Source organism: Nuphar pumila, chromosome 11 (assembly GCF_984573655.1).
Source record: "Nuphar pumila chromosome 11, dmNupPumi1.hap1.1, whole genome shotgun sequence".
Classification (NCBI taxonomy): Eukaryota; Viridiplantae; Streptophyta; class Magnoliopsida; order Nymphaeales; family Nymphaeaceae; genus Nuphar; species Nuphar pumila.
In genome coordinates, this window is record NC_143259.1 from 8,518,667 (window position 1) to 8,654,849 (window position 136,183).

At 37.3% G+C, this 136,183-nt stretch overlaps 6 protein-coding genes across 7 annotated transcripts in view; 3 read left to right on the forward strand and 3 right to left on the reverse strand.

Moving 5' to 3' along the window:
- Positions 1–6,939: 6,939 nt before the first annotated feature.
- LOC149821848 (uncharacterized) lies at positions 6,940–7,503 on the forward strand. Its single transcript, XM_089980182.1, has one exon. The coding sequence runs from the start codon at positions 6,940–6,942 to the stop codon at positions 7,501–7,503; it is 564 nt and encodes a 187-aa protein (XP_089836308.1).
- A 44,661-nt stretch (positions 7,504–52,164) lies between these two features.
- Positions 52,165–70,786, forward strand: LOC149821849 (putative voltage-gated potassium channel subunit beta). 2 transcript variants are annotated; one of them, XM_089980656.1, is made up of 5 exons: positions 52,165–52,265; positions 52,369–52,986; positions 56,905–57,048; positions 69,963–70,127; positions 70,319–70,786. In XM_089980656.1, the coding sequence occupies exons 2-5, from the start codon at positions 52,423–52,425 to the stop codon at positions 70,430–70,432; spliced, it is 987 nt and encodes a 328-aa protein (XP_089836782.1). In that variant the 5' UTR covers positions 52,165–52,265; positions 52,369–52,422; the 3' UTR covers positions 70,433–70,786. The 2 variants fall into 2 exon arrangements, with proteins under 2 accessions (XP_089836782.1, XP_089836781.1); XM_089980655.1 differs by having other exon boundaries at positions 52,242–52,986.
- Positions 70,787–74,360: 3,574 nt separating this feature from the next.
- Positions 74,361–78,076, reverse strand: LOC149821850 (auxin-responsive protein IAA12-like). The gene is made up of 5 exons (XM_089980657.1): positions 77,652–78,076; positions 75,645–75,952; positions 75,041–75,182; positions 74,845–74,906; positions 74,361–74,668 (listed from the first exon to the last, which is right to left on the reverse strand). The coding sequence occupies exons 1-5, from the start codon at positions 78,074–78,076 to the stop codon at positions 74,580–74,582; spliced, it is 1,026 nt and encodes a 341-aa protein (XP_089836783.1). The 3' UTR covers positions 74,361–74,579.
- A 23,823-nt stretch (positions 78,077–101,899) lies between these two features.
- Positions 101,900–108,160, reverse strand: LOC149821851 (3-ketoacyl-CoA thiolase 2, peroxisomal-like). The gene is made up of 14 exons (XM_089980658.1): positions 107,976–108,160; positions 105,854–105,930; positions 105,634–105,718; positions 105,371–105,497; positions 105,195–105,293; positions 105,052–105,119; positions 104,789–104,896; positions 104,617–104,694; positions 104,390–104,522; positions 104,188–104,284; positions 103,560–103,683; positions 103,377–103,485; positions 102,258–102,341; positions 101,900–102,168 (listed from the first exon to the last, which is right to left on the reverse strand). Exons 1-14 carry the CDS (start codon positions 108,057–108,059, stop codon positions 102,059–102,061), a joined length of 1,383 nt encoding a protein of 460 aa, XP_089836784.1. The 5' UTR covers positions 108,060–108,160; the 3' UTR covers positions 101,900–102,058.
- An 18,419-nt stretch (positions 108,161–126,579) lies between these two features.
- On the reverse strand, positions 126,580–131,021 carry LOC149821852 (cytochrome oxidase complex assembly protein). Its single transcript, XM_089980666.1, has 4 exons — positions 130,922–131,021; positions 129,944–130,087; positions 127,861–128,048; positions 126,580–127,067 (listed from the first exon to the last, which is right to left on the reverse strand). Exons 1-4 carry the CDS (start codon positions 131,008–131,010, stop codon positions 126,880–126,882), a joined length of 609 nt encoding a protein of 202 aa, XP_089836792.1. The 5' UTR covers positions 131,011–131,021; the 3' UTR covers positions 126,580–126,879.
- Positions 131,022–134,408: 3,387 nt separating this feature from the next.
- The window catches only part of LOC149821853 (guanine nucleotide-binding protein-like NSN1), a 9,678-nt gene continuing 7,903 nt past the window's right edge, over positions 134,409–136,183 (forward strand). Inside the window, exons 1-3 of the mRNA XM_089980661.1 lie at positions 134,409–134,478; positions 135,547–135,591; positions 135,694–135,938. Of these exons, the coding sequence (XP_089836787.1) occupies positions 135,573–135,591; positions 135,694–135,938 (264 nt within the window). The 5' untranslated portion in view covers positions 134,409–134,478; positions 135,547–135,572. The remainder of the gene's footprint in view (positions 134,479–135,546; positions 135,592–135,693; positions 135,939–136,183) is intronic.

The window sequence follows — 136,183 nt, forward strand, 5'->3', positions numbered from 1 at the left end:
GGGGTCCTTCTAACCCCAGCTTGCCTTTAAAAAAAAATAAAAAATAAGGCTGGAAAACAAACTGAACCGGGAGGAGGGGGTTGGTTGGTTGGTTGTATGTTCGGTTTGTATAGCTGACAAAAATATCTAGTTAGAAGGACCAATTCAAAACGATTCAGAAAGGACCAATTCAAGGTCGACTCAATTCCATTTTTTAATATTTAAAAAGGGTTAAAAAATATATTTTTAGCATCTTTTATTTTTTTAATGACACGTCACCTGGTGAAGAAAAAGGGCCGATTCACATGCGATGCGATTCGATTCGATTCAGGGATTTCTCTGAGAAACCGATTCACCTACTGAACCAATTTTAACAACATTGGCTCGGGGGCGAGCCGGCTCCAGATTGGTGTGTTTAGACATGAGCTTGAGCTTGAGCTCGAGCTCGAACACCTTTCGGTAGTGAGCGAGCCAAGGCCAAACACTGTGTGTTGGGTTCGTTGACCAGCCATGGTCAAGCCCTTAGGGTAGAGAACACATACTCTAGGAAGATCTCACAGGCAGCTAGCAAGTATGCAAAGCGGTTTGCCATATTCAGGTGGATTTGGGAAACAAGGGAATCGTTTAGGACAGTGAGCCCCTAGGATGGCTCCAAGGCATTTACATAGGATCATCTCTCCTTTTGTTGAAATGGCTGTCAGTTCAGGTTTATTCCGTAGAATGATTGCATCATTGCTTTGAGGGTAGGTTCTGCATATTCCAGTCTTCCTACTCCTGTGTCCTTTCTTTCTATAAGAAGACAAAGAGCAACCCCAAGAAAACTCCATCAGCTACAGTGGGTCATTTTATTTTTTTGTGTGTCAGAGGGTTGTATGCCAATAGACATGTTGGTGAACTGGTCAATATCCAAGGCAACTATCAACGCCAGTTACAAAATTAACAACATAAAAGAAAAAACAGAGAAAAGGGGACAGCCAATGTAAATCTGGAGTGTGAACGATGAGAAAGGAATATTGATTATTAACTCAGATTCTATACTTTCATAAAAAACAATGGAGTTGATGTAAGGGTAATGTTTGCTACCTTGCTTGGTTGGTAAGGAACCATTGGTAAAAAATCTGTATTAATTTTTTTAATGAATTTTGGTTCAATTTTCACACCTGACCCTCCAGATGTGATTATACGTTTGATTTAGTAGAAATCATTTTTGGAATCATAATTTTTGAATGCATAAATTTTTGGGGGTTGAAAAATCAATGGCCTACAATTAATGTACTGAAATTTCAACCTTCAAATATGTATTTTTAGTTTTTCACATGGAAGAAAAATGATACAAGGGTCAATATTCCCACTATTTTGGCAATGTTGAACACATCGAAAAGTCAGATTTGGTCAAGACAACCTCTCCCTATGAGTTTCAGCTACCAGGAAAATTCTTTCCTGTTGATATATCTGTAAAGTTGATCCACACAACGTGTGTATATATATATATATATATATATATATATATATATATATATATATATATATAGAGAGAGAGAGAGAGAGAGAGAGAGAGAGAGAGAGAGAGAGAGAGAGAGAGAGAGAGAGATTAGTAGTTGCGAAATCTATAGGTACTAAATTCATGGTCAAACGCCCACTGACTGTACATCACGGACGTTGATGGATGGCCAGCGCAAAACAAAACAAAAAATTGTGTTTTTGACAAGTTTTTCTGCCAAAGAGGCATTAGCGACGACAAAATTTTTGCACTCTGGTTGAAAAAATGAGCATTAGGAGTGATAATTTTGTCGCCTCTAAAGTTCCTTCAGCGAAAAAACTCATCATTTTGACGCTATTTTGTTTTTGCACGTGACCATCCATCAACGCACACGATGAACGGCCAGCGCGATTCACCCCCGATTTAGTTCCTAAGCATTTCACAGCTACCAATATATATTGTTTAGTACATGGAGAAACCACATTTGACATCAGTGATCAAGCAGGCTGGTCTTAACCTGTCATACCTATGATTATTGTGCTATAAGCATAAAACTCAATATATATCCAAACCTCGATCCCAAGAGGGTCTCCTGCTTAGCCTTGCAAAGGTGGTTGCCTATATTGCCTATACGAGGATTCGAACTTGAGGTAGGGGAAGACCTCTCTATCCGCGATCCTAAGACCATACCTCTTGGGGTCATCTATGTCCCATGTTGCCAAAAGTATTAATTATAAGCAGATAATAAACCTCTTATTTTCATAGACAACTTTTTACTTTAATGTGAATATGACTCATCTTTCCTCTTTCAACCATGCTATGTGTTCTTGCTCATAGAAAAATAGAATTATGTCTTTCATCTTCCAAAAAGAAGCTGTTCACATCCATTAGTGTACTTTGGGCACCTTTCAAGTAACTCTAAACAAATAACCTACGTTGTCCTGCTTCTTTTTCTTAATTGAGTTTGCTTTCCAACTTGACTCCACATTGAGAATAAAGTGTGATAGTTAGGCTATATTTTGGCTTTAGAGATGATCCCTCATTGATGCAAATAATTAAGCCCACAATGTCTTCCCCACTTTTGTATTGGCTCATGAGGTTGAAAGTCTCATTATTATAGCCAAAATTGCACTCTTTCACTCTTTTGAGTCATTGCAGGAGAACAGTTTGAATTCATAACTCACCTGGCCAGTAGTTTCATCAAGCTTTAGTGTTTTAAAATTTCCTTCCTTTTTTTTTTCTTCCTGAAACCAAAAGGAATGTCTTTGTCACCTTTTTGGATGGTGGGATTCTTCATCCCTACACCTAGCTAGAGAATACTTTAAATACTTCCCACTTGATGCAGCAATTCCATTACTCAAAACAATTTCTTTGTCTCAACCAGGTTCTCATACAGCCAAACAGTGCTTCATAATCCACAGGTTGTTGGGTTTTAAATATTTATCAATATTTGTAAATAATTTAATATAAAAAAAAAGTTTGTAAATGATTTGGTTTCAGGGGACTGGATTTGGAAAACCCTAAATACCCCAAATCTAGGATTCGGGAGCCTTGAGATTTGTATTTGGCAGCTGGCTGGAGTTAGCATTTCCTCGCCAACTACCAGCTCCTAACAGCCAATGTGAATTAAAAGGGAGTTGAGAAGGTAGATGACAAGGGTGGTCTGACATTGGGGTTGGATGTATGTTTTACTGAATCCAACCTAACCAGATATCATCTATTCGGATACAGAGACAGATTCAAATTTGGATGGAAAAAGACAACCAAATCTGACTTTTTACATGTAATTGGATTCGAATATCCATAAGATTCTGTAATAAGATCTCAAAATGAATCAGAATCGATTTGGCTTACCATATCTGACTAATTGGAGTGGATGTCGGATACCATCTGATCCATGGACATCCCTGGAGTTGTCATCTGCAACCAATAGAGGTTGCAGCTGGATTTGAGAGGTAGGAGGGATTTGAGGCTACAAAATCCCTTCCCATCTCTTGGGATTTCGTATCCAAGCTCCCAAACGGCGGTGGGTGTTGGAGAATCCGTGAATCCTTGCACCACCCACCCACTACGGGCTCCCAAACAGAGACAAACTTGATGGAATTCCTCTTTTCTTTTCTTTTTTGTAATTACATATAGGCGTGTAACTTTTGAAAAAATATGTTGAAAGCCTACTTATTAATTTTTTTTAATAGGCCCTTTGAGTTTTCGACAAATTACTCAAATGACCAACTATATCACTTTATTTGCTAAAATTACTCGTTTGGCCTTAACTGTGTGACAATCACACCAAATGACACTCAGTCATTTATAGAAAATAAATGATTAAAGTGTCATTTTAGAGAATTCATGTCAACTAAAAAAATAAAATCCAATCATTCAAAGATAAAGAAATAGCTAAAGTGCCACTTTACAGAGTGAACAAAGTGAAGTGATAGAAAAATTAACTTAAGGCAGTTATATGAGCAATTTCATAAAAAGATGGGCATCTATATGAAAAGTCTTACACGGTAGGTGGTTAAACATAATTTTATCATAAGTTATGCATTTATACAATAAATTCCCCTTTTTTTTTTTTACTCTTGTTTTCTTTCAAGCCAATGCCAAGCCCCGCTGCACAAATGCAATGTGCTGCTGTACCTGATCACCATCCATTTGCTGTGGGGCTCACTCAGACATATGCTGTATCACAGAAGATGGAGGGTGATCAGGTGCAGTGGCACATGGCGTTTGTGCAATGTCATTGCACCTGATCCTGCCTCAATGCAGATAGCTGTGACTCGGAGCTTGTGATCATGCACTAGCGAACGTAAAGGCTAAACCCTAAGTTAAAAAGGTGTTGATTGCATCAGATGATCAGGTTGCTCACGTGAGTTGGATGAGACCACCATCATCACAACCGTCCAACTGGCAGAACAATCATCCAGATTTGTGGTGGGACCCATGCTTTCATGTGACATGTTCCACAGGATAGTGTTCAAAACAGACCATGCAGCCTCGAGATTGGTCGATAGCACATCATACGTACCGTGCTCACGGACTCACACATACATTCAAGTACCTATTCTTTTTTCAAGTACACTCAATTGTTTGTACCTTCGATTCTTTTTCTTCCTGTCATTGGGCATGAGGAATGAGTTACATAACAAGAAAGACATTGATCTATCTTAGGGAAAACTTAAAAATCTTGGTTGAATTTGTATCTGAATTTCTAATGAGACAACAATGACTTTTGATTATCTAAGCTACCCTTGATGCTTCCCTTAGGAGATAGACAAATGGACAATTTGTCCTCTTAAGGGTCTCTAATGAAATCCAAATGGCTTTGTTCCACATTTAGGAAAAAAGCCATGGTTAATGTGGATGCTCATATTTTAGCCCTACTTGTTTTTTTTGGTTATCCATTCCTCCCTCCTTCTATATATAGCTTTCAGTTAAACCTGTACATGACATGTTCAGTACCAACTTTACAACAGTACCTTGTGCTTTTTAGGGCTTTGAGCTACATGACATATTGTTAAGTGAAAAGAGATAGCTAAGAAAAACACATGCATGCTATAGCAATTTTGCTACTTTTCTACCATGCCAAAGAGAACCTATATACATCATATTCTCAGTTTTCCACACACACCCCAACACAAGAGAGAGGGAGAGAGAGAGAGAGCACATGGGTACTTTTGCCAAATGATGGAAATTATTTCCTAACAAAGAAAATATTGACTGCCCCATGCTGCCGTTCAATGGCTTATTGTATTATTATCGACGTATTATTAGTGTCTTAGAAGTCAAAGGTCCACTCAGATAAAACCCAAACATAACAAGTGTCTTCTGCCCAAAGGTTGTTTTGAACTCGTGGGAAGAGGTGTTCAAGCTTTGCTCTAGGGCTTAGGGTTATTTTTCTTCGGCTTAGGGTTTTGACTGATTTTTTTTTTCTTAGAATTTTTGTGTTAGTAATTTCGAGAAAAATGTACCGTTTTTCTTTATACAAGGATGGAATTGAGGGGGACTTGAGGGGCCAATATACTTCTAGGGTTTAGGACCTTATTCTTTTCTTGGGAAGCTAATAACAAATTCTTTCTTTGCGGCAAAAGAATTATTAAATTAACTCTTTTCAATAAATTTCCTTTCAAGCAGAACTGAGCATGATTTGAAGCTATCTGCATTTTTAAAGAAATTTAGGTTAGCCTGTGACCGTATGTGGTACTTCCAGTTGTGTCTTTCCTTTTAGGTCAAGCTTTTAGGGTTTCTTACAAGTTCCATACAGTGAGTAAAATCGAGCAGATAGGATCAAATTCCAGACAATGGATTGGATGTGTATCAAATGCATGTGACCAGAGCCTTACAAACCAAATATAGTTTTTATGCTTAACCAACTCAGCTTTACTCTATACACCCATAAAGGTGTGTGAGCTGGGTTTGGACCAAATATCAAACCTAATACTGACCATTAAAGGTATCCAGTGTAAAGCAAGAAAAGAACCTAGTTCGGGATATCTTTCAGGTTTTTGAGTTTTCCCAAATGTGGGGCTTGGCTTAATTAGTGCTTGGTAGGGTGGCAGAGTGCATGGATGGGATGAGGGCCAAACATGGCAGGGGAGCCCCATAACTCAAGGCTGCATGCATGGGCGTGCAGGGTCCCCAAAGTGGTCATCGGGTAACGCTGAATCATGTTTCCTTTGTTCACCAAAGTCCAGATATTAAGAGAAACTGTTGGAAACGCCTGCCAATTTACAAGAGTGCCCTATGAAACCGATGTGTGTCAGGCCCAAAACCCCAGCACGAGTCTCAAGTCTTAACTCTCTCTCCAATCACGCCCTACCATATTTCCCAAACCTTTATTATTTCCTTGCATGCAAAGCTTTAAATTCTCTGCTCTTTTTAGAGATCACAAAAAATAAGGAGGAAAGATCCCACTATCCTTCTTTATCTCTTTCTTTATTAATACTGCAAGATATGCTTCAAAGCCATCCCATCTCTTGCATGACATCTGTTTGAAAATCGAAAATAAAAGGTCCTCAAACTCGAAACACCACCTTTATCTTTTCTTCTTTCTAGTTTTTGTGTGCCCTCTTCCACATCCTGCTCCTCTGTGCAAAAACCCTGCTAAATCCAGAAAGATTTTGTCTTTTTTCCAACTAGTTCAAAGATTACACATAGTACCCCACCACTCTTTTCACACTATTTCTTTCTCCTGTATATATAAATAGAGGTAGGCCTTCCTCTCCCTGCTTTACAAAGACCAAAAGAAAAAGAAAGAAAAGAACAACGAAAGGTTTGTTTTTTGCCCATCACCATCCAAGTTCCTCACTTTCTACAGTCCAAGAAAGCAAAACCAAGATGGTTATTTGATTCCTTCCATTGTATTTTAATCCATTTTTCCAGTTTAGATTTTTTTTCTTAGCCCCCCTAGGAAAACTTGTTTAGAGTCCTGACCAACACCCCAACCCCAGTACCCTACATTTTTTTTACTAACTCGAAGCATGGCAGATGAGGAAAAGGGTGGTGCAACCAATGAAGTTGCTGATGGTTCAAGTGGAGAAAAAAGGTTCTTTCCTTGCCTTTTCTGTTCTAAGAAGTTTGTGAGTTCTCAAGCTTTGGGTGGTCATCAGAATGCACACAAGAAGGAGAGATCAGCAGCAAGAAAGGCACAGAGGGCAGTTGATTACAGGTTTTCAGGGTTATCCTCACCACCTGTTATTTTTGCTCCAAACCTTGGTGTCTTGAACCCTTCTTTCTACATAAATGCCCATTCTGGAAATCATGGTATCCCTCCAAGTGGGCAATTTGCTTCTCAATTGTCTGATAGGTTTGGATCCAGTGGAGCCCCTAGGTTTGACAACCCTTACAGGGGGCCACCCTGTTTTGGGGATGATGATGCAAGTTTCTTGAATTGGCAGAGGAGTCACAAGGACAGGGTGGTGAACAATGGGGAGCTTTCAACAGAGGGGCCCTCACGGAAGATGACCCAATTTCTGGGTATTGATGATGAGGCCTCTGGTTCTTCTGGCAGCGACCAAAAGCTTGACTTGTCCTTGCATTTGTAGAGGTTGAAGCTGCATCAACAAGTATAGAGAGACATGGGTAGATCACAATTTCATTGTTGCAGGAAGTCCTGTATGTGTCCTTTTCTTCTTTATCTTTTGTTGGGACGACCATTTTGATGTTGGGTATGTGCATGTGTAATAACATAGGCTTCTAAATTTCTTCATGGCACTCTGTGTATGAAGACATGCTTTTTCAGTATAGTAATTTTCCTTTTCACTCCTTGTCTTTTTTTCTTTCTGATCCTCTCCATGGTTGAAGCTTAAAAGTATGAATGTTTTTTTTTCTCTTTCCCTTCTTCTGATAATCTTTTATTTACTGAATCCAATTCCATACATTGGCTACATATTCCATCTTTATATATTAGATTATTTCAACAGATTGGATTTTTATTCTAATTAAATCCCAAATGCACTTCTCTTATCTCTGCTATATTGAGATCAAATATTTAAGAGGAAAAAAATATCATAAAGGAAAGTCATTAGACTTGCTGGGAAAAGGACTGTTCAAAATGTTTCCTTTTTGTTCTTTAAGAGATTTTTCATATTTTTCATCAGTTTCACCATTTTTTACATGTTCCAAGGTCACCATGATGGCTCCATCTTTTCTTCATCGATTTTTGGTTATTAAAGGCGAAAAAATTTAACCTGCAAGCTTGGAAAGAATTAAGCCCATCTTTAGAAATTATGGTCTTTAATGACAAAAATAGGACTTGTACCTCTGAGCACGAAATAGTAAAGGCTCCTTGTGACTTCCTTTTCCGTCTTTTCTAGAGGTTTACACCTTCAATTCATGACAAGTTTATCAGGATACATCAAATCCTCGACAGAATAGTCGCCGGGTTTACTTTTTTGTGTCCTGTGTTTGGCTCTATATATATACAGGTTGAGCTGGTGGGACACAGAAAGAAGGTTAAAGTACCTAAATCTACATAGTGCTTCTTTTGTTATTTGAGGTAAAAGTGTGGGAAAACCAACGGTTGGATTAGAAGCAATCTTGCTGCTTCGCTATGACCGTGGTATGAGTTCACAAGAGTTGATTAATTATGCATACCACCGTGGGGTCGCCAGCGTGGCCAGAGGGTGCTGAGTTGAAGGCACTGAATCAAACCACACTGGCACATGGGTGTGTCCGTAGCTTTCAGAGGTGGGCCACGTAAGGCACGGTGGTCGTGGGGCCCCACCCGGGGTTTCCTCCCTTCGGCGAGTATATGGCTTTCAAAACATAGCCAAAAACTCTTTTCAGGATATTCACTGCAAAAGAAAATCTCATGATAATTTGAAAATTTTTCCTCTAGAAAATATCAGAAAATCTCATTTCAATTGAAATAAAAATAAATAAAATAATGAGCAGGTAAAATTTAAGGCTGAGATAAAGTAAAAACTATAAAAAATCACAATGATATCATGATATGCAGTAAATGTGCGATTTTGAAATTCCATCAATACTATCTTCATTTTCCTGTAAATTTTCATATGTCGGTGGTATTTGTGACGCTTGTTAAAAACAGGACTAGATTAATATGTTGTATAAGAAATCTATCTAGGTGGTGAAGATCTTTTGATCCTTGCTTCTTATTATCTTAAGAATACAATTGGCAACACAATATAAATCTTCTGCAAGCCAAGCATGAGATGAATTCTCCAAAGAGAAACTCAAGGGCAGGCTAAACTAGGGTTAAGCAAGTGAGACAGTCGATTGGCACAAGCATCAACTTTCCCAAGTATTAACTTATCCAACTTATCCCTGTAACAGCTTTGACCCACTTATCTTGGCAACCTAGATGCATGAGCCACGAGTCTTGGTCCGTATATACTTGATTTTACTTAGATCAATTATATAAAGTTCTGGGTCCATTTTGAACCCATAGTTTTTTGTTCCAAAGAGTTTAATTTATTCAATTCATACACAAATTGCTTCATCTTTTTGGGCCCATTTTGAACCCATAGTTTTGGCTTCTAATCAGACTATTGTTTTCTGTCAGATAAATGACAATGGATGTGTTGATTGTGGTTTTCAGTTGTGCACAAGACCAGCTGGAGGATTTTTAGCACTATGAACCAAACTAAAGAAATATAACCATTAAAAATAGCAAGAATCCAAAATTGTGTTACTTCAATTCTTATCTCTAAAGATAGGGTGTGGACCATAGTACCATTCCCAAGTGATTATTTAGCCGAGAAACAAGCTAAAAAAAGAAGTCTTTATGTTTGGTTTGCAAGTTTGTCAAGTATTTCAAGCAACAAACAATATAAGATGCTTTTTAGCATAAGAATGAAGTATATCTCTATATTGTTAGATGACATCGGAAACCTGTCAAAGTTTTCCAAGTGGTCAATGGGACCAGCAAAAAAAACTATTGGGCAATGTTCAGATGTGTAAATGACAAAAAAACAATTAACTATGAAGATAATCAATGACAACAGTTCACCTAAAAAAGATGGATACATAAATGTGTTATTTGAAATTCTTTTCCTTTCCTCCAAAAAAAAGTGTTATCATTAAGAAACATTATGAAATGAATTGGCAAAACACTTTATGCAAGCCATGCAAATTTTAAGAACAAAATAGAAACCGCTACGGACTCCTGAGGAATAGGTAGTGACTTCCCATTTAAGAAGCTGTTCATTTATCGTATGCAATTAAACAGAAAGCTTCATGAAAAACAGATAAGATCCCATTGATGGTATGTGCCAAAAAAATTAAGTGGATACGCAGAAAACTGACGATTAATAAGGTGCGTAATCTTGATCAACTGCTAAAACAAAATCAAGATTTCTTATTTTTCATTTGCTACTGCTTCTCAATGAATCTATAAACTGTTTCTTAGTCTTTACTTTATTAGTCTTTATTAGTCTTTATTCCTTTTTGAATGACAACTCAATTTAATTCATTGGATGCACCGAGTCTCAAAAACGTAACGCATTTGATTGCTTCACCTATTCTATCGAAGTTGGACATCGTCTCAAATCTGTTCAACTCCTACTAAAGTTTTCTTGACAAACTGATGTCATCTAAAATGCTCCTTAATTGGCCTAAAATCAACTAGAGAGAGAGAGAGAGAGAGAGAGAGAGAGAGAGAGAGAAGCATAAAAATAGGGCAATAGGCACCAACAAATTTTGGTAAACGTAAGGGAAAAGGCACACCAATGGTCATATTATTGGGTTGAATGATGTCTCTTTTGTGGGGCACTCTTTGGGAGTTCAATGAAGGTTATCTATTCATTATGACGTGGGGATTCCAAAATGGTATTTCATGAAACGCATTTTTCCTTATTAATGAGGCAAGGTGCTCAAGCAATCTTGCAGACATGCATGCCTGTTATGGGCTTGCATGGCACTCTTTTGGGGTTCTAATCTGTCCTTTTCTTCTATTTTGGAAAGTGGTGATCCACCCCCATTGGTGGTTCCATTGTTATCACCATCCTTTCAGCTTTCAAAGAAAGCAATGTGTGTGACTGTTCCAGTTTTCATAAGCCTGACTTGGGCTCATGTTTGGAGGCCCGTTACCAAGTCCAAATCTTATTGGCTTTCCTATTCCTTACTGCATATAATTCTACACCAAAATCGTTTAATCAAGTCTGGATATGTCTTTATCTGGATATCTTGATGTTGTTACTGAATTAAGGTTTGAATACCCACTACCAGATTTGGCTGCCTAATCCTTAATGAACCACCGAATCCAAATAAGCGGATATGGATTGATCAGTATCCATCCCTTATATTTGATATTGATACATCTTTTTCGAATTGCCCTTGAAATCTGATCAAGTTCATGAACTTCTTCACTTTCTTATCAAGTGATATATTGGAGTTCATGACTGGTGATAAAGTTGCATGAGTTTAATTATGAACTTGGAGACGTTTAATGCGATGCAATAAACTTGATCAATTAGTACGAATTAATTATGGATTACTGAAGTTTTTAGTTAGCCTTAGAATCGGTATGACTCGAGCACCGTTGATACCTTCATGCAACATGTACATTCTTCTCCAACTCGAAGATCTTGAACTACATGTGGAGGTACAATACCATAAAATCCAAAACTTGCCGTTCAGTTCAATATATATATGCAAAAATAATTAAAAGTTATCTAAAAAAAACAGCGTTAATGGTATTCTAAGGCTTAAGGTGGCCAACAAAAAATAAGTAGATCAAATCCCTTGTTCAAATAACACCTTAAAAACTTCCTATAACCGTTTGTTGTGATTCACAAGGGATTGTTATAATCGATCCTCATGCTTCAAGCTATCATAAGAGTAAGCATAGCCAATATCAGGTTGTTGCCTGCTACTTTGTTTGATACGACTTTTAATAAGATTTTTTTTCGATAGGATGCACACTACTTTGTTGGGTGCCAAAAAAACACCAATAATAGTTTTAACATATTGTATTTGTGTCTTCTCTAACCGGCAGTTGGGGGGTTAGCACTTCCTGTTCAACTTCAAACCTGAGGGGGGTGGGGGGCTAAGATTATAAGCTAATGCGCATTGGCCAATCCAGACATGAATTGGCTCCAAGCTGATACAGTTTCTTGCACGAGAGAGAGAGAGAGAGAGAGAGAGAGAGAGAGAGAGAGAGAGAGAGAGAGAGAGAGAGAGAGAGCAACCTCTATTTAATTACTCAAGAACAAATAAGTGCATAAAGAATCCATGAAGAATATGACAAGAGGGATGGAGCTAATAGTTCTAAAATAACTAAGTTTTTCTTTTTTTTTTGGACAAGCACCAACAAGCACCAAGACTGAAGTTGGGGCCACCATCCATAGGTTAGTGGTGGACCCTCCAGCTTCCCACTCCAATGTCCACTATCTATTTTTCACAATTGATAAGAGAGGTGGGATGTCGGAGCACGTTGAGTTTGGCATCATAGAGCTTTAAGTGAACAAGAAAAGCTAAAAGAGAAACAATAGAATAAGTTTCCACGAGTACATTGAGTGCACTAATGCAAATAAACAAATTAAGTGAAGTTTGCAAAGATGGTGTAATGGAGCTACTAAGCTGATATAAGGAAACAGCATTCCTTACTCAACTAGTGTCTCCAAAGCGGGTTATTGGCAGATGATGGCAGTGATATGGCTAATCTAATTACATTCTACAAAAATGTACATGGAAACATGTATGATCTTGCTCAAAATAGTATCACACACAAACTTTTCATATAATTTACTAAGCCTACAAATAATGTATAATATTCTTGATCTCAACAATAGCTAAAAAGCCTATTTGGGACAAAGCAATGTATCCTTAGATTAGGGAAAATTGGTCTTTCAAAGTTAAGCCTATTCTAGTTTGATTTTTAAAACATTATAGTGGTCGTGTGCCTATGCAATTTTAAATTTTGTTCCCCTAGACCAGTTTTTTTTTTAGAAAAATTCCCATGTCAAAGATGTTTAATGCTGGTTCACCTAAAATATTCAATAAATTAATTAGTTAAATGCACATGCTAGAAAATTGTACGGAAGGGGAGATGAGAGGGAAAGAAAAGAAAGTTTTTTATTTGTAGACCTAACCCTACCTAGCTTGGCAGTCTATGCTATGCATAACATAAAGATCAGTGTTTATGTCGGATGATTAGAGTAGGCCATGTTGTTTAGAGGAATAAAAAAGAAGAAAAAATAGTTAGACCATATAAGGGTAACTATGTATTGTTCTTGTATCCTGGTCATCAGACAAAGCACCCTCAAATTATGAAAGCGAAAGGCATTGAATATCAAAAATGGCAGTTTCAAGGTCTTTAGAGTTATCTAATTAGGACTAGACAAATGCTAATGCTTCAACACCAGTTCATGAACAATGGGAACTAGCTACTACATGTTCTCCTTAGTCAGGTAGGCATTATGTTTGTTTACTTGGCCAAAGCAACACTGTAGGTCATTATTTTATATTTGGATAATTTATTAATGCCTCATAAGAAATAGGTTGTAACTCACTAAGCCAATGTTTGACACCAGTACTGCCAACAATGCCATATATTATTATGGGAAAGGTAGATTGTTTTATATCATAATGCCTCTCATGAATGAAGAAATCCTTCACTTTCCACTTTTTAGGAGCACACTACCAATTTTTATTTTATAATGTAGATCTAGATTTAACAATAAGTTTTTAATAAACATGGTTAATAAAAAAATTTACTTCTCTTAACATGTAACAATGTGATATCAACTAAGATCCGATGTTTGAACCTCTAAGCAGCAGATCATATGGGCCCTCTTGGTTTATTATCTCACTCTATGAGTAACAAAATTTTATGCATTTTTTGGGGGATAGTTTTACTATCTAGAAGTCCGAATGTTGAGATGAGCTGGAAAACTGATTTAATTAGTTCGATTCTCTATTGCATTTCTCATGCAAACCCAAAGTTCATTCGTCAAGGGCCTCGATGCATCTTAAGTTTATTATTATTATTATTATTATTATTATTATTATTATTATTATTATTGTATCCACATTATACTAGAATTCCTTGGATAGGGTTACAAGATTAGCCTCCACAATGGTCTCCTAATATTGATGTTAAGGAAGTTAGGATACAGTTTACACTTGTATTTCTATTATATTTATCATGTGCAATCGTTACCGAGTTGGGTCAACGAGTCTTACGAAAGTATATGTTTCATTGTTTTCGAAAGGAGCTTGTGGGAAGAAAGAGGTTCCAAACTTGATTGTAGTTATTGTTTGTTCTTTGGTATCTAATCAAAATCTTTCACTTGTAACTTTTCTGTCAATCAAACCTAGTTGATATGATATACATAGATTTCTATTTTCAATCAATCAATGAACTAATTAATTTCTAGTGCCCCTAGAACATCATTTTCGAACCCGAGTGGGCCAATGGTTCTTTTCTCGATCTGACTTTTGCTTGTGTTAAAGGTTGCTTAGATTTGGGTGCCACAACCTTTTGCTTTGCAGGTTTGCTCATTGCTGCCTTCACTGTATTGGTGGCGCAACTAATGGTCATTCCACTCGTGTCATGGGGTTAGGTTAATGGCTCATAGCCCAAAGCAGGCACGATATTTAAGGTTTCAGCTTTAGAACTTGGAGAGTGCAAATCCATGGAATAATTTTTAGTATGTATCATGTCTCCTCCATCATTTTAAGTGGATGTTTTCTGGATATTGTAATATTTTTTGACCCCCCTCCCCCCCCCCCCCTAGGACTAGGAGGGAGGTATAGTCTAGATAGGCACGTCCTAGTGTCTTGAAAAGATGAGGTGATAATTCCAATTCAGCAATTTTATTAGGGACCTGCTAACTGTGTTGTATAGAGGGAAGATCAGCTGCAATGTGATTGCATATTCTAGCTGTGCTGCTGCACTTTATCACCTTCCATCTGCTGTAGCAGAAACATGGAGGGTCATCAGGTGCAGCAGTCAGCTAAAAGTGTGCAATCACATTGCATGCCTGATTCTCCTTCGTCTCCCACAAGGGTTCCGATAATCAGATAGGGGTGAATCGTGAAGGTCCTCGAGCTGAACACGAGTTTCAAACTCATGTGGGCACATCTTTTGCAGCGAGGATGAAGATGGATGTACTTCCTAATGGCAAGGGAGACCTAAGGTTTTTACATCAATAAAGTAGCATCAGTCATGAGATGCATTGGGGAAGAAAAAAACGAGTAATTAATGTCACAAATATCAGTCTTGGGATTTTATTGGTGATGGAAAGTCCTGCCATAATTAAATTAAAAATATGCTTTTTGAAAAAATTTGAAAAATAATAGCATATAAATCTTAAAAAGATAAGAAAACATGCAACAATATAAAGAAGTATTATAACATGCACGAGAACCAAAAGAAAAAGGCGTTAATATCTTAAGAATATCATGATAAATCGTTACATTATGAAAATATTGTGTAATGATATCATGATAAATCGTTGTATTTGGGAAATATCGTGTTCATTTGGACCGCATCAGCTTTTTTCTTTTTTATACGGAGAAACCACCTTCAGGATCAGAGACCTAGCAGCCTAAAACTCCTTGAGCTTACACCTTGCCCCCATGGAGCTTAGGTTTGCCCAAGGAGTGATGCCCATGGTATTTGAACCTAGACCACTTGCCTAGCAGCCTAGGTCTGCATTGCTGATATTTGTGACTATCATTTTAAGAACCCACAGGCTTGACCCGCGGCTAGAAAAAAAATTAGTTCCACACTTATTTGACACTGACTGCTATCGAGCTCCATACATTCATTTTCCTTATATCTTATAAACTGTTTGAGGGAATATTGAAAAAGTAAAGATAACAAAATGCAAATTTTGAATCAGAAGAAGGATTGCATTTCTCAAAAACTATCAAGAAAACGTTGTGGTAACTTCAATATGTTTCTGTTTTGGAGTTTTTTTTTTCAGTTTATTGTGATACTTTTTCAGTTTTATAGTTTTAAAAAAATATGGCTTTGAAAATGTGAGAAATTCAAAATATCAGCAACTTTGCCTCTATGGTAAGAATGCATGTGAAAGTTTCGGTTAGTTCCCTCTAGTGTTTGGGTGCACCCACTTATCCACTTATCCAGATAAGCTGGGAAATCACTTTATCATCTATAATAGAAGATCTCACTTTGTCCCGTTCATCTGGATAAGTGGTTGCATCCGAAGGCCGTCTAATTGTATTGCTTTGCACAATTTAGATTTGGTACATGTAAATGGTACACCATATATATATATATATATATATATATATATATATATATATATATATATATATATATATATATATATATATATATATATATATATATATATATATATATATATAGGTATAGTCTCTCTCTCTCTCTCTCAGATGAGAAAGGCGCCACAAATCTAAGATACTAAGCTCTTGTTGAAAAGGGTCACTAGTCTTTCCACCCCTCCCCTAGATTTCAGAAAGTTGGAATAAAAATTGTCGTAGTATGAATCGTTGAATTTTTTCCTTTTTTTCTTTTCAGCTTTAAGTGGGTGTATACAATAATATTTTGTGATTAATAGCACTTTGTAATTTAGCACTTTTCTTAAAGCTTTTACTAGCAGCTCAAAGGCTCAAAGAAAAGAAACTCTAGTGATCACTAGAGTTTCTTTTTCTGTTTTTTGAAAGAAACATCACTAGAGTTTCTGCACCATATTAAGAATGCTGATATTTTATTCTTTAATTGTTATGCTGTTCATATCTGTAAAGGATACAGATCAGCATTCCCAGGTCCAGATCGAAACTGTGATCCAAGGAAAGAAAGATAGCAAGGCTGGCATCTCAACATCACATAATTATAGAGGTTTCAAAGATAAGGAATATGTATCTGATGAGGATATTGGTGATCCTCATGTCAAAAAAAAAAAACGAAGATAAGTATATTGGTGATCCTAATGTGATTGGGAAAGATCCTAATGAAACTGTAAATCCTAAATATGAGGAGAGGGCTAAGGAAAGTGAGAGCAGGAGAGAATCATATGATCCTATCCTGTATACAAACTATAAGACATCTAAAGTAACGTCCTCTGGTTAAGGTAATAGAGGAGAGAAACTTCCATGGTCGTGGATGTAGGTTCCTATAGGAATGAACCATGTTATATCTTGTGTGGGTTTTGTGTTTGATCTTGTGTGAGAGTTTAAACTTTAAGTTTGTATCAGTATCAGAGCATTATTGATCTAGCGATCATGGACAAGCAACCTGGAATATCTTCTCCAAATAACAATATGGCGATGAATACTTTAACATCAGGTTTGAGTTTAATTTACCATATGCTCCATGTTTTTCCTGCATTGACAAATTTACAGTATTTCCTCTTCACAAAGCTATCATCTGATAATTTCTTGCTTTAGAAATCTCAATTTACCCCTTTGCTCAAAAGCTATGAGTTGATGGATCAAACCTATGCCCACCTAAATTTATTTATGCTGAACCAGGTAAACCAGATAAACTTAACCCTACCTATATGCAGTGGAATAGGCAAGCCCGGTTGTTCCTAAGCTGGATATTGTCCTCTTCATCAGACACGATACATAGTGTAGGTCTTTTACATCTCATGAAGTTTGGGTTGCCTTGAGAAAAATGTATGCTGCTCACTCTCGTTCAAGACTGCAACAACTAAAATCTCAATTGATAAACTTAGAAGGGAGCAATTCTATATTGATTTACTTCCATAAAGCCAAATCTGTCGCTCATTAATTAATTGGCGCTAGCCTCAAAATCAATTTCAGATGATGATTTAATATTGAATATTATTTTTGGTCTTCCTATTGCTGATTATGGGGCCCTTATAATCTCCTTGAATTCTCGTGATAAGCTGATCACCCTTGATGATCTTTTTCATCTTCTCCTTGTTCATGAGGCCCAACTTAGTGAAGTTTATGATAGTGAAAGCTTAAGTCCAGCTGATAAAAGAAATCAGATTTTTTCTGGAGGTCGCAGTAATCAATATTGATAAAATAGATCGAGTGGTTATGGTGGTAATGGCCAGTTCATGCGTAGTTATGGTTCCGTTCAAAGTTCAGGGCAGTCGTTCAACAATCAAGATAATTTTGGTTCTATGAGAGTGTGTCAAGCATGTGGTAAGAGTGGACATAGTGCTCCTCAACGTAGATCCGTGTGTCAAACTTGAGGAAAGAGTGGGCATGGAGCTCTTCAGTGCAAACTTTACAAATTCCAAAAGGATGGGTTAGCAACGACTGCTGAAGCATATCATGTTTCTCCCATGAAATATGAACAAGGTTGGTATCCTGACTCGGGTGCTACACAACACATAACTTCGGACCTCAGCAACTTATCCTTGCATTCTGACTGTGGAGGTGGTGTTCAAGTTAAGGTTGGAAATGGAACAAGTTTAAAAGTTTTTCATGTTGGTAAATCGTTATTTTTTCTTACCCTACTTATAAGTCTAAGTTTCTCATGAGTGAGATTCTTCATGTTCCTAAAACTAAGAGAAACCTATTGTCTATGCGTCAGTTTACTAAAAATATTAATCTATTTTTTGAGTTTCACCCATGGATCACAAGATGGGGAAAGTTATGTTGCAAGGCACAAGGGACTCTTATACCAGCTGTCAGTCGATAAAGAAGAAGGCAACAAAGCTGTATTGATGATAGGAGAACGTTGATGGATCAATGGCACTGGAGGTTGGGCCATCCAGCCATGAAGTTAGTTTTTGGTGTTTTAAGTAAGTTTGGACTTCTGTATTATAATAAGCTTGAACATAGAATATGTGAGGCATGTCAGCAAGGCAAGAGTCATACCTTGCCATTCGATTCATCCCTACATAAAGTTTCTGAACCATTAGATATGATATTTTAGATGTGTGGGGACAAGCCCCCATTTTAGCTACGGAAGGATATCGGTACTATGTTCAGTTCATGGATGTTTTTTTCAAGTTTACCTGGATGAATATTATCTCTCAAAAATAAGAATTTTTACTTATTTTTCAAAAATATAAGCTTTTTGTGAAAAATCAAAGCTTTTCAAGGTGATTGGGGAGGAGAGTACAAATTTTTATAGACTTTTCTAAAAGAAAATGGTATAGATCACATGACATCATGCCTACACACCCTCAAGTGGAATTGATTTGGAGAACAGAAACACCCTCGCATTGTTGAGACATGTCTTACTGTTATGGCTCATGTAAGAGTTCTAGAAAAAATATCGGGATTTTGCTTTTGTTGTTGCGGTATATTTGGTAAATAGACTACCTTCAGTCATTACCAACAAAAGGTCACCATTCCATATTTTATTTAAATCGACACTTGATTACAAATTTTTAGAAGTTTTTGGTTGTTCATGTTATGCTTGTTTGCGACCTTACAATCACCATTAATTGGAGTTTCATAGCTCAAATAAGATTTTTTTGGGGTTATAGAAAAAAACAAGGGATATTTGTGTTTAAATCTCAAGACCAAAAAAATCATTACTTAGTGCAATGTGGTATTTGATGAAAGTGGATTTCCATTCAGAATGATGGCTAAATGCGCTCCGTCACCTTCAGGCTCTAATCATGTTTTACCCCAAACATCATTAACCCTCTAAAACTGAACCTCTGCCTCGAGCGAGTCCTAATGACTCATCTACCAGTCCTATTCCCTTCTCTATCCTTGAGCCTAATGGTAGGTCATTAGGGATGTAAATGGTTTGGGTCTGGGTTGGATCTAGGTACTACCAAGTCTAACTTAATTGGTTTTGGCCTAATTGGATTTGAATTCATATTTGGATTCGGATGGAAATGTTAGTCACACTTATCTTGTCTAATTAGTGAGGATTTTGTAATCCAGTATTTATACTTAATTGGGTTATGTTTTTAGTCGGGTTTGGGTTTGAATGCAAAACTTAATACCAAACCCGATTTTGATTATTAATCGGATCCAGATTTGGCTATCAAATCTGCTTAATGGACTTGGATTCAGGTCAAGTATCGGGTTGCACCGTTCACATCCCTATGGATCATCCCATGAGTTCTCTTTCTCTTTTCTCCCTATTGTGTCTTTGGACCAACCTAATGTCGTGTCTTCTGTTCAGCTTGTTTTTTGCCCTTCAGTCCAACCTAATGCTTTGTTAAATACTCACACTATGGTAACCCCCTCCCAAGATGGAACCAGAGGACCCAAGGTATTCCTAGGTAGTCATTATCCATTACTTGTTGCTCTTCTCACTAAACTTGCCAGAGATCGATATCGAATCCAATTCTTTCCAACATGCCCAAAAGAATCCTTTTTAGCACTAAGCCATGGGTCTTGAGTTTTAGAACTTACTTCAAAATGATACTTGATTAGATTGGGTGATATATCAAATCACTTTAAGAAAGTGATTTGATATCTTCACCATCCATTGCTTCATCCCACAAGGACCTCATGATCCTTGTGTACATTGTAGACGGTGAGGACCCCAAATCACTTTTCTAAAAGTGATTTGGCAGATCACTTGATCTGTTCTCCCCTAGTTTCTCTGTTCTTAATAAAACATTATTGGATGCAAGTGAATTTTCAAAGTCAAGCATCGTGCTTAAGAGTCTTGAGAGATATAAGGCATGCTTGATTCTTCAAGGATTTAGTCAGGAAGAGGGGGTTGATTACTTTGAGACTTTAAGACTTTTAGCCTTATGGTGAGACATGTCACTATTAATACACTTATTACTCTTGCTACCAATCATGGATGGAAAATCCGTCAACTTGATGTGTGCAATGTATTTTTACATGGCTTCCTTTCATAAGATGTTGTTATGAGTCAACCACCAAGGTTTGTTGATTCTCGAGATCCAAATCGCATTTGTAAGTTGCATAAGACTCTCTACAGACTTAAACACATGGTACCAACGTTCGAGTTTCTTTCTTCTCAAGCTTGGGTTTGTGAGTTTTTGTATAGATACATCTTTATTCATCCATCACTCACGTGGTTTGGTTACCTATATTACAATCTTTGTGGATGATATCATGGTTATGAAAATTTTGGTTATGTTCAAAGATTGATTCAAATCCTACATAGGGAGTTTGCACTAAAAGATCTTGGGCCAATACATTATTTTCTTATCATTGAGGTAGTTCCTACTTCATCTGGACTAGTGTTATCCCAACAAAAATATATTGAGGACTTGTTACATAAAATGGGTATGGATGGAGTTAAGCCTACCACTATGTCTCTTTCCAATTCTTTCACATTATTCTTGAATGATGGTGATCCATTGCCTAATCCAACACCATACATGCACGTAGTTGGGGCTCTTCAGTATCTCACATTGACTCGTTCAGACTTGGTCTGCCTAGTTAATAAGGTTTGCCAATTTATGCATCAACATTCTACAACTCATTGGAGTGTTGTTAAGAGGATCTTACGGTATTTAAAGGGTACGATTTCACATGGGCTTCATTTCTCCAAAACACTTAATATGAATATTTTTACCTACTCTTGTGCTTATTGGGCTGGTTGTGTTGATTGTCATAAATATATGAGTGATTTTGATATATTCTTGGGTCCAAATCTCATTTCTTGGTCTAATAGAAAAAAACCCACTGTATCTGAATCTAGTACTAAAACAAAGCATTGGGCCTTAGCCAACACAGTTATAGAAGTTCCATTGAAAGTTGTGTTATGGGGTAGGAGAAAAGAAAACAAATAATTGCATTAGATATGTTCTTTGGATCACATATTCACTTAAGGAGCTTTAGATATCTATGTCTTGCCCACCAATCCCTTTGTGTGGCAACATTGATGTTGCTTATATGTTTGTTAATCTTGTTTTTCATAAGCAAGCATATTGAAATTGACTTTCATTTTATTTGTGATCATGTTTCTGAAATATCATTATTGGTCAAATATATTTAACCCATGATTAGTAGCCAACATCATGACTAAAGCTCTTGGGTATGTTAGATTTCTTATATCACAAAGCAAGCTCGCCATTCTTCCTAGAATATTGAGCTTGAGGGAGGATGTAAAGGATATAGATCAACATATTTAGGTTCAGATCCAAAGTGTGATCTAAGGAAAGAAAGATAGCATGGATGGCATCTCATTTTGAATTCTTGCTAGATTTTAATTTGAATAGTCATCATTTTTAAATTCCTATATAACCGTAACCAATTTTTGGGTACAAAATTTTTTTAAGGAGGGTAGAATGTAAAACCCATAAAATTTTGAAAATATTATAAGAAATAAAGATGAATTTTATCTGAAATAATGGCTTGAATTTAGTTTATATTTAATTTTAATTAATGTTAAATTATTGTTTGGATTTTAGTTGTAATTTAATTTAGTTTATTGCTTCATTTTAAGTTGAATTTTAATTTGAGTTTAATTTAAAGTGGATTTATATAGTTATAATTCTAATACTTGGGTCTAATAAATGGATCTTGGACTTTCTAACAAATTGATCTCGAATAATCTAATAAATGAATCTTAGATATTCTAATAAATAAACCTTAATTTGAATTTGGATTTAAATTGGTATATTGGACCCATAGGGTGGGACACCCAGATCAATGTCATTATTGTTTTGGCAAAAATTTTGGTTGATCGGTGGCTCACCAATTAAATCAGAGTTGACCTTGATGTTCCTCATACCAAGGGCATCAAAATCCACTATCTCCATGTCCTAACTGGCTGTAATTTTAGTGTTCTATCGTTAGCCGAAGTTCATACCTAATTGCAAGATGAAAATCAATATTTTTTTGCATGAACTATTTTTCTTAGTCGATCTGTGTATGTATGATTAAATCAAAGACCACCATGATGATTTACATCATGAGGGCTATCGAATCGACTATTTAAACACCAAATTTGATTGAGTTTTTACCTCTATAAGCCTCATATAATAATAGAGTTGTCATAGAGGTAGGAGTCTCTATAGGAAAGAGACTCTAGAAAATCTGTAAAATGAGAGGCAGAGACCCCTCACTTAATTTTGATCCTCCCTCACTCTTCCCTCTTCTGCCTCAAACCCTAGATTCAGACCTCTATTAGAGCTTGAAGGTGGGGTTGTACATCCATTGGTGGTGAAGCTACACACTAACATCCAACCATTTTTTGAAGATTTTTCTATCCTAGATGATTTTTTAGGTAGGTGCATATCGATCTTGTGTGTATATACCACCAAGAATGAATATGCATGCTAGAATAAAATTTTAGACAAGTATTTGATGTGATATCAGCCTTAGCTTTGAGCTTGAACTAATATCCGATGGTTTTGAAGGTCTATGAGTTTTTGAATAGATTTTTGTCAAAAATGATTTCTAGTAAATACATAAATCTTGTTGGTTGCTTAACAAGAATCATGTTCAATATTTTAAATCCACGATGAATATGTATTTAGCATGATCAACCCGTATAAATGTAAAACCCATAATTTTTTTATATTCTACAATAAATGATAGTGAATTTAAGGCTAAAATATTATTTGAGATTAAGATGAGAATTGATTTATAATTTGAACATTTATTAGGATTCGGAATAAATTTTCAAAGGAGAATTTATTCTGAATCAAAGTTTCGATTTTGAATCGAATTTGAAATTGAATTTAATAAATATGTCTTGAATATTATGATTAGATTTGATTCAAATTCGAATATAAATTAAGACCTAAATGAATGTTAATTCAAATTTGAAATATACAATAATTTATATTTTTATGAAAATAGAATTTATAATTTTAAAAGGAATCTAAAAGTAATACCTACAATTTTTCTCATGATGTTTTTAATGAATAAAATAATATTGATGATGGATTTTAAAACACCCCTACATGCTCAAGGGTCTCATCGATCCTATTGAATTCCATTTATTCAAAAACTATTTCTGAAGAATACCAATTAGCCTTAAACAGAATATATAAAATAATTAATTTAAATGCATGAAAGTTTGAATTTCAATAAATAAAATTTCATTTATATTTAAGCCTAATTCAAATTTCATTTAGATTCATTTCATTAATTTCATATTTTAATTGAATTTGAATTTAGGATGAATTAATTTGGAATTTATTTAATGGAATGGAATTTGTAAATAAATTAAATTTCATAATCTTGTAGGAGTCCATAGGTGGGTTGTCTCATCCTATATATGTGGCACTCCATTTTAAAGTTTAAAAATAAAATAAAAAAAAACTCAAAAGAATCAAGTTTTAAATTCAAACTTACCTAAATTCAAGACAAGTTTTGAAAAGACAAAACTTGTCTTATTTCAAGGCTTGGCTCCCTATGAGAAGGGCATCCCCTCCTAGAGGATTCTAGGAGAAGGGATAGCTGGACAAAAAGCATGAAAAAGAAAAAATAAGAAAAAATGAAAGAAAGAAAGAAAAAAAATGAATAGTCAAACTCGCTTGCCAAGCAAGCAAGTTTGAAAAACAATTTTGGAAAGGGAGCCAACTTCATGGGGGTTGACCAGCCCATGTTTATAGTTATACATATACTACCTATTAAGTATATTATATCATATATAGGGTATATTCTAAGTTAGCTAAATTAATGGAAAAAAAAAGGAAATAAGAAATGGAAAGTAGAGAGGGATGGAATTTAGAAACTAGCCTTAGATTAAGATCAACGATTGAGATTAACTCAGACCTTAACTTTCCCTAAAATCCTATAAATACATAGGAGGGGATGACGCAACCCCCCCCCCCCCCCCCCCCGCCCATTTGCTCACTTTAAATTTCTCCCCTTTTTCTCCTTGTTTTTCCTTTCTCTCTTATATTTTTCTCTTCTTCCCCTCTTCTTTCATATGTATGCTCCCCCTTGGACCAACAAGGAGTATACTTACCTACATGTGAGGAGCGGGAGGAGATCATGGTATGATCGTTGCACGTGTTGGATGGTCAATTCGTGATAGAAATCCGATTTTACGTGCGTAGGAGCTAATTTTGCCAAAAAAGGTAGGGGTCTTATGCTCTACATGTAGATCGAAATTCGTAGGCACAAATTCTTTTAAATTTTTGTATGGACATACCCTAAACTATGCCTCCCACACGTGGGTTTGGCTTAAGGTTGTCAAAATATAAAGAAAAAAAGGGGGTTTTAAAAGAAAACCCCTCTAAAAATCATTTTTCCTAAAAATCGGTTTCTCAAAAATAAAATCCATAAATTTTGGAAATTTTAATTGTTATTTAATTATTTTATTTCAAATTGTAACAAAAAATAGTAGATTAGGTTCACATGAATGTACTATATAAATTTGGTTGATTTTCGTTATGTCTTTCATGTAAAAATGCATATTCTATGTTATTGGTTTTCACTGAAATAAATTATATAATTTTTAGAAAAAACCATGTTATATTTAATTGTTTTATAAAAAATTAAGTTAGAAATTATAGTGATTGTGCATGTGAATACTCTGTAATTGTATCATGTTTTTTATTTATTTATTTTTTATGAAAAATTATGTGTTTTAGATTCTTTGTTGTAAATTTACTGAAACTATTTCTAAGAAAATAAACGGATGTAAAGACAAGTCTCTTTTCTGGCCCCAACGGCTGTAAAAACAAGATTTATCCATTGTAGATTAGTCTAAGGTAGTGTAGTTAGGTTTTTATAATTTTTTTTATTGAGTTCATGTAAGAAAATTCAGAAATATGAATTCGGATGGTCTGTTTTAGCCCTACCCGAATGTATACTCGTTAATACATATTTTTGACCTGACACCCGACCGGTAAATTGCTTTTATCTTCTTGATCTAGAAGAGTTTTAATGAGAGATTTGTTAAGTTGAAAAGCTAAAAAAAATTCTCAACTACTGTAAAATTTTGAGCTTTGTTCATGGACTGAGCACTGTTATATGACAGTTAGAATAGAAAAGTATAGTTCTGCACCAAAACGTTCATAACTCTCTCATACGGATAATTTTTTATAAACGATTTATGGCATCAAAAAGCTAACAAAATTTTTTACAAACTATAAAAAATCGGCTTTGACTATTGATTGAAAATTTTTTTGTAGCTTCTGTAGCAGTCAAATAGAGTTGAGTTTTCGCAAGTTTGGAACTGGTTTAAGAATCGACCCCTGAATACTTGTGTAAATTATGTGTTGATATGCATGCTTTTATGAATGAATGTCAAACTGCATAGGCATTGTTAAAATAAATTTTTTTGTAAAGAATAATATACCCATTCATGGAGTTTGAAAAGAATGCTATGTGAATGAATGTGTTTGCTTATATGGCCTTGCACTACTTAAGGGACCAAGGTGTCTGTATTGTGAATTAATAGCATATTTAAATATTGTTTAAGTTGCATTCTCCCTTATGTGACTGCCATGATAATCAATGTTGATAATAATGATGATGTGAATGTAATGGATGCATGAAATGCTTAAGAATTTCATCATGTTATTTATACATATATGCATATGATTGACAAGAATGAAGCATGAGCATGAGTTCGAATGTAAGGTTTTAAATATGCATCCATTGGTCTTGCAGTGGTTCAATCTTTTTTTATGGATTCATATACGGTGTTATATATAAGACATTTTACTTAAATAAGTGAAACATGTAACACTAAAGCAAGGGCTTGCAAGGAGAGAGCAAGTTGTACTTACGACTTTGTGGAAATAAGTTTTGAGCACGAAAGGTTGCTCTTCTCCAACCACAAAGATAGGAAAAAACCCCTGCATGAGACTGTAATGTAGAAAAAAAACTCATGAGTGAAAGTCCAATGCATAAGGATGATAGTTTTGGGAGCTTCTCTCGCTTTTGTCATCTCTCACCTGATACTAGTGAAAGGTATCTGACCAGGCCAAAGCCATCAATGTATGAAAACACCATCTGCACCACAGCCCTGATATAGGTATAAGCATGTGTTTGTATCCACATGCTAAAAAGAGAAACCTAAATGAATGTGCATTTGATAGGCATGGCATGCATCATCTAAGAAAAAAAAGTTAATTAAAGATAAGAATTAGCTCATATATAAGATCGACTTCTGCAATGGTAAGTACATATATTTTTAATTGTTCATGCATTTTTTACTATTTAAGTCTGAATGAATGATTGATTGGAGTTAGTTTCACAAATGTATGCTTACATGAGATATTAAGAATGCATCTTAAATTTAGTGGTATTCACTTTTGTTAAATGAATAAAAATTTGTAGCAATTCTTGCTTACTAGTTCCAATTTATGTGTTTTGTGTAGTTCTACCCTACTTAGACAATTTTTGTCTAAACCTATAAATTTTAATATTTTCAGGAAGTAAGTGAGCTCATAAGTGATGGCGGGAGGTTGCGACAGAGACCGAGTCATGCTTTTCTCAATCTTCGATTATTTTTTATTGAGAGCAATTTTAGTTGCTCAAAGACTCTGATAATTTAATTTATTGAATTGATATTTATATTTAATTTAGACATGTATGAACTTTTAATTAAATTTAGGAATGTTTGATTTCTAATTTAAATGTTTGTATGGTTATGAATGTAAACGAGAAGTAATGCACCAAGTTTTTGTCTTGTTTAATTTTTTTGTTGTAATTTTATAAAAGTATTTTAAAAGCATTTCAAAAAAAATCCATGGTTTTCTGAATACAAAATTTTGGGTGTTATAATAAACCCTGCTGAAATTGATATTTAACATGTTTAATTAAAATAAAATCCTAAATAGTAAAAATTGATTTTAAGGATTCGAGGTTTCTTTTTGGAAAATCAGTTGTTAGAAGTTTATACTGTTATATTTTGTATGTGAATCATATACAATATGATCTAAATATTTTTGTGATTAGATATGTGATTTTCATTCATGATTGAATTTAATATCATATATAAATTCATGTAGGTCATACCGATTAGGGTTTATTGAAACTTTTTTTGAGAAACATGATTTTATTTATGGTTTGTATTAGATTAATTTATGATTGACATGTTTTTATTCATTTTTATGTTGAATCTGATATACATGTGCATGATTGATATGTTATTCATAAATTAATTTTAATTTTTTGGTACGTGTTTTGGTGTACGTATGCTTGCTTTAGAGAAAATGACCTTGTGTGATTTGGGACTTATTTGCATGCATTGAATTATGTATATATAACATGTATTGATTATGTTTTTGTATCTAAACTTATGTTGATTAAGTTATGTTGAATCAATCATGTAAAATCATATTTATGTTGATTGTTTTATGAAAAAACAAGAATTACATATGTTATTTGTGTGAAAAGCATGTTGTTTTGTTTTCATGGACCGAAATACTTTTCAAAAACTTTATTGTACGCCCAAACAATGAAGTTAAAAATTCTCAAATTTTAGAGAGACGTTTCAGACGCATCAAGAAAGTCCCAAAAGAAAAATTGGCTTTGTTTGATGTTTGGATTGGAAAATACGACCTTTGAAAGTTGGAACAATTTTTTTGTCCTGACATAAATTCTATGTACGACTGCATAGTCTTATGAATTTTATTTTTCCTAATATGCTTTATGGATATGGCTAAAAAATTTATGTGTTAGACTACATATTGAAGAACTTTTAATAAAAAATTAATAAATAGATTCACTGAAAAATGATTCTAAAACTTGAAAATTTTTGAAACATTGTCTTCTAAGAACCTAAATAGGCTACGGTCCATGAATTTTAATTCATAGCTGAGATGGAGTTTGGACCTAATGTCTATAGACGATTTTGCCAAACATACTCATATATCTATAATACATTTTATAATATTTTTATTCTTCTATAAATTTTTTGTTTGATAGTTCTTTGAAGGGACTGAATTAAATAGGTCTATTCAATAAACAAAACACTAGTTTTGGTAAATTATTTATTTCTCACTTATCTAGACTCCAATTGAGGCAAGATTTGTAATTATAATTAGCTAACACATATATGCATCTAATATAAAAATTTAAAATTTTTACTCATTGTAGTTTGGTCGTGACAGAATTTATATTGATTGATAAAAATTTGTGCCTACAGTTTCGAGTTGAAACTCTTATGATTTTTGTGTCCTGGTTCCGAAATTGAACCAGTTAAATATGTTTTGGTTGTAGAACTGAACCAGTTGGACACACTATTTGTTAGAGACCAGTGTGTATTTTCAACGATAGTTATGATATGCTATGTGATGATCATGCATACTTTTATGTTATGATGATTAGCATGTGTATGATATGCATATGATGTGTTATAGTGTTATGACATGCAGCATGTATATATATGGTGTATATAGGGTTGTATATGCATATAGTATTGTGATATATAACATATGGTCATGTCACAATTATGATATAATTCTTGCATATGATGCGATGATATGATTATGCATAAATAACAATAAAGTATGTCATGTGTATTTATGTATATAATTGTAAAAAAATAAGGTGTATGCACATGTGACTTATAAGTTGTATATTGATCATTGGTTCGGAAAGAGAAACCAAGGACATATTGAATGAGGTGAATTAAGGGCTCAGACTACAAATTTGTCGTAGGTGGTATGCTCATGTTTCTGCAAAGTCATAGGATCGATCATGTTTATGTTAAGCCTTTGAGTGTTTTCTCTCAGTTATGATTTGCCTCCCTTTGAATAGATGATTTTAGTTAGTTATTCAGGTTATTAAAATAAAGATCATAATAAACAACTGAGTGGTCTCAATTGAATTGATGAAGTGAGCTTGCGAGTACCCGTAGGGTCTAAGCAAGATAAATAATAAAATAGTTGAATAGGTTTACTTTACGATTGTGTAGTTACATTTATAATTATATTTGTGTTGTGAGCATGCTTTTGATGATGTTGATATTCAATTATGACATATTTTGATATCATGCTTCTTGAACTTAACTGTTGTAGTTATTCAGTTGAATACATAATTATTGTTAAATGGCATAGTTTATGATTATTGATTTCATGTACGTGTATGCTTAGTATTGTGTATGCATGAATTGTTGTTGTGTTTCTTACTGAAACTCGTTGTAGTCTGACTCTTATATTTTATAACATACATATATAGAATAATTGAGCTGGAGCAATTGCGGGATATTATAGTGTTACCATGAGAACTAATTATTAATCCTTGGAACACTTTTGATAGAATACTGGCTTATTTTATTTAATTTAGACTTCTAGACAACATATTTATGAAATAAATGATTTAGAATTATTCATGGTTTGGTAGAGATGTTTTTACATACCTGTAACACATTCAAAATGTTTAACCGAATTCAAAATAATATTTTCATTGTAGTTTCAAATTTATTTAATAAAGAGCTTTATCAATTAAACATAATTTCTCAAATTCGGTTCTAAAAAGCTATTAAATGTTGGTGTTTGCATAAAATGACTCTTTAGAGCTTAATTCGGTTAAGGCAATGTTATAGATGAGACATCATATTTAATTGAATTGAAAAAAAAAATCTATGTATCTTCAAGTTAAAATTTTGATGCATTATAATATGTATTTGATAAGGATATTGGTGATCCTAATGTAACTAAGAAAGATCCTAATGGAATTGTAAATCCTAAATCTAAAAAAAATACTATGAAAAGTGAGAGCCGCAGATAATCATATGATCCTATCATGTATACAAACTATAAAACATTTGAAGTAACCTCCTTTGGTTATGGTTGATAGAGGAGAAAAACTTCTTTGGTTGTCGATGTTGGTTTCTATAGGAATTAAACCACATTATATTTTGTGTGAGTTTTGTGTTTGATCTTAAATGAGAGTTTAAACTTTAAGTATATCATTGATCAATTTTTCTTTCTTTAATTTTTTAAGGGTATCATTGATCATTCTTGTTTTATTGTTCTCCCTCGTCTATTTTTTGGTCTTGCATAAAGTTTCAAAATTTGTCATCTATTTTAATTGGATAATTGTTTGAACAGGCCCTCTACCGGTAGAGTTGGTGACTAGGTGACATCTTGTTTTGAAGAAAGTGTCAATAATGCTATTCAAGATACCAACAAGGGATACATTTTTCTGGTAGGAGTAGCTAGTGCACGTCCCCTTGTGTTGGGATGTTGCAAGTTTGAATCCCAATGATATTGCCTATAAAAGAATTGTTATTCAAGAATCTTAGTTATGTAGGTAGTGCTTTTCATCTTTAAAGGAGAAAACGAAACAAAAAAGTGAGTGGTATATTGATGACAAAACCATTACCAAGAATCGGACCACTAAATGGACCTGCCCCCGAGTGAGGCAAACCCTGGTGGGGCCCATGACTACCCTGCCTCAAATCATTTCAAGAAATGTTCGTTACTCCTAGTGGTCCAAAAAGCTAGCCTTGTCTGCATGTCAAACTAGGGCTATCAATTGGTCAACCCATCCCATTAGAGTTCACCTAAGTTCGCCCAAATAACAACCAATCATACTCAAGTACTCGACCTGCCTTATGTTGGGTCAAGAAAATGAACCCCAAACCCAACCCATATAACTTAATAGTAATGATATGGTGCTCCTCGAGTACCTACTCTTTATTATCACACTATAAGAAATCTATGGATTATCCGTCGTTGAACAGTTTAGCGATGGATAACTTTCATCATAATTTCCTAGTCGCTAATTAGCGATGGAACATATTTGTCGCTACTTCCGTCGCTAAATTGTGATGGATTAGCGAATGCCATTATCCGTCGTGAGGCCGTCGCTAATCCGTAGAGATTTAGTTTTGTGACAGATATATATCCGTCGATAATTATGTCGCTATTATAGCGACAGATTTACGACGGATTATAATCCATCACAAAACACTGACCGATTCAGTTTTGTGATGGATAAATATCTGTCTCTAATCCGTCACTAAATTAGAGGTCGATACAAATTAGTGACGGATATTATCCGTCGCTAATCCATTGCAAAAATAAAAAAAAAATATTTGAAATATAAATATCGAGAAAATTTTCTCGTTATACAATTTATATATCTTGTGTATAAAAAATAAAGTACACATAAAAAATACATATACAAAGCAGGTGAAACAAATTTAACATAAGTTACAATGAGAAAAAATTTATCAATCCACTATAATCCTTGCCAAGTTCTAATTATTTAAAAGTAAACATATACAAAGAGTTTCGTTTGAAACAATAAGAAGGTGCAACAAATTCAACACATGAATCTAATCATCGTCAAGATTCAGAGTATCATTCTCTTCATTGTCTCAATATGCCCCTTCATCCATGCCTTCATCAGCTCCTCTATGTTGATTATCTCCAGCATCCTATAAGAGAATCGAAAGGTTAGTGTTGATAAACAAAATATAATGAAATAAATTATATGCAATGCACCTAATCTAAGGCAATCAAAATAACCTGGATGAATGACACATAGACTAGCAATAAAGTGAAGGACATTAACGAAATTCAGATATGTGTTCTAAGGCTGACAAATTTTTTTTATAGTGATTCAATCATGCAAATATGTGTTCTAAGGTTGTCAAAAAATGTCATAGTGATTCAAACATGCATATATGATTTATAAGGTTGTCAAATAAATGTGTTATGTATCACAATCATGCATATATATGTTATAAGGCAGTCAAAAAAACTTTCATAGTAATGAAATCATGTTTATATGTGTTTTAAGGTTGTCAAAAAACTTTCATAGTGATTCAATCATGCATATATATGTTATAAGGTAGTCAAACAATTTCATAGTGATGAAATCATGTTTATATATGTGTTCTAAGGTTGTCAAAAAAATTTATAGTGATTCAATCATGCATATATGTGTTCTAAGGTTGTCAAAAAACTTTCATAGTGATTCAATCATGCATATATGTGTTATAAGGCAGTCAAAAAATTTTCATAGTGATGAAATCATGCTTATATATGTTTTAAGGTTGTCAAAAAAACTTTCATAATGATTTAATCATTCATATATGTGTTATAAGGTAGTCAAACAATTTCATAGTGATGAAATCATGCTTATATATGTGTTCTAAAGTTGTCAAAAATCTTTCATAGTGATTCAATCATGCATATATGTGTTATAAGGCAGTAAAAAAACTTTCATAGTGATGAAATCATGCTTATATGTGTTCTAAGGTTGTCAAAAAACTTTATAGTGATTTAATCATGCATATATGTGTTATAAGGCAGTCAAACAATTTTATAGTGATGAAATTATGCTTATATATATATATGTTCTAAGGTTGTCAAAAAACTTTCATAGTGATTTAATCATGCATATATGTGTTATAAGTCAGTCAAAAAACTTTCATAGTGATGAAATTATGCTCATATGTGATGAAATCATGCATATACTAGCTTGAAATCTAACGACATGAAACAAATGACATGAAACTTTTATACTTGACGAGCACCTGCAGACGAAGTTCCCCTGTTCCGAAAAAAGTTGCACAACTCATTACGGACAACGTCAAAAATGACTTCATGTAAAAAGTCACGCATTGTGTCCTTAACAAGCTGGCGAACACCATCCCAAGAATTAGCAGGGTCAATCGGACACTAGGAGTTGATGCTGGCAAGAGAACTCTAAGAGCCCTGGCTGGAGGAGGCAACGATTGGTGTGGTGATCATATTACTCCCAAACCTGAACACACGACCCTTTTTTGGTTCATCGATTGCAGTCACCCATGTTGTAGGATCAAAAGGCGAATGCTGACTAGAGTCATCATCATATCGCTCTACCATCTGCTACTCGTATGACTCCTATAAAGTAATGATTACAGTATAGATTAATAATTAAGAATTACAATGTTCATGGTAACTTGTCTATTATTATGTTTATTAATACAATAAATATATATCGTTGTCGTTGTCGTTCTCGCCTTCTCTGAAACGAATTCTTCTGTGCTCTTACGTTTATGTGTTTCAACAAACACATCCTTGTAAGACACAATGCCTCCTTTTTCTGCTTCTTGCGAGGTTAAATGATAAAAAAATCAATTAAAAAGTATGCAACAATACTTATAAATTTGACAATATATATATATATATATATATATATTGATGAGTTATCATTTTCTTCTGGTGGCTCCTAAAAGTCCTAGATCCACCTGTATGTAGATGGGCATTAGGTATCTTAGCTCGGTTTTGTGCAGCCTTTGCTGAGCGGTTTTGAAATTCATAACCCGCCCACTTATCGCACATTGCATCCCAATAATTTGACCTAATAGTAGGAGGGTTATGGCTCTTCCACTGCAGTGGATCATCTATCCTATGAGATACTTTTATTGTTGCAGTCTTCATATTATGCAGCATGTTGACAAATCGACTGACAGTCACCTTCTGCCACACCCGCCTCGCGTCCTGCTCTTTCTTCACAGTCGCAAAGCGATTCGAAGCCTACAAATAATTTTAGAAAGTTAGTACACATGACTATAACAAAAAATTAAATATGAAACACATTAGCTATGATAAACGATTGTATGCCATGAATGAGGACCACAATCTGCCCAACACCTCCTTTGAGTACTTTTTCATTGAACGACCGGTCCTGAAAGATGTTGAACTAGTGACTGCCTAATTTTTCATATTACTTTTTATGGCTCGAACCTCATGTTGCACATAAATTGGTACACATTATCAATCTTCTATCGATATACACTATTTATAAGATAAGTATTGGATAAGTAAAAAAAAAATACTTATGATCGACTATCGATATACACTATTTGAATGAGGCATTGTGTGTCAGACTGAGAAGACCCTGCATCTGACATTATCTCGTGATGTGCATGAATAGCTGGTGTAGGTGGGTCATGTGCAGGCGAAACATCATCTATAAAAAAATGAGTTAGAAATTCACATAATGTACATTTAAACTAATAAAGTATACAATTATTTAAATGATATACCTATCGAAGCATTACGTGAAGACGAAGGGTGAGACTGACTATCATGGCCTCCACTTGATCCTCGACCACTGTGACCTCCACGAATCATATTCTAACAAATAAAAATGTTATTTGGATTAGTTACATAACTCTTTATATTATCATGGACATGACATATGCATGAAATATAAAGATTTAAAAGTCCTACATGAATTAGTTTTATAACTATGCATGAAGTGTACATGTACATGATAAGTATGCATGGAATGTAACATGATATGCAATTTCATGAACATGAGTACATAATCAAATCAGAAATAACTTAATGCAAGCATGCATACAATTACATCAAATATTGCAATACATTCAAATTATTCATATCACAATAATGTCAAACATATACCTGCAACAAATACACTCCAGCATCCCACTAACTATAACAATGACTAGCATGGTCTCTGAAATACAAACATAAGAGCATATGAGAAAGTGATGTGGTATGTATTACTAGATGTATTTCACTAGCTCGAGTATGCTTCCTCATCACTTGTTTGACTTTCATATTCTTCTTCCTTGTCCTTCTTCTCTTCATCATTTTCATCTTCATTGGGCTCTCATCCACATGGTATATCATTTGGATCACATTCTTCCATATGTATGTCATCGAATAATGGAAATATGACATGCAGACCATGTGTGACATCATGACCATAAGAGAAGTCATATATATCATCTGATTAATAGTAATCACCCTCTTCAGCAATCTTGTCTTCCTATAACTGATCATACTCAGTGTATAATTTAGACTTCACTTTGCAAACTGTCCACCATTCATTTCTATCTGACTTCCTTGTATTCGTATATGAAGTATTGTAAACTTGTTGAGCTTGCGAGGCTAATATGAATGGTTCATATATTCCAAACCTTGATTTATGATTCACCTCTACAATGCCTGAGGCTTTGTCGACCCTGTTATTTATGCCTAAGTAAGTCAACTCCATTATTTCTTCTATAACATCGTAGTAGTTATGTTCATTTTTACTGTAGTTGCCACCCTTGACACACACGCTACTATTTATCATAGACTTGTTTACACTGTAGTCTTTTGTATGGAATCAATAACTATTTACGATGTACTTGTTGTAACATTGTGGAACTTTGGTTGAATCATTTTGTAAATCACATATTTCTTGGTCATTAACATCACCATGGCGGATCTACAAACATAAACAATGACTGTGATCATGACCAATTAAGTAGCATATTGTTGTTTACATGTAAAGAATGCATGGCATCATCCTTACCAACTCTTTCAACCATGTCACAAACTTATTTTCACGTTGTTTTTGTACTTCTAAATCAGTGAGATGTGGAAGTTCTCTTCGCAACTCCATATCAAATCGTCTACACTTAACAAATAATTATATTATTGAACCATGTACGTACGTAGAGAACTTAATGTAACATATTAAGTATACTTACTCGATATAGGAGTAGATCATTGAGCAATTAAAAATAATAAAGATTTGTGCTGCATCTTGCTCTCGATCTTCCAAGAGTCTTGACCGACATCTGCCAAAGGCATGCCCAAGTGGTTTAAATATTGATAGTTCATCAGCTACAATAACTTGTTCTCCATCATCATTACGAGGTGAGCAAGTGTAACGTGTTGGAATGTGAGGTTCAAAGTACATATATGAGAAATTTGAAATCTCTTTTAAAGTGTACGCCTCACAAATTGAACCCTCCACTCTTGCTTTTTTCTGAACCTTTTTTTTTAGGTCAAATATATATTTGTTAACAATATACATCTTGTAATACAATAAATTCCCAATAGCATTGGGGAGAAAAATATAAAAAATATATACCTTTCAAATGGGTACATCCACCGATATTGCACAGGACCACCAACCCTAAGTTTATATGGCAAATGTACGATCACACTTTCCATAACATCGAAAAATGTTGGCAAAAATATCTTTTCTAGCTGACAAATAGTAGTGACGACAGAAACCTCGAGATTCTTTACCTCAGTTACTACAACTTTTGATGTGCACAATATTCTAGAAAACCTACTCAACTTGGATAATACCCCTCATATAGGTTTGTCTAACATATCATGAAATGTTAGGGGAATCAATCGTTGCACAATGACATGACAATCATGGCTCGTCAACCCATATAATTGTCCCTCGTCTATCTTCACAGCCCGAGCAAAATTAGAGATGTATCCATCTAGAAATCTCAACTGTCTCAATTGTCTCAACCATTGACATACCTACTTTACTTGATCTGGTCTAAGCACATACCTTGCATTTGGTTTCAGTACTTTGTCATTGTACTATTTGAGTTCTAATTCTGGTCTTTTATATATTACTTTTAAATCCATACGGGCCTTTGGATTATCCTTCATTTTCTCTTTGACATTCATTACCGTATTGAACACATTATCAAACATATTTTTCTCCATATGAATCACATCCAAATTATGTCGTATCAATAAAGTCGGCCAATATGGTAGCTCTTAAAATATAGATTTTTTTGTCCAATTATGATCCTTCCCAAATCCAAAGAAGGGCGTCGAACTACAGGCATCTGTCAGTCTATATGGAAAGTATCACAATCATCTTAAAATCTCTATGCTAGACAACCTTGTAGGTGGACCTTCTATTTCAGTTGTGCCTGCTCGGAACACATTCTTTTATCGTCGGAACGGATGGTCGCTAGGTAGAAATCGACAGTGACAATCAAACTAGCATGGCTTCCTTTCATGTGTCAATCTAAAAGATTTTGTATCCTCTATGTAGTACGGATATGTCAGCCTTCCATGTGTGCTCCAACCGGATAACATACCATATTCTGGAAAGTCACTGATTCTCCATAGAACAACAGCCTTCATATTAAAGTTTTATTTTTTGTGAGCATCGTATGTGAATACATCGTCATTCCACAATATTTTTAGTTCATCAATCAATGACCTTAAATATACATCAAAATTTTAGCTTGGAGAGGTCGAACCAGAGATCAATAGAGACAAGAAAAGATTTTGACGCTTCATACACAAGTTTGGAGGAAGGTTGTATGGGGTGACAAATACTAGCCAACACGAGTATGGACTTGATCTACCTCTAAATAGATTAAATTCATATGTACATAAACTGAGCCTAACATTTCTCACTTTCATTACGAAGGTTTGATGAGTAAGATCAAAGTGCTTCCAAGCTTACGCGTCAATAGGATGCATGATCTTTATCTTCATCATGTCGAACTTTATTTGCATGTCATCTCATGTGTTTAGCTATCCTCGAAAATATATACAATCATTGCAATATAGGGGTGAGAGAGAAGTAGCGGAGCAACTTGTATGACACTTCTTATGACCTCATGCTACAATTGCCTCTTATCTTTGGCTTGAACCAAGGATGCCTACATGTCGGACATGATCTGCTATTTTCTTGATCTTTGAAATACAACATGCAGTGATTTGGACAAGCATTTATCTTTTGATATCATATACCTAGAGCATTGACCATAACCTTCGCACTATAGAAATTTTATGGCAATTTTTCATCTTTAGGCAACATACTCTTCACAATAAAGCACAGACGGCCAAAACATGCTTTACTCAAATTATACTCGGACTTCAAATTCAGTAGTTGAAGAACTGCAGACAAGATAGTGTGACTCTCGCAACCATTTCAAAGTGGCTCATCAGCATCTCTAAGTAAGTCAAAATCTACTAGCTGCATCGTTTGTTGTTGCTTCCTCTACCCAAGTTGGTACATTACTAGGACCCATAACAGAACCTAGTTTTGGTCCTACGACATCAAATATCAAATTCACTTATGGATTATCGTGCACCATATTCACCTGTGTGTCAAAATTATTCCAAAAATCTTCACCATGAAGCATTCAATTCTGATAATCACTCACAAAACTCTTCCTGTATAGGTGATGTCTAACGCCATGAGGTTCTATAAATTGATTGTTCTTACACATCGTGCATAGGCACCTGATCCGACCAGTGGGATCCACTGTACTGACACTTGTCGTTGCAAATTCAATAAAACTATCAACATCATCCATATATTCAAGTGATACCTCATTGTCAACTATCCTACGGTACATTTATTCACAGTTTGCAGTTATTTTGTCCTATGATGTTACGGATATTATCATAACCAGTTAAAAGAGAATCATAAGAATGCTATGATGAAAAATATCTAATTTATCATGCATTGATGATGGATATAATGAATATATATATATATATATATATATATATATATATATATATATATATATATATATATATATATATATATATATGATGCCATTTAATTACAAGAACTATAATGCATGCATTAATAACTTAATATTTTCATATGTAAAACCATCATATCATATTTACACTCATCACAAGGATATTTAGAATGATGGAATCACATTCATCAACATCATACATTCATTTGAAGCATGTTTTCATGATATAATTTCACATGGAAGGCATAATCAAATTGAAAATATCTTCATGCAAGCATAGATACAATCACATCAAACATGACAATACAATCACTCATTCATACCACAACAATGTCAAACATGTACCTGCAGCAAACACACTCCAATATCTCGCTAACTACTATCATGACTAGCATGGAATTTTAATTCAAAAAATAAGAGCACTTTTATTTTCATACATTCAAATCATGCTCTAATCTCTAAACTCCAACAAAGCAGTCCTAAAGTGAGTGTGTGAAAAGAAAAGTGTTACATCCAAGAAATTAAATAACTTTTGATGTGTCTGTGTCACTTACCATGGGTATTTAACCGATTTGCATGCTTTTGCCTTTGCATTTTTCTTATTTCTTTTTGCATGGCATTTTTAGCCGCATGCGATGCTTAGCACTAAGCACCGCACAATTAGCTCAGCTACGCACCTGCAAAGCACACATGTACAAACAGAGGATTGGCCTACAGTGCCTTTTTTATGGGTGTGTTGATGGCTGAAATGTTGGCTCATGGCACAATACAGTGAGGCAAACAGTGGATTACCATAGTCGTGCACTCTGTGTGTGATGGATTGCCGCAACTCGCATGAAGCGTCAGAAGTTTGTTGGAACTCTAAAGGCAATTTCTCATCTCAGCTTAGCGACCCCAGGTTAGGTGAGGCCACCCGCTAAGTTTAAGCATATCAATAAGCGGAGGAAAAGAAACTTACAAGGATTCCCCTAGTAACGGTGAGCGAACCGGAAATAGCCCAGCTTGAGAATCGGTAGGCTTTGCCTTCCGAATTGTAGTCTGTAGAAGCATCTTCAGCGATGGACTGGGCCCAAGTCACCTAGAAGGGGGCGCCGAAGAGGGTGAGAGCCCCGTCGTGTTTGGACCCTATCGCACCACGAGGCACTATCAACGAGTCAGGTTGTTTGGGAATGCAATCGACGACGGTGAGGGTGAGAGCCTCGTTGTGTCAACGAGGTTCTCATCGACGACGGTGGGTTGGGAAAGGCAACGAGAGGGAGAGTGCTCAGGGTCGGCGGCGGTGGCACACGGCGGCGAGAGAGATGGAGTGAGGGAAGAACGATGAGGTGAGGGAAAGGGCGGCAGGCAACAGGCAGCGGGTGGCGGGCGACGGGATGAAACAGAAAGGGAAAAGAAAGGAGCTCGCATTAGGGTTTTACGAGAAATTTAGCGATGGATTAGTGATGAAAAAATTTCATCGCAAACACCGTCACAAATTTACGATGGAGAAGCGACGGAAAAATTGTGTTGTTCATCCATTACGAAGTTGCGATAGAGTGTGAGACAAAAATTTTTGGTCGCTAATCTATCACAAATTTGCGACAGCGTTTGCGACGGAATTGTTTCATTGCAAATTCCGTAACTAATTACAATTTTAGGGACGGATAGTTTTCTCTCGCTAAACCATTGCAACTTTACGACGAATTATTTTTGTCACTAAATAACATTTTTATTGTAGTGTGAGTTGGATCTTTTGAGATCTAATGGCTAATAAGAATGCAGATCTCACTTTAAATAAATATGCATGCATACCTTACATGTCACACTCTCTCTCATCTTTTTTCATGCAATTGCCTTCTTTCTCACGGTTTTCCCCATGAAAATGCCTTAAGAGGCTCTTTCTCTCTCGCACCCTTTGTCATACGGTGGTAGATATTAGCTGAAATGGACATGGATGATGGTATGTGCTCACACACCATATCCATGTAGTTGCATATGTATTTTGGAGTTATGATAAAAATGAACCTAAAGCATATATCAAGATGGATTTAGGCCTAATTTTTAGAACTAATTTTTTATATTGCTAGTATTCATATCCAGCAGCAGCAGAGAGAGCGAGATAGACTGTCGTTCTTTTATTAAGACTCTAAAAGACATGAAATTGCATGGATATGGTATGTGAGTATATGCCATCATCCATGTCCATTTCAGCTTATATCCACCACCGTATGGAAAAGGATCATGAAAGAAAAGGTGTCATTTAAGGCATTTGCATGGAAAAATGTGGGAAAGAGATAGTACATTTAAGGCAATTGCATGGAAAAGGATGAGAAAGAGACATTTAAGCTATGCATGCATATTTAAAGTGGGTGATATGCATTTTTATTAGCCATTACATCTCAAAAGATATCATTACTAATAACTTAAAGGATATTTTATACTTAAAAGTGCGTAGATAATACTCAAGTCAGCGAATTCAGTTTGGAAATCAGCGCAAAATTATATCCAAACCCGGCCCACATTTTACACAGGTGGGGTTCGGATTGACTACACTAGTATTCAGGTTAGGTCATGTTGGGTTTCCAGCACAAACCCAACCCATTGACAGCCCCTTAACCTGTATATTGCAATGGCAAAACGAAATAAAGGCGTTTTTCTTACCTTTTTCTTAACCTATCTTCTGGGTTCTTGATTAGTAGATAGGTTCTTTCAGTTTGTCACTAATTTTAGCAAAACCAAGAAATTAATAATGGATGTACAGGATAATTATATATGGGTGCAGAATATTTTTATATATGTATTCAATTATGAGTAATAATATGGTGCTCTCCCACATATTAGAAATCATGGTTGTAAGTTGTATGTTTTCAATTAAACATTATGGTTGTACTCAACATAGTTTATTTGATAAGAATCATGCTTTTTGGACATAAAAATATATTTTTTATGTCATAAAATTTTGATACATTGTGAGCCATTGATTTTTTAAACATCTTAAAAAATATACATGTATGCTATAATCATATGATTCAAAACTTGGATTCTATTAAATAATGCTTATCTGATCAACAAAAAAAGGTTTAAGAAATTTGAAAATTTAAAGCTTCTATTAGATGGGAGTAGGTACTCTGGTAGCACCTTATCATTACCATTTAATTATAGTCTTTGTAGTGACCCCACCCGGGTTTTACCTTGCAGGGGCCTGGGCCCATTTAGTGTCTTGATGCTAGGCGAGGGTTCCTCATCATAAAAAAAAAAAAACTTTGTATTTTTCATTATTAACAGTGGAACTAAACAAAAAAAAAAGCCTGAATGTGATCAAGCGTGGTTGAGTGTAGGGATGGCAGTGGACCGGGGGAAAGCGGGGCCCCACTCCGCCCCCGCCTCATCCCCGCCCCGACCGCTTTTCCCCGCAATATCCCTGCCCCGCCCCGCCTCATCCCCGTTTGAACCGGGGATGGAGGACATGAAACGGGGATGAAGGCGGGGGTGGAGGATAAAATCCATCCCTGCCGAGGATGGAGGCGGGGGTGGAGACCATGTCCCCCGCCCCGCCCGGCCACACTGCCATCCCTAATTGAGTGTTCTCAAATTTATTCATGTTACCAGCCCTTTATTTCCAAAATCATGACTTGCCAGAGCATATCCAGGCTGTTGTATAGCAAAATACAAAGCAAGGCACCCCTTCAATTTACCATATTAGGCAATCATATTTATTTCAAAAGTATGAGGCCTACTTTTAACTAAAGTAGTCCCTCTTGTTTTCTTTTTCTTTTTCTTTTTTCATAGCCCAGCTTGAGGAATTAGGCACCCCCTCTCTCTTTTTTTCTACAAAGAAAGCTGGGGTTAGTCAGACCCCTACCAGTTAAACAACCATACCATTGGGATTCGAACTTGCAATGCCAGACAAGCGGAACCCCCGGCTTGGTTAGGGCTCCCACTCTTTTATAAACAGCCTTTAAGCCAACCCAGACAGGTAGTTATTCAACCACCCAGTGGGGTTTGAACTTGTAATGTCCCAGCACATGATGACTTGCACAAACTGCTCCTACCAGATGATTGGAGCCCCCATTGGTAAAATAGTGTGTATTGTGCCTGAGGTAGGCTCAACGAGTGTAGCCTTCTTGGCCAAATTTAATGAGCATTTAGGTGTGTAACTGGGTGGGGGCAGGTTTTGCAAGATTCATTTTTCAAATGGGTTTAAAATTGAACTCGAACCCAATATAATTTGAATCAGGTTCAGTTCCAGGTCTGGGTTTGAGTCAGTACATGTGATGGACGTTAAAATTTGCATAGGGCCGTTTGGGTTAAGAATTTTCTTGCCCAAGAACCAATCCATCTCTGAGATGGGTCTGGATTTCAATCTGGCACAAGAGGTAACAAGCCTATCAAGATCTAGTCAGGCCTAAGTGGTTTGAAACATCGGGTCAGGTATACCGGGTCCAGTCACACCTTTAGTAGCATTAATGGAAAGTGAAAAAGAGTTTTTGCAGTGCTCAGATAATACATGTTAAATACATCAACAAATATTGAAGGCAGAGTTACCATACAGGAACCCAACACACTCTCCTAAGTACTCCACCAAATATAATTCATCTTCCCCTGCAATGGGTGCATAAATGGAAGGCTGTATGAGTCATTATAGCATCCATAAGTGATAAACTGCCAACCTGTTGTTGAGGTAAAACTTGCCTGGCTCAACTGAGGGTGCCTTTAACTAGTGAGCTCTGTAAGGACTTGGGTGCAATGTTGTCAGTATCGGTATCGGCCCTGAATCGTTTGGCCAACGATTCAGGTGAATTGGCTGATACCCATTCTCAAGTGAATAGTTCATAATCGGCTACAAAATAATTAAAAATTATTTTGTGTCAATCAGAACACAACACATGTTAAAATCATTAAAATAATATTGAAAATTTATTTTTAAGCATTTTTTACATTTATTAAAAAATAACCCTATTCAGGTTAATATCATATTGATTATCTGTCGATACGATACGTGTCGGGCGGGACGATACTGACAACATTGCTTGGGTGCCAGTGACCCCACTCATGGTTTGTCTCACAGAAGGGAGTGAGCCCATTAAGCTACCCGGTTCTTGGTGTAGAATCCTCAAAAAAAAAAAAAAAAGTTGATGGGGACAACCATTTTGGTTGTGCAAATGACTGCAGGACAATGGGTAACCAGTAGAATGGTCACAATTGCATTTGTTGTGAGGTAAATTACATTTATCATAAGGTGAAGCCATCAATGTTATGTACTTTAAGTGATCAGAAACAAGGCTACCTTGCCACATACAGTAGGAAGCCAAAAAACAGGCACATCACACTGAGAAAATGACAAACATGGTTGTTGCAGCAGTGTAATAGTTTATACCTGTGGGAAAAGGATTCCCCATGATCTTTTTTTGCTGCCATGTGAAGAGCAGTGGCCTGATCAGATAATTCCCTGAACACATCTCTGACATTGCACTTGACTTAAAGACATTTAATTGGCAGACACCGTGTCACTTCCCATCAATTTTTCATAAGTTAAAAACATAAGGAATATGTTTGAATGAGCCTTTAAGGCTTAAGTTCAGATGGCCCATTTAAAACCATTCTGAAATGCCTTGGTCAGTGTCCCATCTAGGGATGGCAATGGACAAGGTCTTCACCCCCGCCCCATCTCAAAATCCCAACCTCCATCTCTGCCTCCATTCCCGCACAGGGATAGATTTTAACCTCCACCCTGTACACCTCCATCCCCGGTCCAAACGGGGGTGAGGCGGGGCAAGGGCCCCGTTTTCCCTCTGTCTATTGTCATCCTTTAGAAGGATTGAGGATGGAGCGGGGCAAGGCGGGGATGGGAATGGGGACGAAGCGGGGTGAGGGAAAGCGTAAGTCCATCCCCAGGATGGATTTTAACCTTCATCCCCCCCTCCATCCCCATTTCATGCCCTTCATCCCCAGTCCAAACAGGGCGAGGAGGGGCAGGGCTCCACTTTCCCACCGGTCCACTGCCAGTTGCATCTTATCATGTGACTGACAGGAGTGAAATTGGGAGTTATGGTAGGCTCAACAACCAATGGTATGTTGGTATGACTTACCTTGGTCCCACAATCACAAGACTGATTTGGCAACATCTTGTGATAATTTGAAATAAATTACAATTAAATTGAAAATTAGTTTTTTCCCTTTTTATGACTTTCACCATCAAGGCCAGTAATCTTCGAGTGGGCCCAGGCTCTTAGGAAGCTCACCAGTAAAGGGCAACCTCACACCCTGTGGTAATTGAACTGGGGACAAAAAAAATGGATAGCACCTTCTCTGCAGGCCTACCCACCACACGGATCCCATCATTTGAAATAGGATGGGTTCAATCTTAGCCATCCATCAATCTTCAAGTGGGCTCATGCTCTTAGGAAGCTCACCAGTAAAAGGCAACCTTACACACGGTGAGAATTGAACTGGGGACAAAGATGACAGCACCTTCTCTTCAGGCCTACCCACCACACGGGTCCCATCATTTGAACCACACGGATCCAGCAGAACCATCTAGCCGTTGATTGGACGGCTAGGATTGAATATATGATGGAACCGATCCTTGTTCCACCTATCACTGGTAAATTAGTTCTTAGTAGCATAACTTATAATTACTCATTAAATAAGCTTGTTTGTGAAGGCTTAGCTTACCCCCCCCCCCCATAAATTAATAAGGCATAAGACATATCTCATATATATATATATATATATATATATATATATATATATATATAGAGAGAGAGAGAGAGAGAGACGAAAAGCAATCAATGTTACTTAAAAGTGAAACTCAACAAAGCGTTGAGATCCACAAGCACAAACACAACAGCATAACATGAGAACACCAATAACACAAAACAGAACACTCATAGAGGACCACAAACATCTATATGAGGATCAGTTTGTGGCAGAGGCAGGTCTTTGAGATATATGCGTAAGATAGCATACACATCAGCCAAGACCCTATGGGTCAAACGGTTAAGGTTGAACCGGACATCCCGAAAAGTAGCATCATTTCTGACCATTCATATGAACCACCAGACTGTAAACAACCAAACTCTCCAAATAGTCCTCAACTTTTTTTCGCGTCTACTTATAGCAGGGCCGAGGATAAGATCTAACGCAAAGCAACCCTCCGCATAACAATTGATGGAGCCCTCCAAGTTTTAGAAAACAATTCTTGAAACACTTCACACGACCAAAAAAGATGTTGTGTAGTTTCTTCAGCCTGTCGACAAAGCACACACCAATTGGGAAACTGAAAACCCATCCATGGGTCTCTATCCGGTCATGAATAATCAACCAAGCCAATACCTTGCTCCTCGGAGATGGTCTCTTCGCCAGAGTATTGGTAAGCGTAATAATCAAAGTCCTTTTAGAGAAATTACTCATGTTTAAAAGTGTAGATAACGTCATTGGCTTTTGCCTTTTGCCTCTTGCACGTGGACGGTTGAGTGCAGCCAACACCCATCAGCACGTGGCCAGATCTTTGCCACGTCATACTCACATGGCTCTATTCCTCTCCAGCTTTACAGTGTTTTTGGCTAATGAAAACAGGCCTGTCTTATACAAACCTTTACAATGATACCCTTGTTTGCAAAACCAACTCTTTTTTGTGTTCAAGAGGCGTTTGGTTATGGAAGAAAAAGAAAATCCTGATTATGTAGGGTTTCCAAGAACATGGATGTACTTGTCTAGAAAAGTGGGACAAGTTTACCAACTTGGGGATTCGTGTGGTTGGTAAGAGCTGTCAGTGCACGTCTCCTTGTGGTGGGAGTTGCAGGTTCAAAACCCAATGGTAAGTTGAATAATAACTTCGGGGGTTCTGCCTAACCCCAGCTTGCCTTAAACAATTGTGAGACAAGTTGAGACATGGAGCGGAGCACAGAGGTGTATGTACTGGTTTTGTTCGGGTTTCGGTCTTACACAAGATTAGGGATGTATCCGTATGGGTTTGGTCTCACATTAATATTCCACCGAATCACATGTCACTTAAAATGTTATTTTAAGTCGCATTCAGTTTCTTATTTGTATGAGATTTCAACTAACCTGTTTGGCTACATGCGCAAATGGGATTCACTCTCTCATTTGCATGAGATTCCAAATCAATTTTGAATGCAACCAAACATACTTACTCTTAAAAGATCATGATCAATATGGTATGAATGGATAAACTCTTAAAGATTTCAATGAGAAACAATTGGATCAGGCCATGTATCTCATGGCCAAGGCTAAAAAACTCATGATAAATTGGCTTATGGGTTCCCCTCAAGACAAGGAGAGCTTGACCTTTGGGTGTTTTAACATGGAGAGCACCATGTCACTTCTCTCATTCTCCGCTTGTTTGGTAGGAGATGTTAGTGCACATCACCATGTGTTGAGACATTGCAAGTTCAAAACCCAATGATATGTTGTGTAACTAGTGGGGGTTTGCTTAACCTGAGCTTGCCTTTAATATATATATATATATATATATATATATATATATATATATATATATATATATATATATATATATATATATATATATATATATATATATATATATATATAAGATGACTCTTTATTTTTCTTAACTTCAAGCCCTACTACTAATAATGCATCATATTCAATCAAATCTCGGAAGTTAAGTGTGCTTGGACGAGAATAATACTAGAATGAGTGACCTCTTGAAAAGTCCTCGTGTTGCAATCTTTGTTGCTTCAAACCCCTTTGTTCTAGATCCAACTCTCACTGGGTGTGTGAGTGCCTTTAAATGATGTACTCTATAATGGATCGGGTGTGGGTGACCCTATCTGGGGTTTTCACATTTTAGTCTTAGCATCTTTATAGTTGTTTTTTCTATCGTGGCTTCTACAAACCAAATACTAAAAGTGGCCAAACTTCAAACATTATTTTATATTCTAGCTTATCTTGACTATGAACTTGGTTCATAGGTGACCTTAAGGTCAACCCCCAAAAAAGAAATAAAACTAGTTCTTTTCATAATGCTTAGCAAAAAAAATGCAAATTCCTAATGATGTTTAAAACAATGTTGTCAGTATCGTTGCGAATCGGCCACAACTTATACAAAACCAAGATGATTTGAATTAATTTTAAATGTTTCTAAATTTTTTTAAATATTTTTAATATTTTCAATATTTTTGTAACATGGGTTCAGTTGGATTCAGTTCTGAATCGTTACTAGGGTTGGATATGATTTGGACAACATTGGTTTATGGTAGTGCTTAGTTTCATATTATGCTTCCTCTTCTTGGAGATAAGATTCTTCTATACTAATTGGTTTGGCCTTTGGTCTGGTTGTGCATGTGATTAACCTTTGTTACATCCACTTTTCTTGGGCTTAAAAAATGTTGACAAAAGAATTCCATTCTTTTGAGAAAAAAGATTAGGATGTGAAAAGTTGTATTTGAAAATAGACTTTTTTGAAAACAAACATATAAATCCAATTTTAGTGAGTCTTTGTATTAAATCATTTCATGTATTGTCTCAAAAACCTGTACTTTATATAAAACTGATTTGTTTTTCAAATAAAGATCTCACATGTACGTCTTCTTTTTACAATTTGTTAGAAATTAAAACCAAATCAAACTTGTATCTGTTTTTTTTTCATTTTTTCTATAACTTCATGTTGTTTTACTCCTCTCATTTTGAATGAAAGGCCCTTTTTTTTTCTTTGGGGCCTGCTACGGTGGTACTGTATCACCATAGCTTTGTATACACTTAATTTATACAGATCTAAGATCTAAAAGTGAAATGGATCATGTTTAGCATATTCTATTTATTATTTTCATGTGTTAAAGTTGACTCAAATATGATGATTTATATCATTTTAAACCACTTGTATTTTAATAAATTGTGAGCCATTGATTTTCACATTCTAAGAAATAGAATTATGGGCTGTATTAAACATGGTGAAATCTTAAAAAATATTAAATAAATCATGCTAATTATATTTGAACTGTTAGACTAACTATTTATTAGCAAGATCTATGGAACAGGAGTATGTACCACCTTGTGGTATTATGGTGCAGAACCATCATACATTTTCTCTTTTTCTTTATTTCACACCAATGTTGTCAGTATCGGCCCGAAACTTATTCGACAGAAAATCGATACGCTTCACCCCTGAATCGGGTATTTTTAATAAAGGAAAAAATTACTTAAAATTATTTCTTTAATATTATTTTAATGGTTTTAACATGTGTCAAGTTCAGATTGACATGTAATATTTTTAATTGTTTTTTAGCTTATTCACTTGAGTATCGGAATCGGCTGATTCATACAACATTGATTCAGGTATTCATTATTTTAACAACTTGGTGCAATTTGACATTTACCTTAAAGCATGAGCCATAGGGATGGCAGTGGACAGGAGCGCGGGCGGAGGACAAGGTCTCTACCCCTGCCCTGTCTCAAAATTATGCCCTCTATTCCCGCCTTCATCCCCACATGGGTTTTGATTTTAATCTCCATTCCCGTTTCATGTCCTCCATCCCCGGTCCAAACCAAGCAAGCCAAAGGCTGTTTCTCCTCGGTCCAGTGTCATCCTTAAAAAGGACAGGAAGGTTTACTAACGAGGATTGTGGACGGAGGGTGGGGGTAGGGCAGAGCCGGACCTGTAAAGAGGCCAATGAGGCTTGGGCCTCAGGGCCCCTAGGCCCAAAAAAAATTTTAGGGCCCATTTTTAAGGCCCGAGCTGCCCATAAAAATTTTAGGGGCTCATTTTATTGTTATTTTGATTCTTTAAAAAAAAAATAGGAGGCGCTGCCCCCGAACTCCTACCATTAATAGGGGGCCCATTTTTTCCCTCTGCCTCAGGCCCCATAAAACACACAGGTACGGCTCTGGGGTAGGGTAAGGCAGGCGGGGAAAAGCGTAAGTTCATTCCTGCTTCCATCTTCGCACAAGTTTTGATTTTAACCTCCATCCAGTTTCATGTTCTCCATCCCCAGTCCAAACAGGGTGAGGTGGGGCGATTTGTAAACATCACCAAGTTGTCTAGACAACCTGAGTTGAAACCCACAAGTATACATTTCTCGCTGTGATGTGGAAGCTGGATGCAACTTTTTGGTGAGGAAGGGAGACTAGCCACAATGGTTTTTAATTATAAAAACTAAAAAAAAAAACATGGGCCAACCTAATTCATTTTCCCTAGGGTTGCAAACGGGTTGGGTTCAGGAAGGCATCTTTGCAATTTTTTGTTGTTCCGACCCGATCCGACTGTCCCCAATGTATTTTGAGATCTGAAACATGCTGCATTTGCATCCTTAATTCTCACAACATTTTTTTAGAAAAAAATTATGTTAAGCCAACTTTCGGATTTAAAATGGGATTCAGATGGAAATCGGATTCAGAACAGCCAAAACATTGCAAAACCTTCATTTTGGATTCGATCCATCTGAATTCCTACCTCTGGTCAACATCCATTGTTTTGTAAAAAACTGATTCTTTTTTAGTTTATTGTATTATTTTTAATTAAGAAATACTCAGTAATCTTCATAAAAAAGAAAAAGGTCATTTTTTATGCAGTGCGAGAAATGCCAAGCACGGATGTTGCATATAATGTGAAAACAAAAACAGAAATAAATATTTTAAGTGTTTGAATATAAATGATGATTGTATGGGAATGGGAGTGTAGATGAAAATGAGAGATGAGGTTGGAGTTGTCTAAAATAGGGTGTCAAGGGGTCGGGTTTGGTTTGGACTCAAGTGAAACCATACTTGGACCAGATTTTTGGGTATGGTATCGAGTCCTGGCCTGAGTCTAATTGAGTCTACTATAAAAAAAAACCATACCAAGATTCGATAAAAACTACATGCATCAAATATGGTAAAATAACACTTTTTATTATTTTTATATTGAAAATCTGCGGGTCTTAATTGGAACTCAGGTTGGGCCTGAGTTTGGTATAAAATTTCACAAACTATACCCGAATTCATATATTAATCGAACCTTTGGGTTTAAACCTGGGTCTTAATTAGGTCTTCTTATTTGTCACGGTACCCGGACCCTATAAGGTTTGGTTTGGTTTGGGTTGGGTCAAGGTAAACCCGACCAAATGACACCCACCCCCTAATTGAAAATGGTCAGTCTCCACTCCAACACCATTCTAGCACCTGTGATTAGGGGTGGCAATCGTGCTTGAACCCGACCCGTTTATTAAACGGGTCGGCTGTGGCAAACACGAACCCAACCCGTTTAATAAACGGGTAACCCGACACGACCCGCCAACCCATTTAATAAATGGGTTGGGTCGGGTAAACGGGTTCTCAGGTTCGCAGGTCAGGTTGGCGGGTTGATGGGTCGGGTTGGCGGGTTGGCAAACGGTTGGCAGGTTGGCCGGTTGACCCACCTGCCTAACCCGTTTATTAAACAGGTCAGCCGGGTTGGCGGGTTGGCATACCCCCAACCAGAACCCGACCTGTTTAATAAATGGGTTACGCGGGTCGACCCGTTTATTAAACGGGTTGGCTTAAGCCCAACCCGAACCCACCTAAGAGTCGGGTTGGCGGGTCGTGTCAGAAATTGCCACTCCTACCTGTGATAATAGGTGGTATCAATTACGCCCACGTTAAATATCATCCCCATTCCTCTGTAAAAAAAAAAATGTATCATCTCCACTCTCATTTCTTCCCAATTTAACTCCCCAACAAAGCCTTGGATTTATAATTTAACCTGACTTAGTAAACTAACAAAAAAGTAAACCTATTTTTGGAATGAGAGGAAGGTTGTAGCCTAAATAAAAATTTTCTTTTTTTTTCTTTTCATCACATTCATCCCCGATTCATTCTTCGTTTTATATCTTGCATTCCCGATCCTAGGGAAGTGAGGCAAGCTCCATTCATTCTAGCCTTCTCTAGCTGCCGCTTTTCGCTGATAGAGAAAAGAAAAAAAAATGAAACCGTGCACGACTAGTTAAAAATAGAAAAAAAATTTATGATAGAATTAATATATATATATATATAATATTTTATAATATTTATAATGGTATGATAATAATTTTGCAGTTTTGCAGTTTTTATTTTAACCTTCATCTCTAGTTCATTCTTGGTTTCATGTCTTCCATCCCCGTCCAAAAGAAGATGGGTGGGGGGCGTCAGTCCACCACCATTCCTACTCAAAAGCCAACAACTACCAAGGAATCCGATTTTTTTTTTTTTTTTTTAGAAACAGATTTTAGTAGTTATATATAACAAACCCGCAAAACCTCTGCCACAACAAGGGCAGCACAGTAAAACTTCTCACCAGAAAAAAGTGAGACTCTGCCAGTCTGCCTTTCCCCCACACCGCTCGCCCTCTCCTCAGTCCCCTCGCTGAAACAAAGCGAGGTCAAACATCTCTCTCTCTCTCTCTCTCTCTCTCTCTCTCTCTGCTTCTGCTCCTCATTCTCGATCATCATCATCTTATTATTATTATTCCTCTCTCTCGCAGAGAAACGCCACCACGGGAGGAGGAGGATCAGGTACCCATCCGGCCGCAGCCACCATGCAGTACAAGAACCTGGGGAGGTCGGGGCTGAGGGTGAGCCAGCTGTCCTACGGCGCGTGGGTCAGCTTCGGCAACCAGCTCGACGTCCGGGAGGCCAAGTCCATACTCCAGTGCTGCCGAGACAACGGCGTCAACTTCTTCGACAACGCGGAGGTGTACGCCAACGGCCGCGCGGAGGAGATCATGGGGCAGGCCATCAGGGAGCTGGGGTGGAAGCGGTCCGACCTCGTCATCTCCACCAAGATCTTCTGGGGCGGTCCCGGTCCCAACGACAAGGGACTGTCCCGCAAGCACATCGTCGAGGGTACCCGCGCCTCCCTCAAGCGCCTCGACATGGAATACGTCGATGTCCTCTACTGCCACCGCCCCGACGCCTCCACCCCGATCGAGGAGACCGTCCGCGCCATGAACTACGTCATCGACCAGGGATGGGCCTTCTACTGGGGCACCAGCGAGTGGTCCGCCCAGCAGATCACCGAGGCCTGGTCCGTCGCCCACCGCCTAGACCTCGTCGGCCCCGTTGTCGAGCAGCCAGAGTACAACCTCCTCTCCCGCCACAAGGTCCGCTCCTGGATCCATCGATTCCTTCTTAATCTTTGTTCGTTCGTTTGTTTTTCTTTGGTTGGTGATGGAGATTTTGTTGTTGATGGTCGTTACAAACATGTTTCTTTTCGTGCCTTTTTTCTTTCTTTTATCTTGTTATTTTCTTAATTTGGTTTTATCCCATTTGATTTGGGTTGGTTTTGGTCTCTCGCATTTCGCCCTTTTGGTTTATTGTAATAGTTTTAGGTCTGCGTGACGGAGATCGATTGTGATCCTGTGAATTGGGATGGTGGGTGTGTTCGAATTTTGGTAGGAAAAAGGTAGCTGGTTTTGTTGGATCGATCGAATCTGGAGTTGGGTCGGGAAGATATTGGTTGCACGGGTGTTTGTGTTGCGGTTTTAGCCCCTGACCATGTTACCACTCGAAGATTTTTTTGCTTCACAGGTGTTGTTCGAGCCCTAAGGATGATGGTTTAGGCTTCCAATCGATCAGAGTTTATGGTCTTTCAGAATGCCTCTGTTGTCCTTCTTTTCTGCTTCTTTATTCATTCATTCATCTGCAATTTCCGAGAATTATTGAAGAATTTTAAGAGACAGATTGAAGTTCCTCTGAGATCCTTAGCCCTGCCAAACTGATTTTAGATGGAGGTGATCAATTTGGAGATTGTTTGTTGTGGAAGGGGCTAAACACTTTTGTTGCTGATAAGGACATCGATCGTTGTCTGACTGTGTCTAGTTCTACATAGTAGGCTAAACACTTTTGTTGCTGATAAGGACATCGATCGTTGTCTGTCTGTGTAGGCTAAACACTTTTGTTGCCGATAAGGACATCACTGTGTCTAGGCTTACGTAGGGCCTAAGTACGCATCCACTTTTGCATCTTTTAGGGTCTTTCTACCTGCAGCTAATCTCTTGCGGTTCAGTTCTGCTTATTTTCTTTTTCCTCTTGTTTGCTTTCTGCTGCACTTATTCTTACCTAATTGCAAAACCTTTTTTCCCTCTCATTTCTTTGCCGTTGCCAACTGTACCAGATTGTTTTCCAATCCATGGTCATCTTTGTTTCATCTCCACTGATTTTACTCTTGGTTGGTGACTACAAGGAAGAAGCTTTTGCCATTATTCCCTCTTTTGTTTTTAAGAAAATTATGGTCCTCCATTATTCTTGTGAAATTGATTATATTATACATGCAAGGCCATCAGAAATGCAATTAAAGAATTGCACATGAGGTCTTATATTGATCAGAGATTGACTGGAAAGAGCAACATAGTTTGAATTAAGGCATGGAATATCAATTCATGTGTTTGGCTTGGATAATGGGTTCAGCGCAAGGTTGCCAGACTAGGAAGCGGTGCGATGCATTTAAAAATGTATAGGAAGCGGGAAGCGAGGATTGAAAAATAAATAAATATAAGAATTGAATGGGAATCAAAATGAAACACAAATAAAAACTAAAATAAAAGTGAAAAAAATTAAATTTCATGTTTTATAGTGTAAAAATTAAATTTTTAACAAAATCTAAAAATAATGACTACCAATTTAGAGAAAACACATGGAAGTGAGTGAGAAAAGTGAGAGAAAACACATAAAAAACAAGAAAAGTTGAGTAAGAGAACTTATAAGAAGAATAGATAAAGTGTGTGGAAAGCATATGAGAAGCGTGGGAGAATCGAGGTTCTCATCAAGTTTCGGAAGAGAGGAGTATCGCGATTCCGAAGCGAGTTTCTGGGAAGCGAGCTTCCCACCTATCTAAGAAGCTTCCGGTAACTCTGGTTCAGCGGTGCCCTTTGTTCATGCTTATGTGGAAAAAAAATCGCCTTAAGGAAAATGACCCTTCGTGGCAAAATATGTTCCCTCGTTAGAGCTTGCTCATATATTGTTTACAATGTATAGATCATGAAGTAACTTTATGCAAGTATGCAACAATGAGAGTGTAGTATTCTCCCTTGTCTGCAATGCTTAGTTGTATGCGGCCTAGGCGACCTAGGTGCAGCCCTACTGCCTGGGCGACCAGGTTTGGGCGGTGGGGCCTATATTACCGATTAGGCGTCGCCTAGGCTTTTTCTAGAGCCTAAGACAAATCATTTGTTTTCTTCTTTGAGGAGGAGGAAAAGAAGGAGAAGATCTGTTATTTGTTCATTGCTTGTATTATGTCTATTGTTGAGAAGAAGAATAAGACATTATTTGTCCATTGCTTGTATTATGTCTATTGTTGAGAAGAAGAAAAAGACATTATTTGTCTATTGCTTGTATTATGTCTATTGTTGTTGTTAATTTTTTTGTATACATGATTTTATTTTTTGTATATTGTTCTTCACATTGTTAGTTGTACTGTTTTTTTATTTAATTGTTAATTTATTCTTAATTTGTTTGAGCAAGTTAAGGTTATGTAATATAATTGCTTTACAGTGTTCAACAACATATTATTTGTCTATTGCTTATTGTTGATTGATTTTATGTTGTATACATGTTTCTTATTATGTTTTTTATGTTTTTTTATTTGGGGTACCGCCTAGGCTCTGCCTAGACCTTTTTAGGGGCTCACCGCCTAGGCTCCGCCTAGCACATATGACAACTAAGCTGGAATGTATCCCTGGTTGACTAGGCTGTTCTCGCTCTAGTAAGTGAAACAGCCTACGTAGTTTTTGTGGTCACAGACACAGCTCTTCTTCAGAATTCATTGATTCCACTGTTCATGTGATCTTGATCGATCCCATTCTAGAGAAGTTGCATTGCAGCACTGCATCTAGCTAAGTATCTAGTCTAGGCAACTTAGTAACTGTTGGCTCACGTCTTATATCATTGCATGGATTGAAAGTTTGGCCACCACTAGCATAAGGTCGCAATTCAGGACGGCTTCTATTTTTTGGATGCATCATTTGTCATTGTTGCAAGAAGCAAGACATGTGAAATGTGACCACCATAGGGGAAGGACTTCTGGTATACCATCCACCACTTCTATTGAATCTTGAGATAATGCTTCATCATCGTTGATCCATATGATTTCCTTTACCTGTGATATATCTGCAGCCAGAAGGGTTTACTGTTTGTGGTGCCTTCCATCCTTCAGATTGCTGAGGTCCTTTGATTATTCTTGGAAACGTTGCTTCTTAATTAAGCTTTTACCTCGGCCACTGTATCAGTCTTTGCTTTGGATTGTGTGTGCATCCTTCCATATGTTTCTTGATGGTTTTCATTATTGATAGTGTTCTATAACTTATTCTCATGTTTTTCTCTTTATCAATGACTATACAATAGGTGGTAAGTTCATTTCTGTCTTTAGCCTTTCACGTGCAAATCCTTAAGGTGTGTTTTGACATCCTGGAAGCTGCCAGCCAGGATGCTGTCATCCTGCCTGGCAGCATCCAAGATGCATGGGTGTGACAATGGTTTCTCACAAAAGTGGGACACATATTACAAGTGCATCCCATTTTGGCGGGACTCCCATTCCTCAATGAACAAGTGCGTCCCGCCATTCAAATGCCCTCTAAATGTAGGCTAGGATTATAAGTTTTTCATAATTTGAATACTTTTGTTGTTTGTCTAATGTGATCATGCAGTCATTTGGAGCAATATGACAAAAATTAACTTTACAATGTCTTAGATAACCTTATACAAATCATTAGAGAGAGTTAATTGTAGGGGTAAATACCCTTGCTATACTATTCTTCCAATTCATAGTTTCACAATTCTTTTGAAGGTTTTAGGAGGATATCTAACAATTCATGAGTGCTCTTAGTGTTATTCAAAAGTAAAAGAAAACCTTAGATATGCCTACATGCACACAAAACAACGCACGCTTGTTTATGTATTTATGACTTTTAAGTCTTACAAGTTCAGTTTTTGCTGTGCCCATCTATAACTGCCAGTGATCTTATGTTTTTAGTATCTTATATAATGGTTTTGTCTCTAAACATGATTTTAATATATTGAGGCAGGTTGAAGTTGAGTATCTTCCTCTCTACAGCACATATGGTCTAGGTCTTACAACCTGGAGCCCACTTGCATCTGGAGTTCTCACTGGCAAATACAACAACAAAACTATACCTCCTGATAGTCGGTTTGCGTTGGAAAATTACAAGGTAAAATGTTGAACATTATGGATCTATTAGACTTTGAATCTTGGATTGCTAAGTACCAATTCTGTCTGCTTTCAAGTTTTGTAGCTTATTTATGCATGAAGTCGTGGAAATCCCAATTGCTGAAGATAAGTATCTGCTAAAGCATCACTATAAATATCACAAAAAATATCAATAGAAGTAATTATGCAAGAAAACTAAAAAAAGTAGTGTTTCTGCGACGAAATATCAAGAAACTATTATGATTAACTTTAGAGATGAGGGTGTTATTTAAACAGTGTGATAGCTTCAGTTGGTTACCATGCTTTCAAGTGCCAACTATTGCATTTAGTGTTGCAATTATGAAGGTACTAGATATAGTAATCTTAATTGTTTCGTCCTTCCTGGTCATGGAGGCTTCTTTGGCTTCATCTAGTCAAGCAGAAACTTGCTAATTAAATTTAAAAAATGGGATGATATATTTAAAAAATTTAGTACTTTTTTTAATGACGAGGAACCCTTGCTGAGCATTTGGTCACTTAATGTGCCCGCCCCTTTCAAGGTAAACCTCGAGTGGGGACATTGACACACCCAAGCCCTTACGGCGCCCACCAGTTAAAGGTACCTGCACACCCAATGGGAGTTGAACCTGGGACGAAGGGGTCAACACCTTTTCCCTAGCCCACACCACTCGAGCAACTCATGCGGGTTTAACTTTTTTTTATGACGAGGAACCCTAAACGCTATGGGCACAACACAACATTTTTGAACTATGGTGAGTTTGTATCTATTAAGAAGCTTGGAACATCAATCATTTTTGGATATATCATGGAGACAAGCCAAATTACAGATGTGTCCCTGATGACATGGCAACAAAACAATATTTGTCACAAGGTATCACGTGACTGTTCTGGATCTTGTCCCTATTTTGTTTACCATCGTGTACGGACCATGTACAAGTTCTCTCAAAGAGAATTTCTGGAACAAACTCAACAAAATTCCTGATGAGTTCATCCCATCTTTCACAAATCATTGGTGCATTGCAGGGGACTTCAATTCAATTTTGAGAATAATGGATTCAAACACCAACCAGCGGTACACCACTAGTATCCATAAGTTTGTGCAACTTCTTGATGATTGCAACTTATCGGAGATCCCTACACAAGGGGTCAATTTTACTTGGTCCAACAAGCGAACACCACCGGTGATGGGGAAACTAGACCAGTTCTTGATCTCCTTGCCAATGCTTCAACGACTTCATGATATGAGTGCTTTGACCAACCCTATTTCAGTTTTGGAACCCTCCATGATTTGGTTAACTTTGGGGCTTGGCGGTCTCCGCACATAAAAAAAAATTGTATGGAGCTTTGGTGGCTTCGGGACCCGAATATCTTACAACTTATTCGGGAATGGTGGAATGAGGCCCCTTGTATGGAGTGGTGGGCTGCATTGAAACTCCACTCCAAACTATCATTCGTGAGATTGAGGCTAATTGAATGGAACCAGTGCAAATGTCAAGCTAAATTCAATGTTATCAAGGCATGGGAGTCTCAATTGCAAGAGCTACATCAACTTGAGGAGGAGGGGATTGATGTTGAGAGGGCCCCTTCTCTTAAATGGGAGTGGGAAAATTTGGTAAAACATATTTACGAATGGCAGATGCTAGAGAACATTAGGTGGAAACAACGGGCCAAGTCACATTGGCTTAAGTCGGATGAGCTCAACATCAAATTCTTCCACTTGTGCTTCCAATAGAAGGAGATCTAGCCAAATTCACCCATTGGAGATTGGAGGAACAATATTTCAAGGTTTGCACCCATAGGGATACCATTGGATCTTTCTCATTGGATGAGATCAAAAGCACGGTGTAGAGCTTGCCCGATGGTAAATCCCTGGGTAAGGATGGTTTTCCAATTGAGTTCTTTAAAGAGTCTTTGGAATTTGTCGAAGAGGATCTCCTTCAAATGATGGTTGAATTTCATTCCAATGCACAATTACTGTTATCATTGGGCAATTCATTGCTCATTCTCATCCTTAAGGACGCTCATGCCGAAGCAATTGAAAGGTTTAGACCCATCTCATTGGTGGGAACCGTCTTCAAAACAATATCCAAAGTTCTTGCATCAAGGCTCAATCGTGTGGTGGGCTCTCTCGTATCCGAATCTCAAAGTGCGAAGAAAGCTACATGAGTCTTGTCTTGTTGCGCAAGAAGCCTTACACTCCATCAAAACTTCGAGTAAAAAGTCTTTCATCTTGAAAATTGATTTGGAGAAAGCCTTTGTCCTTAGATTGTCCCTTTCTTTTAAACTGTATGGGAAAACTGGACTTGGATGGAAAATGAATTTCTTGGATTGAAGGCTTGTTAATTGCCTCCTCCATTGCGGTGTCCATTAATGGGGAAATGGGTGATCAAACCAAAGAGGGGGTTGCGCCAAGGAGACCCCCTCTCACCGCTACTTTTTGTTATGCTATCCTCTGCTGAGATGCATGGTAGTCCAATGTCTATACTTCCCATCTTCTATTTGCTGACAACGTGTTAGGTGAAGCATATGAGAATTTTTTTTGGGTTTTATGGATTATCCTTCAAAGCTTTGCACAAATATCTAGTCTACGCATGAATGGTGCTAGAAGTTGGATTTTGGTGCTCGATGATCTCTCTGGTGAGATGCAAAAGATGGTTGCTAATATTTTTGGTTGTGATGAGGGTTATCTACCCATGAAATATCTTGGTTTACCACTACATCTTGGACTCACCTAGAGGATAGGATCCAACAAAATACAGAATTGCGCTACCCGTTCGCTTTCAAGGGCAGGGCGTATCACTCTGGTAAGATTCAATATCACCTCCATGCTCTCGCATTTCATGCAGATTTTCAAGAATCCTAAGAAAACAAAAAAGAGATTCATTAGGTTATTCCAACAGTTTATTTGGTTCCGAAAATCAGAAGGCTCCTTCACCTCGTTGGTAAGTTGGCACACGATTGCCAAAGCACTACACCTTGGTGGATTGGGGATTCATAACATGCATAAGTCAACAAGGCATTGTTGGCAAGGTGGTTATGGATGATACGCAATAGAGCTATGTCACAGGGATTCGGCCAACCAGGTGTCGCACCCACGTCGACGCAATGCGACGCGGGTGCGGCACCTGGTGCGGTCAACCTGACTCTGGGTGCGGTCAACGCACCCAAGGTCATATTTGTCCAAATTTTAGACTTAAAAGAAAAAAAATATTGCCCGATGAAATGGGCTTGAGCCTAAGGATTAGGGCAAAACTGTTTTTCCCTCTTTCCTGTCTTCCGAGTTTTGACGTTGCTTAGCTGCGACACCCCGACGTCGGTGACGCCTGCTACCGTCCGGCGAGTGCGAACTCAATCTCCATCTTCAAGGTACGTTATTCTCTCTCGTTCTCTCCTTCAATCTATCTCTCAATCTCTCTCCACTCGTCTCAATCTCTCAGCTACCTCTCTCTCTCTATTTTTTTCTCCATTTTCATACTGTGTGCCTCTCTCTCAGTAGTCAATCTTTTCCCCCTTACTGTGTACCTCAGTCTCTCTCAATCCCGGCTAAACAAGCCCATTTTTGAAAAAAAAATTACCCATTTTAGGGAAAACTTGGTTCGGTTGGCTCATTTGCTTAAAAATCTATATGTAATATAAACATTATATTGTTTATATATATAATTTTTTATATTTTTGCTCTCCCGCACCCCTGCATCCTATGTCACATAGGTGCGAATGCGGGTGCGGATGGGGATGCGACGATGCGGCACTTTAAAAAAACTTAGGTGCGGGGTGCAGGGAGGATATATATATATATATATATATATATATAATTTTTAACAGTTTTAAGTTAACACTGTGTATTTGTGTGCATTTATGTATATATATAATATAGATAAAAATAGACTTGATTAGGGTTAACAGAATCCTATGTCACAGGGATTCGGCTAGCAGGGTGCTGCACCCGCGTTGACGCGGGTGCGGCACCGGGTGCGGTCAACCCGACCCTGGGTACGTTGACCGCACCCAGGGTCATTTTTGTCCATTTTTTTGGATTTTTTTTAAAAATTGCCCTATGAAATGGGCTGCGGAATTAAAAAAATTTCTTTGGGGGGGGGGGGGCGCTGCCCCCCTATAACCCCCCGCCAGGGGCGGCCCCCCTGGACCCCCACCCGCTGACCGTGCAGCGGGAACCGCGCCGGGGGGAGCCCCCGGACCCCCCTTCCTGCAAGGGCAAAAACAATGAATCATGCTCCACAACTCATCACTTTCATCTTTGGGGTGAACGTGCTAACATGCATAAATGTCATGGACCTTAACAACTACCATACATATACAATATACAAAAAATATATGTATACATATATATATTTTACATTTTTGCCCCTGCCGCACCCCCGCACCCGGATTTTTTGGAAGTGCCGAATCCCCGCACCCGCACCCGCACCCGCACCCATGTGACAGACAAAATCTACTTTTGGATAGAAATGAACCTCAGGGTGGTTGACTTCACCTAACACAAAGGAAGTTGTGTCCAAGTGTCACACCCACCTGGGTGCGGTGCCCTCTTAGAAGAGTCCGTGTGACATAGCCCACACCCAAGTTTTTTTAAGTGTCGCATCCCCACACCCGCACCCATGTGACAGCTTGCAGGGAACACGTGAAGCGCTAGAGCATTATCCGGCTGCCTCCAATCCAGTTTAGCTGAGTTCCAGGCCACTTCCTGCTTGCTTTGTACAAGACCTCCCATCTTAGGCATGAGTGTATGGCTATGTAATCAGACTTGGAGTTTCAAGACCGGCGATTGTTCCTCTCGGTCCAGATAAGCTTCCATGCAGAAAGCACCCAAACTCTCCAAATGAATTTCTATTTCTTAACCATTTTTGTTAGGTTGCATAGCAACCCTAATGTCCCTAGGGAAAGTAAAATCATTCCAATGTAGATTGAGATCACCCCATGCCTTGTTCAGTAATAACCTGCAAAACTCACAGTCCAGAATAAATGTTGTAGTCTCCTCTTCCTTGCAGCATAGGATACAACGACTTACTAGGTGGATGCTGTGGAGCTTCAATCTGACTTCAGTGTGAACCCGTCCTAGGATGATCTGCCACGCCATGAGCGAGCCCCTAAGTGGGAGGCTGCCTCGCCAAAGTGCCTTCATCAGTAACCATTGTACTGCCGGCACGAGTAAGGTCATGTAGAGAGATGATGTGCTGAACACACCCTCACTAGAGAACCTCCATTTCATTGCATCTTCTCTCTCCAACGTTAACGGGTGTACAACGGTAGTGGTGAGAGCTGACCATTGTTCAAAGCCCATGTCCTATGGATTCCTTCGGAGGAGAAATTCCTAAGTAGCATCATGGGGCGATCAAACCTCACTAACCCGAGCATATTTTCTTCCTGTGGCCTCGTAAAGGTTAGAGAATGCATCCCTAAGCCGCTCATCCTGCCACCAAATCCAATTATCTTGCCAAAACATGGTTGTCGTGCCATTACCAACCTTAATTTGAACACCATGACAGAAATCTTCAAGAACCGTGACCCATCCTTTCCAAACCCCCGAACCTCTTCTCCAACTTTGATTTTTAACCCGGTTTGAGGGCCAACCTTGTAGATTGTATTTTTCCATGAAAATAGAGACAATCCGGCTCTCTCTATTGCTGTCATACGGACTCTTCTAACAGGGCACCACACCCGTGTCGCACCCGCACCCAGGCGGGTGCGACACTTGGACACAGCTTCCTTTGTGTTAGGTGAAGTGAACCACACTGAGCTCCATTTCTATCCAAAAGTAGATTCAGTTAACCTTAATCAAGTCCATTTTTATCTATATTATATATATAAATACATAAATGCACACACATACACGTAGTGTTAACTTAGAACTGTTAAAAATTATATATATATATATATACCCTCCCCGCACCCAAGTTTTTTTAAAGTACCGCATCGCCGCACCCGCACCCGTACCCGCACCTATGTGACATAGGTTTAATCCTAATCAACTTGATATACCTTTGTCCTTAAAGCCTGTTCAAGTTGCTCATCTTCGTTTCCAGGGATACTGGCCCACTCCTATTGCCAAAATTTGGTTTGAATTGGATGTTTATGTTGTTAGTGCTCCTATTGTTATTTATTCAAGATGTGGGGTTTGTGTAAATTGTCGACGAAGTGTTTCATAAAAGTCCTGAATGAGATATAGTTTCTTGGGTCGCAACCACCGCTAAGGGTCATTTTTTTGCATGCGCACTGCTGAACACCCGTGCATCCTAATAACGTCAAACAAAATGCTTGTTTGACGTTACTCCCTTCTCTCTCTCTCTCTCTCTCTCTCTCTCTCTCTCTCTCTCTATATATATATATATATATATATATATATATATATATATATATATATATATATATATATATATATAAAAGGAAGGGGAATATGCGGCCAACTCTGCATAAAACATTTGCGACGTCACCTGGGACATTAGATAAAAATTTAATCCAATGGTCTAGATTTAATTTTACAGGTCAACCCCTACATAAATGGTACTTCATAGGATAAGGGAGGATAGGGATCAACAAATTTCACTTCCCATGATAGGTTGGTGATTAACAAAAATCGTGCAAGTGGAGTGTTAGGCATGGCCCTACCTTTCTAGATTTGCAATTTTACAATTAATGTTTTTATATTTCGGGTGCCAAGCTAGAGATTCATCTTTCTAGTAGAATGAGTATCCTTTCATAGCACGCTGAAGAATTAAAGACAGGGAGGATAGGGATCAACAAATTTGACTGCCATGATAGGTTGCTGATTAACAAAAGTCATGCAAGAGTGTTAGGTATCCCTCTATCTTCTAGAGTTGCTTCAATAGCAGCTCACTACCTGCAATTGTTGGAATTGACGTTGATCTTCTGCCCGTTACTTTCCAACTCAAGGCCCACTATGTCTGTCAAGTCACGCGAACAACAATTTGCAGCAATAAAAAAATTTCCCTTATCTCTAAGAGCAAAACTTGAAACTGCCCTGTCACATAGGTGCGGGTGCGGCGATTCGGCACTTTAAAAATACACACACACACTGTATAACCACCTTTCATTTTTTTTTGGTCCAAAATGGACAGTTATGACCCTGGGTGCGCTGACCGCACCCAAGGTCGGCTTGACTGCACTGGGTGCCGTACCCGCACCCGAGTCGAGTCGCGTTGACGTGGGTGTGGCACCCTGTTGGCCGAATCCCTGTGACATAGAAACTGCCCAATCCTGTTTTCATGTGACCTAAAAGAAGGTAGCAGTTCATCTTGTGGAGGAATCCAACCCTAGTAATACGACCACCTGATAACCACTGTTTCTTGATGACTTTCTTCTTGGGTTGGCCATTTAATTTTGCCAATGTTCTCTCAACAAGCATGCCAAACCATTCTCATGGACAATCATAGTGTGCACACCATGCTTTCCTAACTACTGTGATTAACCCAATTCCACTCATGCACACAAGCGAACCCATATAAGAATTCCTTCTGATGGAGCTCCATGGAACTGTTCTCAGTAAGAACCTGGTAGAAATGTCTATGAGTTGAGGATGGATCAGGTGACTAAATTAAGTTGTTCCTTAGCATTTTTGTGGAGCCCAACAACAGGTGTCATGCAGCCAGGTGGGGCCTCAAATTAGTTTGTGCAATCACATTGCACCTGATTCACAGTTGTGAGGGAGGGGGCAGTTAATGAATGATATTTGATAGTGTGCAATTATTTATGAAGCTTTGAGATTAAATCTAAGCCATTGGATCAAATTTGACCCAATGGTTCAGATGATGCCAATGTTGCTCTACATAGAGTTGTTCACATCATATATATATAGTCACCTATATCGTTCAAGGTATTTTCTCGGAGAGATTTTCATAAGTTGGAAAATCTTGGGAGTTTAAAAATATTGAAAAAATATAAATAATAAGAACAAAGATAAGAAAAATAATAGTCTTGCATGATTTTTCTTGCAAAAATATAAAGAAATAAGTTTTAGAAGGTTTAAAAATATAAAAGAAACAAATAAATTAAAAAATGTATGCTTAAAATATTAAAAAATGAGTTTTCCCAAAAATATTGTGATATTATCGCGATATTTTGAAAATATCACAATAAATTGCAGATAATATCGGTTGACTTGATATTGCTGATGTTATCATGATATTTTCAAAATATTGTCGATATCGGTGCTAAATCAGTGTTTCGGGTTTTTTCGTTTTAGTTTTAAATTCTGATCATACAGATGTGATCTATGTACTTGATTTTATGGGGATCAACTCTTGGAGCATTCGATTCCGACACATGGGTGAGTTTTTATAAGGTTCGAAAAATCAACTGTCCAAAATTTTATTAATGTTCTATAAAAAAAATCTTTGTAAATTTTCAAGGCTCTAAATATCGTTTTTTGCATCTCTCTCTCTTTTTCTTTATATATATATATATGTGTGTGTGTGTGTGTGTGTGTGTGTGTGTGTGTGTGTGTGTGTGTCTACATTTTAGGATTTTCTTGAATTGATGTCTAGCATCCGCCTATGTGTCAATGTTTGTGTAACATATATTTTTGGATAGTTGAACTACGGAGTTTTTGCACATTGCTTGGCACTTCTATTCACAATTTCTCTGGCCTTTTTTCCTAATGATTAAGTCATAGCCATAGGTATACCCTCTTTTTTAAGCTACAAGAAACACATCCACAACTTGGTGCCAACCTATGTCACATTGGTGCAGGTGTGGTGCATCGATGCGGCACTTTAAAAAAACTTGAGTGCGGGAGGGTATATATATATATCACCATTTGGTATTACCTATTTGTGTGTGTATGTGTGTTTATGTTTGTGTTTGTGTGTGTGTGTCTGTTAAAAAGCTTAATATGAGAATCTGAGCTTGTTGAACATGTAGCGAACCTGAGCTCAGCCCCGAACTTGGCTCATTTACTAAACAAGCATGTCAATCCTATGCTTATTATGAGAATCTTGGCTCATTTACCCCCTTTGTATGCATGTCCTGTGCATTCAACATGAACATAATCATGTGTGTGTTTCTAGGGCATGCAATATTAGACTTGTCCTTTTAAGAGCCAAGGAATAGCTTGGGACCTCCGAGTCTTGGCCATAATTTTACATGAATTCAAGGCATGACCATATTTTTTTTGTGCCTACTTCCGTCAAACAAGCTTTTTACACTTTCACCTTCATGCCTATTTCAGCTCAACATTATATAAGAGATGAGTTTTTGGAGGATGCTTGGCATATTCTTCATCTGTTTATATCAAAGGTTCCTTCTCCATGAAATTAGAATACCCAGAATGTAGATTTTTATATACACATAATCATACTAAAACTAGGATTACTCATAGATGAGTTTTTTTATCCATGGGGTGCCTTTTGTCCTGTGTTGCCATTGGAGGAATGAAGAAGATTTTCTAATGTTGTAATGAAATATTTCCTCTTCAAACTTTGTCAGTGTTAACAAGTTATTGTAATAATGTAGCATATTAAGACGTCTACCATTTGAAAATGTGGTTGTAACAACTTCTTCAGTGTATGCTTAGATCAATTTTGTGAATTATTTTATATAGAAAAAAGAGCCAACAAGTTGGATGAATTGGTGATAACGACTGCATGTCTTTTCCCCCCTTTTTTTCTTCTTACAAGAAAGGAAATTAGAAGAGAATATGAATTAGATGCCTTGTGATAAAACGTGAGAAAAATACAATGCAACTATGCAAGAATTATGAGATATGCTCTTTTGCATATTTTCTGGTTTTGAAGAACCCAATACCTATGTTTTTGTTGTGTGGTACATCTAATCAATGTCTGCTGGCTGTGGTTGTCCAAGCTAGATTTCGATGTTCCCCCCAAATACGTGAAAATACAATCAGTGTTAGTGTAGGTAAGATCATGCCGAGATCATGTGTGAGTTTGCAGATTCTTCATAAACTACACAAAGTCTTGTAGACCTATTGTGATCATTCTAGCATCTTTTTGTAGTCTTGTGGTGTATTTGATGATGCTTAGGGCATGTTTGGGTGAGCCCCATGAGAATCACTCTCTCATTTGAATGAGAGTGATTCTCATATGGCCCCGTTTCTCATGACCAACCAAACATGAGAAAAGGGGCCCATGTGATTTCAAATAAAATGTGATTCTAAATCACTCCAGCCCATGAGATTTTGAATCTCACGAGCCTTGTGATTTCGAATCATATGATTTGAAATCACACCCGTGATGTTGTGTGATGTACGGGCCCTTATTTTTGCAAAAATGTGAATGTTCTTCTTTGCCTCATAAGTGGTGGGTTGGGGGCGATGCAGCAGTCCACCACCACCTGCATCCAGCTCGCCAGAGTAGAGACATCAACAGAAGAAGCGAAGAGAGGTTGCCGGAGTTCAGGTATGGGTTTTTTCTTTTTCATTTTTTTTTGTTTAGGTTGCTGCAACCGTCTCGAAGGGGTTGAAGCAGGTGGAGCTTTGCTGGAAGGGCTCCTACAGCGAGCTCCACCACCCTCCATTCGACTCATATGTCCCTGCTTGCAAGACTATTTCAACCTCCTTTTTCTTTTTTTCTTTTTTTGGGATCGCTACAACCATCTTCCAAGGTTTTCCAGAGGTGGAGCTTGCCGGAAATGATCCTCCGGCTAGCTTTACTGACCCCAATCGATCCAAATAGGGTTTCCTGCCATGGCGCAAACCCCTGTTTCAATCTCTTTTTTCTATTTCTTGGGTTGGGGTAGCTGCAACTGTTGAGAGGGGTTGAGTTGAGGTGGAGCTCCTCCAGCGACCCGTTGTTACTTCTTTTTGTTTTTTTCTTTCCTGACACCAACAAACATGTGAATCGGAATCATATGAGATTCCAAATCATGTGATTTTGAATCTCATGAGATTCAAAATCTCAAGTGATTTATTTTCACTTTTGTAAAATCCAACCAAACATACCCGTAGTCTTTTCGTGTTCCTCTTTGTATGTTCATTGTATGCATTTTCTTCTATAAACAGGGCTTATTCCCTTTTGTTAGTTCCCTGTCTTGCTGCATCTTCAATCTGTTTATGTTCCAGCCTTTGACAGCATGCGGTTTGACCCTCCTTCCACCTTGTCCTTGTTTTTGTCACCATGATCAGATCCAAGATTATGAAACCAATTCCAGTTTTTTTCTTTCTCTCCACTTTCTCATTGCACATCCTTCTCATGTGATGTCTCTCTTGGTAATCTAGGTCATTATCTGGTTTTTACATTTTCAGAAATTGACATTATTAAGCCTTTATACATTGCTAGTGAGCTTTAGGTAGTTCTTACATGTTTAACAATTTACTCAAGAGTGTCACTTTGTGTTGATAATGTTCTATGTCTGTGTTCCTTTACTTTTTCAGGAATGTTTGTAAAACCGGAATCGCCTCCTCAGGAATGCATTTTATTGTACAGCAATCAATATAGTCTGCAAATTGAATCCTTTTTGCATCTTAACCAAAAATACACAAGGGCTTACATCATGATATTGGCTACTATAATCTATTCCACATCACTTGGGTCTTTCCTCCCTTTTCTTGGTTATGCTTAATCTGTTGCCTAGGCCTTTCTCTTGGGTCTTTTTGCTTAAGAACTGGACCTTTTATTTGGACGTCCCCTTTTCCACTTGCACCCTTTTTTGGTTATTGTTTATTTCACCATTTTGTTAACTACTTCCTTGTTCTTCCTTTATTTGTTTGTTTCTTATGAATCATTATCATCGTTCGTTTCCTCCTAGGTGGTCGATGGATTAGGTTTCCAATCTAACCGACCACATCATGCAAGATGGTAAACACCTATGTTGCAAGAATAGCACACTTGGCCTTGCATACCTGATGTAAACATGACAGTGACCAACACATGGTTCAAGAAAAATGGTAACTATAACTTCATGGATGGTCAACTGCATGTTTATCTCAGTTTTGCATGAGTCTTTTTCTTGATATTGATTTTTTTCATATAATCTGTCATTGGCGGTTCTTTGTTTAAATTTCGGAATCTTGAGTCTTGAGTCTATCTGCAATATTGGAATTTGGGATCTTTTACGCTCTTATATTTTTACTGTGTTTATTTATTATATAAAATACATAAAGTTGTTCCCTTGCCATACTTTTTATGAAAATCACCATGTCCACATCCCATGTGTCACATTCCTTTGTTAGGTCATTTATTTATGTAGTAGGCATCCTCCTCCCGCTTGATGCTTAGTCAATAGGTTAGACTTACTCTTCAGTTTACTATCTTAACTAAGAACCCTTTAAAAGTCTTCACTTTCAGTAATTCTGATCCACTGAAATTAGGGCAACCGACACAAGACAAAAGTAGGTGAAAACTGAAAAGGTAACAAGCTGGTTCTATATTTTTTAGACGTTCTGGTATATTTCGATAATGTTTTCTGTCTTGGTATTTTACATTGCATCTAGGCTTTCAAATGGATAATGATTTATTGCATACTTTGGGCTGGATATAAATGAGGCAGTGGCCATGATTGCCTCTGTGACTAAATGGAAGAGAAACAGCTATTTATAATTACTACACTTCTAGTTGTAGATTTCAAATGGAGAGCATGACCATGTCACCCAAGATACAGTAATTGCATTAACCGGTAGACTGTATAGTTGTAAACACGTGCAATAATTTAAAAAGTTTGTGATGGCCATCAATTCGTGTGTAGTTTTGTCTTGATGATTTAATGTGTGGAAGATGAATATTCAGCATAATTTATAGACACCACAAGTACCGAGCCTGCTCTTCATGGTTGATATTTGAATTATTTCTTACATATAAGGTTATCATTGGGGAATTATCTTCCTCTAAGCAATTGGACCCTTAAATATTTTTTGTCTACCATTTTTGCTCTTTATCCTGCTCTCTGTGTGGCAGTCAGCATCCCTGATCAGTTTGATGTGCCCTGTAGAACTTGGCAAGCAGGTCATTGGTCGATGATGTGTTGAAAAAAGTAGGTGGATTGAAGCCAATAGCAGATGAATTGGGTGTGCCTTTGGCTCAACTTGCAATTGCTTGGTGTGCCTCAAACCCAAATGTTTCATCTGTTATTACAGGTGCCACAAAGGAGAGCCAGGTATCCCATTTTTCCTATCCTTTGTGAATCTCAAATGTGATTTATTTGCCTGGTTTCATTCACATGGTTGTCCTTTGATTATTATCTCATAATTACTCCTAGATATTATTTTAGGATTTTGATGTACCTGAACAGGTACGCTCTCTAACTAGCAAACTTATCCTGAACACTGCATTAACTCTTTATCACAGATTCAGGAGAACATGAAAGCCATTGACGTCATTCCGCTGTTAACACCGGATGTGATGGAAAAAATCGAGATGGTCATTCAAAGCAAGCCGAAGCGTGCTGAATCATACAGATGAAGGAATGATTGCCCATTGATCAATGTCTTGAGTTGCCTTCCCAAATGATTTCACATTCAACAGCTTTCAAATTGAAGTTGCTGCAGATCACATATTGCTATTGTAATTGGTTCTCTTCTCTCATTTCCTTCTCCGTTTGATGGTTGTGGGGATACAAATTATTGGGACCTAGTCTTTTCTTTTGTTATTTTGTTCTTGTAAGGGATGTTCCGTGGAGGAGACAAATGCTGTGTGCACATTTCGTGTTCTTGGGACCCAAAAATCTTGTTTGCTGTAGAGAATGCAGCCCGGGAAAATGTAAAAGTTCTGTTTTTGTTTTGTTTTGTGGTTATTTATGTTTCTTGAACTACTGCATATTTCATCTATTTTGCCTCTCCCAGTTTCTCGTGCTTGTTTTCCCACGGGAATTTCACCTCAAAACACAGATTTTCTCAATGTTAAGGATACGCGTTGATGAAAATCACCTTGAAACAACTGAACCAAGGAGTTGGTCAAGTTAATATTATTCAACACATGCACATTATACACTTGCTGCACTATGGCCTTGGGAAATGTGAAGGTTGAGGGGTCAAATGGGGTTAGGTGGATCCTTTGAATCATTCTCATAGCCAAGAGTCTAAATTCGGATTCCAGTCCATGGATATCCCAAGTTAAACAAGATGGTGTGGATGCACTCAACAAGGGTGAAGGATAAGGTGCACTTGTGCATGTCTCTGCACATGCTGAAGTTGAATCTTATTTTTCCGTTTATTATATGGATAAACTGCATCCGGGATCAGAGACCTGTTCGTGCTGGTTTTAGCCTGCTGTACTTAGAGGATCGCCATCCCAGCAGTGCAAAACTTTGTGGGAGCCTCTTGCTTTGCTTTGCATAAGGGGGTGTCTACACGGATTTGAACTTGGGATACGTTCTCTATCCACAAGCCTGAGGCCATGTAAGTAACCCCTTGGGGTCTCTGAAATATCCATTTTTTTCCCTTACATGAGAAACCATATCCAGAGTGAGAGATCTGCCATGCTCAGAATTCCTGCCAGGCTACACTTTTTTTCGTGAGGAACGGAGAAATCACACCTGTAGTAAGAGATCTGGTCGTTTTGGTCAATGTCTGCCAACCTATGGTCATTTCTCCGTCAGCATAAAACCATGGCACAATCCTTGCCCCAAGGGAGTCGCCTTGCTTCGGCTATAATTCAAGGGGGTTATGCCCGTGGGATTGGAACCTTGACAGCCTCTCTAGCGGCCTAGGCCCCATCCTGTACTGCACCAAACCCCTTCGGGTTCGGGCTTACCAAGCTACAGTTGCTTCTCCAGTGGTGTAAAACCTTGAGGATGTTGCCTCCTCTCTAAGGAGCTTGCTGCTTCGGCTTGCGCAACAGAAATGCTTTCTTTGGGGGTTCGAATGCGTGATGCAAGGTTTGGACTGCTTCACGTAGTCACCCCCTAACCAAGTGGGACTCTGTCAGGGATGTACAGCATATCCATTTGTTGCTTGCTTATGCTACAGAACAGGGTGGGCATGCAAAGCAGATCTGGTTCTTGGAAGTTTTGCTAGGAAGCAAACCTTATACAGGGTATGTTAGGGCATGGTTGTAGATATTTTATGCAAAACTGTCGTGGGATTTACTTTCGATGATTCAAGTTAGGTTGTAACTATTAAACCACAATGTGCAACATTTGGAGTTGAGACAAGGCAGATATCGGTTCCTTGATCATTATGTCTTTAACTCTAATCCTTTACAATTGGGTGCTTAAAATCTTATTTTAACTGCAAACTGATAAAAAACAGCTGGTCAAGGAATATCTGTTGGCGTCAGATTCGATTGTAGTGTTTCATACAACGCCAAAAAAGACAGTCCATGCACCAATTCCATGTACTGAATGAACATAGTTGTCCTGGAAAATGTGGTGCAATGGGATTAAGGTTAGGTTTAGGGTGTATTACAATCACATAGTTTGGCCTACTTTTGCTTCCTGACAAGAAGACAATGACAATAAACCATATTACTGCTATTCCGAGAGAATCATTTTGAGCCAACTCCCAATAGCAACATGGTGGACAAGGCAAGCAGTCTACACTATGCAATGCATAAATTAATCAGGCAGATGCAGCTGTTATGCCAGGTCTGACGTGTGTACTAAGGTGAGAGCATGTAAAAGCTGTGGTGTAGGAGGGGACACTTGGTCGTGAAGCCAACTTCTTAGAAATGTATGGCTTGATGCTATTGTTTCACATTTTCTGCATAAATTGCGTTTCAACATGTTTTTTTTATATGTTTTCTGCAAGTGTCCAATGCTCATTTCAGCTACCACATCTAACATAAATGTATGGTAATTTGGTTTAGAATCAGACACAAAGAATCGTTTTAACATTACAAACAAGAGGGCTCACGATCACCATCCAATTATGAACACAAACATACGAACTTGCCCTGGGGACAACAACCATTGTTGTTCCATACTTTGGGTTGCTGGCGAGGGGTTTGCAGGGATCGGCCCCGATCCGGATCTTTTTACAAATTGTTGCACTCAGGACTTCAAAACTGACGTCCCCACACTGACAGCCCAGCAAGGGACCTTATAGAAGGAACCTAATGAAACCTAAGTATATTATGCAAGACAGGCTAAAAGATTAATTGAGGTCTGCAAAGCAAGTCTACCAAACTAACTTCACAGCATTGACTTCATTCTCTTCATCTTTTATTTTCGACGGAGAAAGCTGGGGTTAGGCAGACCCCTACCTGATTTATTCAAGGAAAAGGAACCATAACAAAATTACAAAGGAGTCCATGAAGGACTCATATGCAGACAATGTCTTTCAAAATTGGAGTTTGCCATTACAGGGAGACAATTCATCTTTTATTAAATACCAAGTTTAACAGTGTCATTCTTGTTCCACTGCAAGAGTGAAAACAAGAATCTATCAAACAACGTTCTGTTTGGGTAGAATACTTCATTTGAGGCAATCAGTCAGTGTCAATTCACACACTGCAATCTTGGCATGCCCACGCTTCTAAGGTTTGTGCCCCAAGCAGTAGTTTCTGCTGATGAAAAACTTAAAGAGTGGGCTTTCAAGAACAGTATGCGCATTTGAGCTTTTCACTTTCAGTACAGCATCAAACTGAATTAAAAGGACTGGGGAGTCACTTACAATATGCATAGCTACGAATGGAATATTACCCAAGAGTAGCTTGCAAAGTCCACAATAGATGAGATGTTAATAGCAGGCTGGTGGCATGACCTCCCTGGGTGTTGTAATCTTGATGCTAGTTTCCTAGTGGTGGAGACGCAAACGGTCAAGACTCGGATCAGATGTGTGCCAATGCCATACTAAACGGATTCGAATTCCAATGGTAAAAAGTTCATATCAGATCCTTTTTTTTTACATGTAAATGGATTTGGATATCCAGCACATTCAGATAGTTGTCGTATTAAGTCAATAAAAACCATACCAACTTCTGATTATAATCAGATATGCTTTTGGCTAAACAAATGCTTTTGGCTAATCAAATTCGGTCAGATTATCCGATTCATTGTCAACCCTACCAAGTGGTTACTCTGAAGATTCATGCCAGTCTCAAATTACCCTCGACAGTTTTATTTCAAAAAATAAAAATAATATAATTATCCTTGGCATTTAATGGGAGTAAACACAATGAATTGATCCACCGTAAATATTCACATCATTAAAAACCGACAGGCCTTGGCTAAATGGTCAATGCACATGAGATAAAGTGACACCTCTCTATCTCTCTCGTTCAAAAGAAAAAAAAAAGAATTGAAAAGCGCATAAATGTACATTACTTAGCAACTCGTAAAATTTTTAATTGAAAAGAAATACAGGCAAGGAGAAACGCTTTGACTTACAAGTCATACCATATGAGAGCAAGTAAATACCAATATTACAAAATATATATTCTTTTCATATCAATTATATAACACTAAATAGTAACAAACTAGAGCAAAAAGAAAAAAAAACTACACAAAACAAGGCAGGGAAAGCTGATCTGAGCGTGTGTAAAAACCAAAAAAAGCTGGAATTTCCAGTAGGAAAACAAGAGATGGGAAAAAAGAGGACACCAAGCAAACTGGTTGATGTTATGAGCACTAAATATGGCAAGATAACAGGCTCTTCCACTTCTTCCTATCTTATATTTTACTTTCATCCTCCATGGAAAATGGACTAATAAGGCGGCTTTTACTTCTTTGCCTGTTAACCCTGTCCTGAACTCTTGTACCTGCAATAAAAACAAGAGTAGAACTAAATCAAAAGGCAACAATGAGAACCTCAATCACATTCATAAATTTTTAAGACTTTAATGAGATCAAAGTTTACAGCAAACATTTATTCGCTACAACAACAAAAGAAATGGTAACAGTAATGCCAACATTAACTACCATAATAAAAACTTACCAAGCCCATTGACTTCGGATGTTCTCATGATTCTAAGCCTTCTCACAGAGTTCAAGAACATACTGTGGAGAAAAAAATAAGATCAGTAAATGAAAAAATAAAAAGTTAGATTGGCAATATAATAAATCAACTAAACATTTTCTTTTTTGCCATCCTTTTTTTTTTTTTTGGAATTTTTAAGAGTTATTCTACTCACGCCCATGGAACATCTCCTACAAGCATCCAGTCTCCCTCCTTATCTTCATAAGTAAGGACAAATTCGGAGTTACCATCCAGGAGTTTCGAAGATTTGCCCTCACCCGTTACTCCATGCTCCCTCTCTAAGTCAGAAGCTAGTCCTAACAACAGAACCCACAAACCAACGAACAGTCATTCACCAATAGACAACTTCAAAACAGATTGAATGGCAGCACACCGACTGTATTCATGAGCAAACTACAGGGCCAAATTTAATCATCAACAGCAAAACACACATCAAATATTCATGTGTAAACTAGATGGATATTTCATTAGTTACAACAAGTAGATCAAACAGTCAAACAAAAAGTTCATATACAAAAAAATATGAGAGAGAAAAAGAGAGAAGGGGCCAACCAAAGCATTTGGTTTAAATTTAATAATTGGAAAATCAGAGAAAACAAAAGACGAGAATGGTCATCTGCAAAGCAGCAAGAAAGCAAATATGCAGAGCAAACCTCAGAAGAGAGAGTACTACATATTTCAGCAGAGATGATCACGGTACTCGGCAGATAAAATAACCATCATGCACATAAAGACGAAATGCAGATTTGGAAACTCACTGATGCCATTGGTGGAAGACCCTTTGAACATCTCTTCCAATGCATGAGCCAGAGTTTCGTAGCATGCATGGGTACCCAGATCAACCTTTCTTCCAATGGGAACTCCATCCATGTTAACTTTAACAAACATAGACTTGCCATGCCCTTGCCCACCTTTCTCCGGCCTGCTCTTAGGTTTACCCATCTCCCCATAACTGTCACAGTTAATGTTATTCTCGGCATCTTCCTCAGCAGAAACTCTGCATTGGTTTACCAGACTGTTCATTCTGTAAGCTCTGATGGGAGGCCACCCCACAACTTGATTGCTGCTAAATTTTTCAGAAAAAAAGAGAAGGTAAATGACAAAAACAGAAGAAAAAATTTACACAAAAAGTACTTGATTAAACTTAAGACGCAATTTTGAAAAAAAAAAGATGAAAAAAAATGCAGAGTCTGATACAAAACAAAACTGCAACTATTGTAGGGGGAAAAAACAAAAGGAATCCAAGTTGCTGTGCAAAAAGATGAAAGCTTAGCTATCAAAAATGTACAAAAGCAGATACAGAGGATAACGCAGAAGCAGCAAAACCAGACAAAATACATTTGTTTGTAAATGCTGCTTGTTACAGTTGGGATAAACCCAATTCAGAAACAGTAAAAAGTTAAACCACGTTTACCAAAACACAAGACAAAGTTGAAAGCAGAAACAGATAAAAAAATTGTAATTCAGATAAAGAGATCATTAGAATTCGAGAAGAAAGAACCCAACAAGTGCAACAAAGGAAAAATCGTAGCATGGTAAGCGATGGCAACCCATAGGACAGCCTTTAAAACTCAGTAGCATTTAATGCAACAATGAAGAAACTACTATAAAAACAAATACTTACCACAAACCAAGAATAAACAATACAACGAAGGTTAGATCCCAACATATATTGTCACAATTTATTTATTAAAAACAACCCCACAAAATAAACCAAAAAACTAAAAAGAAGTATGTTACGTGTAGATACACACCAGCAATCATCACAAACGATGACAATGAATTTCCAATACTAGTCATCTATATAAAAACCCAAATAACGAAGAAATAAAGAAAACAAATGTTTCGCGCATGCCCATTGACATGACAGAAAATGAAATGCTAATTAGATCAAGAAAAGAATCACCAAAACAGAACAGCAATCCAAAAGTTGTTTAATAAATATCTGAAACAAACATACCACAAATAGCATTAAGAATCATCCAAACTGTCATTATTTATCAGAAGCCAGCATATCCAAGGAAGAAACCAGGATAATCTCTTACAAAGCTTTTAAAAACCACAAAAGACTAATATTAGTAAAAAAATCATTATAGGAGAATACAAAAACATCGATACCAGCAAAATAACATCAAACAGAAAAAAAAATACAATAAACAACAAAACCCCCCACTTCTAAACACAAAATGGATAATCTAAACAGAAGAGACATCGTTTTTCAATTTGAAGACAATAGAAAGAGGAAGAAACCACACTGGATCGTTCTCCCTATACTTCATAACAATAGAACGCAATGAAATAAACACACACCGAGATTAAAAAAATATCCCCAAAGCCAATAACACCACACATATATACTAACAAAAACAATTAAAACCAACCATAAAACTGGCTAAGAATAGACAAAATAAAAAAATAAAAAATAAAAAAGTCTTTCCTTCTCAACAAGAAAAATGCAACAAAGAATAAAGAATATACAAACTGCAAAGAATCCAAATCATTTTTTAACAAAAAAAAAAACGCAAAAAATATAATGAAGAGGGACAAAAGGATGAACACATATCAAGCTCATCTTTTTCCCATGCAATAAAGCAAAAAAATATGAAAAAAAATCATAACCAACATAAGTGAGAAAAAATGGAAAAGAAAAACTAACAAACCAAAACTTCATTCTCATTCAAACAATAAAAAAGAATGGGCAAATCAGCAAGAAAAAGCAATGCAAAGACCATGTGCTGCCTTTTTTCTTTTTCTTTCTATTTTACCTTGGAAGGGATGTAACTTCCTGGACTGAATCAGCATCAGCAGATTCATTGTGCACCCTCTTAGTCCCCGTGAGAACCATCGATGAAACCAAGTTGGTGAAGTCCTTTGCGGTCAATATCCTCCCCACCCTCCTACTATTCCTCCGATACGTGTCATCCTCATCAACCTGCCTCTCATTCAAGCTGTTCAAGCTCAACCCCAGATTCAGCTCTGTGTCCTTCAGCCCCATGCCACCCTCTTGGCTCTGGTTCACCAAACCGGCACAAGGGTAGGAAGAGACCTCCGAGATGCCAATGTAGTCCTGCTCGGTGAGGCCACCACCATTGCCTACCTTGGACACTGTTAACATTGAACCATTGGTAGAGCTTTCTGTAGATGAACCAACACCAACACCACCCCTACTACCTCTTATAGCCTGATGCATGATCTGCTCTCTCGCTTTTTCTTGCTTCCTTCTTCCTTCCTCCTCTCTAAACACCCACAATGGGAAAAAAGAAAAAAGCCAGAAAATTAGGAGAAAAGTTGGTTTTCCTATAGAGAGAGAGAGAGAGGTGACAGTGAAACGTTAAGGAGGAAGGTTTAAATCTACGCTTTGTTTTTCGAAACTGACTAATTGGTGTCCAGCTTTTTTGACAATGACATATGCATCCCGAGAGAGAGAGAGAGTGCTCGAAATGACATAAATACCCTGTAAGAACATACAATGACTTTTTAAAAATATTTTTATATTATTTTAAAGTGCTTTTGAAAAAAAAAATCTCATCTTTTTTTATTTTTGAAACCCTCATGGACTCTACACTATAACCACATGCAATACCTTTTCAGATAATAACTATCCACGTAACAAATATCGTCGACATTTTGAAAATATCATGATATTTTTAGAATATCGCAATATTTAACCTAATATTTGAATAATAAAAACACTTTTAAACGCTCATATTTTGTATCTTCTTTCGTACCATTGGTGAGATTTATAATTTTTTATGTTTTGTAATTGATGATGTATTTCGAAATCTTCTTAAGAAAGAAAATTTATTGATTTGACAAGAAATTTCCTCCAGCCCAAAATTTTCTCGACATTGCAAAGAGAGTTACGGTTAACATGAAATCATAGTTTTTGTAAGGGGTAAAATAGTCAAAAATAAAGAATGGGACAACTATGCGTGTTCAGGGATGAGCGAGAGAGAGAGAGAGAATGTCTTAGCGTTGGGGACTGCACAGTGGGGCCCACTGCAATCTAAGCCGACCGAATCCTCGAAAAGGACGGTAATCTAGTCCGACGTGTCAACGCGATCCACCGTCAGATGGAATCGCCTCGATCTGCCAACGGATCGGACGAAGAAAAATAAGACACAAAATTACTAGGATGTCCCTGATAAAATCCGAGTCGGATTGCAAACCCTCAGCCATGGAATCGGGATAAATTCGGAAAAAACCGCAATTTTACAACTTATCCTGCTTTTTTTTAGGTATGAATGAATCCATATTGCTCTGCTATAGTACGATAAATAACGAAAATAACTATTGCAGCAATAAGTAGGGATGACATCAGATTGGATATATCATATATCCAACCCAATTTTGAATCCGATTAATAATTGAATTCGGATTTGGTTTAAGGATTTCATGACTGAATCTGACCGATATCCGATCCCAATGGATATACCAATCCGATTACACGTATTCTTTTCATATTTGATATTAGCTATCTTCCATCCCAATCCTAATCCAGGTCCGGTGGTCGGATATGGTATTGTTTACATCTGATCCAAATCCAGACCATTTACATCCCTGAAACCAATCGTTCGTGATGTCGACTGTTTCACCTTACAAATTATGTCACAAGGATACACCAATTTGTCAGCTTATATGTCATTCATAATAGTAAACCAATGCCCACATGGGCTCCCCTCATCTATTAGGGGCCACTTGTGAATGTCACCAAGTTGATCGGACGTAACAAGTTCGAATCTCATGGGTTTGAATGCCAAAGGTTTTCATTAGAGATCAACTCAAGGTGTGGTGCCCACATCAGATCCGACCTATATCAAACAGACCAGAAATCCACCAATTTGAGATTTTAGAGTTTCGGATCAAGATCTTAGGATCTCATATCCAGGTGCAACCAAACACACCGTTATGATTTCATATCTTTTTCATTTGAATCTTACAAGGCGTGGATTATTTATATAAATATTGGTCCGGTCAATTATGGACAGAGTCATATGAAAATATTGCATCCACTTACAAACTATTTGTTATTTTACACAACCTATTTAGGGTAATTTGTGTATACACACTCAACATATGGCAAATTTACGCCTAGCCACTTTAGGTTTCAAATATTTAAAATAAATACCTAAACTTTTAATTGATTGCTCAAGCATAAGCACAAGTACTTTTTTCCTTGAAGTTACTTATTTACGCTCAAGTATAGAGCAAAAGTAGAGAGGGCTACAAAGTGACATTCAATATTTAATAAAAAAAAAAAAATTTAAAATTTCATTGTCAAGAGTTATTTAAATTCAGGTGAACAAAGGCTTAAAAGAGCAACTCAGGTTGTGATTTAAGCAAATTCTTAAAAAGTTAGGCATCTGACCTAAATATTCGAAACCTGATGCAGCTAAACGCGAATTTTTCATACATTAGGCACTTATATTTACAATGGCTTCCTCACCCGTGAATCGGATATTTACGAGTCGTATCGGCTTGGCTCCCAACGACCCGGACGGCCGCTGCTTGGGCGGAACGGCTCGTCGGGCCCCAACCGGAAATTAAATCCCGTTTTGGGTGAGCAGTGGAATCCGGATCCCACCTGGCATGAGTAGGATCCTGTCTGGCGCCACGGCGACAGGTAGCCGTCTCGTGGGCCCCACGAGATTAAATAAAAAGCACCACGTCCTCATAATTACTCAGCCGAACCTTAGTTCCTCAAGTAATTATTATTTCCCACGCTTATCTTAGAATTACTAAAATGCCCTAGTCGTCGAGTCCAATGGGTAGAGGAAGCTCCTGCCTAATGACAAAAACACCCTCCATCTCTACGCGCACCATCTGTATTGCCACAAGCCTGTCCCTCGCTAGAATGGGGGCAGGGCGTGTCATTTGGATCAAGGAAGGATATTTTCGATAGTCTTTATGAAGTCATGGGTTTTTATCGTTATAATTCAATAAATTTCTTTTTGCTTACTGTCAAGTGTCAACACTCAACAGTCATGATTTTGCTTCTTCTTTTTGTCTGGAAATTAATTTTCCAGAAACTATTTAAAAGGTTAAATCTTTTTTCTTTCTTTTTCTGTTGGTGGGAATGAGACACTAGCCAAAACCATGTCGTTGGTGTGCTCAATATCATGACACGTGTCCAAAGCAGAAGATTTTCTGATTTGGGGCAGATATTATTAAGATTAATTAATTAGTGAAATGGTGCAATAATCAGTAACTTAATTTTATTTGCAAACTATATATATATATATATCATGAAATATTGTGATATTTAAAAGTTGTAAATAGAAATCTTACATTTTGGAGTCCCACTTTTTGCCTGACATTTAGAAAGAAAACCTATGTTTTATAAAAACGCATTTAAGATCCGACTCCTCACTGAGACATGTCAAATAGAGACTTGATGTTAATTTCATGGTTAAGATCCATATAAGAATGTCATTTTTAATTTTTAATTTTTAATTTGAAGAGGTGTTTTAGCATATTTTAGTATGAAATAAAGGCAGTTTAATAATTTTACCATACATAACTGATAACTCACATTTAACCTGAGTTAATCCAATTGAGATCTCTATTTGACAGTTTTTGACAGGTTAATTTTCAGAAAAATATGGGGATCTTTTTAGAAATATAAGAAAAAGTTAGCGCTCCAAATGGAAATTTCTCAAACATAAAAAAAAAATACGATATTTTTTAAAATATTATGATTTTAATGTTTATAAAGAATAAATATCAATTTTTGCCAAATATATATATATATAACAACAAAAAATCTGGAAAATTTTTCCATTGAATTTTCACATATTGTATTAATTCTCATTCAACTGTACTTTTGAAAATTTTAAAACATATTTACTTTTGCAAGGAATTAAAGTAAAATTTCTGAAAATCTCGACAGACAACTTTGTAGGAGGTAGATTGCAGTCTCAAACTTTTTGGTTACTACGGCTATGATTTCAGCAGGGTCAAAGTGATGCACCTAAGCGAGGTATGCCCGTGACCCATCATGGATTGGGCTTGTACCAGCTCCTACCAAAAAACTTGATTCCATGCAAACTCTCATGTTTGGATGGACTCGGTTGGCATTTGGATTCCTGACCGTAAAAGACTCTTCCAAATCCCCCCCCCCCCCATTGAATCAAGCTAAACCCCACACCCGGTTGTTGTACTGTGGATCTAGGAAGGACCATCTGGTGTACTAAAGGTCCAGGCTCTAGGGATGCCCCTATGATGAAATGGGGATCCCCTAGTTGAGACTTGATATGCTCAATCTTTGCTGATTTGTTTGGGAGGTGGACTGCTAGTTTTTTTTTTTTTTGGAGGCTTTTGCCAAAAGAACAGGGGACCAAGTGAATTTTGTAGTGTATCCATATTATCATTTATCATAAAGTAGGAGGTTTTAACCTATGTCACAAATGACACCAACATTTTCAAAATATCTTAGTTTTACTGTGATATTTTCAAAGCCTGATAACATATAAAAAGTGCATTATTTTTTGAAAAATATCATTTATTTTGAAAATAATGTATTTCTTTAGAAAATCAGGAAAAAAATACCTCGCTTACTCGTGAGATTGTTGGTGCAAGAACCTCAAGGTCTACCTTGCACGAGAGAGTACACTCAGCTTCATATCAAAGGGGTTTGGCGTAGTGGGATGGGGCCTAAATCGTTTGACCAGCAGTCTAGGTTTAAATCCTAAGGACGTCGGCTCGACGATGACTCCCTGGGATTGAGAGGTAAGCCATCGGAGTTTTACGCATGAACAACGACCATACATACGGCGGGCTGAGCCAGTGTGGCTAGGTCTGTGCACACCTGGGGCAGTTTCTTTACATAAACAAATTTTTCTAAATATTGCGAGATTTATCCTTTTGCCATGATTTTCCTAAAAACTAGATTTATGATATTGGTTTTAATGCATAATAACTTCAGCTTAGAGATAGTGATTAGGAAGAAGAAGAAGAAAAAAATTTGCATGGTCTCACTCTCCTAGACCTTTTAGTTTAGTACTCTTGAGAATGATCCTTCATTTTGGAAAACATTGAAAAGCTGAACAACCATCCTTAGACCTTGGACCACATGCAACAGCTGCCTGGTTGATATCTGCCATTTGTTTAGTGTCCCAAGTAAGTACTCATTTTTTATTAATAACAAAAGAAAATATGCCTAAGAGCATAGCATCCAAAGAATACTTTTGGAAAAGGTATTAAACACCTTTGTCCTACATAAACACTTTCTAGGGTTTCATGAAACAGAAAGAATCAGGGCATTCTATGCTAATGAAATCAATCCATATTGTATGCTAATGATATTAAATCTCAACCTCATACAACTCCAAAAAACACTAGTTTGCTAGATTCTTACATTGGGTATTGGAAGAATTTATGTTAAAATGAAGAATGAGATATTAAATTTTTTTTTTTTAATATTATTCCATTCCCACCTGTGTAAACCAAAGCATTCACATGGCAGTTGTTTATCCACAATAGTGTAAAAAAAAAGATACCAATCATCTATTCTCACAAGTGGAGAATGTAAGAGTGCAGTCTATATAGTCCACATCACCAGCCATGCATTGGGATGAATAGTATTAAATAATCCCACCCTTTTTTTTATTTTCTTTTAGATTTTTTTCCTCAACCGTTGGATTATAACTTAGAGCTAGACAAACAAAAGGTGTGGCACTTGTGGATGCAACAACACACCATGATTAAAGTAGACCTAGGGCAAATAAAGCTGCTTTTGTTCCTTCATTTTGGGTGTAAAATAGGATTTGGTGCATGGGGCATGCAGCCAACAAGATCATGCTTGGATTTGCAAAAGGGACCCTTAAAAAATGTGCATGTCCCTTGGGGCAACACCATCTTGGGGGCAGTTTCTTGGAAAGTAGATAAAGTGGGAGGGTTTAAAGGCCTTAAGCCAATGTGGGTGGTGTAGGAAACACATGAATGAGTAAAGCAAGTGCGTTTTAACAAAGTGGCCTGATTAAAGCTGCACTGTAGGGCTCATGGGAGTACATAGAAACAAAGCTAATACCTTTGGGGTCACCCCTCTTCTCTCATTCCATACCCCCATTTCTTCCTTCCAAGTTCCAACCCCACCTTCAAAATTAATGTGCTTAAACTCCTACAAAATTAACAATACCTTAAGCTCCACGTAATGATAACTTTATGCTTGTGGTGTAATTAGGGATGTCAATGGGTCGGATTTGATCCGGACCCGACCCATACCATATCTTATAGGGTCAGGGTTTGGTGATTAGAATTTGGGTCGGACCCAAAGGGTCCCATTAATATATGGAGCCAGGTATGGTTTGTGAATTTTCATACCAAACCCAGGCCCGACCCGAGTTTCGACTATGATCCGTAATTTTCAATGTAAAAAAGATAAAAAAATATTATTTTCTGGGTCTGGTTCATGAAATCTTTATATGATCCGGGTATAGTTTCTCTTATGGTGAGTCCAATTAGACCCGAGTCCAGACCCGGTACCATCATCTAAAATGAGATCTGGGATTGGTTCCACCTAAATCCGAACCAAACCCGACCAGTTGACAACCCGTAGGTGTAATGTCATATGAAAATGGTTGTGTCTTGCATATTTAATGGGCTTACTAATTGTAAATGCATACTTGTGAATTAGCATTACCAACTTTGGGAAAAGATTTGTCATTTTGATAGATAACCATGTTGGTTGCATTTTGTTTTTTTGGAAAGCGACAATCATATGACTGGAGTTGACGAACCTGGTTTTAATTTAGGGGGGCGTTTGTTACACTCCCAGTCAAGAGAAGCCTCTTTCCTTTGAAATTAGAGGGAAAAAGCATCCAAGAAAGGGGCAGGGAGAGGAGGTATGAAGCCATTTTGACAGGAAAGCTGTTTTTTTTTTTTTTTGCTTTTATTGTGTTGGTCACATCATATATTTTTCATAAACATTTGTCTCACCCTGTGTAGGAAAGATGGTCTATTTCCTATGAAAGAGAGCCTCTTTCATAGGAAAGGAGTGAAACAAGAGCCCTCTTAGGGATAGATTGGTCTGATCCAGAGAACATAGGGACACCGGCCATGATCAGAATAAACATAACTTTCCCATGTTCTATGTGATATCGTATTGTATGCAATAGTGGGATTATGATGAGATATTGGTGTCCTAACTTTATCAAACCCTAATTTTCTTTTTTTGGTGTGAAGAGGACATTCAAATTTACCCTGGTGAAACATGGCACTGTCAGACATCTTGCCAAGTGACCATAAACTTCCTACAATCGTCAAAAGGGCTGGGGACACCATATGGGTGTCATATGGAGGTCACAAGCATGGTTTCCAAGGTAGGTGGCATTGGCTCGAGCCCACTGCACGCAAGTGGCCAATTGGAGCCCATTGTACAGAAATGAGGGGGACAACCTTTGAGGATGAATAGAAAAAGGCTTCCATTGATAGGGATATCCACTAGAGTAGTGTAAAATTCATCCAAAGGTTTGGATTTTATAGCACAAAATTTGATTAAGAAATTAGGAGCCCAAGAGGAATCTTCTACTTTCTTGTCTCTCTAAAATAAGAATTGCCAACCACTATCTAGAGCCACTCAAACAAGGAAAAAACTCAATAAAGATCTAGCCTAGGGACTATTCCCTTGAGAAGAAAGGAACATAAGATCTCCTGTGATTAAATACTAAAATTAGTTGATGGTGTTTATTCTTTACTTGGAGCAGCATTCAACCTCTCTTAACTTCATCAAAATTGCAGAACTGGTCTCTAAATAACAAAAAGAGGAAGATAAGTTCAGTCTTGGTGCAACACATCCAGCACCTACTTTTTTTATGCTTTGTGAGTTGAATAAAAGCCAAATCTTTGACTGGTAGTAAGCTCAGAAAATTAGATATCTAATTATGATGGTATAGGCTAATCAACATAGCTAATGTTTTACCTGCATCGTCACCACATTGTCATCACTACGTCATCATCGTTCAAGTATGACCAATAAAGTAGTTATCATGTAAAGATTAAGTAGTCCAACAGACCCTTAGATTTGGAAACAAACCACTATAACAGGAGTGGGACCTGCAAAGCTAATGAATGCAGGGCTCACATGCCATATGAATTATAATCTTTCAAGTACTTTTGAAGTTTCAACAAACAGAATCAACTAGGTGTACTCAATTGTTGGGTCCAACTCTAGAGTTCATATGCCCAACAAAAAATTTTATTTTTTCTTATTTTGGAAATTCAAATATATAGAGTAAAAACAAAGAAACTAAGGAGGTGATGAATTATGGTGACACAGGAATTGCATCCTTACTTTGATTCAGGCTTTTGAATCTCAACCTGGAGGAGTTGCAATAGTTCCCAGATTTGCATATTGGTCATCATTATGGAACAAAGGAAAGAAAAAAAGCACAGAAAAGAGACCAAAATCAACTTTTGCTATTTTTTTTAATAAAATATTGCACTCTCCAGGGTATAGTGAAAGGTACAACAATTGTTGTGGTTAACAGTAACTTCAAGAGTAGTCATCAATGAAAGACGTAAAGAAACCATCTCTCTCTCTCTCTCTCTCTCTCTCTCTCTCTCTCTCTCTCTCTCTCTCTCTCATGCTTGTGCATCTTTGTATATTGTTAGCATATGAAGCTCTACAAGGCCAACCACAGGAAAATTAGATAGTGCAATTCTTGTCAATCTCAAGCTTATCTGATTGTCCATCAATTAAATTGTTTTTTTTTTCTGAAATCCTTTCTCTACTAATGAAGCCCCTATGATTCCCAATTGCTCCAATCACGACAGTTTGTGTTGTTGGGAACCACTCAATACTTCATGCTAGAGCATCTTTCGACACTTCCAATTGTCACGTCTATGAATTCTTTAGTTTTCTTCACAATCATGGATGATAGAATCATTTTTGTGAGACCCAACTAGTGCAACAATCTTTAAGTGTAATATGGTGGTCATACATCACCATGGATGGCCATGTTCATGCATGGGTTCATGCGTTAAAGAGAGAAATGGGCCCACTCTCTCTCCAATACATGAACTGCCCCGGTAGTGGGCCTATTCAAATGAGGCATATTAAAAAATGCCGCATCTCGATAGACATGGGATAAGAGTGATACGGTTACCACTCCTTCAAGTAAAGGAAAATAGGTAGAATCCAGTTTTTGCTGGGTAACAGCTACTCAAGGGAGGAGTAGTTCAGCAACCCTCCCTTATAAAAGAAAGGGTCTTGCTCAAAAGAGAGAACAAGAAAAAAAAGAAAGAAATAAAGAGCCTCCCTCAAGAAGGCCTCACACATTTTCTAATTGTTTTATCGTTTTCTAATCTCTTTTCTCAACCTCCAGTGGACTCGGCGCAGTGCACTTGATCCATCAGTGGTATTAGAGCCATGGTTGTAGTGTACTCTTCCTCGATAGCCATTCAGAGCTATAGTGCAGGCCATCTGATTGTCGATCACTTGAACCCACCAAAAATAAAAATAAAAACAAGGAAAGTGATAAAAAGGTCAATATTCCTTCTTTTTTTGTGTTTTTCGAGCAACAATTGTCGAAAATCCGGTCGGTAAATAGTAACCGACTCATTGGAGTAAAAAAACATTTTTTAGAGTAAGACACGAACCGAAACTCCTTTTCACTGGCATATATAAAATAAAAAATAATAAAAATATATAAAAATAAAAATAACGAGGAAACATTTTTTTTCCTACTTAGAAAGAGAGATAGTGGTTGTTGCATCGATTGTAAGGTTATATCGGGAGAAAGTGTAGCTACACAACATAGAGTCTTAATTTTACATCTTAGAATTAGACAATGCCACAAAAGAGATAGACATAGGATAGATCTTAGAATTAAGTGGTGGGCACTGAAAGGAGCTAAACAAAAAATGTTTGTAGAGCAGGTAGTTAAGGAAGTTGATTGATGTCTCGAGGAGGATTCAGAATCAATGTGGAATAAGATAGCGGGTGTCATGAGAAAGGTGACTAAGGAGGTAGTGGGTGAGTCTAAAGGCAATGCATTGCTAGGTAAGGATACATCGTGGTGGAACGAGAATGTCAAATTAGCTATTAAGGTTAAAAGAGAGTGTTATAGAAATCTAAGTAAGAGTCATGATAATGAGAATTTGGAGAAGTATATGATAGCAAAAAAGGAAGCTAAAAAAGTAGTTCGAAACGCGAGGAATAAGGTATATAAGGAGGTTTATGACAAGTTGGATACCAAAGAGGGCGAGAAGGATATTTATAGGCTTGCAAAGATGAGAGATAGGAAATCGAGAGATTTGGGTATGGTTAGATATATCAAAGATGAAACACAAAGGGTTTTAGTCAAAGATGAGGAGATTAATGAGAGATGGAAAGATTATTTTGATAAGCTATTTAATGAAAGTCATGCTCAGGATCTTGGAGACTTCTCCATTCCTTTTCATGAGATGAATCGTGACTTCATGCGCAAGATTCAAAAGAAAGAAATTGCAAAGGCTTTGAAGAAAATGAAATCAAGAATGGCAGTTGGCCCAGATGGTATACCTATCGAGGCTTGGAAATGCTTGGGAGAGAATGGTTTAGAATTGTTGACAAATCCTTTTAACAAGATTTGGCAAACAAATAAGATGCCTAATGAGTGGAGAAAGAGTACTTTGGTATCTCTATATAAGAATAAGAGTGCTATACAAGATTGCATAAACTATCGTGGTATAAAACTCATGAGTCATACTATGAAACTTTGGGAGAGGGTGATTGAGTCTAGGTTGAGAAAGGTTGTCATGATATCGGAGAATCAATTTGGTTTTATGCCTGGAAGATCAACTATGGAAGCTATACATCTTTTTAGACAACTTATTGAGAGAAATAGAGAGAGGAACAAAGATTTGCATATGATTTTTATTTATTTAGAGAAGGCATACGATAGAGTACCTAGGGACGTTCTCTGATGGACAATGATAAAGAAAGGTGTTTCTCTCAAGTACATTAGTATAATTAAAGATATGTATGAAGGAGTAGTAACCAATGTCCGCACTTGTGGAGGGGTGACAACCAATTTTCCTATAGCGGTTGGGTTACATCAAGGATCTGCTTTAAGCACTTTCCTATTTGCTATAGTGATGGATGAGCTTACGAGATCAATTCAAGAAAAATGTGTCATGGTGTATGTTGTTTGCTGATGATATTGTTGTGATTGATGAGTCTACAGCTAGGGTTAATGCTAAGTTAGAATTATGGAGACAAACATTGGAAGCAAGAGGTTTTAAGTTGAGTAAGAGTAAGACAAAATACATGTAATGTCGGTTTAGTAAGCAACGAAGTAGTGATGGGAGTGTAGTGAAGCTTGGTGAGCAAGAAATACCGGTGGATGATTGTTTCAAATATTTGGGATCTATCATTCAAAAGTATGAAGAATTTGATGGAGATGTAAATCATAGGATAAAGGTTGGGTGGATGAAATGGAAGAGTGCAACTGGAGTGTTGTGTGATCGTAGAATGCCATTACGGTTGAAGGAAAAGTTTTATAGGACGACTATTAGGTCCACTTTACTATATGATACAAAATGTTGGGCTGCAAAGAGACATCATATTCAAAAAATGAGTGTAGATGAGATGCGTATGCTAAGATGGATGTGTGGAAATACAATAAAAGATAAGATTCGAAACGAGGAGATACGTAAGAAGGTAGGCGTTGCACCCATTGAAAATAAGATGAGAGAGAATCATTTGTGGTGGTTTGGACATATTCGACGAAGGCCTAATGATGCTCCAGTTAGAAGGATGGAGAAATGGGAAAATATATTAGTTAAAAGAGGTCGGGGTAGGTCTAGGAAGACATGGATGGAGGTGAGAGGAAAGGATATGAATGCTTTGAACCTTACCGAGGACATGACGTTGGATAGAAATGATTTGAGGAGAAGGATTCATGTGGAAGACTCAGAATGATTTTCTTTTTGGTTCATATCGCCGACCCCAATTGTTTTAGGATGAAGGCGTAGTTGTTGTTGTTGTTGTTGTTGTTGTATTGTTTATTTTATTACAAAAAAAAAACAAAAAAAAGAGAGAAAAGGGCAAACACAAGAGTTCCGACAACCCAGGGCAAACACAAGTGATCCGATGACCTCTACTTCACCTGTAGACGAAAAACAAAATGAAACAAAAAAATGGTCGATCAAAAGGAGGGGGCCCATATGGTTCAGTTCTCTATCGAAATTTGACAAAGTCTGCCCCCATCTGTAGGCAAAGGGAAAACCCTTTTTCATTTAAGGGATCCCTTCTTTTTTTTAAGGAAGGGCATACCCTGAATCAGGGTATGCATCTAGCCTCATAAAGATCACTGAATTCTGATTACCTTTGCTTCTGATTTACAGTGTCATAGTAGGTCATCAAAATCCGGCAACCTTTATTCTCTGAAACAAAAAAAGATCCATAGGTTACCTGCAGTAAACTTTGGCGAAGAAGTTTTTTTTTACGTAGGTCTTGGGGTTGCGGCAGTCAGAGGTTGTGGCAGGAACCTTTCCCCACCAATCTGGAGCTTTCGCCAGAGGAAGCATCATCGGACAGGTTGCGCCAGATGAACGACTGTCAAAAACAAAGAAAGAAAAAAATGAAAGGCATTTGATCTTTTCCAAACCCACCTTTTTTAATTTTATATATTTTTTAAAGTAAAATTATTATTATACCCTTAATCTTTTGAAAAATATCAATCATATCCATTTTGCGGTTCATTTATTGATTTGCTCTTGATCATTTCTACTTATATCCCACTATTATAAATTGACATCTCTGCCCTCAATTTATTTTGAATTTATGTATTACATGCCTCAATGTTTGGTAAATTCCAAAAAGAGACCTATACACTAAATAATACCTGAGGTAGTTTTCTAATTTTCTAAAAATTACAGAAAGACTTTTAAACTTTTCTTATTAACTCAGAAAGGTTTGTTTATTACCTTAAGGGTTCTGTCTTTTTTGTGTTTTCATAGAACCACCTCTGACTTTTTTGAAATTACAGAAAATTTATCAGTTTGTGTGCCTTGCCTCATAAACATCTATTTGATTGCAACAAGTAAGAACTTAATATTATTTCATATTTTTTTGACATTTTTTATTAATAAATATGTCTTATAGTAGTTATTTTTTTATTCTAAACATGATATTTTGGGTATTCATGGAAAATGATGGGTTGTTTATCCTTTTGTTGGTTGTTAAATATATTTGTATCATATATTGCCAATATATAATAACAAATATAAGAAAAATATTGAGTAGGGTTTGTACTATCGAATTAGCCAAAACTGATAAATTGAATACAATTAATTTTCATATCTGGAGGAGGGAGATTCCTCTTATTTTAACCTTAGAGGGCATTGAGAATACCATGATTACTTAAATGAAAGACCCTATTGACAAAGCTCTTGAAGTAGATAAAAATGCTTATATTAAATATAAAAAGGATGATATGTTAGCTAGAACCATCATGCTCACCTACATGGATGATGATCTTATTAGGGTATTCGAAGATTACCCTACTACAAAGTCAATGTTTGAAGCTATCTCAATAAAATATGACACTACCTCATAAACCCACATTCAATTGCTCATGGAGCATTATAACTCATGTAGGATGTAAGAAAATGATTATATAGTTGACCACGTGAATAAAATGTTAGTAATGGCAAAAGACTTAGAAATCATTGTGAATGTGATTCTTGATCGTATATCCATTATTCTACATAGCCTCCTATCTTCATGAAAAATTGTCCAAACTATTCTTAGGTTGAACTCTAGAAACTTGACACTAGAAGAGTTGTCAGCTCAATTTAAAATTGAGCAATAACATATGAAGAGCGAATTACATTTCGTTAAAAATGCTCCTAACAATAGCCATAGTTTTTTTAGGCACCCGTATTTTAAAAGAAAGTTTTTCAAACATAAAAGCAAATTTGATAAAAAAAAAAAAGGGTTCAACATTTCGCAAGCTATAGGAAGCCTACATCCCAAGTGAAGTGTTTCAAGTGTGAAAAACCTGAACACTTCAAAAAGATTGTTGGAGTCGCCCAAACAACAACAATAGTAGGAACAATTAAAATGATAAGCAAAAAGGGAGGAGTGATATAATCTGTGTGATATCATAATGCTCATATGCGGATCAAGAACTTTCTGGATGGTGGGTGGATTCTGAAGCAACACGACATATAGCCAAGAGCAATAAAGGAATAGTGGACATGGTTGAGTATAAACTCGGAGAACATTGGGTGTACATGGAGAACATCTACTCTAATGTTATGGTTGTTGGGACTTATCGTATTGAAACTCTAAAAAACAATGTTCTATTATCAAATGTTTTGTTTGTATCATCACCGAGATGAAATTTAGTGTTTGTTTCAACACTGGTTGCTAAAGGGTTTGAAGTTAGGGTTTTACTTAAAAAGGTTACTATGGAAAAACACAGTTGGGTTTTGTTTGATGGGGTTTTTGACAAACAAAAATGGACTATTTAAAATTTCAGATTCTGAGATGAATAAAATTTCATTTATTTTTGCTTATATTAATAATGTCATTAATGTGGATGTGAATGTATAGCACCAAACACTCAGACATATTAATTTAAAAAAAATAAAAAAATTGTTGAATTAAATCTAATGCCTAATTTTGATAAATCCTCTTTTCACATATGTGAATCATGTATTTATGGTAAAATGACAAGAAAATCATTTTTACATAATGTAATCAGAGCATCTGAATTGTTAGAAATCATTCATTCAGATATTTGTGGTCCCTTTAGGTCTCAAACTCATAAAGGAACGCAATATTTCATATCTTTTATTAATGACTATTCAAGATATAGTTGTATATATCTTATAACATATAAATATAAAGCATTAGAAATTTTTAAAGAATATTGTCAATAAGTTGAAACCCAACTTGGTAGAATGATTAGAGTATTATGGTCTGATCGAAGAGGAAAATATACTTTAAATAAATTTTATGAATATTATAGGGCTAGCGAGATGAGACCTCAAACTATGACTCCGGGCACACCTCAACAAAATGGTGTGGCTGAAAACAATAATAAGATTTTTCTTGACATAGTTAGATGCATGTTGTCTAATGCTTCATTACCAAAAGTATTTTGAAAAGAAGTGATACATACAAGAACATATGTTTTAAATGGGGTTCTCTGTAAGACTATTATCGTTACACCTTATGAGTTATGGATTAAGAAAAAACCTAACCCAAGTCACCTTCGCAAATAGGGTTTAGTAGCTCGTATAAAAGCTATAGAGCGATCAAGAGACAAACTTGATACAAGATCTATAAGGTGTATCTTTATTGGATATCTCAAATGATTCAAAGGTTATACATTTTACCATCTTGATAAGAGTTTAATTGAAAGTATAAATGTTATATTTTTGGAATATCAAAACATTGAACCAATTATTTCTAAAATAAATGAAGACAATTTTCTTAATTTATACTATGACTATGATAATACACAAGAAGAGTTAAGTAATGATGAATCAACTGTTAGTTTTATCTTCTTCTCATTAGACTCAAGTTGGTCACAAGAGGTCTAGAGCCCCTCATCATACTTAGATGACTATTATATCTACTTGTCAAAGAAAATGTGTTATGCCTTAGACCTTGATAACATGGAAGATAACTTGTCATATAATACAAACAACAACAACAACAACGCCTTCATCCCAAAACAATTGGGGTCAGCGATATGAACCAAAAAAGAAAATCATTTTGGGTCTTCCACATGAATCCTTTTCCTCCAATCATTTCTATCCAATGCCATGTCCTCGGTGAGGTTCAAAGCATTCATATCCTTTCCTATCATCTCCATTCAAGTCTTTCTAGGCCTACCCCGACCTCTTTTAACTAATATATTTTCCCATTTCTCCAACCTTCTAACTGGAGCATCATTAGGCCTTCGCCGAATATGTCCAAACCACCGTAAACGATTCTCTCGCATCTTATTTTCAATGGGTGCAACACCTACCTTCTTACGTATCTCCTCGTTCCGAATCTTATCTTTTATTGTATTTCCACACATCCATCTAAGCATCCGCATCTCAGCTACACTCATTTTTTGAATATGATGTCTCTTGGCAGCCCAACATTCCGTACCATATAGTAAAGCGGGTCTAATAGTCGTCCTATAAAACTTTTCCTTCAACCGCAATGGCATTCTACGATCGCACAGCACTCCAGTTACACTTTTCCATTTCATCCACCCAACCTTTATCCTATGATTTACATCTCCATCAATTTCTCCATACTTTTGAATGATAGATCCCAAATATTTGAAACAATCATCCACCGGTATTTCTTGCTCACCAAGCTTCACTACACTCCCATCACTACTTCGTTGCTTACTAAACCGACATTCCATATATTCAGTCTTACTCTTACTCAACTTAAAACCTCTAGCTTCCAATGTCTGTCTCCATAATTCTAACTTAGCATTAACCCCAGCTCTAGACTCATCAATCAAAACAATATCATCAGCAAACAACATACACCACGGTACATTTTCTTGAATTGATCTCGTAAGCTCATCCATCACTATCGCAAATAGGAAAGGGCTTAAAGCGGATCCTTGATGTAACCCAACCGTTATCAGAAAATTGGTTGTCACCCCTCCACAAGTGCGGACATTGGTTACTACTCCTTCATACATATCTTTAATTATACTAATGTACTTGAGAGAAACACCTTTCTTCATCATTGTCCACCAGAGAACGTCCCTAGGTACTCTATCGTATGCCTTCTCTAAATCAATAAAAACCATATGCAAATCTTTATTCCTCTCTCTATATCTTTCAATAAGTTGTCTAAGAAGCTGTATAGCTTCCATAGTTGATCTTCCAGGCATAAAACCAAATTGATTCTCCGATATCATGACAACCTTCCTCAACCTAGACTCAATCACACTCTCCCAAAGTTTCATAGTATGACTCATGAGTTTTATACCACGATAGTTTGTGCAATCTTGTATATCACCCTTATTCTTATATAAAGGCACCAAAGTACTCTTCCTCCACTCATTAGGCATCTTATTTGTTCGCCAAATCAAGTTAAAAAGATTTGTCAACCATTCTAAACCTTTCTCTCCCAAGCATTTCCAAGCCTCGATAGGTATACCATCTGGGCCAACTGACCTTCTTGATTTCATTTTCTTCAAAGCCTCTGCATTTTCTTTCTTTTGAATCTTGCGCATGAAGTCACGATTTATCTCATGAAAAGGAATGGAGAAGTCTCCAAGATCTTGAGCATGACTATCATTAAATAGCTTATCAAAATAATCTTTCCATCTCTCCTTAATCTCCTCATCTTTGACTAAAACCCTTTGTGTTTCATCTTTGATACATCTAACCATACCCAAATCCTTCGATTTCCTATCTCTCATCTTTGCAAGCCTATAAATATCCTTCTCGCCTTCTTTGGTATCCAACTTGTCATAAACCTCCTTATATACCTTAGCCCTCGCGTTTCAAACAACTTTTTAAGCTTCTTTCTTTGCTATCATATACTTCTCCAAATTCTCATTATCACGACTCTTAGATTTCTATAACACTCTCTTTTAACCTTAATAGCTAATTTTACATCCTCGTTCCACCATGATGTATCCTTACCTAGTGGTGCACCGCCTTTAGACTCACCCAATACCTCCTTAGCCACTTTTCTCATGCCACCCGCTATCTTATTCCACATTGATTCTGAATCCTCCTCGAGACACCAATCAACTTCCTTAACTACCTGCTCTACAAACATTCCTTGTTTAGCTCCTTTCAGTGCCCACCACTTAATTCTAGGATTTATCCTATGTTTATCCCTTTTGCGGCATTGTCTAATTCTAAGATCTAAAATTAAGACTCTATGTTGTGTAGCTACACTTTCTCCCGGTATAACCTTACAATCGATGCAACAACTCTTATCTCTCTTTCTAAGTAGGAAAAAATCTATCTGACTCGTATTAACCCCACTTTTAAATGTTACTAGGTGAGACTCCCTCTTCCTAAACCAAGTGTTTGCTAAGATCATATCATAGGACAAACAAAAATCTAAAATCCTTTCTCCACTTTCATTTCTTTCTCCTATACCATAGCCTCCATGGATACTCTCAAATCCATCCCTACTAATGCCTACATGTCCATTAAGGTCACCGCCGATGAAAAGCTTTTCTCCATAAGATATCCCTTGTACTACTCCATCTAAATCTTCCCAAAAATGATGCTTAATGGAATCATCTAAACCTACTTGAGGTGCATAAACACTAATAATATTAATAATATTTGTACCTAATACTAATTTAATAAGTAAAATTCTATCACCCTTCCTACGGACCTCAACTACATTATCTATAAACTGACGACTCATAACAATCCCTACTCCATTCATATTCCTATTTATTCCTGTATACCAAATCTTATATCCCCAAGGTTCTATCACTTTTGCTTTCTCACCTACCCATTTGGTCTCTTGAAGACATAAAATATCAATCTTTCTCCTACACATAACATCTACTAACTCTACCAACTTACCAGTTAAAGACCCTATGTTCCAAGTGGCTAACCTAATTTTATGGTCTTGGACTAACTTCTTTACCCCCACCCATCCAACAAAGTGAGGGAACCCTTGCCTATTTGACACCACACCCGGGCGCCGGTGTGACGCGTCGCTTCTGGGCGACGACCTAGCAACCCTTGCCCATTTGTCACTACCTTCGGGCCTAGAGAGTACAGCGCGTCGCTCAGTAGGGAACGCCCCAACGAAATTCTCATATTGGTTCATTTTCATAGGGTATGACAAAGTTTTTATGCTGGCTGTCACAGGCCTACCGCAACCCTCTTCCTTTATCCGAGCTTGGGACCGACAGTGTATAACTAAACAGTTATACACAGGTGGAGTTATAACTTGTCATATAATGAGATAATAAAATCACATGAGTCAATAGACTAGGTAAAAGTTATGGACAAACAAAAATTAAGTCTATTGAGAAAACACAAGTCTAGGAATTGACTGATTTACCTGAGAAAAGGAAAGTCATTGAATGCAAATAGATTCTAAAGAAAAAATTCAAATTTGATGGTAGTATTGATAAATTTAAAGCTAGAATGGTAGCTAAAGGTTTTTCTTAGAAAGAAGGGTTAGATTATGTTAACCTGTTGCAAAATTTGCCTCAATAAGGATAATTCTCACTATTGTAGCCCATTACAATTTAGATTTACATCAAATGGATGTTAAAACTGTATTCATAAATGGTGAGTTTAAGAAAATCATTTTCATGGAACAGCCTGAAGGCTATGTTGTCAAAAGCCAAGAAGATAAAGTATATAGGTTGAAAAAATTTCTTTACGGACTCAAGAAATCACCACGTTAGTGGTACTTAAAGTTTCATAAGGCAATTACTTCATCAAGATTTATGGCAAATAAATTTGACCATTGTGTTTATGTTTGAAAAAGTGAAAGCAAATTCGTTATCCTCTCACTGTATGTGAATGACATTCTTTTGACCGAAAACGACAATGATATGATTGTCAAAACAAGTAATGGTTAAATTTTTAATTTAAGATGAAAGACATGGGAGATGCATCTTATGTTCTTGGAATTAAAATTACCCGATATAGAAATTTTAAAACTTTGAGCTTATGTCAAGAAGGTATATAAATCATATACTTAAAAAAATTAGAATAAGTGATTGCAAGCCTATTAGAACACATGTGATAAAATGTGTCAAATTAAGTAAAAAATGATAGTCTAGGTGAAGGACAAGAAAGACTCAATATCCATTATACACAAGTTGTTGGAGGTTTGTTATATGTTATGCTATGCACAAGGTCTGATATCAATTTTGTTGTAGTCATCATTAGTCGCTATCAAAGTAATCCTAGTTGGTATCACTGACAAGTAGTGAAAAAAGTATTTCAATATTTAAAATGAATTATACACTTGAAATTGTGCAAGATGATTCTTTAGAATTGATTGGATATTTTGATGCTGACTTTGTTGGCATATGATAGTAAATATATTTTTGAATATGTTTTTCTCTTTAGAGAAGCAGTTTCCTGGTCATGTAAGAAACAAGGTTGCGTAGCTCAACATATTCAGAAAGCATAATATATTTAATGCAATACTATTGCCATATTTATCATTTGGCTAAGTTGTTTTATTAATGATTTGAAGTAGGATATAAGTAAACGGCCAGTGCAAATTTTTTGTGATAACCAAGCTGCTATCTTTCTTATAAAGAGTAGAGCAAACAATTTTAAAAGTTATAATGGTAAAATATTATTATATTCATAACATAATTGAAAAGAATGAATTCACAGTCAGTTACTTACCTACATCTTATATGATTGTTGATCTCTTAACAAAAGGTATATCAAAGAAAATGTTCTCAAAACATATATCATGTATGAGATTAAAATATGCCTAATAAGATATATAATTAGATAAGTAACAAGAAAAATAGCTCATTTTAAGAATCTTGATGCAAGTGAAATACTCCAATAGTGAAAGGTAAAATTCTACATTGTGATTCAATTCACATGACCAAGTGGGAGATGTTAGTCATAAATGACCATGGATGGCCATGTTCATACATGAGTTCATGTGTTGATGAGAGAGGTGGGTTCACTCTCTCTCCATGAGCCACCCGGTAGTGGGCCTATCTAAATAAGGCATATTCAAATGTGCCTCGTCTGGATAGACATGGGATAAGAGGGATACCGTTACCACTTCCTCGAATGAGAAAAAACAGGTAAAATCTTATTTTTGCTGAGTAACTGCTACCTAGGGAAGGAGTAGTTCCAGCAACTCTCCCTTATAAAGGAGAGGGTCTTGCCCAAAAGAGAGAGCAAGAAAAAAAAAAGACAGCGCCCCCAGAAAAAGGCCTTACACAATTTTCTAAATGTTTTACCGTTTTCTAATTGTTTTTCTTATCCTCGCACTCGATCCATCATAGCACCCTAAAGTCTTTAAAAATATGCAAGTTCAAAGTAGAGAATTTATACCCAGACTTTCATCTGAACGGTCTACATCAGGCTCAATAATCCCACTATCTTTCTTATCCTCACCAACAGAAAATGACATAATTAGGTAGGATACTGTTTGCACACATCTCCATGTCCATGAACCTGACTATTAGAATCCATTCTATGCATGGTTACTTCCTTAGCTTCACTGGTACACTAATTACCTTTCTTTTATGTCAACCACAAAAAGATGGAAATCTCCAAGGTTTACAGGAATTGAGAAAGAGCTTGAGAGTGGAGAGACTGTAAAAAGTTTTGACCCTTTTTTACAGTCTCTTAGTTAAGAAGGACCGTAAGACAAGACGACCAAAGGACTCAAAATGACCATAGAAAGATACGACTTTCTATACAGTGAAAAAGACTTTCTTTCTACATTGTATATGAAAATAGAAAAACAAGGCATTATTTTTGCCTTGACTATAGAAAAAAAATGCACTTTTGTGAACTCCGTATGACCAAAAAATTCATGTTGTCTGTCCCAGCTAAAGAAGAAGAAAAAATGATAGCTTCACTGAATAAAACTATTTTACTTGCGATCAACATTGTATCTCAGCACATAGTTTGTCATATTTCTAATTCATTGAGGAACAGTGATAAATTTCACACTTTCACTAGTCATTCCACGTTCTCCATTGACATAAATCTCTCTCTCTCTCTCTCTCTCTCTCTCTCTCGTTGGTGCGTGCTTTGTCAAGCTGCAGAAGAATCTATGTTTCACTTGTTCTGGTCTTGCCCAATATTTGTGGAAATCTTTAGCAGGACCTGGAGGCATCCGGAAGTATTTGTTAAAGAGGAGTCCTTTGTGCTAGATCTGATCTTGGGGCCGGTTTGTATTAGGCGCAGCAAGAGGTGAAGGTTCATTTGGCGGACGTTGTTGCTTACTTCTTGGTGGTTTGTTTGGATGGCGCGAAACGATGCTCATTTTCGTCATATTCCAATTAACATTCAAAACCTGATGCATAAAATCTTGGTAGATGTTTATGCGATCTTGCGTATGCATCTTAGTGATCTTCCGCTCCCTCCTGCTGATGCTACCTATCCTTTGTCGCAATCTGGGAAAGCGGCTCCGGCGTGAGCCCATTTTATCTGTGTGATGTTCTTTTCTCTTGTGCTTTCTTTACTTTTGGCTTTTGCTCTTGTTCGGTTCATGGGTTCAACATTTTGTTGATCTTTAATGTTGAATTATTTTCGGCTCTCTCTCTCTCTCATGTTTCATGTAACATAATCAGCCCAATCGCTAAGAAAAAAATATCTACCGTATGAATAGAACATTTTCCCTTGCTCATGTAGGAAAAGAAAAGATGCAAGTAGATACGGAAAAGCAAGTTAACAAACAAACCCCACCATTACACCTTCAATGTTCCTGTTCCGTAAAAAGTAGAGACAGTAAGCATGTTTCATCAATTGCATATATTATACGAGAATTCAATATTCCATTAAAAGCCTTCAACTTTATTCCCTCTTATCCTCCTAAGGTTATTGGAAAGTGAAGAGAATTTACTTTCATAGATGATAAAGCATATGTAGACAAAATTATGGGCTTGAATATTCTTGGAATTGCTTGCCCAATAATTTGACATTTTTTTTTACACACATCACATTTAATTTCTTGCATAAAAAAACACAAATGAATATATGGTTTTTATACTCACCTATGCACATGGGCACAACTCCATGTCTGTAGTCTTTGACTCCACATTATATATAGAGAGAGAGTCGCTAGAACATGAGAAGAATCATGTGAACTATGATTTTTATAAAAAAAAATTTCTTTTCTCCTGAGCCTAACTATATGAATGTGATCGAGATGCTTGGTTTTATAAGGAGCAGTTCTTGAATCGTAAGATTATGATGCATAAACAAGATTTTTTAAGGTTTTAAAATCAATACTTCATCATTTTCATAAACATTCAGGCATCCAAAAATCATATTTTTTTCATTGAAAATATACAATGCAAAAGTCAATTTCTAGCAAATTCACCCTGCCAAACACATCTATGCTGGAAATGCCCAATTCACATGGTAGTTATTATATTCTAGTAATATATATATATATATATAAAGAGAGAGAGAGAGAGAGAGAGAGAGTGATTGGTAGCTGATCATACGTTAGGTGCTAAATGACCATGATAAAAGGGTTTTTTAGTCTTTTATTGTATTTATAAATTCTGATCATACAAATGTGATCTATGGGTTTTTATAAGGTTCAAAAAAATCTATGGTCCAAATTCTTTGTAAAATTTTTAAGCTCCAAATACATTTTTTTCATCAAAAACATATATATATATATATATATTGGAGCCTCCAAAATTTACAAAGATTTTGAACCATTGATTTTTAGAACTTTATAAAAACCCACCCATGTCTTACAATCAAACACTTCAAGAGCTGGTCCCTCTAAAATCAAGTACATAAATCACATCTGTACGGTCAGAATTTAAAAATAAAATGGAAAAAGTTTGAAATACCCATTTAGCACGCGATTTAGCATCAAATGGGTTTAGCACAGACACACACACACACACACACACACACATATATATATATATATATATATATATATATAGAGAGAGAGAGAGAGAGAGAGACCCAACAATTGTCCCAGCAATTAGCTGGGTTAACTCACTATCTAAATTCAAGCCTTTCACTAGGTTTCCCTCTTGTACTAGTTCAGCCAATATCGCATCATTGCTTCATCCCTATCCTCCAAAATATATGTTACAAGGGCAAAAAAACACACCCGAGCCAAATTTTTCCAGAACAGTGGCTTGCTAACATTGCTCCACTCAGTTCTGATATGGATATCCATTTGACCATGAAGGTTATTTCGAACACAACCCAAGAGATAAGCAGCAGGGCTGTAAACAGTTTTGACATACTGTTGACTACTTGGTCCAAACCCATAATTGCTACCAGATACAGCTCATGAAAATAGTTTTTTACATGTGGACCAACAAAGGTTAAGCAAGAAAAAGCAAAAGATGCAAGTAGAACCAGATAAGCAAGCTAACAAACACATCACACCATTAGGCCTTCAATTTTCCTGTTTCGTGAGACATTAAGTATGCTTCCTTCAATTACATACATTATACCATGACAATGAAAAATTCAATGTTTAATTAAAAACCTCCAACTTTATATGAAGAGAATTTTCTTTCTTAGATGATTATAGAGCATCCTTAGACAGTAAATTATGAGATTGAATCTTCCTAGCATTGCTAAGGTGATCCACAGAGTCTCCCCTTTCCAAAACAGCTGCTGCCCCCATCCCCGTGCCTGTTTGACATTTTTTTTACACCCACATCATTCATTAGCTTCTTGTATAGAAAAAACACATAAATGAACCTATGGTTTTCTATACTCACCTATACACATGGACACAACTCCAAACCTGCAGTCTTTGCCTCGACGCTTCATCTCATGCAACAAAGTTGCTACACAACGTGCACCTGCCAAATCAAAAGCAATTAAACACGCAAAATAAATTCAGGATGGAAAATTTTGCAATAGTATCACATTGATTTGTACAACACTATATCCCAGGAACACCTCAACAACCTTTTTGTGTCATACCTATCTTGTATCCCATACCCACACCTATAGCTACATGACATAGCTTACGGCCCAGCCAATGAACAATTACACTTTTTCAGTCGGATAACCAAGATTTTGTTAATAAATGGAGCAGATCCAAGTCCAAAACCTTGAATAGTTTCATAACCAAGTCATCTCATATGAGTCACTAAACCATCCCAACCTATAACACTTGTCGTTAGGGATGCACAACGAGCCGAGCTAGCTCGGGCTCGGGCCGTTTAAGCTCGGCTCAAGCTCATTCGAAAAATAAATGAGCCGAGCTTGAACAAAGGTTTAGGCTGGGTACATATAAACGAGTCGAGCTTGAACATGTAGTCCAGCTTGGTTAGACTCGATAAACCCGATTAAGCTCGGTTAACATAGTTATATAAAGAAATTAGATTTTATATATGTATATATTTTGTTTTTAAAATGAACACAAAAAGAGGTGTTACCTTAGTGGGTAAATCTTTGAAATCTTTTGAAAGTGGCCTGGGTTCAAATCCCACCGCTTAAGTTTCTTTCAAAAAGTACTTTTGACACAATTTAAAAAAAAAACTTTGAATTTTTTTTATAAATGTGTTCAGCTCGAGCCGAGCTTTGCTCGAGCTCGACTAGAGCCGATCCCGGGCATAGGCTGTTCAAGCTCGAGCCGAACTTGAACAGCCAGTTCTTCTTGAGCTGAGCCAGCCCAAGCTCGGCTCAAACCCGGCTCGTGTGCATCCCTACTTGCGGGTGATGGGATATCTTACAACACTTGCAATTGTATATAAAATGCTCTTTAAAGTCCTCAAGATAATACATATATGTATGTGTGTATGTGTCAATATAAAAGAGAAAAAACAGTATATTTCAGTCAACACCATGAACTGGAAAAATAACTAAGATGTCTTGGATTTTAGAAGTACCTGTGGCACCCAAAGGATGCCCCATAGCAACAGCACCTCCATTAACATTCACTTTCTTCGGATCTAGGTTCAACTTCTTGCAGCAGTACACATATTGAGATGCAAATGCCTGTATTATGAAAAAGCAGTTAATTACCTTCCTACAATTTCAAGTGACGTACCCATACTAGACAGGAATACTACCTCATTTATCTCAAAAAGATCAATGTCATTAACTTCAAGACCAGCAGCCTTAACTACTGCAGGAATTGCAACTGCAGGGCCAATTCCCATGACAGCAGGATCAACGCCAACAGCTACAAAACCCCTATGTTTGTGCATCCAGAAATAAAATCATAAACCAAAATAAGATATCGAAAATACTGTCAGACAGAAAAGGTAAACATGATCCAAGAGAAAGAAAAATAACCACTTCTATATGAAACATTTTATTGAAAGATGCAAAATGCATTATATCATAATTACTATTGCAAGAGGAACACATTGCTTGACATGTGCCAATACACTGTCCCAACCACAAATTTCCACATCCTGCCCAAAAGGATGAAAGCACACACACACACACACACAGCTGAAAAAAGATGGAGACAAGTAAGCAACTCAACCAAATAGAGACAACAATAAACACTATGGCTTCACAGGTACTCTAAACAGAAAAAAAGCAATACTGGTGTATTAAGTGATTATGACTGATGTTGTTAGCATCTATTTCCAAGTCAAATCCAATAAAAATCAGCAAAAAGAGCAGTACAATCCTGAAAACTGGTTCTACAACAGACAAGCAACAAACATAAGTTTGAAAAATACAAACCTGAATATACCAAGTATGGGAAGTCCTTTCTGCATTGCTACAGATCTTCTCATAAGCAAGACTGCTCCAGCACCATCACTCACTTGGCTCGAGTTCCCTGCCATTTTAAAGATCAATAGTTGAGCCTCTAGCAATAAGAAAACAGATATATGGAGTCAACAACATGCCCCGTCAAAAAGTTAAGCAGTTTACGATTGAATACCAGCTGTCGTACTCCCATCCTTCTTGAAAACAGGTTTCAGCTTTGCTAGATCTGAGACTGATGCATTTGGTCGAATTCCATCATCTGCAGAAATTATAACACTCTTTTCTTCCCCTGTTTTTGGATCTATAATCTTTACAAGTATACACCAGTTACCAAGTTATGAACATTAAGTTGGTCTACTAAAGAAGATATTGAAAGCATCAATTGTCTGACAAAAATTCCACCTTTGTGTGCACAGGAATGATTTCATCCTTGAATTTACCAGAAGCAGTTGCTGCTGCAGCTCGCCTATGAGATTCAACCTAACAAATGCATCACTAATCAAGTTATTGGCCTTAACCAAAATGAATGAACAATGAAGATTATAGCACACAATATGGATAGATGATATCTCACAGAAGCCTGATCCTGCTCCTGACGTGTTACCCCATAGAGGTGAGCAACATTTTCTGAAGTAATTCCCATTGGAAGAAGGCAATTCTGAGCTTGCTCATGTGCATTTACCTAGTGAATTAAAGAATAAATAAGAATCACAAACATCTAATACCCAGAGGAGAAACTACATTGCTGAAGATAAGAATGAAATATATTAGCAGTCAAAACTTTACTATTTATCAAAAAATTGTTAAAAACATAAATAGAACTCTGATGATACATACTCTAGGATTGATCGAGCCTTCCCAAGCCATTGCATTTACTGACATAGACTCTATCCCGCATCCAATGCCTAATAGAAGACATTAATGAGGTTGCTGAGAAAATCACTGACAATTGTTCACATCAAGGAATAGAGCATGCTTACCAATATCATAGAACCCAGCTTTTATGGCAGCAGCAACATCAGCAACAGCCTGTAAACCAGAAGAACACTGCCTATTGACTGTTCTTACAGGTACTGTCTCTGTATCACAAAAAAAGCATTAAGAGGGAAGCCAGAAACAAGAAATAACACAATACTGCCATAGCATACTACCATACCAGGAAACCCAGCATAAAATGCTGCCATCCTGCATTCACTTGCTCTTTGAGATCCTGGTGCCAAGACACTACCAACAACAATATCCCCAACTTCACTTGGGTTTATACCAGTCTTGACTAGTAATGCCTGCATTGGATAGCCGTTGCTTAACTAAAAGACTAAATCGACAGAGAAACAAAAGACTTTTAAGCAAATAAAGTGCAAGTGTATTTATATGTTGCATCATCTAGCAGCATGATAAGTTTGTAGATATTCAGCTAACCTTAAGTACAGGTGCAAGTAAGTCATCAGGATAAGTATCCTTGAAGCCCCCACGCCTGGCCTTGCAAATGGGAGTTCGGAATGCGCTATCAAGAGGAAAAACACAAGCATAGAAAACAGAGCAGTGAAGTGAGAAATGAAAAACTTGTGCAACCAAAAAGTCTTATAAATCTTTCAAGAACTAAGCAACATGAACAATTTGTGATACGTTTTGAACTTACGCCACAATTACAACATCATCCCCAAAAGAAGCAGTTCTATTATATGGCGCACTATCTCCAGCCGAACAAATTGAAGCCTGTATTATAGATTAGGTCAGGATAACATAACTTTGAACAAAAAAAATTCCTTAAAGGAAACAAGAGATTGTATCATTCAACCCATGATCTTTTGCCGATCAAACACCTCTCAAGTTTTTACTGCTCACATAACATTAATAGTTCCAAACAAAACAATTAACAAAAACAACAAACAACAACAACTACGCTTTCATCCCAAAACAATTGGGGTCGGCGATATGAACCAAAAAAGAAAATCATACTAGGTCTTCCACATGAATCCTTCTCCTCCAATCATTTATATCCAATGCCATGTCCTCGGTGAGGTTCAAAGCATTCATATCCTTTCCTATCATTTCCATCCAAGTCTTCTTAGGCCTACCCCGACCTCTTTTAACTAATATATTTTTCCATTTCTCCATCCTTCTAACTGGAGCATTATTAGGCATTCGCCGAATATGTCCAAACCACCGTAAACGATTCTCTCTCATCTTATTTTCAATGGATGCAACGCCTACCTTCTTACCTATCTCCTCGTTTTGAATCTTATCTTTTATTGTATTTCCACACATCCATCTAAGCATACGCATCTCTTGTTTAGAGATGCGTAAAAGAAAAATAAATAAATGGAAATTTAGAGAAAAGCAATTTTTGCTTCCTAGTTGATAGGGCCCCACTTTGAATTTAAATATGAATATTTAACTATTTTCCTTATTTTTAGGGAAAAAAATCTATTTGCTTGTCATTTCGTGTGAAAATGTGTTACGCCCAAATTATTGAGAATTTAATAAATAAGCAAGGAAAACTTCTTTTTTTGAGAGAGAGAAAACATCATTTTGCGAAAAAAAATGATCTGGAGATCTATCAAACTTTCTGGTCAACTTTAATACAAAGTGTCAAACAATCAAACTATGATAAAGGAACAATGAAAATGCAAACGAGAATAACAAAAAAAGTGCAAATTATTTGAAAACCAAATAGCTCATAGAACCAAACCAGAAAATGAGTGACTAACATACATTAGATTTACTCGGAACCTACATCAGATTACATGCAATGACTTGAAAAAAGAAAGAAAAAAAATATCAAAGTTCACTTAAACCACAGAACACAGCCATTCGTAAAACTCAACAAGCTAGATCATCTGCAAAACCTCAAAGCAATATACTCGAATAAACAGAACTCACCAACATGAATCCAAAATCATCAGCGGTATTGCCACCACCAAAATTTGGTGGAAGCTTCGGTAAGAACCAGGTTCTCTCTGAAACCCAGGAGCACGGAATATTTCTAACTGTAATCCCCACGATGAATCCAAAGAAGATAGAAGAGGTGGGGAAAAAGCATCCCTACTCAAATATCATCAACAAACCACCAGAGACAGAATCACATGTGATTCCAGGACCAATATACGGTATCTCCAAGCGCTTAAACGAAAATACCTCGGCCTCGCCAAACCAGAGCACCAGTCCCATGAAATCACACTGACTAAGTGCCTAAACCTCAGCCCCAAGTGGTTTGGTGCAGTACGATGGGGCCTAGGCCGCTAGCGGGTGGTCTAGGTTCAAATCTCATGAGTGTCACCCCCGCGCAAGCCGAAGCATGGTGACTCCGGGTAAGCCCTCGGAGTTTTACGCTGTCAGGACAACGACCGTATGTACGGCAGGCAGAGCCAGGGCGACTACGTCTATGATCCTGGGGTGGTTTCTAGAAAAAATGCCTAAACCTTGTATGCAAAGTCACAAACCAAAACAATTCAAGCTAAAATCGTACCAATCTTTCCAATCACCAACTCAAACAGCTAAAAACACTTCACCCGAATTCATCAATCGCATTCAATTCCTACCTAAATGACAGAGAATTTATTATAAAAATCGGGTACCTTAATCTTCAAATTATTCAAAAAAAAAAAAAAGACAAAAAGCGAAAAAAGGGGTTATTCACGATCAAGACATACAAATTGCAATAAGAGGACTTGAGAATTGCGTCTCACAGATTATCAAACAAACTCCGCAGAATTTTTCTACCAAAAACAAAAAAAAACAAAAAAGGGAAAGCAAATTACTCGTAGGGTTGGATCGTCGTGGCGAGGAGAGACGGGGCTGAGATGGCCCAGCAAAACCTTCTGCCTGTTCGCCGCCTTCTCCATCCCTTCCTGCAATCGATCGACCGATCAATGGATCAAGAACCTTTCCTCGGATCCTCCCCTTTTGTAGGAAGAGAGAGCACCGCTCGCGCAAGAATTGGTGTGGCATGTCTGACACGTGTGAGACGGAAGAAGCGTGCCAAATTGGATTAGGGATGGCCCTGAATCGTTGGGCCACCGGTTCATCTGTATTGGCTGATACCGAATACTCAACTGAATCGTTCGGTATCGCCTAAAAATAATAAAAATTATTATGTCTCATACCTGTTAAAATCATTAAAAAATATTTAAAATGTGGTTTTTGGTATTTTTTATATTTATTAAAAATAGTTTATTCAGGCCGGCTGATACAAGCCGATACGATGTGTATCGGCCGATACAGGCTGATAGGCACCGATACTGAGAACATTGCCAGTAAGTGCGAGATAGGATCAGGTCAGAGACCTTAGGATGCTGTTAATCTCAAGATCAAGATGAACGGCATCCAAAACTCGTATGAATGGATGCCCATCGCTTGGATGGGTCCCACTCTTTTTTTCGGATGGACGACATCAAGATGGTTTAAAATGAACAGCTCACAATGAGCTTGTTCACTGTTTTGACGGGTGTAGTTGCACAAAAGGCACCTGTGTCTGGGATCTTCTCTCTCCATAGGTGTTTGATTTATCCGGTAGTAGGGGTGGCAAAATCTAACACTACCTGCCAACCTGCTTCTTAGCCGGGTTCGGGTTTGGCTTAAACGGGTTTATGTCGTAAACGGGTTGACCCACCTAACCTTTTTATTAAACGGGTGGGGTTCGTGTTAGGGGTATGCCAACCCGGCTGACCCGTTTAATAAACGGGTTAGGCAGACGGGTCAACCCGTTTACCCAAACCCGACCTACCAACCCGCCCGCCAACCCGTTTACCCAACCTTGACCCACCTGTCAACCTGTTTACCCATTTACTCGAACCCAACCTGACCGCCAACCCGTTTACCTAACCCGACCCATTTATTAAACGGGTTAACCGTGTCGCGCCGGGTTACCCGTTTAATAAACGGGTCAGGTTAGTGTTTGCCACAGCCAACCCGTTTAATAAACGGTCCGGGTTCGTGTTGAGGTATGCTGACCCGCCAACCCTTTTGCCACCCCTATCTGGTAGGGGCAACTTGTAAATGTCAAGTTGATGGAACATCACTCAACTGCAATATGGAAGTTGAGTGTACTTACTTGCGGGTAAGAAAGACCTTAAGAGAGCATTTGCATGTCACAAAAATTGAAGCTTTTTAGCATAAACGACATGGATGGATATGCATTTCCATGAGCCCCACCTGACCAAACAAACTGAGTTACTGAGCACTCTTTTTTCTTGTAGAAAAGGAGCCCAAAATCTAAGAGAAGCCCCGACTTTCGACAGAAAGGATTCTCGTAGAGGGGTGACCCGATTATGTTTTTGTGGAAAGGAAAGGGCGAAAGAGGATACCATGACACGCAAACGCCCCTGAAGGGTTAAACCAGATTTTATCTAAGGTACTAATCATAATATTATCCAAATTTAAAAATAAATCGTGTGCAGTGACGACAAGTTTTGGGTGATACAAGAGAAGAAAATTAAATTGAGATTGATGGCCTGTTTCAGGAGAGATTCCTCGATGAAATTATCGAGTTTCTTGTTTTTCATGTTCCTACAAAGGCAGGGGCAGAGATACTTATCCTTTCCTAAGTAGCTATTATCGAACCATAACCATCTCATTAGATTTTCAAATATGCTGAGAATTCAATATGATATGTGGCCTACCACTATCTTAGTGGTTCCTAACACAATGACCCTATATATTACATAAGTGAGCTATAGGATTTCAGACCCATTAAACTAGATCTAATATTTAGATCCATATTTCAGATCCAATACCTGGATCCATTTTTGACTTATGGGTTCCATGTGGAAGGCCCAATAGTCACACTAGATTCGTACCAGGATCCATCATCTTTCACTTGATCATATGGGGCGAACACTCACATTATATCATAATCAGTGCATTATGTATCACACTCATTTCACATGACTAAATAGGTTTTACCATGACACCTTGAGGTTTTACATATACTAGTTAGATTTCTCATTCATCATATATCCATATCATGAGGTTATTTACAAATTAAGTTATTTTTTATCATGTCATACAAATTTTTATCATAACCCTTAATGTACAACAATTTATTTTAAATATTCACTGTTTACTACAGTCAATAGATATAAAGAAAAAGTGAATACATTATAATGTGGGTCTCACATAGTAATGAGATTCTTGTGGCTCTTACACGACCATACCATAAGACATCATCATGTCTATATGCATAATAGTGGAGTTTTATAGAATTTATTAATTCATGAATCCATGATTTGCCAAATATAGCAAATACTTATACTTTTAAACATTCACCATAGTTTATACTCTCATTATCCATGTGCATTGTCATGTGTTGACCACCACCTAATCATTTTAGATCAGTATATCCATATCCAAATAGTCATAAATCAAACTGATTAACATGTTGCGTTTCATGTATAATTTTTTAAAGTATGAAAGAAAAAAAAATTATCCTTTCATGCATTCATACAAGCATACCATAGAAAAAATTATTTATGATGATTATTTATCCTCATATACAAAAAAAAATATTCATACATGCATATACAAAAAAATATAATTAAACTTTCACTGTTTTAATGCATTGCATTTAAGCAATATTGCATTAAACCATGACATCACATGGTTTAACATATACTAGTTGGACTTTTCATTCATGATATATCACTATCATGAGAATATTCACAAACTAGGTTGCTTTTTCATCATGACGTAAAACATAAATCATATATCCAAATCTAATTTAGATATGTATCAGATCCATATCCAATAAAAGTTATCTTATTACCATTTGGATATGTCAAACATGATAAGCTAATTTAAAGGCTTTGATCAAACCACAAGCTTGTGAACATATAAGTTCAAGTCCATTACCAAATTTACTTAAGATCTAAATCTAAATCCATTGGATTTGTATGAGTTCATGTCCAGTTTCAACTTAAAAAGTTATCTATTAAGTCCAACATGATCCATATTAAAATGGATCTTCATACAAGCTTATATAAAACCATGAATCACACAGGATTTGACCATAATCCAAATCCATATCCATAATCATATGTTTCAAATGCAAATGGATCAACATGACACACCCATAATTCTACTTATCTGGATCTATCTGAGTCAAACAAAGACTCATGTAAAATATATTATTAGGTCAAATATATGTCTTGTTACTATCCAAATCTACCATAAGCTTTGCATCAAATATAGATCCATGTCTCATATTCGGGCATTATAATTTTCTGGATCTATCACAAAACCTAGATCAAATCTAAATCTATATCCCATATATAGGCATCTAAACCCAACACTTAGATCTATTCAATAAGAGAACCCAATTAAGAAACTATACAAAATTATACATGTATCCAACTATAACTGAGTTCATATCGTTCTATGAACTTTAAGTAAAAAACAATTTCAAATTGTATCTTAATACTGATCCAAGTTGAGTTATTTGCTCAATATCTAAATAACCTTAAAACACTCATAAAATAACATATTCAAATATAATATTAGTTCAAGTATGTTCAATTTGATCCAAAAGTCATTACTGGATATATTTAGATCCATTCTAGTTTTATAAGATCCAATAACATTGTTTGGATCAAAAACTAATTCAACTTGACTTAAACTCAATCAAATTGATCTATCTGGATCCAAATCGAATATGCTTTACTGAATCAAACTAGGTTTATGTCACCTTACTAAATTCAAATATCTGATCCAATATATATCAGATCCAATCTTGATCCAAATATCATATTTAATACATCTTATAATTAAACTTGATCCATATAAAAATTGGATCAATACAAACCATATTGGATCTAGATCTATATATGTTTGGATTTGAACATGAACAAAAAAAAATATAGCATTTCAAAATAATACGCAACGATGCAAATCATTTCATGATCCAAAAAAATGCATGCTAAAAAACTCCTCTCCCATATTAAGGTAGGGATAAAAAGCATATCATAACTGGGCCTAAAAGAATTTTATCGGATCCAACTAGGTGTATAAGAAAATACATATACCGAATTGATCCAAACTCGTCTGAATAAAGCCCTATGAGGTATTCTGCTAACCAAAAACACTTTTCTATAAAATAAAAAAAATCATAAATAGTTTTACATAATATTTATAAATTTATGAATTAAACAGAAAACTCTATGTGATTTTCTATAATTTCAAAAAGCTTTAGGATTGTTTTGAATAAACCAAAAAACACCACTTTGTCTCGGGTATTAACCAAAGTACAAGTCTATTTCTAAAAATTTTAGAAACAGATTCTGAAAAAAAAAATAACAAAGGTCTCAAAATATAATATGAAAACATTTTATGAACTCTCTAAGTAAAAAAAAAATAACCAAACCGGTTCCTTAAAAAAACCTAGATTTTCTTTTTTAGTTTTCTATTTTTTTTTTTATCTTCTCGCCTTTTTTTTATTTACCTACTCCTGTAAAATGGGAAGAGCCTTAGGTTTCCCTTTTTTACGGAAAGGGGAAACCATAATGAAGAGGTGGTGGGGCGGACATTGCCTTCACCTGAGCGCCACCATGTTGCTAAGGCTCATCGTGAAGCTTATGTCACCGCCAAGTTCTCCGGCACGAACAATGTGTTGTTGTCCCTCATTACGAACCACCATGCCCCTGCCCATCATCTGGAATCTCTCTGCACGATCCTCGCCATTCTCACCACTAACATCGATCTGAACGACGTACTCTGACGGATCCCTGACTTCCGCCATCGCTTTCACGTCGTTTGTATCAACGATTGGCTCTAAAAGACGTCTTCGACTTCCTCTCCAACCTCTTCTGTATGCAGCTGGAACACCCTGTCGGCGGCCACCACTGCTAACCATTGCTTCATCGTTGTCGTCCTCCTCCTCTCCCTCCATAATGGATCACCTCTCGATGCCCAAGACCTTGAGGACCTTCACGAGGCACTCTGCCTGGAAATCGAGCTCGTTGTCATCGTTCCTGCTATTATTGTTCACCAACCAGATAGCGCCAGTGGACCACCGATGGAACCAACATGGGCTCGAAAGGGACAACCTTCGGGGGTTATGCAGGAACCTGCATCCGAATCGAGTCAGCTTGCTCTGTTGGAGTGGGAAGGGGAAGTCGTGGGCCCAGCTCGATGCCAACCATCAGTGCCCTCTCGACGCGCTCCAGGTGCATTACGATCTCTTTTCCTTTTCTTGTAAGGACAACGTCTCCAACGGGGCGTTGTGTCGATCGACGGAGGGTTTTCTCCACTTCGTGAAGCCACCGTCCATCTCCTCTGTTGTTTGTCGATGCTTCAATCGAAAAAAAGAGAGCCTCGCAACTCCTCATGCAAACGATCAAAGTCTCTCTCCATTTTTCTTTTCTTTAGCCTCTACAAACCCTTCATCAGTAGTAGTAGGGCCACTGAGTTTAGACGATCGTCGGGACTCGTCTGACGAGATGATATGTTGACAAGGACTCGATTGACCCTGAATTGTTGCTCAGTTGGATCAGATCCCATCGCTACCTCTCATCGATGCGCAGGGCTATGCCCATTGATTAGATTGACTCTCTGTGGTTGCTTCCCTTAGACAGCACTATCGGACGAGCTCGACAGTTCCTGGGTTTTTCGATGTTTGCATCTCCATCGCCTTGCTCAAATCCAGAATGTCGCCTACACCTCCCTCACAGTCAGAATAGAAGCGACTTCTCCTCCTGTGCACATTAGTAACTTGGCTTTGATACCACTGATGGATTTTTAACAATAGTGTGCGGAGTAAAGTGAGCTCCAGAAGAAGAAAATCAGATTGAGTTTGACAGCCTGCTTTAGGGGGATTCTTTCGTGAAATTATCGAGTTTTCTGCTTTTTATGTTCTTATAGAAGTAGAGAGGCTGAGATACTTATCCTTTCATTGGTAGTCGTTACCAACCATAATTAACTCCTTCGATTTTCAAATATATCAGAAATCCAATGTGATGTGAACTATCTTAATAGTTCATAAAGCAATGATCCAGTACGTAAGTGGGTCATAGGATTCCTGACCCATTAAACTAGATCTAATACCAAAATCTATATTTCAGATCTAATTCTTGAATCCATTTTTAACTTATGGGTTTCATTTGTGACAACCAATGGCCACATTGGATCTATACCAAGATCCAGCAATAATCTCATTAAATGAATCTGAATCCAACCAAATGCACATTCAGATCTCAACTGGTGTAAAAAATTACAATGTCCAAAAAAACTTTCAAAAGGTAGGATGAAGCTGTTATTTAACAAAAAATTAGATGAAAATTTTATTTTTTGGCATATCTAGGATAAGACAGGTAGGAAAGAATGAGGATAAAATTTAGGATTAGAAAGGATAAAATAAGATAGGTTTAGGATAGTATTCATGGGCTCACTGAAATACAAGCAAGATTTGGACTCATGTACAAAATTGGACCTATCATTCATAAGTTGGGGCACAATTTCTGGTCATAGTGTTCCAATTTAGATAAATAGGCAAGTTTTTTGTTTTTGACAGAGAAAGTTGGGGTTAGGCATACCCTTGCCGCTTATACAACCTTACCATTGGGATTCGAACTTGCAATGTCTCAACACAAGGTGATGTGCACTAACTTCTCCTGCTAAACAAGCGGAGCCCCCGTTGGTATTCTTATGACACGTTTAGAATAGAAAAAAACTCTCAATAGGAAAAAAAAGTTTTGCCTATGAGAATTTTTTATAATGATAAGTTTTTCAAAAGCAAGTTTTTCGCTTGTTTGTGTAGCATGAAAAAAAACAGAGTGAAAAATGTGAAAAAATGAGAGAGAAGAGGGTGGTGGTGAGATGGGTGGTGGTGGTGAGATGGGTGGTGGAGAGTGTAAAAATAAATTCTCTTGGTGGGAAACATTCCTCTGCCCTCTCAGAGGAATGTTTCCTATAAAAAATTGTACTTTATAAAAAACTCAGCTAAAAAGTCTTGCATTTGAAAGGGTTGAAAAATTCGTACAGATTTTTCATTTTGCATCACTTTTCCTACATATTTCCCGCTTCCTAGGTTTAAATAAAATACTCTTGTACCATACTTTTAGTAGTGTTCAATTTTGGTAAAAAAAAAACAGAATTGCAAATATAGTTGTGTTCAATTAGCTGATTGCCTTAACTAGAGACTTTTACATATAAACAATTGAGATCTTAAGCGGAGTCAGGTTTGAATATAAAAACTAAAAAGCAAGTTTGTCCTATTTCACACGGCACAACTAAAGTCACATCAACAGATGAGGGTCTTAAACTTCCACAATCTTATGATATGTTTTTGTTTACATCAGATGGGAGGATGACTCCTGAGCAACAGCAGGTCCATAACATGCACAAATGGAAATGCTCCATGCCTCTCATATGCATTCTAGCAGGTCCTCTATTGTTTAACATGTATCTTGACATACCAATGAAATAACAAAAGGAGAGAAATTGCTCATGAAAACACTCAATCTGTAAACATCAAAAAAAGTTATTTCTCTTAAGATATTTCCCCTGAAAGGAAAAAGAAAGTTTTTTTTGAAAGGCAAAGGAAAAAGAAAGTCACAGAAAAGGAAAGAAACATTTAAGCAATGAACAACTAGCGGCCTTATAAGACAGTCATAAAGCCCCAATTTTGATGTGAACCATCATGATGTGACAAAGCTTGCTCAGACACTTTCAAAGATCAGGCATGCCTCTTCCAGTTTCAGCATTATATGTCTTTTCCACAAGTTCTAGAGGGGTATCTTTATGGCCAACTGCATGATTATAAAAAAGAAATTCTTTTTAAGGCAAAGTTAAGCGACAAGAAATACACGTAGATTAGTGTGTCTTCGTGAATATGGCCATACAGAAGAATCACCATTAATTGGTAAGGAAAATATGTCAGATAGAAAGAGTCCTGTGGGAATTAAGTACTGCTAGATATTCTTTTCTGATCATGACAATTTTAGTATGCAAAATCTATATACAAGGATTTCTTTTTCCTGTCATGGGCAACATAGCAGACAAGGACCAACAAAAGGCAAATTCAACAATCTTCAAGCACTATGGTAAATCAGCATATTTAAATAATCCATTTGTGAATCCAAATTATACAAAAACCTGGGTGGAAAAGGAAAACAAAATGTCATCCTTGATTGAATGACACTATATGCTCGCCATTCCAGATCAATCTACAATAATATGGAAAAAAGTTAAGACATTTGTTTTGTCTTTTAACCCTTTTTGGTGGAAAAAAAGAGGCTATGCCTTCATCCATAAAGTATGTAGAGATTTCTCTTTTTTGGCGCTAACTGTTATAAGTGGCCCAAAAGACAAGTCAGATGCCTCGAAAGAAACAATATTATACAGGAGATAATTGAGGGGTGTTTGACACCCTCATATCCTCAGACCTGAGGTGACATGGGGGCATTGTTGTAACACTTGTCGGAATCTATAATGATACGAAAGGCTATCACCTATCATAGATAGCAATTTTCAAGATAATTGTTTATCTCATAGGGTAGTAATCTCAAAGATTATCACTTATAAAGGAAGGTGATAATCTATAGTTTTCAAAATTAGTGCCTTCCTTGTCCCATCTTGATTATTTCCCATATTGGTTATAGATAAAAATTCTTTATCTGGATCATGTACTTGTATAAATGTGTGAATTGAGATATTGAATAAATTGAAAAAGAAAAAAAAAGATGTGAGAGTTTTTTCCCATGGATGTAAGCATTTGGCCGAACCACGTATATGCATGTTATTTCTCCATTTCTCCTTCCTAATCTCTTATTTAATTTTTGTTCAATCAATTCTTTATTTTTTAACAGCATGGGCCCCATGCTAAGATCTAAGTTTGTGTCAAATGTTGGATCTCAGTTCTGAGGCTACCTCAGATTTGAAATCCTTATTTTGTGAGACACAATGGAGAAAGGAAAGGATCTGAGATCCAACCTAAGGGGTTCAGACCTCAGTCCCTCATAATTTTAATCAGATCTTGAGACCCAAGGGTAACAAATGTACCCTTAGATAACCTGGAGTAAGAATCAGAAATGACAGCCTTGATCAAAAAATGAGGTACTAGTTACTACAAAAGAATTACAGTAGAAATTAGTCATAGACATCCATTTGTTACCTATATTGGGCCTTGGTGTTGTCCGAATCTTCAAGATCTCAAGACAAGGTATCACGGAACCTGATGCTCCAATATCTCTAGAAATTGTTACTTTTGTCCCATCCTCTAAATATCCGAATCCAATCTTACATGGTTTATTGCATTCAAGCATTAACACCTTTATCAAGCACAAAAATATAAAGATAAAACTTCATTTTTCCAAAGAAAGTTTAGAAAGTAATCATAATGGGGCTCAATACCTTGTAACTGGGTCCAATACTTGAACATTTGACACATGAAGTGGAGCATCTACTGTAAAAATCCAACCTTCGTGCCCTTGTCCTTGCTTGGTGTGTTTCTTAACCTGTAACAACAAATCATCAGGATGTTTTCCTATTCCAGACCACGTTACGTTCAGAACATCAATAGGAGGCCCTGGTAGACTGCAGCTGTAAGGGGAATGAAAGAAGATATAATCAGATGAGTATCTTGATAGACATCAGCAATTTGTACAACATAAAGAAATGGTACAACTTGGTGAATTTATTGCCTATCGAGTTAACATATCTTCTGAGTGCAAGTGAGTTTTTTTTTTTGCCTCTAAGCAAAACAAATGGCTGACCAGATGAGATTTATACCTCAATCTCATCGGAATCACTCAATTTCTGTAAGGTGTTCCTTCTTATTTTTCATGCTTGTCCCAAAAATTATCACAATGATATTTATGCTACTGCAGCTAATAGAAGCATAGAACATAAACTCACATCCTGCGGTCCTGCCTAATATTCATATGTGAACAGAACTCTGGAAAACTACAGCAATGAATTGATCTCCATGATCTCAAGATGAATATGAAACATATTTCGAGAAATCTCCTAAATCAACTATGAAGATTTTTAGTGGAGCCCTTTTAATTTTAACACTAAAAATACATGGTAAACTTTTGAAACACGGGAAATTGACATAAGCATCTAAATGTAGCTGTTTACCCTTACTGAGATGAGCATAATCATCCTGAGAACATGCGCTCATGAGAACATGCTCTCATTCCTTTATACTTGTGGAAGCAAACAAACAAAATAATTCTTCCTCAACACCATAAAAGGTCAGCTGAACGAAAGCAAGCCCAAAACCATGACTAAAATACATTGAAAAAGAAAAAAAATAACCACATAAAAAGAACAAACCATATAATCAAACAGGAAACAGTCTAGAAAAGGCTTTATCCAATGCAGCCTAGTCAACAGTTAGTCTCAGCATGATGTGAGTTTGCAAGCACCATGATATAGGATTTTTCTTGCCATGGATCATCGATGGGCTTAACACTACTTTGGTTCTCAATCTCATACGCATCATGTTGCCATACTATGTAGACATATTCATATACAACACCCTACTCAAAACAGGAATAGTATCAAATGGTAACCAAAGGCCAATTTCAACATTGGTGTCACATCTACGTGGAGTAGCTCTGTTTCTTCTCCTAATAGGGCGAGAGTCAATGTGCAGTACCATACAAGCTGGTATTCACAGTATCTACCAGGAGCTGCAATGCAACTCCATTCTAAAATGCTGAGCGTCAGATTGCGCAGAGGAGAGACACCCATGTAAATTGAACATTGACCACCCGTCTAGCAGGCCCCACCCCACTAGGCCAACCCCTCATTGGGGCCAGCCAATAGCCATCTTGGCATACCACAAAGTAAAAGCTACACATGCCTTATGTAACTTCTGGTCTTAGCACCCATCCTCGATGATCCAGGCTTGCAACACTCTCTCTCTCTCTCTCTCTCTCTCTCTCTCTCTCTCTCTCTCTCTCTCTCCACCCAAGGGCAGAGCTACACACCCAGTGACCACCGTCTCTCTCTCTATTGTAAATGGGTGGTATGTTGGACATTTTGGATTACGGGTCCAACCCACAGTCTGACCCGGTTTGACACCCACTAGTGGGTCACGTAAGTGGCCAAGTAATGGAGATAGTGGGTGGGAGTTACGTGAATGTGGAGAGACTACATTCACGTAACTGCCTAATCTCCCATTACAAATAAGGGGTTAGGGGCTACGAAGATGATGAGTGTTCATAGCCATTATTCTGCCCGAATTCTATTCCGCATTCAGACTTAGCGGAAAGGGTCCTGCTCACCGTCAACCTAAGACCTGGGCTCATTGTGGGCGTCGACCGGCTGAGGAGAACGCTGAACTTCCTACACGAACAATGGCGAATTCAGGTACGCTCCCTGTCATTGTTGTTTTTGCAGGGATACGCCCACATTGGGTTATGGGCCCACAATGCCACGCATTTCCGCTGCGTGTGGCTGTGTAGGTCGTTTCGGCAATTTGGCGTTGGTGGAGTCGCCATGGGGCGACAACCACCGGTAAGCTGCAGATTGTCGCTGTGGGGCGACAGTCTTCACCGGCTACTGTCGCCGAAAAGGGCGACATCTATTTCCCGGTTCAGGCAAACCTCATAAAAAAAAAAGGTTTAACCCTTACCTGTCGCCGGAGGGGTGGGTTCGCCGGGGTTCACTGTGGGGCGTTTTGCCGGCAAGGGCAACCATTGGTCGGCGGCATCCTTGCTGATGTCGTCGGGGCTGTCGTCGGACTGGCAGGCGCTGTCGGTCTTTTGCCATTGGACGGCGAAGCTGCGAAGCGTCGCCGTGGGGCGACGTCTTCTAACGGGGGGCTGTCGCCAGATCGGCGTCACTGTGGGGTGACGCAGGTCGCCGGCCACCGGGCTCAGTCGCCGTGATGGCGACGTGGGTCGCCATGGAACCGAAAAGGGCAGAAACCCCCTTTTTGGTTTCCCTAAAAATGAAACAGAAACCATCGGGTTTCTGTTTATTTTTTTTATAAAGGGACCGGATCAGGTCCGACGAGGAGACCTGATGACAGACCCGATCCAAACCCTTTTGGGTGGATCAGGTCTGCTTTTTCACTTTTTGGATCTGACCTGGACCCATAAAGGTACCGGGTCTGGGTCTGATCCAGAAAGGATCGGGTCTTTATCTCGGATCGGGTTCGACCCGGGTCCATTTAGGACCAGGTCGAACCCGGGTCTGCTTTTGGATCAGGTCCGATCTGGACCTATTAAGAGTCGGGTCGTACCCGGGGTCCATTTAGGACCGGATCTAACCCGGTTCTGTTATGGCCGGGTTGTACCCGGGGTCCGTTTCGGATCGGGTCAAACCCGAGTCCGGTTTGGATTGGGTCGTACCCGGGTCTGGTTTGGACTGGGTCGTACCCGGGGTCCGGTTTGGACCGGGTCTGACCTGGGTTCGGTTTGGATCGGGTCTAACCCGGATCTGCTTTTGGATCGGGTTTGATACGGACCCATTAAGAGTCGTGTCGAACTCGGGGTCCGTTTTGGACCGGGTCATACCCGGGATCCGGTTTGGACCGGGTCTAACCCGGGTCCATTTAGGACCGGGTCTAACTCGGTTCTGTTATGGACCGGGTCTGTTTTAGACCGGGTCTGACCCGGGTATGGTTCGAGCCGGGTCTGACCCGTATTAAGTATGGGTCGGGTCAGACCCGGATCCCATTTAAACTGGATCGGATCCTTGTAAAGCAGGATCCAAACACTATTGAGACTGAATCGGATCAGGCACCTGATCTGACCCCTTCTGGAACCGGTTCGGAGCCATTTTTGACCGGTTCTTTCCAGTTTTTCACCGGTTCCGAGATGCTGAGACCCTATTTTCATAAATATAAAGAAATACAAGGATTTTGGCATACGGTTATAGGGTTTTATGAACTTTTGTTCATATTAAGTATTAGTTTATAAGGTTCAGAACCGGTTCGGACCCTTAGATGACCGGTTCGGGGCGGTTTCAGACCGGTTTCTACTTGAGGACTCTGGGTTTTACCCATATGAGCATGTTTTTGTTATTTTTTCATGCTTTATAAAGTATTTATTTTGAATAATGCATGACTTGTGCATGTTAATTCATGTATTTTGCATTGGTTAAGTTGTGCATGATACATTTAAGCATGAATTGTAACTAAATTCATGATAATTAGTTTATGCATATTTTTTGAAGTATGAACTGATATTATGTCATGAATATACATGCATTAAAATGTGTGCATGGGTGTGCTCAATAATACGAATAGGATTTTCGGTAAAAGATCTTGATTGACTGATTCGTGTAATCACCAAAGTGATCTGAGTCGTGTTAGTTAAGGATTCTTTGGACCATATTAAGATTCGTAATTATGATTGTGTGTGAATTTATGAAACATCGATTCTACCCAAAGGTAGGTCGTTGTGTTCCAAATTTACACATGATGTGATAGTAGATGTGTATTCCAGCCCATGAAGCATGTTCGTACCCAAAGGTACAGTGTTGAATTGCCTCTGGATTCATGATCTACTAGTTTCACCAACTGAAGTCAATTCCTTGAGAATTGAAGAGACGGAGCAATTATGAGTATTGTCGTTTTCACCAAAGTGAAACGATAATGGCTCAAATATGCTTGTCTCAGAAAAGGTGAAAATAAAGGGTCTCACTTTTACCTTTTCAACACGAGTCTCGTCTGAGCAATAATAGTAATGTCTTTCCGTTTTCGTTCCTTGTTTTATCAGGTTCCTTCCATATCGACGGTTCTAGTAATATCCCCATTTTAGACGAATCGAATTTTTCTTATTGAAAAGAAATCGTATTATTCACTTTGGGCTATATGGATTTAGATCTGACCCTTAGAATTGACGAACCTCCCGCTCTTACAGAGCAGAGCACAGCCGATTAGAAGGCTGCCTCTGAGAAGTGGGAGCGCTCGAACAGACTTAGCCTATTGCTTTTGCAATCTCGGGTGGCTAAGAATATTTGAGGCGTCATTCATCATTGTAGGACTGTTAAGGAATTTCTGGGGGCTATTGAGGCTCAGTTCGTCACTTCTAATAAGGCAAGGGCCAGTACGCTCATGTCCAAATTAGTATCTATGAAATATGTTGGTGACAGTCACATCCAACAGCACATTTTGGAAATGAGGAATATTGCGACTCAACTGAATGACATGAAGTTTGCCATCTCTGACTCATTTTTAGTCCATCTGATCTTAACCTCGTTACCTACTGAGTATGGACCATTTAAAATCTCCTACAACACACATAATAATGAGTGGTCTTTTAATGACCTATTGGCTAAGTGTGTTAAGGAAGATGAGAGATTGAAGGGTGAGAGGGTGTCAAGTGCACATATGGCCTCTCATAAGGATAAACAAAGGTCGAGACCAAAGAAAAGCTCCTTCAAAAGGAAGAATCAGAAGAAGGCCACTGGGGAAAGTTCAAACTCTTAGACGAAAGCTAAATCCCAGTTTGGTGGCCCTTCTATAAAGTGTTTCTTCTGCAAAAAGAAGGGGCATAAGAAGGTGGACTGTTTGAAGTATAAGAAGTGACTCGAAAATAAAGATAATAAGTCATTTGTTACTCATGAGTGCAATTTAATTCATGTTCCATTGCATAGTTGGTGGATTGATTTTGGTGTCATGGTGCACATTGCCAACTCTTTGCAGTGCATATTCTGAATAAGGTTCCTACGAAGGTTGTTCAAAAGACTTCTTACGAGTTATGGACAGGTAGAAAACCTTCTTTATCATATATGCACATATGGGGATGTCCAGCAGAAGCTAAATTGTATAACCCACATATAAAAGCTTTTGATCCTAGGACAACTAGTGGTTTCTTCATTGGTTATCCAGAAAGATCGAAAGGCTTTAGGTTTTATTGTCCATCTCATACACCACAGATAGTGGAAACAGATAAAGCAAGATTTCTTGAAAATGGTTCTGTTGGGATAGATGCATCTCAAAATATTTATTTTAAGAAAATGTAGGATTCAGGTTTCACACCTGCTAAGGATAAAGACCCAATTTTCTCTATCATTGTTCCTTCGAGTAATGTAAGAGAAAGTCCAGTTAATGAAAATCAATCCCAACTAGATTCGGTTGTTGATGAGGATATACAACAACAACAGGATATAGAGGCTCATTTTGAACCACCTGTAGCACCTGTATGGAGGTCCATCAGAATTAGAAAATCTTTTATCCATCCTGACTATGTGGTGTATTTACAAGAGTCAAATGATTTCATAGACATTGATGAAGATCCCTTCACATTTGCAGAAGCCATTGAAAGTGAAAGATCAACACATTGGATCAATGCCATGAAAGAAGAGCTTGACTCTATGGCAAAGAACCAAGTGTGGGATTTTGTACCTCGGCCTGATGGAGTTAGACCTGATGGTTGAAAATGGGTTTATAAAACCAAAACAGACTTTAAAGGTCATGTGGAGAGGTACAAGGCTAGGCTTGTTGCAAAAGGTTTCACACGGATAGAGGGCATTGATTATAATGAGACTTTTTCTCTTGTTTCAACTAAGGAATCATTGAGGATAATCATGGCCCTCGTAGCTCATTTTGATTTAGAGCTACATCAGATGGATGTGAAAACTGCATTCCTGAATGGGGATCTGGATGAGGATGTATACATGCAACAACCTCCTGGTTTCTGTATAGATGACTCAAATAACTTAGTTTGCAAATTGAATAAGTCAATTTATTGACTTAAACAGGCCTCCCGCAAGTGGTATAAGAAGTTCAATCAGGTAATAATGAACTTTGGATTCAGTGAAAACATTGTTGATCAGTGTATTTACATTAAGACTAGTGGGAATAAGTTCATAATTTTGGTTTTATATGTTGACGATATTCTTCTTGCAACTAATGATTTGAGTCTTTTACATGAAACAAAAGACTTTCTTTCCTCTCATTTCGATATGAAAGACATGGGTGAGGTCACTTATGTCCTTGGAATCGATATCCGTCGTAACAGAATTAAGGGTGTCCTTGGCCTATCTCAGAAATCCTATATCCTTAAGGTTCTTAAAAGATATGGGATGGAGAATTATTCTCCTAGTTCGGCAGCTATAGTGAAAGGGGATAAATTGAGCTTAAAGGACTGTCCTCAGGATGATATTGTGAAGGCTCAGATGGATGTTGTCCCATATGCCTCGACAGTTGGAAGTTTACAGTACGTGCATACCTGCACTCGACCTGATATAGCATTTACTGTGGGAATGCTTGGTAGATATTAGTCAAATCCAGGCATTGCGCACTGTAAGGTAGCGAAGAAGGTCATGCACTATTTACAAGGAACGAAAGACTATATGTTGATTTACAGGAAAGTTGACCACCTAGAGGTCGTTGGATACTCTGATGTGGACATAGGAGGGTGTATTGACAGTAGAAAATCAACTACTGGATACATTTTCCTTCTAGCGGGTGGTGTTGTCTCATGGAGAAGCGAAAAGCAGTCTACCACTGATGCTCATACCATGGAGGTGGAATTTATTGCTCTATACGACACTTCGTCACAGGCCATTTGGATAAAGAACTTCATTATGGGTCTTGGTATAGTGGACTCTATTGAGAGACCACTAAAGTTTTTTTATGATAATGAAGCAGTCGTGTCCTTTTCAAATAACAACAAGAGCTCAACATCGTGTCGACACATGGAGTTAAAATATTTTGTTGTTAAAGAAAGAACTGAGAATCATCTGGTATGTATTGATACAATTGGGACGAAGGAAATGACTGTGGATCCCCTTACTAAAGGGTTAGCACCGGGATTGTATTCCCAACATGTAAAGGGGATGGGTCTTTTTTATTCCTTCTTATGTATGACAATACATTATGTGATCACATTTGTGTTTATGTTTTGATTTTCTAAGGTTTTGTGTTATTGTTGATTTTGCATAAAGAATCTCTCATATGGGTTAGAGAGAACAACTGAATAACAATATTAAAGGACCAATAGAATATGTGAGAGATCAACCTATTCATAAAGGTAATTTCTTTACATGCCTAAGCACTGAAGGTGAATTGTAGAGTAGTACAAGGAAATATGACATTTCATAAAGGGGTGTTCATATCCTTGACTCATACGATTTATCCTTGTGATAAAGGGTGGCATGTGAACCCACATAAAGAATTAAATCGAGATAACGGTATACACCTCGATTTAATACACTTTTGGTGTCAATGGGTCAAGTGGGAGATGTTGGACATTTTGGGTTACGGGTCTAACCCACAGTCTGACCCAGTTTGACACCTACTAGTGGGTCACATAAGTGGCTAAGTAATGGAGATAGTGGGTGGGAGTTACGTGAATGTGGAGAGACCACATTCACGTAACTGCCTAATCTCCCATTACAAATAAGGGGTTAGGGGCTACGAAGATGATGAGTGTTCATAGTCATTATCCTGCCTGAATTCTATTCCACATTCAGACTTAGCGGAAAGGGTCTTGCTCACCGTCGACCTAAGGCCTGAGCTCATTGTGGGCGTCGACCGGCTGAGGAGAATGCCGAGCTTCCTACACGAACAATGGCGAATTCAGGTACACTCCCTGTCATTGTTGTTTTTGCAGGGATACGCCCACATGGGATGCAATTGGATCAATCTGCATGGATCCAGGTCCAGTTCCAGTCGGACCCAAGTCAGGCTAGTCCATTCTCAGGGAACCCAAATATTTCTGATCACCGGAGAATTGTGTTGGAATTCCAGTTGGAACAGTGCCTCACAAACATGGTACTGACTCCAGCGACTACTTCCAAGTTTTATGCATGGGCTTACGTTACCTTTTTTTTTTCTTAATGTGACATGGAGAAGCCACTCTTATGGTTCGGGCTTCCCATAGAGGCCAAGTGTCACATTGACCATGGACCTGAGTCAATATCTGCACTGTAAAACTCCAGAGTACTCTCCTCTCCACCGTGCATAATTTTCCATTTGGCTTAAGCCTTGCAGCAAAGGGGACGCACCGGAGTATCAAACTCTTGACCTCCTTCAAACCCTTTTTAGAATTTACAAAATTTTAAAAATTGTAAATAACAGAAAGTTTCAGAATAAAATTTTAAAAGAGAAATAGTTCAGAAAATATAAAAAATGAACAGTTTTTGTCATGTCAAGTACAGTAAAACAACACAAGTCTAGAGAGAGAGGGGGGGAGGAGGAGGCTGGCTCTGGCCTCTGTTCACTGGCGGCACTTTGCGACAGGTGTGTGTGAGTCTAATTTCCACACGGTTCAAACCTCAATTTAGAGCTTCAAACCAAGAGTTTAAATGGTTTATTTCATCTTAGCTGCATCGTGTGTGAACCATAATGCATCGACAGCGCTCTGAAACGTGTGGAATGAAGAATCCTCATAAAAGATGCAATCCACAGGATGACACTAACAAATATTCTTATTGAGAAGTTCAAGATAGATTCTCTTTCCACATGCATTAAGCAGGTATCAAGTTCACTTGAAATTTTGAAATGCTTATTTCAAGTATGTGAGAAAAACATTACAGCAGCAAAATGATTCCCTGCATCATATTTTCATTCTCTTATTCCATGTCCAAGCATCTGAAAAAGAATGCTTCAGAGCAGCAAAATTATTCCATGGATCATTTATTCTCCAGCAAATCAGTGGATCTAATAATGAAAACTTCAAATTTGACTAGCTGAAAAAGGCCCACGGACGGCATTTTATGACATTGTTTAAAATTAAGCTACTTCATATGATTGCAGCCTGATTTAAGTCAAATATCAGTGTCCTTTGATGCTTGAGCCATACACGGCTTGCATTCTACATGCATGTCTGGTGAAGGATCTGTCAGACTAATACGAAATGTCTGCTGTTGTTCATCATTTCCAGGAATATGGAGAAGTGCTTCCATTATTAGAATGTCCCAGTCTTGGTGGTGTAAAAATGTAAACCATCTGCTCTCTGGCACAAGAACAGAAAACTGATTATAAAAGAGCAGCAAAATTAAGACTAAATGCATAAATTTTCAATACCAGAGTACCCACTCCATTACAATATTCAGTTGAATCTTCAATATGAAGAGAATTAAACTAATCATGGGTAGGGCTGAATGTGATAACTGGAGTTATAGCTATCTTAACTAAGCGGCTATGGGTTTCAATCCAACTAGCAAGCTAACCTGCCAAAACAACAACATAAAAATAATGCTGACTGGATGGAGTTCTGTAATCTTTCAATGAACGAAGGTGCCCATGCACAAAGTCACTAGAAAGAAAATGCAGACTCCCAGTTGGTAAGCTATTCTAATATTTAACGGGTCTATTAACACATCCCATGACAAACGTGTATAAGGTTAGAAAAAAAGATACATGTAGTGCGACTGCCCAAAGTTAGAAAAGGTTTAAGTAAAGCTCATCATGTCAAGCCTATGTCTGGTACTCATGTTTGGTTGGTTGAATGGAATTTAGCTTATCCTAGTCCAGTTTGGCTTCTTCTATGAAAAAGATGTTTATAGCACGAGAATGCACACTGATCTTCTGTTAGCTTTAAAGTCAAACTGAAACTAAAGTTGATCTACGTGATTGTTTAGAGGAAATTTAAGAAAAGTTTCACCAGTTTTTTTGAGTTGAAAGGATTTTACTATGCTAGTAGCATTACTAATACCAAATATGCCACAAGAATTCAAACATACTTGATGTCAAATTTAAATTTATCACAGATAATGTCAAGACCAGCAAGAATTCAAGAAATAAACCTCCATGTCGAACAGCCTTCAACTGAAATATGCCGCTTCCTTTTGGTCCTGAGACAGGGAAGGTGCAGGATACAGAATGCCGTTTATGAGCAACTGCAAGTGATGCATTGTACCATGGACCTCTGACAATTGGCTCCCCAATGGATTCTATAATTTTCTTGTTCTGACTGGCATTCTTTATAGCCTTACTGCAAACACAATACTCGTATCATGCATTGCATATGAAGACATCATTGGTATATTCCTTATACTGTTTAAACTTTGCAGGAACCAAGCAGTAGTATACTTGATGAAGATTCCATGCTTCAAGATTATTTTTAGGGGACATACTTTACACTGGGTATGGTTTGTGTAATAAAAAAAGCCATAAGCAGATGTTTCCTTTATGAAGAACAGACAAGAGATGTATTAGTATTGGAGTTTCCCCAGGCCAAACCATCAAATCTGAAACACCTTAAATGGTTATTTATTGTGAGGTTACTAGCAATATTTAAGAGTATAACTAGTTAGGTGCACTAATTCCAGTTGATAGGACAGCACATGGCAAACAAAATCCAAGTCACAGTGCAGTAACTCTTAACAGACCTGGCTAGGTTTCAATTTCAATCAACTTCTGATCATAGAGCGATGATAGGGCTAGGATTTTAATGTGTTCAGAGAATACAATAAAAAAGTAGTTCAGTTGGAAACATATGAGCAAGCCAGAAAAAATAGTTTTATTTGTCTTAAGATAGGAATTTTATGTATGTATGTTTGCATGTTTCATTGGCAAAAGAGTCGCAAGCAAGATACTTTTGTTGGAAAGGATGAGAATTTGCATCCATGATTTATGTCATGACTCTGATCCATGTTATTTGGACACTTCTACACAGCTACCATGTTTGTGTTAAGACACTTGGTTACAGTGAACTGACACTCCTTGGACAATCAGTAAGATTCCAGTTTTTATGGAGTGGCCAACACTTTCGACACTCTGTACAGGTGTCCACAAATTAGGACATCTATGGAGACTTCTATATAATTTCAGCATTAGCCTTTCTTTTTCTTTTTCTTTTTCTTTTTCTTTTTCTTTTTTGTTATATTGTATGTAACACATTCTTTTTTTGTGATTATTTTGTCAATCTTACATAAAATTGCAAACATCTTGATGATTTGATTCCAAAATCACGTACTCTTTGTATTTTCCCATGGTTCATTAGACAAAGAATTATGTCATAGAATATTAGTGCTCTCTTAACTTTTACCCTCTCATGCATTAAGTTACTAGCTTGACACCAAACAAGAATAGGTCTTCTCTCTACATATGCATATATGGCTGTATCCCCACATATGATTTTTGTAAGTTACCATGCCCAAAGCCTATAGGTAGCACGACTACCAATTTTGAGATGGTTTTGTGATCATACTAATACATGATCTGGAGAGAAATCATGAGCAAACCACACATGCACATCACACACACCCACACGTGCAAACACACACAGAACAACAACAATAAGCCCTACCTCACACATTTCTTCAGAAATCACCTATGCTGCATCAGTGGAGTACCGTGTGCCTGTATGTGCATCCATGCAACAGCTATTTGTATTGTTTTCTACCCTAATAAAGATGTTCCAAACCAATTAGTGCACGCCACCATGTGTTGGGAGTCTTGGGACGTTGCAAGTTCAAAACCCAATGGTATGTTGTGTAACTGGTAGGGGTCTGCCTAACCCGAGCTTACCTTTCAAAAACAAAAAAAAAGATGTTCCAAACAAAATACTAAAAATTTATATGGCAAAAGGTACTAAGATATTTGCAACCAAATGACCTAGAAATTGTAAACGAGTACAGCATTTTATACTTTATACTGGATTTTGACTTTGTATAGCAATTGTTTCTCAGATTCCCTCTCCCCCACAACACCAACCCAAACCCATCAAGAGAGAGAGAGAGAGAGAGAGAGAGAGAGAGAGCACTTTACTGAAAATTCTGTAGTTTACATACATTTTCTCACGATAGTCAGAAAAGGGGTATTCATCCAATGTCTAATAGCTTAAGATCAGCCAAATTTATCAAATTAAAGACATGAGTGAGATACCTGCTACAACCATGATAAATTGCCAAGTCATCAAGGGCACTCAAAGCGAAGCCACCAGTAAGACTAATTAGCAAAACTGAAACAGCTCTACGACCAAAAACGCCAAGCCTGCTAACTTTTCCACCCTCAGCCGACGTAGAAAACCTATCAAATATGTACAGGAAATGGTAAACTTTTTCTTATCACAACCATCAAATTAACGTTTACAAATCATAACTAGAAAGTTTTCCAAAAATAAAATGGAAGTTGAGCACAATTCACAACATTAAGATGAAAGATAGTCCAAGACAAACTGCTACTAGATGAACCTCATCATTCTGTGCACCCAGTCATGGCCTTCTTTGCTATAGTGAAAAGGGTGTCCAAAAAATGAATGATCCATCCCAATGAGACATGTTTATGCAAGTAACTGAAATAAAGTTTCACAAAGAACGCATATTACGGATTTTATCAGAGATAGCTAGTAGGGCAGCCTTCGGAAAACAGTCAAATAAATGACATGACTGCTCAAAACTCTAGCATTTATGTCGGCCAAACATCAAGCATTTCCCAAAATTCCCCAACTCCATGTTTTCATCAATTGGTTGAGTTTAAAATCCTTGGCCCTGTCATAAGCGCCGCCTAACACATCTGCCCACAGGCCATAAACCCAAGTCCAGGGACTGACTTCAATAGAATTCCAAGTCAACAGATCCAAACATGAAACGTACCCTAATGATGTTCCCAATGATCGAGTTGGTGCTCTCCCGTTTTCATGTATATGAGTTAGCTTCCAGGAGATACATCTATTCGATTTATATCTTTCATATAGAAGTCAGCAAAATGGTAACTGGTTGACTTGAGACTGAAAATATCATCAACAATATTAGTAGCGATGACCTAGAACAACTTTAACCTAAATCAATTGTATCAGTGATTCAAGAGTTCTATCACTAATCCCAACCAATAATAAATAAATAAATAAAACTTTTGCAGTACCTGATGAGATGGGGAATGGTGGGAGGAGACGAATGGTGAGGGGAAAGTGAGGTTTTGAAGAGCGCAGAAACGCCCCTGCCGCCCAACATCACCCCTTCCTTTCCTTGTGTTCCTCTCGTCTTCAACGATATTAAAGGAGACCGTCTCTGTGTGACGCGGAATGGTGTGTTAGCTTGCGGTTAAATTTTAAAAACAAGCTCCTTCGTCCATTGCCGCGCTCGATGGTATTTCTGATTCATGAAATGTCCATCATACCCCTGTTTTGTAAAGCTGGCAGCAGGTTATTATGTGAGCTTTTACTCTAGAAACGAAATTTTAGCACGGTTGAGACAAAAGTGCATAGAGCCATAGACCCCTTAGTCTATAAGGAAGTTGCTGGGTCCGGGCCCATCTGGATACCCAACCGGATCCGGAGTACTCAATTGTCAATATTAATAACTGGGTCGGGTATACCCAGTCCAGACCCGACTTGATTTTAGTAGGCCCATGGGTTCAGGTCAGATCTAAAATATAGATCCGTAATGAAAAGGGGCAGGTATTATAAGTGAATATCCGAACCGGTTGGACCTCACCCGCTTTTTATACCCAACCCAAATGGTTCACAGTATTGTAAAACAAAACCTATTTTATTCTTGAACCGACCCGAACCCGAACATGCTTCGTACCCCCAATCGATTATGTACCCAAACCCGTTTTATATTTGGTAGTACCAATAAATAACTCGATGATTGGTAAATCTTATGCATTTCTCTTTTAGTAATCAAAACCTTATTTGATTTTTATGTAGATACTTGGTATGGCTATTTCTTTTATATTTAATTTTTATATTATTTCAACTATTTAATAACTTCTCATATGTTAGCTTCTAATCTCTTTAATAAATAGTTGATTATATTAATTTCCATTGTTTTTTATTGATGCGCAATTAGGTCTAGAATATCAAATATATCAAAACCCGAGCTGAAACTTGAACCTATTAAGGCCCAAACCAATCATACCAAAACCGGTTAACTCATATGGGTCTTTTTGTTTAGCCATACCAAGACTTGAACCTAACCTGAATAAAAAAATGGGTACATTAGAGACCCAGCCTGGTATATACCTAAACCTGTTAACCCATATGGGTCCACAAATTCCAGCTATGTCGGAACCTGAATTAGATTGTGTCGGCTTTGGGTCTTACTTTGAGACCCAATTAAAATCAGGTATGGTAAGACCCGAACTTAACCCAACCAGGTTACAATCCTAACTCATATATATATATATATATATATATATATATATATATATATATATATATATATATATATATATATATATATATATATATATATATATATTAAAAATATAATTCATTTTTAATAGATGTTATGGGGATGGCAGTAGACTGGGGCGGAGGCAGGGGACAAGGTCTCCACCCCCTCCCCATCTCAAAATCGGGAGTTCCATCCTCAACTCCATTCCCATTTCATGTCCTCCATCTCCAGTCCAAATGGGGCGAGGCAGAGCAGGGCTCCATCTCCCTCAGTCTATTGCCATCCCTAAAGAAGGATTGGGGACGGGACAGGACAGGGCGGGGATCGGGATAGAGATGGGGCAGGGAGAGGAACAACATAAGTCCATCCCCGTCTCCATACCCACACAGATTTTGATTTAAACCTTAATCCCCGTTTCATGTCCTACATCCCCAGTACAAATGAGGCAAGGTGGGGTGGGGGGCCGTTTTCGCATGGTCCACTGCCATCCCTAGTTGTTTAGCCGCGTAAATAAGTAAATACTAAATGACAACTTGTCAGAATGGATTTTTTGAACGAAGTTGTTTTTCAAAATGAATTTGAGGATCAGCCTATTTAGAAATGAATCAAACAATTTTGAATTAGCATTTTTGTTTGTTTATATTTAAAAAGATGATAGAAGACATAAAATTCAAATAATCAAGAAAATTTATGATAATGCAGAAAAAAATTAAACAATAAGGATATGAATGTAGACTAATAAATGTTCACATTAAGTGAAAATATAATTTAATGATTGCCTTTTAATTTCATACAATTTAGCTTGATAAGAGAATGATTAATATTTGAGTATATATAAATGAAACATCAAACCATTTAAACCGTAGCTAGAAATGCATTATTGATTGAACGTAGAAAAAAGTAATAAACATTTTTTTATACATTTATATGTGTACTCAATTGGAAGCAAGAGGTTTTAAGTTGAGAAAGAGTAAGTCAAAATATATGGAATGTCGGTTTAGTAAGCAACGAAGTAGTGATGGGAGTGTAATGAAGCTTAGTGAGCAAGAAATATCGGTGGATGATTGTTTCAAATATTTGAGATATATCATTCAAAAGTATGAAAAAATTGATGGATATGTAAATCATAGGATAAAGGTTGAGTGGATGAATTGGAAAAGTGCAACTGGAGTGTTATGCAATCATAAAATGCCATTGCGGTTGAAGAAAAAGTTGTATAGGACGACTATTAGGCCCGCTTTACTATATGGTACAGAATGTTGGGCTGCCAAGAGACATCATATTCAAAAAATGAGTATAGCTAAGATGCTTATGCTTAAATGAATGTGTGAAAATACAATAAAAGATAAAATTCGAAACGAGGAGATACATAAGAAGGTAAGCGTTGCACCCAATAAAAATAAGATGAGAGAATCGTTTACGGTGGTTTAGACATATTCAGCGAAGGCCTAATGATACTCCAATTAGAAGGATGGAGAAATGAAAAAGTATATTAGTTAAAAGAGGTCGGGGTAGGCTTAGGAAGACTTGGATGAAGATGATAGGAAAGGATATGAATGCTTTGAACATCACTGAAGTCATGACATTGGATAGAAATGATCGGAGGAGAAGGATTCATGTGAAAAACCCAGAATGATTTTTTTTGTTGGTTCACCGACCCCAATTGTTTTGGGATGAAGGAGGAGTAGTAGTAGTTGTTGTTGTTATATGTGTACTTAATACTAATGTATTTTATTCAAAAAATTAAACCAGCTCCAATTGTTATTTAGTGACAGGGACAAGTAAATACAAAAACAATAGATTGTATTCCATTTACAAACCAAATTATTTACAAAATGATTAATATGTTTAGCAGATTCAATTTTGGATTGAATGATTTTCAGTCAACCCTTTTAAATTACTGATTGTTTAAAAATGATAAAAAATGTAAAATTCAAAAAAATCAAGACAAATTATGAAAAAGTGCAGAAAAAAATACGAACTTGGTCCAATTAAATTATAAATTATGAGTAGTGTCGAATTAAACCAAGACAAATTAAGAACGACTTCCAATTAAAATTTAAATTACTCATTTAATGCATAACCAATCAAATTAGCAAATAAACATTAAAAATATTCTAAAAAGAAGAAAAAAACGAATCATCTGGAAAACCGACTCAATCGGTTGAATGAACCGGTCTATTTAAAAGGAACCTGACCCCCCCCCGAAAACCTACTTACTTGACATCCGATCTACGCTCGCGCCTCTCTCGGCCTCTCCTCTAGCAGACGATTGCAGAGCGGCCGGCCGGCGGTGTTCAGGTCTCTCTCTCTCTCTGAATGTTTCCAGTTCCCTCTTTCTCGATCTCTCCGTCTTTCCCGATTTTTGGGGCCTTTGATTTTGGGGATGGTTGAATCGAGTATCCTTGTCACCCTCTCCGTATCTCTGTCTATGAGGACCGAAAAGGGGGAGGAGGAGGGTTGGATCCTTGAAAAATAACCCTAGTTCAGGTTTAGATGATTATGGCCATGTATGTCTTTCAGTAGGCCCAATTTGGAAGCTATTCTCTTCTAGCTGTCCTTCCAGGCCCGGTTGTTTTTCTCGTGCAAGATATACCCGGAAGCATATATTCAGAATTGCCTCCAGTTCAAATTTGATCATGGTAGATTGGTTCACCAGTGGACGCTGGGAGGCGTGAGATTTTGATCTCTGGAAGAGTACAAATAACATTTTCGTGGGACAAAATCTACCCATTTATCTATTGATTCTGCAATATCCTTTATTTGATGAATACGTTTCTCCTTAATTTTATGGCTATCTATTGAAGCTTGAAATTCCTGGTAATTTATTTGATTAGGTGTTAAATAATGAGAATAGCTTAGAGTCAATTCAGCCAAGGGTAGTTTTACCTTCGTTCTCTAACATCGACTGCAGATACCAATCAGTCTGCATGAATAAAGAGAACAAACAGTTATGAATTTTGTTTTGTAAGAGTTGAATCCCAAAAGCACTACAGAATCACAAATTTTCATTGCCCTTCCTGCAGGACTCATGAATTGTCTAAAAAAAATATTGTTACCCTTGCGTTTGAATTTGACTAATATATTTCGATCCTTTCTCGTGATGGAGGTGATCTGACTGACTTCCAAGTTCCAGCACAAGATGATGTTTTTTAATATGCATTTTATAAGTGAGACAGAGTATGCGATGGATGAACAACTTCACTAAATTAGCATTTAATCCAATGGCATTGACTACTGTGCTATGTTTTCTGTTCATAATGGCACATGAAATTTTTTTCTTTCTTAGGTTTTCTGTAAAAACTTATTCATGATCTCATTATTGATCCAAAATGCTAACCCTAACTATTGTGTGCATTTTTGATGTAGGGTTTTTGGTTGTGGGAGTAGCGGAAATGGTGAAGAAGAGCAAGAGTAAGCTATTTTGGTCCCTTTTTTGTGAATTTATAAGATTTTTTATTTCTCGATTGTTTACTTCCTCATCATTGATTCTGTTTTACTGAGTTTTGTGTGTAGAGAGCAAGAGTAAGAGAGTGCCTTTGAGAAGGAAGTACAAGATCCTAAAGAGGGTCAAGGAGCACCATAAGAAGAAGGCCAAAGAAGCAAAGAAGCTCGGATTGAAGCGTCGGCCAAAGGTTGAAAAAGATCCCGGGATTCCCAATGATTGGCCATTCAAGGAGCAAGAACTCCGGGCACTGGAAGCTCGACGTGTTCGTGCAATCGAGGAGTTGGAGCAGAAGAAGGCCCTTAGGAAAGAAAGGGTATACCCGTCTTTGGCTTTCCTTGTTCAAATTATCTTTGGTTCCATTTAAGGATTCTCTTATTTGTTTTTCATTTGAAATGTTCTTCGTTTTATTAGTTACAACTTATGAACATAAAAAATAGATCGCCTTAATTCTGAATGATGGAGATATACGGGAGCTTATTTCCCTTGGAGGATTTCTAAACCATTCTGATTGCGCCCATCAAACTGGAACAGTGAAAAGATATCTTCATATATGAAATG

Excerpts from the sequence above, each read along its gene's own strand:
- LOC149821851 (XM_089980658.1), bottom strand. The coding sequence starts at position 108,059 with ATGGAGAAGGCGGCGAACAGGCAGAAGGTTTTGCTGGGCCATCTCAGC. Across the intron at positions 105,498-105,633 it reads TACTTGCACCTGTACTTAAG|GCATTACTAGTCAAGACTGG; the intron begins GTTAGCTGAATA and ends TATCCAATGCAG. Across the intron at positions 104,523-104,616 it reads TCATTCCTGTGCACACAAAG|ATTATAGATCCAAAAACAGG; the intron begins GTGGAATTTTTG and ends ATACTTGTAAAG.
- LOC149821849 (XM_089980656.1), top strand. The coding sequence starts at position 52,423 with ATGCAGTACAAGAACCTGGGGAGGTCGGGGCTGAGGGTGAGCCAGCTG. Across the intron at positions 52,987-56,904 it reads ACCTCCTCTCCCGCCACAAG|GTTGAAGTTGAGTATCTTCC; the intron begins GTCCGCTCCTGG and ends ATATTGAGGCAG. Across the intron at positions 57,049-69,962 it reads TTGCGTTGGAAAATTACAAG|AACTTGGCAAGCAGGTCATT; the intron begins GTAAAATGTTGA and ends TGTGCCCTGTAG.
- LOC149821850 (XM_089980657.1), bottom strand. The coding sequence starts at position 78,076 with ATGCATCAGGCTATAAGAGGTAGTAGGGGTGGTGTTGGTGTTGGTTCA. Across the intron at positions 75,953-77,651 it reads GAAGTTACATCCCTTCCAAG|CAGCAATCAAGTTGTGGGGT; the intron begins GTAAAATAGAAA and ends TGAAAAATTTAG. Across the intron at positions 74,907-75,040 it reads GTAGGAGATGTTCCATGGGC|TATGTTCTTGAACTCTGTGA; the intron begins GTGAGTAGAATA and ends TTTTCTCCACAG.
- LOC149821848 (XM_089980182.1), top strand. The coding sequence starts at position 6,940 with ATGGCAGATGAGGAAAAGGGTGGTGCAACCAATGAAGTTGCTGATGGT.
- LOC149821852 (XM_089980666.1), bottom strand. The coding sequence starts at position 131,010 with ATGTTGGGCGGCAGGGGCGTTTCTGCGCTCTTCAAAACCTCACTTTCC. Across the intron at positions 130,088-130,921 it reads ACCATTCCCCATCTCATCAG|GTTTTCTACGTCGGCTGAGG; the intron begins GTACTGCAAAAG and ends CATATTTGATAG. Across the intron at positions 127,068-127,860 it reads GAAGGCTGTTCGACATGGAG|AGAGCAGATGGTTTACATTT; the intron begins GTTTATTTCTTG and ends TTCTTGTGCCAG.